Source organism: Puntigrus tetrazona, unplaced genomic scaffold (genome assembly GCF_018831695.1).
Source record: "Puntigrus tetrazona isolate hp1 unplaced genomic scaffold, ASM1883169v1 S000000006, whole genome shotgun sequence".
NCBI classification, from domain to species: Eukaryota; Metazoa; Chordata; class Actinopteri; order Cypriniformes; family Cyprinidae; genus Puntigrus; species Puntigrus tetrazona.
Window position 1 is genome coordinate 501,162 of NW_025047686.1, and position 124,134 is coordinate 625,295.

The 124,134-nt window shown below is 39.1% G+C and overlaps 2 protein-coding genes, 1 long non-coding RNA gene and 8 pseudogenes across 3 annotated transcripts; 6 read left to right on the top strand and 5 right to left on the bottom strand.

Annotated features, from left to right (window-relative positions):
• Positions 1-6,754: 6,754 nt before the first annotated feature.
• Positions 6,755-12,063, bottom strand: LOC122332166 (annotated as a pseudogene).
• Positions 12,064-18,432: 6,369 nt separating this feature from the next.
• Positions 18,433-32,296, bottom strand: LOC122332197 (annotated as a pseudogene).
• Positions 32,297-39,303: 7,007 nt separating this feature from the next.
• LOC122332198 lies at positions 39,304-46,762 on the bottom strand (annotated as a pseudogene).
• LOC122332199 (uncharacterized protein FAM241A-like) lies at positions 45,993-47,476 on the top strand. Its single transcript, XM_043229494.1, has 2 exons — positions 45,993-46,260; positions 46,773-47,476. The coding sequence occupies exons 1-2, from the start codon at positions 46,132-46,134 to the stop codon at positions 47,046-47,048; spliced, it is 405 nt and encodes a 134-aa protein (XP_043085429.1). The 5' UTR covers positions 45,993-46,131; the 3' UTR covers positions 47,049-47,476.
• Positions 47,477-48,636: 1,160 nt separating this feature from the next.
• On the top strand, positions 48,637-53,559 carry LOC122332201 (annotated as a pseudogene).
• LOC122332202 lies at positions 48,743-64,313 on the top strand (annotated as a pseudogene).
• Positions 64,314-65,297: 984 nt separating this feature from the next.
• On the top strand, positions 65,298-73,705 carry LOC122332204 (alcohol dehydrogenase 1-like). The gene is made up of 9 exons (XM_043229495.1): positions 65,298-65,367; positions 68,440-68,541; positions 68,653-68,794; positions 69,423-69,510; positions 69,612-69,831; positions 72,667-72,927; positions 73,018-73,147; positions 73,232-73,370; positions 73,449-73,705. Exons 1-9 carry the CDS (start codon positions 65,350-65,352, stop codon positions 73,477-73,479), a joined length of 1,131 nt encoding a protein of 376 aa, XP_043085430.1. The 5' UTR covers positions 65,298-65,349; the 3' UTR covers positions 73,480-73,705.
• On the bottom strand, positions 69,330-71,958 carry LOC122332205. The gene is made up of 3 exons (XR_006248462.1): positions 70,699-71,958; positions 69,702-69,882; positions 69,330-69,471 (listed from the first exon to the last, which is right to left on the bottom strand). It is a non-coding gene; the product is annotated as an uncharacterized LOC122332205 (long non-coding RNA).
• A 69-nt stretch (positions 73,706-73,774) lies between the features above and the next one.
• On the bottom strand, positions 73,775-82,874 carry LOC122332200 (annotated as a pseudogene).
• A 1,570-nt stretch (positions 82,875-84,444) lies between these two features.
• Positions 84,445-88,391, top strand: LOC122332206 (annotated as a pseudogene).
• Positions 88,392-90,358: 1,967 nt separating this feature from the next.
• Positions 90,359-99,818, top strand: LOC122332162 (annotated as a pseudogene).
• The last annotated feature ends 24,316 nt before the right edge of the window (positions 99,819-124,134 follow it).

Sequence of the window (124,134 nt, forward strand, 5' to 3'; positions counted from 1 at the left end):
CCATTATATCTCATCTGAATTTAGCTCTTGTGGAAACATCTGAGAGAACATCTTTGAGGAACAGTTTACCAAGAAATGGAAATTTCTTTGTCTAAAGATATGTACCTCATCTGAGATGCATTATATCATTTGCTAGTTTCTTTGTCTGAACAGATTTGTGAAAATCTTTAGCCCTAGCATTACATCATTGCTCAGCAATAATCCTCTGCAGCGAATGCTGCCGTCATCCTAAGAATCTACAAATAATGCAAGTAATCTATAAAACAGTTGTTTGTAAGAGCAAGCAAATCCAACAGCTCAGGCTTCTTTAGACAAACCTGTTGCGCTAAAAAAAGCTTTTTCCCATTATGATCATCTACATACAGAGACGTTGCGCTAAAAATCATTCTTAAATATATGTTAATATGGAGACAAGACTTTTCACTATAGGAAGTAATAAGTTAATGGATTAAGGGCTTCATTATTATGTCTCCAATGGGATGTTTAATGTTGTAAATAGTTTAAACTGTGTGTTTGTGGATAACCTTTTTAATTTCACACATGAAAGCTTTTTGTTTCACAAGACACTTCCAATTGATGGACTCAGTTCATGGCTGACTTGGGAAGTATTATGATGTCTTTCCCAGCTGTTTGGACTCTCATCTGACGTGTGCACCCATTCACTGCAGGTGCATTCAGTGGTGAGCTAGTGATATAATTCTACATTTCTCTGTTCCAATGAAGAAACAAACTCATCCACATCATCTATAGCCTGAGGGTGAGTTCATTTCTTGCCATTTTCATTTCTGGGTGAACTATTCCTTTTGGTTAAACAACAGAAATAAAGCTGCAAGGAAAAAATGTGACAGACATAAGCTACGTTCTTGGGAATTCCTTAGTATGGTTTTTTCTTGAGAGAACCGACACAAAAGTGCCATTGTCTGCAAATGCTGCTTGATGATTAATTATGACCAATCTCAGACTAATAACAGTGACTGTGAACTGCGCCTTTATCTGGTATGTTTGCAGGTTTGAAAAGGAAGAAGCAAATCCGCAAATAATCCACCTTAAATCCCAAAATAACCCAAATGAACCTTAAACCTGCAACTGTAAGACATTTATAAACAGAACCACTTAAACAACATAAGCTGTATCCATTCAGCTGTAAAACACCTATTCACACACTCTACTTTCTTTCAGCACATACCTACAGACTACTGTCACACATTATTTAGGCTAGATCATTTTATCATATAAAATTCATTTTACTAAGCCCAGCAGCACTAAATAAGGCAGAAAATTAGTCCGCTAAATGCATGAATGTAAAACAGCTCCATCCAGGCAATTAAAAAAAAGCAGTCAGAGGCACAATCCTCAGCATATTATACTCGTATTATCTGTATGCAACACTTCTAAGACTTAGCATGCGTGACCGTGAAACCAGAAGCTATGTCATTTGTTAAGATACATTGCTTTCGATAAAGCTTTTTTTATTCTAGCGTGACAGGTTTGTCCAGACAGCTCTCAGTCTGACATCATTTTCAGATGAAAAGATGCAATGATACACGAGCAAACATAATGATGTCAACCCATCATGTGACTGAAGCGACGTGTTAAATAATAATGAGATTCTGTAGTGACTTATCTGTGATTCTATAATAAAAACAGATTATATTCTACAACTAAACATTACCGGGTCAGCTGAATATCAATGAGATGTGAAGCTTCTTCAAGTCAAGACACATCCTTCATCTCTGCCTGCTCTTCAGGCTTGTGCAAGAGGAGGAGAATCTGTTTGAATTAGTGTTGAGGTTGACTGTAGTCTAACCCCTGGTAACGTCTGACTGATTTGAAACCATAGACGGAGTCTGCTCTTGAACAACAGGAACAATCTTTCAGTGTCAGTGCCGCTTCCCTTTCCTCAACTCTTCAAGAAACGCTGTGCACGTATTTGAGCAATAACTCATGTGGCTACCACCATAACTTTCAACATTAAGGGTGGCATAACAGTATTCGTTTTATTATTAAATTATTACAAGTCAACGTATGAAACAAACAAAAAAGCTTTTGAACTAAAACAGTGCAAATTTAGGGTAAACAGCAAAAGACATTAACAATCTTTAAAATATTCTTAAAAATAGAATATTTAATATAATTAATAGTATATTTAATATTTATAATGAAGGGGCAGGCAGAACTAACAGGCTGATAACCAAAGTCCCTTGAACTCGAATAATTTTTGAGTAATATTTGAGTCAAAACATGAGGGAATAAAGGATCAGTGCATTTATTTGTTATTTATAACAGTTTCTTAAATGTTAGACTAATAGTTCATTCGCCCCTATTTAACCTTCAGCAATGACTATTCTTATACATTTGGTAAGGAACATTAATTTAACTTCAAATGAATCATCACCCTGTCTGCCTTTTAAAAATTAGATGGCAAAAAAATTGAGCTGGGAAAAGCTCATTTTTAGCCCCTAGTTATTTCTACAGTGCATGAGCCACTGTAGCCTGCTGTGAACTGCAGCTTGGCTGTTGAGTCAATCCCCCTCCTTCAATAAACACATTTTTACCAAGCCTGCATTACATAAAAACAAAATTAACAAAACAATCCACACTGAATCACACGCAATCTATTAAGAATTATCGCAGACCTTGTTAAAATAGCCCTTATCCAACTTCCCTCTGAAGGATGCGCAAAGCCGTAGGTGCTAAAAACAGAAGGTCTTGTGGAATTCCCTACATCCTTTACTTTTTGGGTCCCATCACTATTATCGTTTTTAACAACTATGTACTCCAATGTCAACAATTAATTGTTGTGAAGAGTGCATTGCAAACACATTTGACGCCATTAAAGGTGGGATCTGGTTAGGTTTAGGCACAGGGGTTTGTGGTATGATTAGATTTAAAGGTTGGTTAAGGAGCTTTAGTAAGATCAGCGTGTAATAACATATGTAATTACAGAACTTAATTACACATGTAAGTTTGATCAGGGCTCATCAACATCAAAAAACATGATCATTTAGAAGTAAAAAGCTATTTTCTGTCCTGTTTTAATCCCCTTCATCACAACGCTTTGAGTAGGTGTGGTGTTTTGTAGTTAATTGTAGCAAGTAAATAACCTCTGCTATGATTGGGCTAACAGTTTGCGTGTGTTTGACAACTGCTGTGATTTAGGTCAAAAGACATATAAATAGCTCTACATGTAACAGTAAAGCAGAAGTGAACAAAGGCTGAGCTCTTACTGAGGTGGTCTGGATCTTCATTAAAAAAAAAAAAAAAGTTAATTCACTCTTGCCTAATGTTGGGATCAGAAGGAAGGCAACACAAACACTGTTTTTCACAACTTTAGAGCTTTAGAGCCATCTTTATCGTCTGGTATCAGCATAATCCTGCACACGACCCTTAAATAATAGCACAAGATAAAAATGCATGCGTGCACAATAAGTACATTGCATATACTGATTCTTTTCAATCTAATTGGTTGACACTTGATAGGAAGTGGGTCCGACTTTTTTTCAACCTGCAGCAGTGTTCATGGTTATATCCACCAAACTAGCGTTTAAGCAAAATAACATTAGCTCAGGTTTGCATTCTTTTAGTCTGATGTGAATGCATGATAACAAATAGCTCAGGACTGTTTAACAGAATTCCTCAGATCAGTTGCAGCCACGTCCTGCTCTGAACTAATGTGCTAAAAAAAAAAAAAAAGTTACACAAATACAAGTTACTACATGGTCAACCACTGCACGTTTCAAACTTAACTAACCGCGTTTGTCTGTAAACCATAATATTCATGCCCATGTACTTCATTTATTAGGATAACCAGGATAATGCATAGTATAGAAAACAGCATCTTAAATCAAATAAGTAAATAAAGTTACCGTTCCTCGTGCGAACGTGCCCGAGCAACGATTTGTAACCCTGTACTTATTTACACAAAAGGACCTGGGGGTATCATATACCAAGTCAACGATTTAAAATAATTGGCAGAAAATTAACTATTGATGCGAGCGTCAAAATGAAACTGAAACAGAGATGTTAACACCCGTGCAACTCTAGAATCCAGTGTCAGCTGAGTCTAATTACTCGGTTATCCAGTGCATTGACATGACAGGATCACAGCGGTTCACTGTGACTTATGACAGCTGGTGCAGCTCTAGCAAACATACGGAACTAATGCCACCCCCCAAAAAAAATCTAAATGGAGAAGCTGTATCTTATACAACGCATTTTGACCCGTAAACGGCTCAGGCAAAAGGTGAGGCACGTTACACAATAATGGAGCTCATTATTTGTGTGTGTAACAACTGGACCATTGTGCGTCTACGTCCTACTTGCGCCAAAGCGTTTCTGTATAATAAACTGTAGTGCGATGAACCTGAAATGTATACAGCTCGCCCCCATGTTAAAGGTATGGCGGAGCGAAGCTTATAAAACAAGCGAAATGGTGATTATGATTTTGATAGAAAGCATTAATTACGCATTCGCTCTTGGTATATCACCGCACAACCTTTTTTGCTGAACGTAAACAACAAGCTCAGATACAACAGAACATTAGCAATTGGAAATATGATCATGTTTAATGTAACGGACAGATGGCTGTGTGTATGACAGCAGAGCTTTGGCTCAGCAGGTGATCCAGTATCAAATCCAGACAATCTCTCTGCTGTATCGTAGGCCACGGTCCTGATCACACACACACACAGAGATATACGACCTATTTGAGGAACACGCAGCGTACCCACCTCGCCTTGTAGAGTGCGGAATTACATTTCACGTTGCCATGATCCTTAGAGCTGTTCTCTCATACTCCTCTCAGGCGACAGCACCCATTTCTCAAACTAGTTCTTTTCCGGAGTATTTACATGGACAACGCTTGTGCTTCCTGTTTTGTGGTCATGTGCCAGGTGTAACCAATCACAGATCTGTTGTGGACGACAGAGCCAATCAGAGGGCGAGGTCACGGAACCTTGGCGTGAGTGACATGGAGAGCAGCCAATAAAATTTGGTTATTTGTGTCACGTTAAAGGCGAACTCAGAATCAGTAGATTAACGAAGCGTCAAGGGGGGGCAACATACAGTAATTTAAAAGATTTGTAAATAAATTTATCAAATAAAAAACTAAATAATTAAAGCGGCCTTCAAAAAAGAAATATCACTGAAAATATTTTTCTTCTAAGGTTTGACTTTATCTGTGGGACGTTGCAATAATACGGGGTTATATAAAAATGGAAGATACGCTTAATGCATTAAACTCACTATATGCATTTATTTATTATAGTAAGTATTATATCTAGCATCGAACAGTGCTGCCAATGCTAGAAAATATTTTTCCGAATATTAAAATATGGGAACATATTACTATAAGCCTTTTCTTAAAAAGCCTTTTGACGGAACTGCCTTCAACTACCTTTGCAACTGTACTGCAGATAAATCAGATTAGAGATCAATAATAGATTATTCTTTCTCATGCTTTTCTGTCCGGACCCAACCCTTCATGTTGTCTCATCAAAGCATAATCTCCATATAAGACTCAATTTTTTTTCTTTATTTAGAACAGCAAATAATTAAAAGATTTTAACAGGCACAATTAAATAAGTCATGTTTCAGAAACAAAGGCACACTTTTTAAGACAACACAGTCACAGCTCACTTGAAATATATCAGTATGCATGTCACAGTTTAAAATAAACGTCCAATTATGATTCCATAAATAATCCAAAATATTCAAAACTCCATTTGTGTCTTGAATAAACATTAGAAATCTACCATTAATGCAATGTCTGTTTGATACATAACATACATAGAAGTGGAGTAAAATCTTGTGGAAGAACCCTTCAAAATCAAAGTGTGATGTCTATGGGGCCTTCCTGTTATTTGCTGACTTCCTTGCACACTGTACACCAGAGATTTGGCTTTATGATTCAAGCTGCATTTCGCTTTTCGCATTTCCACCAGCTTTCCTATATTCATGCCCCAAGCCAGATGCAAAGTATGAGCCATTTAATTAACCGTTAGTTTTAGTTTGTTAGGCTCAAGTAAAGGAACAAAAGAAAAGTCTCCCAGTAACTGGAGTTCTGCAAGTAACACATCTGTCACCTGTAAAGTCTTCAGACAATCATAGATAAAAGCCCAGGTAACGTTATTACAGAATTAAGGTTACTTTAATTAAACCATATTTTAAATTACTTTGTGGTGTTCCAATTTAAATCAGAGGAAAATCATATCCATAGAAGACAAACTTTGAGTGGGATTAAAGTTACTTCAACTTTGTTCTTTGCCATGTTACAATATAATATTATACTATTAATGAAGGTATACGTCAGTTAGACCAAAAACCCATTAAGTGTGACATCTAAACATTGATTGTGTCTCTCATGCTCTCATTCAAGAATTTCATACGCACACAAAATCTTCTTCACACAAATAAGAATTCATCAGCATCAATAAGCAGGTTACCATTTTTTTTGTTTTTGTTTTTTTAAATCACACGCGAATCAGTCAATACTTCAGCAGCAGGTGTTGTTTTAGAAGGCTGTAAACAAAAAAATAAACATCGGGATGCAGAGTGTCCTGTGCTGCGATGAGCACGGGGTTCAGAGGTCAGAAGTTAATGAGGAGGTCACGTTCCTGCACACTGGTAAGGAAAGACTTCCCAAAAACAAAGGAGTGAAGGCCCTGCCATGGCTTTTCCGCCATCGCCATGATGATATTCAGGTCGCCCTCCACTGTTAAATCCAAATCAGTTTTCAAAGTTAAGCGTAGAGATCTGAAAGGTTTTTACCCTTCTGCCTATAATTAATAATAATTAATAACACAATGAGTCTACCGTAAAATAAACAACATAATCTTCACGTAAACATGCAGCCAGCTATGTGGAAGGACTATGTTTATGTAAATTAACTAAAATGTCATTTTAATTTTAAAAGAAAAGCTTTTTTTAATTAATTTAAATAAACAATGCAGAGCAGTTAAAACATCAAAATATCATACAAAATCATTTTCTATTTATCGATTACATTTCGTTGCAATATTAATGACTAGTATTAAATAAAAAATGCTACAAAAGATTTCTATTTACATTTAAATGTACCACTAATATATCAAGCAGCACACAACTGTTTTCTAAACTGATAATAATAAAAATATTTCTTGAGCACCAAATCAGCATATTAAAATGATTCCTTATGGATCATGTGACACTAAAAACTGGAGTAATGATGCTGAAAATTCAGCTTTGCTTCACATTCCATTTAAAAATATTAAAATAGAAAGCTGTTACTTCCAACTATTTCATGCAACTGTGCGACTTTTTGATCAAACACATGCATTATTGGTTAACAAAAATAAACTTCTATCAACATCTGAACCAAATTTCTGAATGTCAGTATATATATCACCCACCTGTACATAGTACATAATAGTACAAAAATTGAGCTTGATATTACTGAGAGCTACTGTCATTCGCTGCAGTAAGTCCACGGCACTTCATTTCTAGTTATAATATGTCCTATAAATGACACTTGTGTAGTATCTGTAGAAGCTGTGGGCTTAAAGCTGCTGTACTTACGTCTCATCCTCAATATATCTGAGCAGTGTCAGGGCCTTTCTGTGCAGCAGGAGAAGGAAGTGGGACAAATACACACTCCGCAGAGACAGACCTGGTTTCAAAAAGAAACACCTAGAGATTGACAAAGATGCAAACACATACACGTTATCAAGGCCGGAAAGCGGAGGATGTTATTATAAAGCTCAGAAGAAAGGAGTTATGTAGACTTACCTCATCTATGAAAGACTTCACAAGTGTGTCTTTGTGCATCACGTCTTGAAATATATTCCTAGGAAAAACCATAAAGTTTAGTTAGTGATTCAGAAGGTGAAGAAACCTCTCGTTTCCTCTTGAGAAACTTTAAGAGCTGCTTTTGATTCTCTAAAAAAAAAAAAAAAGACTGAAAAGTTGACTACTTGACATGTGACGGTGATTACATTGTTCTTGTATGTGTGCACACGATGGCGTGACGAACAGATGATATGGTGAGTGCCCTCAAATGAGATGTAAAATGTCTCCGTTTCACCTCTCGGGAAACTCTGTGAACTTTTAATGGAAAAATTCTCGGTCAAACAGTCGCCGACAGTCCTTGAAAACAAATCAATGATGCAGCTCTATGCTGGCCACAGCCCTGAACCATGACATTAACCGAGAGTGGAGAGTATTCACAATTTCAGGACACGCATCCATTTACACAAGCATCTCAGAGCTCATTTCTTCATGCAGAGAATTCAGATCAAAATGCATTTACATTAGCAGCTTACATTAACATTAAAGCAATAAGTAACACTTCGAATAATTGTTTTATAGCATTAACTAATCTAAATGTTAATTTCTACATAGCTGTATGAATTAACGTGTATACACAAGCCATTCAGATGCTTTTGGTCATGATATATTTTAAAGGCTTGGAAAAAGTCTCTATGCTCACAAAAGGTGCAATTATTTGATCTAAAATACTGTAAAACGTGACATTATTATGAACTTTATTACAATTTAAAACACCTTATATTTTAATGCATTATTAAATTAAGTTATTCCTGTGACAGCAAAGCTACATTTTCAGCAGTCAGTATCCTTATAAAATGACTGCTGAATAAAAAATATAATTCTCATATGCTGATTTACTGCTCAAGACATATTTCTCATTATTATTATTATTATTATTATTATTAGCATATTTATGAATTAGGATTAATGCATTCCTAATGCATGAACTAATTTGTGAACATTATTGTAAAGTATTACCTTTTAAAAAAAAGATTCTAAGAGCAATTAATATTTATTTGTTTTTTTAATCAAAAGTCAAAAGTGTTAGTATTTTTATACAAAAGGCCACTAAACTATGGTTTGTCCCGCTATCAAACACTGAGCTAGTTGATCGTCTTTTATCTCTCCGTGATCTCTTTAAGTCTCACGTTTAATCTCTTTATAAATTTGGTAATTAGCGATATAATCAGCAGGATAATGTACAGTCAGTAGGTCATTAATCAGCAGCAGTCAGCATTAAACAAAACGAAACAAGATCAGTTCACTTTGCAATAACAGCCAACTCACTGTACATTTCCCCTTGAATATATATTTTGCGCATTTGAATAAAATACCACGAGGTCTTGCTGTCCTGACAATAAAAATCAGCCAAGCATGATACAGTTTCCAGACCAAGAAGGTATGCAGAAGTCAAAGGTCATACAAGTCTGGTGTGTATGAGTCCTGGGCATTGATGAGGTTATCCAGAGCTGATGTCATCCTCGCTGGCGGCCTTCCAGAGGGCGCTGAGCTCGGCTCGCATGTAACGCCGCTGATGATACGTGTGCTCGTGGCAGGGTGGCATCTGCTTGACCGTGTTAATGTCCACGTCGATGTGGGTGGTGGGGTACGGGGAGTAGAGCACCTGCCGGTAGGGCAGCACGAAGCTGCCTGTGGAGTCCTGGGAAAGAGAAAAGAGGGACCTTTATCATGTTACCAAGCGGCCTCGACGGTATGGGTCCACGTGATATAGTGCTGGATACTCTGAGGGACACTCTTGATACCTTAAGGAGGCCTTGAACAAAGAGGCCGGTGTCATATTTAAAGGAGCCGTCGGGGTGACACAGTCGAGCACTTTCTCTGCAGGAGTGAGGAAGAGGCACAGCGTGAGCACGATCTACAAAAAGAAACTGCGTTATTAGACTTTCATATTCAGATACGAATGCTGAGAATGTACAGGTGGGAATCGCACCTTATTGACTTTCTCAGGATTACTGCCAACCACCATTGAACAGCCGCAGGTCTGAAGATGAGAGCTGATAGCCCTGTGATGAGAAGAATGACAAACATCACAACCTAAACAATGAAAACAAGCAACTCAATTCAGATCATTGACTTCCTACTAAAGATGCAATATGTCTTACTTGTGTAAAAGTCTTACGTGACAGCTGTCTCAATATCATCATCATTGAGCACGGTGTCCTTTGGCTGTAAAGAGGAAGAGGATTGCTTTTATGTGCTTCAGTGAGAGTGAGAAAAACATTCAAAACGTTTTAGAATTGCCAGAAAAGAGCTAATATAATTATCACTGAGTGAAGATACATAATGTACAACCTTAAGAACTAACCAATGCATTGTTTGTAGTTTGTAGTAATATTTATTCATTAAAATTTGTGCTGTCAATCCATTCATCTTGATTAATCGCATCCAAAATAAAGGTTTTTATTAACACAATATGTGTGTTCTGTGTATATTTATTCTGTATATATAAATACACATACATACATGTACATACACATAAATATATCTATAGGCCCTATATAGGCCCTAATAAATATTACATTTACAAATATTACAATATAGGCCTTAATAAATATTACATTTATAAGAATTTACAATGTTCATTAATGTGTCAATGACATGTTGCTATTTTTTTGTGGCTTCTGGATCTATTAAAATGTTAAAATTATATTAAAAATACCTTTAATTTCTTATATACCAGGATGCATAATTTTATTTTTCTAAAGTAAAATGTATTGTGATTTTTAGGGGCACAAAACTTTCTTGATTTTATAATAAAGCCTAATTCATTCATCATTCATCAACCAAAAAATTATATGTCCAAGAGATCGCCTGCTTTTCAAATTTAATTTATTTATTTTATTTCCTTGTATTTGTCTTATTATTTATTATTTATTATTGCATTAGCACTGTTTGTTTCATTCACTGCATTAGTCCTGTTATGTATTTAGAGCTATTGTACTGGTATTGTTTTAATTAACTTATTGCATTAGTGCTATTATATGTTCAACAAATGTTGTAATGATATCGTTTAATTTGGTCAGTATTGTTCCATTTAATTTTGTAAGTTAGTTTCATTATAAGTATGACAGAAGCAAGTTTGAGTTTGGCTCACAAACAAATCTCCTTCTCTCTCCTCACCATTTCCTACCTACTCTAAAAAGTGTCCAGAAGCCCCCCAAAATGTCCAACTACTCACATCCACTTCCTCTGGCACACTGTGTTTCTTCATGGACGTGAGAAGCTCCATTATGGGAACAATCTCCAGGCGACAACACAGGAATTATATTGTAGCCCTACATGATAAAACACACACGTAACATGCATTACGAAAGTGAACAAATAGCTGGATCTCAAGTAAAAGATGCACGACTCTGAGGCGAAGACCTTCTGCATGCAGATGCGTCCTGCGGATGATGTGTTTGAGTCTCTCCACACACACGCTGTGCAGCGGCAGGTAAAGCTTAGCTCGGACTGCGGCAGGATGATCGACAGAGCGCAAGTGTTCTTGTCGCCCTTGAGTTCTCCGTCAAAATCAGCGAGACTATGATGACTCCCTTTTCTGCCAAGACGAAGAACTTCACATCCACTGCGCCGCTCTCCATGCGCTCGCAAAATCTCGCCGTTCAGCGTGTGATTGGCCAGAAACGTGACCTCTCCGTCGCTGAGCAGCGACAACCCCTGACCTCTGGGGGCCCAGATGTGCTGTACACGAGGTCCCAGGATGTTGTCCCAGTAAGCGAAGGTCGCGGCCAACACGGGACACCAGTCCTCGACCAGCACTTCAGTCTTAGCCACGCCGGGAGACTGCGGGGGACAGGCTGCAGACATGACGGCCGCTCTCACAGACCTAGTCACTCTAGTCGGTCTCACAATGCAGAAGTCAGTGGTGACAAACAGATTGCAACATCCCCCTGCTGTTACACTGCGCCCATGCAATCTGCCGAAGAGGAACAGAGAAAACACAGTGGAGAGGACTAGAAAGTGAAAACAGTGGCATGACACGTAAACCAGGACCAAAAAAAAACGTTATAAAATTGCGTTTAAAAAAAAAAAAAAAAAAAAAAAAGCACACGAACTTAATAAGCATTCACTGATGTCAAAATATCAAAACACGTCAAAGCCTTTACAGAGATTCGTGTATCAGTACGTCGAGCTAATCGCTACACTTCACGACATTCATTTATAACACACGTCTGCATTCGCGCGAACAGTCGTGGTAAACCGGGTTTCCGTCGCCAGCACGTTACGCACACAGAATCCTACCTGCTTCGGCTCGAAACAACAACACATTCGTCAACCCTTTTCCTGGCTTCCTGCTGTCATTAGGCTCAAGGCTGCGAAGAAGCGAGCTGCTGAAGCGCAGGGCGAGGCGGCGCCCTCTGGCGGCCGAAGGAGGTAATTGATTACCCGGGATCAGAGAGGCGAGGGAGAAATTCAATTACCTCTCGAGTCGTTTTGTCAAACCATCACTTTAGGCTTTGAGCTGTGTTTAGGAAGATATAGCTATTATATTATAGTATCGAACTGTGTTGCGGACTATTTGCAATTATATTAAATTGATTTTTTCTAGCATGCACTGACACTACCTATGGACTTTCATAGCTAACTTCAGCGTGTTATTTAATAACTCGCGAATGACTATCGATATTTATTAATGGATCAGACTGAATTCGGGGCACTAGCGTACCATTCCAATGGTTTTGTCACAGTAAATGTTATAGTATGGGGTTCAAAACACAGCGCCAGTCAAACAGCTTCGCCCTTCAGTCTGAATAAATCCGCCATTTGGACTGAATCAGTCGAGTTCACCAAAGGACTGAATCGTTTGTAGCCGTTTTCACTTCATGACAAGACAGAGAGCTAAAAGAACATTAGATAAAGAAGGCTTTCACCTACAATCTACTGAAACCTTGCCTTGTATCGTTTGGCATCGACAGACGTCTTTATTAGTTAAACATCTGCGAGAGCAGCTTGTGAATGACTCGCTGCAGGTAAAGACATTTTCCAACACAATACAATGGCCCTAGTATTACATGATACCATCAATGTAGAATGATGTGGTGCTAGAACAGCAGAATAAACTGAATGTACTAGGGTGACTATACTGTAAGTAATACTGAAATTCTGGCCAGGACAAGCCCTGGGAAACAAATGGCTTTGATGGCCATCCTAGAATGTACAGTATGAACAAATGAAGAGTTGAGATGCAAAAGTGCCTCTAAATGCCATCAAATGTTTTCCTCTAAAATCAGCATTTTATAAATCGCCATTTACAGAACTGTAAAATTACTGAACCTAATCATGGGAGCCTGTTAAAGATGCTCATTTTAGAAGAAAATTTTAGAAGGCATCTGAAATCGTTAAATATATCATCATGAAAATGTAACTATGGTGTTTGTCGTATAGACTACCATTTGTATAAACAGGGTTTTTATTACAAATACCATGATTAAACTAAGGATAGTGTTTTGTTATTTGTGATTTACCTTGGATTAACTATAGAACTTTTTGGAGTGATTCATTTTTGTAAGGTTTGCGGGATGGATCTAGAAATCCTTTTCAAGGGTCAATGAGAAGGTGAGTGTTAGGATGTAAAACTATGTGCAGATATTAAATTGAGCAGGTTAAATCAACTCAGAGTTCAATTCCCAAAAATACTAATGTCTCTTGTGGTCACTTGGTCAGCTGCAGTATCACCCTCACTCTTAACCTCCTGATTGGCACATCATCCATCTACCTCTCAGTTTGTAATACACCATCGGGCCTCGCTGAACTGTTCCACTGATCTCAATTTTGTGGTTAAATACACCACTTGACCCTCACCGCCTCGAACCACTGTTGTTGGATGATATATATTGTGCTCTCAGCTTTCCATTACAATGCCACAAACCTCGTTGACTTATTGTGATGGCAGAGAGCGGAGAGATGGAGGCATTTCAGGTTGCCATGGCAACAATAGTGTGGAAGCAGCATTAGCGACACTTTTAGGCGCGCCTAGCAACGTATCCATGCATCCAAAGGCCAGGTTACAAGGCAGCACGGGAAGAAAATCATTTGCGCAGGCTTTTGTTAGAGCCGTTGCCTTCTGCTTGATTTGCTTGGCTACATAATGTGTTGGAAATATAGCAACAAATTATTTGCAGTTCAGTACGGATGAGTGTGTGGCTTTGGTATTAGCGTGATGAGAAGCTGATTATGGGCGAGACTTGATGAGTTTGTGTGCATGTGTGTGTCGTTTCTAAACCTAACCTTCGGCGCTCACACGCTCCTTCGTTGATTAGGGCTCGCTAGCGCTGATTAGCAGTTGTCATGTCTGCTCTTTACAGAGTCATTACATCTGCCAGAGTGATTTCCCTCCACCCCATTCCTCATCCCATCATTCTGTGGTGTGGAAGAGTGGAGATGCATAGCTCCTGCTCGCCCCAGCCGCACAGAGGCGGGTAATGGGTTATTATTTCTAGAACAGTCCTACTAATGCCATGGGTCTGAAAAGATCGCATCGCAACATGACCGTCGTGTAAAGCGGACTGAAGCTCAAATCGAGCATGCTTTCTCTGGAGAAAAGTCAGAACAGAAGGACAAACCTGGCAAACAAACCCATGGGGGATGGTTATGTTGTGTGATGGTGTAACTGGAGCCACTTTAAAATATGAGAGAGGCTCAGAGATTTATGACTGGGGTTCGGCTGGTGACATGTTGTTCCCCTTTGTTTCTTATTTTGCACGTATTTGGCAGGCGGATAGGCACCGCTGGCAAACCTTTAGTCTAAACTCATCCTCCTTCACCATCAGTCAGAGTGAAATATATGGGGAGATGAACCTCATCTCGGTAATCATTAGCCAACATCCATTTTCCAGCGACATTAATCCACAGGGTAAAGATCTGAGTGTTTTGGGCGGAGTGATTTTTCCCTCAAAATCAGGACCTTGTGTAAATATTGATTCCTTGTCATTTGGCAGGTGCTTTTTATCTGAAGTGATTTACAGTACACCGACTGCAGGGACAGCCTCCCTGGAGCTTTGTCTGTATGAACACAGTGGGTGAAGAAATCTTGTAGAAGTAACTGCTGAACTGGGACTGTTCACAGCAAGGGCTCCCAAACTTTTTCAAGCTATGACCCTATACCAGGGAGGCGTAATTACTCTCAAGAACCACTAAAAATATTTCATAGTGAAATATGAAGGAAAAAGACTCTCTCGCTCTCATTTTGATCTTGTTTTTGTGTGTTTGATTCTATGTCATGCTATTGAATTTGGTAAGCTGAGAATTTGTGTAGCATTACCATAAACTATAAAAATGGGGATGGTTATCAACAGAGACGTGAATATGAAGTGTACAGAAAGCGAGAGAATATATTTTTGCTTTTCTGGTGGCAGAGCATGTAAGAGCGGCCTAATGGCTTTAGTGGAGTAATGATTTAGTTCAGTAGGTGAGTCGGTTGTTGATTTAGTAGCTGTTCTGACGAATCGGTTTAGTTCATTCTGTGAAGGATTCAGCGGACTGATTCATACTCCTGAGTTTGCAGTCATACAGAATGATTCAGTAAAAGAGCCAGCACAGGATGCCTGTGATTTGAACTGCCTGGCATTGTATTTTTGTTGAATGCTTGATATATGTAACAGCTCTATCAGATCAAAAAAGCAAACAACGAACAGTTTTAGTGTTTTATCTTTGAAGTTTATTCTTGAAATTTTGATGTCCGGGATATTCTGTTTCAGAGACACAGTGCTATAAATAAATAGCAGTCATAAACAGCTCTTGAGTATTCTCAATTGTCAAGCGGATAGCATGAAATGCATGAGGAGCGACACCACTGAAAAACGGCACAAGAAATACTGCTGTGGTGTGTGGTGCACTTGTGTTGCTTCATGAAAAATACGTATAGTAATTTATCCCCAATTCAGATTTGAATTTGAGTACTTATATTATTAGTTTTCCTGAACAAACCATAATTTTACGCTCTATTATCCACAGTTTGAACACCCTGCAGGTTATCGACAGGATTTATTTCACCATAATTAATTCAAGGTATGTCTGAATAATTAAAATGTTTGTAGCATGATGTGCTGAAGTCCTAATATGTTGTCTCTGTCTTGCATTTTCTTCTCGGAAGCAGGCAGTTCCCGGTCCATCTTGAAGCAAGTCTTTATGCATCAGTTCCTGATACTTTAATGTGTCTCTGAGGAAGACTCATTCACATAGAAAAGTGGCCCTGCTCATATTTTCACCCCAAACGCGTCCTGACAGAACACTGCAAGGTCAGCGCTCACCACAAAACACCATAGTCGTATGATGATGACGCATACTCACATAAAAGCAACTTCTTTTGTTTCAGTTTGTGAGTCATAGACATGGACATGATTAGTTCAGGTATATTTAGATGCTTTTGATTGTGTAACAAAACAAGCTCATAAAGACCAGAAAACCTTCGGGAATTTTTAGGTACTGCTAGTGTAGCACATAGAGGTTAACGGTTTGGCCTGCAGTTTCTTTAATACAGCTGGACTACTTTTGGCACCAAGGACGAAAAGTAGTAACCCGAGGCGTATTGTCTTGATGGAAAACTCTGTCCTTGCACTTTTGTGTATCACAATCAATCTAAAGCAGTTTAAGTGAAGGAAAGACTTTAAAATAATGATCTGTTTGGAAAGGCTAAATTTAATTCAGTGCAGTGCTTATATCAAATACAATTTTTAGCCATCCATCTTTTCTTTTTAAAATTGAGTTAAGATAGAGTCAGGAAGAAATATAGTATAAATACAGCTTCAAGTTGCAATGTACGACGTCCAACCTGAACAGCAAGAAGTAGGTAATTAAACGCTTAGATGTAACACAACTGACATCAAAACTTGGAGTAATGATTTTAAAATGGACACTTTTAAAGACATTGTAGAACAAGGGATCATATCACATATGACACTAGAGAAAAACCGAACCAACACAGCTTAGGCCTTTATGTATTGAAAAGATATCAAACATTTATCAAAAGATAAGGAGTCCTTTGTGTTCAGTACAGCAAAAGAAATATAATACAAAATGTACTACAGATAATAGGATGAGTGTGATTTCACCCATAATTTATTTGAAATGAATGGACATGAACTCACTCAGAGAAGCAATGTAAAATATTCCAAGAATATTCTAAGTATTCCTGCCTGACCAATTTAGATTAACTGTATTACATAAAAATCAATGGAGCTTCAGCAGCGTTGTGCTTGTACACCTAAATCAAGGAGGTCAATAATACTTGGAGAAAGCTATCAGTTGTAGTTCCTGTTCATTTGAGGAATCATACACAATACAAAAATTACGTCAGGGACATAACCAATGGCAAGTGCTTCCCTGGCATGTGACCACCTGGAAGTATGTAATTTGAAGTCTGTCATCCGTGCTCATGGGAATTCAGTTATGGATTGACCAATTTTAAGCCACATTTTTTTATCCTTAGAAGCAGGAAAAAAACATCATGGCAACATTGATTTGTTGATCACACCAGAAGTACATGCAGAATCAAAACCCTTTACTAGTGTCTATCCTGAGCTGTGACGTCAAAGGAAGAAGCCAGACAGGGACAACTATAAGTCAATTTCATGCTTTTAAGAGCCTAAAAAGGTCACTACCAAGACATCTTCTATACTATGATGGAATGTTTGCTATTTATAAGTTTGCTTGAAGGAATTTAGTCACAACTACTCGAGCTGTCCTTTTAGTTGTCCTTTGCAATTCAGTAAATGCTGAATTTCACCAAAAATATAAAAAAAAAGTTATGCTCCTAAGAAACTGGATATGTGTTTCAAGTTCAACTGACCAACAGCACCAAGCTTTTGTATTTAACATTTTATATGCCTGTTGCTAAGTAACACGTAGTAATAATGTATCCCATAATTGACATTATTGGAAAATAGCAACAGAAAATATCCTGCATGCAAAATTTGTGACTTTCTACCAAAAATTATAAATTGTTTGTATATATATATATAAGAAAGCTCAGAATTCAGTGTGTATGTTCAGTGTGTTTTGTGCCACAGGAACACTTGAGATGGGCAAGAATACGATTTGAGATGACAGTAACACTTATCAAGCTGTACGATTTATATTTATTTTCTTTGGAAAAATATAACCAGATATTTAGTATGTAAAAACATTTGAGCAGCATTTGACAGAACATAAGAAAAGAAAAGAACATTTTCACACAGTTCCACAGACTTCCACTGAGTCACAAATACAGCCCTGGAACCCACCATGTCAAACGGCTTCTTGCATTTTAACATCTTTACAACAAAATGGCAGGAAACTCCTGGTTCCCCGGAGGTTCTGCTAAGAAGAGGACGTCCCAGGAGAACAGGAATTCTGAGCAAAACCAAACACTTCACAACACAGCACTGCGAGGCTTTTTCCAGTAGATACTTTGCTTATTGGGGAAGACAACTTGAGTTTTGCAGCGTTTTGAAAGGTAATTGTAATGTATCTGTAAATAGATATATTTATATATATATATATATAGAAATATACCATTCTTTCCCACAAATATGAAATATATACAACAGTTTAATCAAGCAACTTAATCACGTCTGCACCGTCCAAATAATGCTTTCCACAGACAAAGCATCAGAAGGAAGCGCGCATTATATGGTTTGGCGTTTTTCGTTTTCTTTCTTTTTTTTTCATTGGGATACCACATGTAAACTCTCATGATTAAATACATCCTTTGCATCTTTTGCAGCACATATACCCAAAGACTCACAAAGTCCAACAGACACGCATACGCAACCATGCAACCCATGAAATCCTCGGCCATATAAAAGTTTAGATCATCTTCATGTTGACTCGTCTGGGCCCACTTGTTTCTGTAAGTTCTGAGTTTGCGCCTTTCCGCTTTCGTGGGGCGTACTGAATGTCCACGCTACCTCTGTGCTTCCCTTTGCCACGGCTCCATGCAAACAACAACAAGAAACAGAACAAGACGACACCCAGGAAGCTGAGGCAGCCCATTGCTGTGGAGACCAGGATGGTGGTGAAGTCCAGCACTACCCTGATGGTGTACTCCTCCGTGCCATTAATCAGGGAACTGTTGTAGTCGGAGTCAAACAGAAAGCTGCGGTTGGCGTAAAGGGCTCTATCCTGATTCCAGAGCTTTTCACAGCTACAGTGATGGACAGAGTGGCATTGCCTGCTGGGTTCGATGCCACGCTTTGCGTACATGCCACTATCCTGAGGTTCTGCCATGCGGAACTCCAGCGAGCCATTTGTGTGGACCACCATTCTTCCCGTGCTCTTTGTGGTAATGTGCCGCCTATGCGGTGTCAGCCATGACACAGAAGGTGGTGGAGCCCCGTCCGCACTGCAGTATAGCCAAGCTCTCTGTCCTTCTTCTGTCTGTGCTGGGTAAGTTGCCATTGAGACAACCTGGGCTTGGTGCAGATAACGTGCGCGAGAGATTTGAGGTTCCATCAGGTCCCTAAGTGGCTTCCCAGCCAAGGGAGCAGGAGCACTACATTCAGGTTGAACATCACCATACAGCAAAGGTGGAGTCCTCTCCAGGAGCCAGCGTAGACGACAGTCACACACTAACGGGTTCTGGCCAATCAGAAGAGTCTGCAGGGCCTCAGAAGCAGGAAAAACACTTCTTTCAAGCGTGGAGAGACGGTTGTAACAAAGGTCAAGAAGGCGCAAGCGAAGAGGCTCCTTGAAGGCTTGAGGTTCCACACTGAGCAGGTTAGACTGTCGTACACGCACAACTTCCAGCCGGTCCATTCCCGTAACCACCCTGCTGGCAGGACACGTATACGGCTGTAAGACAGGTTGAGATGCGTTAGATACAGTAGATGTGTCACCACTGGCACGGACGTCAAGTTGGTGTGGGTAATGGAGAGTGTGCTGAGGTTCAGCCCTGCAAGCGGAGGTCGGAAACCCTTCTAACAAAGGCCAGCGGTCCACTTCCAGGTGTTTCAGTCGTGGCAGACCCTTAAATGCGTGTGCTTGAAGCTCCGTGATTCCCAAGTCCACGCAATCGCAGGCTGGTTAGGCCATGCAGATGTGCGAGAGCATGTGTGGGCACTGTGCTCAGGTTGCATCGCTGCAGCGTTAGAGAGCGCAGGGACGCCAGGCCGCTGAAGGCCCGTGGGGCGATAAACACTAGCTCATTATCACTCAGCTCTAGTACCGCGGCCTCCGCTGCTCCTCAAAGCCGTAGTCCAGCAGAATAACAAGGCGGTTTTGACTGACATCCAGCAGAGTGAGGCTCGCTGAGGCCGGCCAGCGCTCCACGCGCAGCAGAGTCAGCTGATTGCTGCGCAGTCGGAGCGAGCGGAGCCGCGGCTGAGTCTTGAAGCTGCCAGGTTCCACAGATGACAACAGGTTGTTGCTGAGGTCCAGCTCCTCAAGCAACAGCAGTGAGGAAGAAATTCTGTGGTGTCACAATGCGCAGCCCGGTTTTACTGAGGTCCAGTGCCCTTGTCTCTATAGGATGCCTTCAGGCACCTGCGCTAAAGCGTCTGCGATGGCATGACACAGAGCAGCGTGGGCACAGAGCACTCGCAGCGGGCTGGGCAGGCGTGGGCGGGGCACTGAAACAGGAGGAGTGGCAGGAGGGAGAGCCCCAGAGCACAAGAGAACGGAGAGAACAGCATGGCCACCTACAGAGAGAAAACAGAGACAAAGAAATATGATATAGATCAGAGAGATGCTGCATGGTTAGTCAGTCAAAGTAATGTAAATAGACACATACATATACTATAGGTCATTGTACAAAATTGGTCATTGTACAAGGTCATTTTAAATTAAAATGATCGGCCATGGTGTAGGCCTGTTATCAAATGTATGTGAGAGAAACTGGATGCTGATGTTATAAAATGAGCACGGTTCAGTTTGTGATTCCAGAAATTTTCAGACATTGTTTTTCAATAATAACAATAGTTACTGAGGCGGACAAAACAAAAATACGATTTCAGTTAACCTCCAGATTTTCCTCACGCATTGACCTAGTGCAGTCTTTTAGAATATACATAAATGAAAATCTAAAAATATATTTTTTTATGCGTTCATAAACATGCTTGGCAGTAATCTATTTCTATACATGCAGTGTGTATACATCATGAGAGACACAAATAAGCCTGTGTTTTGTAGAATGACCCCTGTAATGCACATACATGCACGTCATGTCCTTTGTTCCATCCCAATTTCCCAACACCTCCTCTGTGCAAGACCTCTGCTGATTCTAGCTGATAGGAACCCTGTGGTGCATCGATCGTCTCTTTCTCTGTCTCTCATACGCTGCGCACGCCTTGCACACACTGCACGCACACACACACACACACACACACACACACACACACACACACACACACACACACAAAACCTGCTTTCAGAAAGACATCTCCAAACATGCCATAACCATGGAAACCCCATGCTCCCTTGGCACAAGTCTTGCTCTGCCAATCGAAATCAATAATGGAGGAAAGCAAAAGGCAGGCATTCCACAGGTCTGTTAGACTCAGATCACAAACGTGCCATTTAGATTATATTTGAAGACTGATTTTAACCATGTCTGTGCTAATGTTTTATGTCTAAGTGCAATCACAAGGTAATTAGGGAAGATGAGGAGCGTCTGCTATTGCCGATAAAATAGGCATACACTGATATAAAACCATAAAAAGCACAAGAATATCTTGTCTATTTTTTGTATTGATTGACTTTCCTACCGACGTGAAATGGGTTAAAAATATACTCGTTATTTCAGACAATATACAAATCGAACAGACAGCCTCTCCGATAGGAATCACCAACAAGGGAGCTTTTACATTTTCTGAGGTATCTATCTTGCATGAAAATGCATCATTTAAACCTGCATCTAAACTACCTCCATTTAGTCTTGTAATTAAAAATGAATGTCTCCATCGTAAAATCTGATGTCGGCTTTGGAATAGATAATTACATCTTACAAGATCCCAGCAGCTCTGATTTTATACATCTCTTTACGTTTCTCACTTCTAGGCTGTTCTTTAATATTTTAAATACTCCCTTAGACATGATACACACTGTTGCATACCACAAGATGATCGTTTCTCGTTATTATGAAAGATACATGAGTGTAGTAACTGCTTTGAAAACATAATTATCAAAGGGCATCATTTGTGGAAAGGTTACATGCACGTATTCTCAATTAATTATTAATAGAACAGAACCATAAAGGCATCTGTTTCCATTATTGCTCTAAAATGACCATAAAGAGAAATGGTCAAAATCTTGGGCTGAAAAATGGGGCAGACAATTTTCAGTGAAGTGGCAAGCCACCATGGAGTGCTCTCATAACCGATATAGCAACAGATTGACCTGCATGCACGAAATAAACCTTGTGCCTAGTGTATGATGTATAATTTAGACATGTGGCTTCACTACGTCAATAATAATCTACCATGCATTTTACAACAACTTCCCTTACTTATACTGTATAAACCTAATGTGAATCGCATTTGAAATCTACCTAATGCATTTAACTCATTAAAATCACCAAGACGAAGTTCGAGGTGCAAATTCTTTAAAAATCTATTTCACTCCACGCTGGTCTAAATGAGTCAACCCCTGTATGACGAGCACAGGTTGCCTCATTCGAGCGCTGATTAGTAAGAAACCAGTCTATGCTTTCCTTTCAAATCAATATCAATACATGTACAAAATCTCCTGCCACATTTGCGCTGCTTTTCAAGGAGTGTGACTGCAAATGTCCTTGCTTGTACAAGAGAAGCATTTCTCAACCTTGGCGGTGCTCACTTTCATTCGCAACTCCATCAGGTTTGTCGCGACGCAACACGTCAAATGTTGGCCTGCCAGCGTGAGTGTCAGAATGAAGACAGAGGACGCGTCTGGGTAGAACATCGGGGGGCAGCGCTAAGCCTGTGGTTCGTTATGGGGAGCAGCTCACTGACAGGAGAAGTTTATTAAGTTTTAATGAGTTAATAATTCAATTCATCCCAGCCGATCTGATGACAGTATCAGCAGCAGGGGAGAGCATGAGCGTTGATGTAATTCTCGCTAAAGGTGTCTGGATTAGAGATGCATTTCCAAGGGAAAGTTTATCAATTAATCATTACAGACTCCTCTTTTTGGGAATGGAGATAAGCCATTATTTGAGAGGATATGTTGTCACGCAGCGGGAGCAGATTCTCCTCGCTCTTTCAGAAATCTTTATCTCACAAAAAAGCAATCTGTCGCTCTCTCTATGACACACAGACAAGGCAGATGAGCTTTAACACTCAGAAGTATGCTGAGCGATCATAAGCTTACACGTAGGGAATAAATGGGGATTTTTGGAGGTAGGGAAGCCTACAATCTGCTGGTGATTCCAAATCCTTATACTATCAGAAATAAATTGAACTCTTCAAGTCATTTTTTCAGAAGGTACTAATAGTCTACTAATATGCATCCTTTGGGGGTATATATATATCAAATATATGACTCAAAAATAGAACTTGTTCAAAACATTGTAAAACGATTATAAATTAAATTGATAAATTAAATAAATTATAAATTTATAAATTAAAATTATAGTGAAATATTAATTCGAAAATAAATTATAATAATGTTTAACGAAAATAATAAATAAATAGAATAAACAATATTTAGAGATATCAGTTATTCATTTGATAAGCCATAGTTTTATGTTTGGCTTCAAGTTATTAGTACTAACGATGGATGAATACAATATACAGTGGCAAATAAAATATCAGATCAAATATTATAATCTCTTTATGATATATAAATAAATATTTATAAATGGAAAAAAAGTGCTGCTTTGGGCTGGACAACAACTTATAGCATTTTCCAGAGTCCTTCTTAAAATTTGTTTTTGTAAGTACTGCTCGGTGTAATGCAGGTGAAAAGTGTTTACTGACCTGGAACATAAAAGAAATGGAATATATTGACAAACTGACAAAAAAATTCTTGTTTCAAATCAAAGATGCCAGCACGTCCAATTTAACCTTAGCTAACACTGCATACAGACATCAAACAATAGCGGTGTGCAGAGATCACACTATAGTATCACTCCCTGATCCTGTAGCGAGAATGTATCAAAAAACCTTCTCTGCCCTCTTCTAGCGTATCAAAGTAAAGATCAGAGCATTTCCTCATACTTTGCAGGTCAGCTGTGGAAAACAATCCGGCCGTGTCTCCTCATCGCTTTACATCGGTGTCTCGCCCACAGACAGCGATTGTGAAGCCTGCGGTTTCTCTTACTTTGAGGACATTCTGCAGATTAACTCAGTCTAATTTTAGTTTATCTAATTTTAGTCTCATCCATTTTTCATTGAGTGAAACCACCACAGCCACTGAGAGCGCAGTGTCCCATCTCCCACCGGGTGCGTGTGTGTATAGGCTTGAGTGTCTGAGCTTTTTGAGACCGAATGAGAAAAGGCGAAAGTTTGTTTTTGGGAATGTTTGTGAAGCATACATATGTACATATATCAGCTTGCATATGGTAAAGAGCGCGCGCGTTGCTGACCTTGATCCTTCGGGGTCTTCGGATCTCATGTTTAATTCAGCGCTACACGCGAGCTTGAACTACATTTGGTGATCATTTCATACAGAGGTGTCTAAATGTAGGTGCCACGGGCTGTGTGTGTTCCCAGCGTGTCGCTTTCAGACGGCATGCTGTAGTATCTCTACGATGCTCTGATCCAGCCCAGTGGAGCTCTATTGACTCCTGCTATTGATCTCTGCGTTATTACACATTCACTTCTTCACACGTCTCTCACATTGCACAAGACTAAAACCCCGTGTAGCTCTGCACCCATGGCAACCGAGCCGTCAATCAAACCCTTATCTCTGAATGTTTCATATCCCTAGAGCTCAGGTGAGAATCCACTGAATATACTTTAATAATACCCAAATGGTTTTGCGGGCGCGCCTTCACTCATTTGAGTTTCTGTGCTATTAAGATGATCGTTTCCTCTCATGAGAGGAAGTATTGGGGAATACGGTGTTTCCTGCGTGTTTGCACGCTGTCAGCTATCCTTATTGGTGTAAATGAGCATGTTTATGCGTGCGTGTGTGTTTGTGTACGTCTGTGACTGTCTCGCTGGCAGCACTGATGCAATGTGTTTATGTTTAATGGACATTCAGTACACAGTCAGTAGGGTGTCTGGGCTCAGCTGCTGATGCCTTAATTTAGGTACATTTGTCAAGCCGTCAACATTTGTTCTTCAAATGAAAGGACATTTAACTTGGCCTATTTGGTAGATTATGAGAACTGTTACCTACCCCCTTGTTCTAGGGGATCTATATGAAATTATAATCAATACGGGCTTTAACTGCCCTAGTGCCACCCCACCCCATCTTTGAAATTTTTGCACTTCTCTGCTGCATTCTGTTTGTTGTTAGGATGACAAAAAAGATTTTAAACTGAATGAACGATGGCCAATCATATAGACATAGTTTACTGTTCACAGAAACAGAGCAGAAATTTCCAGCACTAACATGGAATGAGAAGAGAGAAGCAGCGGAATATTTAACATGTTTTCCACATAAATATTAAATGGTTGACAATAATACTCAGCAAGACAAGCTACTTAACTTTTCTTAAATATGGTAAATTAGAAATTAAAATATGGATTACATGATTCCTATTTGATGAATGAAGCATTTTTTATGACATTAGACATAGGCCTAGAGTTAATGTGTATTTTTTTAAAAAAGTAAAAATAACAAATATAATTTATTCCAAAATATTACATATTTTTTAAGACTGAGTTTGTTTTAGAAGAAATTACTGCTTACTGTTTCCACACAATTTTTTTACTAATTCACATTATATTTGTAAAATTATTATACAGTATTTATAAATGATATATTAGTTTTAATAATTTAATATATTGTTACATTTAATTGTATTATTATTATTATTATTGATTGCTATTATATTTGTATATACTCTATCAATATTAAGTTTACCCTGTTAAAAACAAATATTACATGTATTCTCATAATATAATGTCAAAACTATGCATACAATCGAGACAAAACTTAAGAAAATACTGCATAAAATAGTTTGGATGGACTACAGTCAAACTGCTGTGACATATATTACTGATTTACATACACACTTGCTGCTTTGACACAAATAATTCTTTAACAGTTTGTAATCTCTAAACTATCGAAAAATAAAAATACAATGTAAATCTTGAAGAGAAGCTCAAAACGCCCTCAGAGAGAACACAGATATTATGTAAGGGAAGAGAAAACAATTGAAGACACAACAGAAAGAAAAGAATCCAAAGACATAATAGGCAGGAGCCGGTGAGAAGAATATAAGAGGTAAGAAGAGGTAATTTAGAAAGAGGAACGTGTTGCAGTGCATAAGAGAAAAACAACGAGACAAGAAATCAGGCATACTGATTCATCTTTCCACCTGCGCGCCTGGGTAATAACATTAATGTGTGTGCAGTCACGCTTTATTTGGCCAACAGGTTTCCTCCTCCCTTTGGCATTTGTCTGTGTGTGTGCTCATCACCACCATCCTGTGTGTAGTGGAAGCATCATTTATGCTTTCTTGTTGGTTTCTCTTCTGCATACACAATATTCTCAGTGTACACAATTACACACACACACAAAAAGAAAGGGATCCGAGAGACGGAGAAAAGGCGAGATTTGATGAGCCGACTGCCTCCAGACATCGCTTCTGCAATGCTAATTAACCCTGCAGGCAAAATCCACCACCAAGGCGCTAACCCTTAAACATAAACACACACACACACACCTCCCCACACACAGGACCTCGGTGCTAACGCGTACTTAGATGCTGCCGAGGTATTTCCTTTCTCGTTTATTTTCTTTTAGAATAATTTTCCACCTAATATAAAAGGTGATCTGATCGCTTAATGATTATGCTTAATTAGGTATTTTCAAACACAACAGAGAGCTATACTTTACATTTCTTGCTGAAAATATATATGTGGATTGGTATAGGTTTAGTCAAAACCAGAATTGGTTGGAATTTTTGACCACGCCCTCAGAAAGTTTAATTGAAATTTTTAAAATTTGAATTTACTTTTTCCCACTATGGTTACAAAAAAAGAATATAGATGGTTAATTTTTAATCTAATGTAAATAAAATATATAAATCAAGTATAGAGTTCTACTAATGTTAAAATAATGTTTAAACAATATACTGTCAAGCCAAGTTTTGTCTTTTTTAAAGACACATGTTTGAGTTATGGAGTTGAACAGTTTGTAATCTCTAAACTATCAGAAAATAAAAATACTAACTAAATCTTGAAGAGAGAAGCTCAAAACGCCCTCAGAGGGAACGCAGATATTATGTAAGGGAAGAGAATAGTTGAAGATACAACAGAAAAAAGCAATCCAAAGATATGATAGAAAGGAGCCGGTGAGAATAATATAAGAGGTCATTTATTAAGATGGTTGCACAAAATTGAGAAGTTGAATTGATCTGGCCACAGGACGTTGAGATGGAATTTGCCATTTTTGGAAGTTTGTTGAATTTCAATTAAGATAATTTTTTTGTTTTTCTTCCCCCACAATGGTAAAATCACAATGTAAATAATAAACTGCAGATTTCTATAGCAGGACATTTTTACATTTTTGCTGTCAAGCCAAGTTTTTCTTTGTCTAAGGGTTATATATTTGAAACTTAAGTTTATTTTAAATCCGTTTCCTTTAATACTTCCTAATTCAGTGTTCTAAGTCATTCTAGGCGTTTTCAAAATCACATCAATTTCATGAATATAAGTGGATTTTAAAATCAAATACCACAAACTGGCATGGGTTGATAATTCTGTGGGGTAATGGCAACCATGAAATATCTTCTTAATGAAGATTTTGGTGGCGTTCACAATCTAGAGGACACTTTTGTCTTGCACGTGAGACAGAACATCTATCCTTGCTTGCCATTTTCAACTGAATCAAATTATGTCAGCTGCTCTAAGAAGCAGTGCTCTTAAAAGCAGTCTGTTTCTGATTCCATAGAGTGCATTACCATTATGAGTCCAAACCAGCTCTAGCATAAAATCTTGCCACTTAGATGGATAATGATAATGCAAACGCAACGACCACTGCCACCAACAAAGCGCATGAGATGATTTGCATACAAGTTGATTAAAAAAACACGTCTTCCCTTAAATATCATTGCTTCACCCAAGTCATTTTCTAAATAACTGTAGCATACTTAATGGGAAGCACTGGTCAAGCAATTTAATTTAAAATAAGTGAAGTAAGACACTAAGGGAAATTACTTTGGCAATGGCTGCACAAGTTTCAGAGGAACTGCCAAAAGCTCACAAAATCTCGTGCATACAGATATGACTGACACAGCCACACATCCATCCACATGCATATTTAGTTTGTTGCCTGATATATGCTAATTCATGCACATAATGCAGATTACTGAGATAGTTATCGGGCTTCAGCTCTTTGAGTACTGTTTGTCCCCAAACAAGCTAACAAGTGAGCTTGAGGAACAAATATATGACCTCATTCTCCCATGCAGCGTTGCGTTAAGCAACAACAGTCAGAGAAACAAATATATTAATAGCGAGAACTACCCTAGTAGTCGGTGGCACAGAGGGTGTGAACCGCATGCAGATGTAAGACTGAACCACAGAAAACCTTGTTACAATTCATTCCAGGTGCAAATACGCTGGAACTGGCCACTCCTGAATATGAAAATGTAAAAAAAAAAATCTCTTTAGAAATAGGGAAGAAAGAAGTTATTCAAAGATGACTCACAGCATTAACGGAGGAATAAATTTAGTTAAAAAAAAAAAAAAAAATAGTGCAAGTGTGCTGTCTCCCTAGAGAACACTCAGGAAGCTCCTGGAGGCCATCAGGGCCAGTGCAGTTGAAGCAGAGCAATCGGCACTTTGAAAGGAAGCCTAATTAAAAACGCAAAAACACTTGCTTAGTCAGACAGGATTCAGAGCAGGAAATTTTTTCTTCATGTCATAGTTGTGACAGTATAATGAATCTGTCTAATTGTGAATATTAGTTGGCTTAGCATACTAGGGGCTCTCATAAAAATATTGTCATAGCAAAATATACAGGGATAATATCTCCAGGGAGACAGGCGGCTAATATTTGGGTCAGTGGGCCTTATGCTATAATATTGACAAAAGAAACTCAAATTAGCCCAACACAAAATCAGTCTTGTAGCTTAATATCTAATTTCTTTCAACTCAAAGCATTCTGTAACTCTTCCCTTAGTACCTAAGGGAAATCAGGGAAAATAACATTAATATGATAATATAGGGCAAACAAATGTTGTGCTAATTGTATGATTAGTATACTGATTAGTATAATGGAATGGTTGTTCAATATGCAAGAAAATGTTGAGAAAGTGTCATGCTTTATTTCAAAATTTTGAAAAAAAAAAAAAAAAAAACGAAAACATTTTCTTTAATATTTATTGTTTTATAGATGCTATATGTCAAAGTGCCCATATTATGGATTTTTTTAAATTATAGTTCATGCAGTATGTAACACAACTCATTTTTAAAATGAGTCAACAAGTGGGGGGGGGGGGCAATATGCAAATGTTTGACATCAAAATTAAATATTAGCATATTGGTCTTTTCTCATTGGTCTGAATGAAAAGGCAAATTCATTGTTTGCCACTAGGTGCCGCTTTTGTTGCAGTACAAATAACAATTTCACACGGTAACACTAGACACTGCTTTATCAGGTTTTACAGGTGAGATGAAATGAAATAGATGAACCTAAAAGAAAGTGTTCTTTGACCTTGCGTGCATGTCAGCCTCTTGTTGGGCACTCCGAAAAACCAAAATACCAACCTTTCTTTACCCATAATAGGTGCACTTTCATTTTAATTTTAATTTGAATTCATTTTCATTTAATGTTTTGTGTTTTTTTTTTTTCCAATAATATTTAACAAATTCCATTTCCTTCTGACAGCTAAATGTCGATTAGCAGTGTTTAATATCATATCCTTAATGGTGAATTCTTGCTGACATGCAACCGCATCGTGCTTGCACTGGACTGATCTTGGAGTAGGAGAAAACACAGATTTTTTTCTTAACTTAAAAAAACTAACAAAAGAACTCCAGGTAAAATCTGGTTCACTTCAGTAAAAATACTGCTCTGTCAGACATCTCTTGCATATCCTCCCCATATGCCCCTGGTATATACTACAGATTGTCTAATTTGTAACTCTGTTGGCTTCCCTCAAAGTTCCTTAATGAACCCAGCTAAACTGTCAGACTTATTAGGCTTGGCTCTGGAGAAACAGACTTGTGATTTACAAATCCCCAGGGGAAGTAGGGTTTACATTACTTGCCACTAGTTCTCAATTGCTTCAATATCTTAGTACATCTGTGCTAGTTTGCTGTGACTAAGCTGCGTTTCTCTATAGGGAGAGGTGCCCACCATTCTGCATCTAGAAACATCTTTAGTCTTAGTTGGCCGTTTGTTGCTAGATGGCTATTTACTTGTTTCCAACCATTGTTGTCACACAACAAACACAGTCGTGTCCTGTCTTGAGACCGAGCCAAGACTATGGGGGAAGTGAACTGCTTATAATCGAAAAACTGAAGCGATCGACGAATCATTAAGAGATTAAGACGAATTGTGAAACAGCCAATTAAAGCAGAACAGTTAAACCAACTACAAACCAAACATCCTATTAAGCAGTGCAAAAAGTATACATCCAATTAACTGTAAAGCAAGCAAATAAATAAGAAAGAGCAATGCAAATAATTAAACTCATTATTAACCACATCTATTAAGTAAATCTAAAATGGATAACCATTTCTTCAGACAGCACTATATTTTCATTGCCACTTTCTAAATTGCCACTCTGGCTTTATTCTTGATTCATGCTGAAGTTCTGCTGAAGAGTAATTTTAACAATACAATATATGCACATTCTAATAAGTCACTTTGGCAGTGTAAGACAAGGTGTACAAAAAGCATACAAGAAAAATGTATTTATGTTAATGTAAATGCATTTCTGCATGCCTCGTGAAAGCATTTCAAACAGTAGCAGAATGTTATGTCTTCAGTGTTTACATTTACATTTAAAAAAGGTTGATTTAATTCACTGAGCAATCGTTTAAAATTCCATTCAGTTCTTGCTGCATTTGTGAATTTCTGTAAAAGCAGTCTGGAGGCTTTCCTGAAATATGGCAGCGCTAATCTAGGTAAACTATTTAGTTTTGCTTAAAACAAAAAAAAAGGACAAACGCTTATTTCATGGTTGAGTTAGTATCAAGTGTCAGCAAGAAAACAGCAGTATGCACACAACGTCGATACGGACCTGTTGGTCTAGCTTACGAGGAGAATAAAGAAGAGATTAAACCTATTAAACACTGTGAAATATCTGCTACAATTTTTACATAATAATTACATGGTAATTACCATGTAATATACCACATTAAAGAACATTTCCCCCAGAGCCTAATTAGGAGCTAAAATGTTAAAGAGGTAGAACACATTTTTTTCTGAATATAAAGAATTGCCATTACTCTGGGGGTGACGTGACACGTGATGATGTGATCTAATCAGGTCGGACATAAAGAATAATATAGCAGAAGATGTTAGTATGTAGACAGCGACATGATCTTAGGGTTATACATGCCTTCTTGATAAATGAAGACATCTCGAGTCTTTTGGCAAAAGCCGTGTTCCAAACTTTTCCTCAACACCAATTCACACTTTGAAAAACAGTATTTACTTTTCAGTCACAGCCTACACACTCATCTCATTCATGGATGTAGCACGTTTTTTGGAAAAAAGAGAACAGATTACCCAATGTTCCCTACATCGCTCCTTCAATACAAAAGCTTACCTCGCTGTACACCTCTAAATAGCCTCGTATCAACTTGCCAGGTCCATTTTCTCAATCCCTCTTTTTTCCCTCCTCCTTCAGCCTCTAATGGATGTGCAAATGGAATTGCATATCCCAGAGATCTGCTGAGTTCATATTTTGTCTTAACGTGATTTAAACCAAATAATCGTGTGACGACACACTTTGATAAGATGAAAATGCAAATGTGTGAATCACACCCTGACACATTCATCCTGTAAGTTACTTACTTATTCAGTCAGTCAGCCAGTCAAAAGCTCTGCGTGTCTCTCCCGAAGGCAGGTCTCCTTTATTGTGTCTGACAGCCCCAAACCTGTCCTTCTCCACCCCCTGAAATCCACACTTTTCGCTCTTTACCTACGAACAGCATCCATCGCTGTCCGGAGCCCTTCTAGTCTATGAGCGCTTGAGACCACGAGCGTTGAAGGGGGAATCACAGTATCTGCCGTCTGCCGAAGGAGCTCCACTAAGACTGAGCGCATTAACGACACCTGACCGTCCGTCACAGACAAAGTGAACTAGTGACACACTTACGTGCGCCGCGCTGATGAAATATCGCAGCGATGTCTCCCTCGCTCCTCTGCCTCTCTCTTTTTCCCACCTCTCCACTAAAGCGCAGGCTGTGGAAATTCGCAGCAGCGCTCGCTGAAACCCCTGGCAGAATACATCACCACTTTCCCTTTATGAGTCACAATGCACACACACATACACACCTCTGATCCGTTCCTACCTGCCACGCGCGGAGCGTCTCAAACCAAGGCAGCACTTTCTTTTACCTTCACCTCCATGCAGTACAGTTTAAATAGTCTCAACTCTATCGCAAGCGCACCTCACGGCGTAGGTAGGCTTACGTGCTCAACGCGTGCTGCTGGTTACCTGTGGCTGCTGTTCTAGATGCCATAAGGATCAGCGTTCCTGTGATCAGCGTCTGAGCGATCAGCTAAGAGGAAGAGGGAACAGCCAGCACTCTGTCTCCACGACAACGCCCGGCAGATGCCACACCTCCAGTTCAGGCTCCTCAAGAACAATAAGCGTTTATCGCCACCCTCCTCTTTCTCTTCTTCCCTCTCCAGCCACCGCTTCCGCTGTAAAGCCGCGCTCACTCCGGAGAGAGTGACGCGCTTGTGTGTGACGTCTTCCCAAAAGCAGGGATTCTGTATGTGTGTCTGTTAGACTGAGTTCCACAAGGGGATTAGGCACTTTTCATCTTCATGACGCACACTAGAAGAGAGAGAGAGAGAGAGAGAGAGACGGAGGAGACAGAGAGATGGAGGTCGGGTCATGGAGATATTCGCCCATGAAGGGAGTGTAGGGTGAATGACATGAGATAGAGATAAAAGAAAGAAGTGTCGTTGTTGGTGAAGCCGTACGACAAAACTGCACGGCACTTTTGATTCAGTTTGGCACAAAAGAGAAGAAGAAACGTTTTGCTTAAAGAGGAACTCGTGCTGATTTGCATGCACATATTCTCGCTTTCTCCTTCTGAGCTTTACTCATGTAACCGGCTAGCCCTCGGGGAGGCCCTTCTACTGCTCTATAGTGCGTCTGACTTAATGCTCCAGCCTTCAGATTAAAATAGCTGCAGCCAAATGCCTTAAACCCGCCGCTTTTCTAAGATTACAAAGCGCTCGCTTGTCCAGCAACGTGAGCTTCAATACGAAACCCTGCTGAGGGGACAAAGCGAGGGCAGATTCCCTGATGGTACTTTAGGTAACACAAAATGCCATGTCTAATTCCTATTAACATGGTGTAGATGGCAATCTGCCGTTGGGAGTTATGACAGGCTCTTCATTCTACATACTAAACAAAGGACTCTACAGCCAGTAATTGTAGAGGGTGTTATAATTAAGCCACTCCCCATCAGGTTTAAGCCTCACTAACAAGAGAATAATTGACTGAAGAGGTTGTCGGCCATACAGATGAAGCCTTGATGTATATGATCTGATAGTAACGAGTTAGTCGGCGGTATCTGGGGCGTCAATGTATGCGGCATGTGCTCTGCCGAATGCCAAATGTGTTTTCAAAGGTGCAGCTGTAATTGTAGAGCTCTATCATCTGATTCTGTCATGCTGATCTGATATCAAAGAGATGAAAGCTTACTGTGATTGCACATTCCAGGAGCAGGAATCCCACACATGCAAAGCCAGATACACCCAGAGACAATTATAGTGAAGCCTGGGCAGGCTAGAATCCTCCACATTACAGTAATACGAAGAAAATCGCATTCCGTTTGGTGCACGCGAAAGTGCAATCTATTGCTTGTCTGTAAAAGTGTTCATTTTTGAAGATTCATAGAAATGTGGAGTAATGAAAAAATGCTACGTTCACACTGGAGTTTAATCCAGAGTCACTCCTAGTTCGCCATGCTTTAAACCGTACCTAAAAAGCATATGGGACTAAACAGAGACTAAACCAAAGAAAATATAACCGGAATACTGTGTACAGAAAAAAAACTGAATGACTAGTTGTTAATGCAGTAATGCTGCCCTCTCTTTTGGACACTGACAGCTCGTCGATGTGGGTCTTCCTTCACCTTGAGCAGTGCTGGCAAATTACAGAGACTGAGGTACGTGTCTTGACTTATTCGCAAATTTTGACATCCACCTGTCTCTCTCTACCAGCTCTGCGGTTTAATGGCGATCCATTACTGTCCAAAGAGAGCATGGAGTTTGAAAAGATCAGCTAAATGAAAAGAAAAACTTTCCAGATGATGAGACGCCTCGGGTTGATAATATTAATTCGCTCACAAACAGAATAATCTGTAAGCATTCATGTTTATTGTTAGCACCCTGGTAAAACAGTCATTTCATACTTAGTATTCAAATCTATTAATGTATGTATAGCTTGAGTATTACTGATATAAAAACTGTAATTAAACTTTATTTGGAGAGTCATTTTCTTATTATGAAGCCTAAAGTGTTTTAAGGCCACATATGATGAGAAATTCATTATCTTTGAACAATATGCAAGGTATTTAAAGTGTACTTTCAATAGTCCCCCTTTAGCACAATCAAATATACCAACCCTAATGTTTAGTTGGACTTCTTCAAATATAAAATTAATTTTACCAATTTAGCAGACATAAGACATAACTGGAAAGTATACGTGTTTAGCATTAAAAACATTTTTATTAAACATAAATATGCAAATGTATTAAGTAGTACACTTAGCATGAAATAAATGTATTTCAAATACATTTTAGTATATGTATTTTTCACTAGGACAGCTAGATGGTTGAGGGGTGACTCCTGTAGTCTGTTCACGCTTACATTAACATTAAATGCATTCACTCCCAAAACTGCCAAAATGCTTTTTAGCTATAAATAATGCCTTTGCTTGAACCATCATTGAACATTTGCAACAACAGAAACTATTTTTCCCATTCCACTCTTACAGAAATGCCACGTCACCTATCATGTTCCCAAATAAGCATGACTGAAATCACCAATAAAAAGGCTTGATGCAATAAACTGACAAAATTTGAAGAGACAATTGTTATACTTCTCGGTTACGAATAAAGAATGAGACATTCTAAAGTAAACAAATGTTAAAACAACCAATTTAATTATGCAGGAGACGCTTTGATGTTTCTTTGCATGTTTGATCCTTTCAGTCGTCTTTCTTTGAAAGCAACAACCCGAGATACAGAGACGCAACCGCTCACTTTGACGCGTAAAAAGGAGCCCGAGTGAGATGCATTCGTTAATGTCTCTTCACACGTCTGCCGTGCAAAAAAGAAGCGCCAGTGAGAATCGTGCAGCATCGTGTGTCAGAGTTTAAGTGTGAACAGAACACATTTCCTCAACTCTCACACACACCCCATATGTAGCCGTTCACTGGCCAGTCGGTTGCCATGGGAAACCATCAGAGCACATCAAAACGAGCCCTCGAGGGACTCCTGCCACGAGCAATCCTATCTACTGAAACACACTTAACAGTGTGTGACAGAGTGCCGTTTCAAGATGCGGACAATTCGGTTTCTCACCCCTTGCCTCATAAAAGAAATAGAAACTCATCTGTCAGCAGTCTAATAACGGCCGGGAAAGCATTTAGGGGTCATGCTGCGCTCGGATATTGAGCGAGACGTTTTAGAAAATGGAATAATTATTGGGCAGTACAAATATAAGTCTAAAGAACAAGGCAAATAGATACAAATCTGTACATGAATCAGCCTTCGGTGAGACCTCGGACTTTGATTTATGTAGCATTTATAAATAGGGATGGCAATTTATACCTGAACACGGCATGCTGGAATCAGTTTAAAAAAATGCATGTGTGCATAACATTGTAAGATTTATTTTACTGCAAGTAGGTGCTGTGGTCAAAAAGCGAATCAGAAACAGAAACATACGATTCCTCAAACAAACAGAGAAGTCATGTGAACTGAGTGGCAGTGATCTCAGGCCTCAGCTGTTCCACTCATTGTGGGGTGACTAATTGGCAGAGACAAAGTGAAGGTTGAGTCTCCATCTTGTGGCCATTAATCATAATATTCATAGATGTGTATCTCACAATCTTCCCTCTCAATTGCTCAAGTACATTACTTTCACATTTAGGTTATTGGCAGATGAAAATGCTGCACGGGAAAGTGCATATTGTGTAAGTGACAATTATAGATGTATGTAAATATGTAAATGAAGATACCACTAAATGTTATGCAATCAAAATCTTACACACACACACACACACACACACACACACAAACACACAAACACACACTACTGTTTGGAGTCAGTATTTATTTTATTTCTTTATTTTTCTTTATTATATTATTTTAACATTTAATTGTATAAAACTGCCAGATGTTAGATTTCTTGAGCAGTTTATTCATCAAAGAATTTCCAACAAAAAACACAACCACAACATTGTCAACACTAGCAGTAATAAGAAATATTTAAGTAACAAAACGGTATATTAGAATGATTTCTGAAGGATTAAATGCATATGCATGCACACACTCACAAAGATTCAGAAGAAACATACTGTATATACAGTACATAAACTATCTATCTATATATATATATATATATATATATATATATATATATATATATATATATATATATATAGTATATATATAAATATAGTATATATAAATAATATATATAAATGCACACACTGCATGCAAAATCCATCTAAAACTATTTTCAAAGGTATCTTTCCACTATAATGTGTCAGGATACCACTTTGCTTGCATCTTTTATGAGTTCATATTAATTGAGCAACATGAAATATTTATACTTTTAAAAATTAATTTGACACAGGGCCATTTGAAATGCACTAAGGCTAAAAGAGCCAGTTAAATTACAAAGATATAAACCTTTGCCTGCATTTCACCTGAAATCACACAATATAGAGTTCTTTTGACGACACACTCAGAGAAATTCTGAAAGTCATTGTTAGGGTGGTTACATACATACTCTCCGTACAGCGCACTGTCGAAATACTGAAAATGTTTGGCAAAACCCCAAGCCACATGCCAGGATTGCAGCAACAATAAAGATGCTTCCGTGCTCTCTAGTAGCTAGAGGCAAGAACAAACATGTAAAGTAATAAGACATGACTTAGCCTAAGAGCATCCTGCCTAGTGAATAACCATTTATACTATGGTATTTAGAGGTCGGATGGGGTTTAATGTCAGAGACATGCCTAGTGGCTCTTTTCCTTTTTAGAACGGTTGTATAATACCCTCAATGACCATCTTAGTCTCATCTCAGTTCAGAGGTCTGACTGTTATTAGCTTTTCCTTCCAATGAGTCCTCCATTTCAAAGACCAAACTTTCATCTCAGATTATGTATCTATGCACACATAACGAGCATTCACACTACATGCAAAACAGGCATCTAAATTAAGATTTTAGCACTGCGTATCTCCATCTGCTCGAGACCGGTAATTGGTGAGCGAACTGCGTGCTCCTCATTAGAGTTTTGCGAGGGTCACTAAGAGTGATTCAAGGGTCTCTCATTAGAGATGCTAGAGGTGTGAAGCTGGGAAGCTCAAACAGCACATCAGACTGTCGTCTCATTATCCTGATGTCCAGCACCACATAAACAACCAGAGGACATCAAAATGATATTAAAGACTATTGACACTTGCATGCATCACTTTTTTGCCATTGTTATTGACCCTGAATCTCAGCCATTAAAAAAGTCAGAATGCTCTTTTTTTTTATGCTAAAATGAGGTTTGTGGTCGTGAAAGTTGATTGGTCACGGCTCCTCCCACTAGTAAAGCACTATACAGTTCATTCACTGATCAACAGTGTAGGGGAAGGTTACTTTTACATTACAATATTGCGTTACTCCCTATAAACGTTATTAAGTTGCTTAGTTCAATTTTATGGAAAGTAATGCATTATGTTACTTTTTAGGTCTGGGCAGGTTGCTAACATAATTATTGCAGATTCACTGAAAAAAAAGGTAAGTGGTCGCAAACTATTTACTTTAGGTAGTCCGCTACATTTAATAATGGAGCTAAAATAAATTGATTGCAACCACTTACCTTACCTTAAGAAACCAAGTAATTTATTTTAAAAAACAAAAAGTATCAGTAAATTAAAAGGTAATGCATAAATAAAAATTACTTTATCTAGCAAGGGTGCATTTAATTGATCGAAAGTGACAGTAAAGACATTTCTAATGTTATATAAAAAGTTCTATTTAATATAAATGCTATTCTTTTCAACTTGAAAGCATCACAAAAATTTTTAATTTCCACACAAAAAAAGCAGCACCACTTATTCCTACATTGATTAAAAGGAAATGGTTTGAAACACCAAATACATACACACACACACACACATATATATATATATATATATATATATATATAATTTTTTCAAATAAATGAATTTATTGTTATTTTTACCGACCGATAAATGACTGGGTAAGCTTTAGACTAAAAACAGCACAGAACCAAAAACTGCCTGTATTGATCACCTGTCCTTGAGATGAATAGAAAATCTCAGTTTGAACTCCGGTTTGATTGTGAACAAAGTCCTCTCTAATAAATCATTATTTATTTTCTTTTCATGTGCTCGCAGTAACCCTTCGTCCTTGCTCTAGCTGCCAGTATCAGGCGACGTTCTGGTGCGATATCATAGTATAGCACTGTTCAAAGTCTACCGCATGATACCTCCAACTTATTTTGAGCTCTTTGAATGATTGGATTTAGATAATAATGTGGCTGTGTGAGCACAATCAAGTTTTGTCCCGACCCTAGAATGAGGTGTGATGGGTGAGGAATACGGTGTGCTGCAAACCTCCATTCAGAGCCGCTGCAAACAAGGACCTCCATGACGACTCGCTCACTGAATGTGAGGTTTCAAACCTAAACCTTCAATTTCTTGTTTCAATGTGTCAAGTTCGAAAAAAATAAAATAAACAAAAGACAGCATCCCTGAGGATGGAGTGAGCTACAAAAAGTCTGAAAGGGTCACAAACTGCTGAAAATTGTGGGTAAACTTCTGATTCCACCTGAATACATCAGATACATTAACTTTATTAATAAACATATGTTTTTCTATTTCTGCTTCTCAGTCAAGATATGTATGCTACCTCTTTGATCTACAATGGTGAGAATTTATCTGAATAATTAATTAACATCATGCAACATTGCGGTGATGAATACCAAGATGCCTTTTCCCCTTTTCAGTGAAATAAATTGAATCAACATAAATCTATTTTATTTTCAGGGCCTATTCGATAACGCTGCTATCTTATTGAAGAGCCAACTCAAGCCAATGACATCCAGACAAGCACAATTCATCTGTTACAGCACTGCAAAACAAATCCTACAGTTTACTATTCTAACAAGGAATGTAAACTTATGATGCATCAAAAATCACAATATAAAAACACTTATCTTGAATTGCAAACCCCCAAATTTAATCAAGTTAACGCTTAAAGACGTAAGGCAGCTCTATGAAGATTAGCTTGATTACATTCACTCAACGACCAGATACCATCTCGGTGAACTGCTGACGATTAATCTGAATAAATTAAAATGTTTATGTTCATTAGGCACTGAAGCAGCAAAGCTGCTGGATAAAAGAACACTTCCAAACATTTTCTTTCCTCTGCCATTAAATAAATTGACAATTTCTTCCAAAAAAAAAACAAAAACAAAAAAAAACCTATTAAATACTTTACAAACTCTGAAGACTTGCCTGGGGTAAACATTGAATGTAACTTCATTAGGTGCATGCTCTTTTTTTTTTCTCAGGGTGAAAACGGTGTAGTGGTGTGTGAGTGTTTGGTGGGTTGAAGCGAGAACGTGTAGTGTAGCATGATACAGAAGTAATACTTATAATGCGTGTGAATGTAAGGAGCAGCAGAGGTACTGTTATTCTCAAATTATGTCTGTGCTGCAAACCTCATTGGTAGTGCGAGTCCAGGAGTGTGCTTGTGAAGGGCTTTTGGGAAAAGTGTACTTGCAAAGGGGGTTTCATGGCAGTTCAGTCAGTTTTTTTTTTTTTTTTTTGCTGTTGCTTTGGTTTTAAGAGGCGGAGAAAAAGACAGGAGAGAGTGAGATCCAGGCCCTTGAAGATATTCAGACCACAAACTTGTTCTTAGTGGTGGAGCCTCCTAGTGGCCGTGTCAGCATGAGACTGATAGCCGATGGTCATATTCATAGGGATGCTTAATCGCTCCTTGTACACCCTCCTGCCAAACAAACACAATAACGCACCGTAACCAGCAGAGCACGCACGCCACTTACATGTAGCGTGAACGCGTGAGAGTCTCACCCTATGTGCGTTATGGCCTCTCTGTTCTCGTAGTCAGTTGTCCAGACGGCGATTTTATCTCCTTCGTTCGGATGTTGACTACAGCCCCACACATATCGTCGCTGTAGTCGTCGAAGGCCTCGCCGATGAGGCACAGCAGCTGTAGGTATGAAACAGGTGAACCTTAGAGAGTCAGGGCTGCAGAAGTACATGAATTACTTGCGTGTGGTACGTTGAGGGGCGTTCAGTGACTAACTCAGAACTCTTACAGTTTCCAACCAAAAGCGGTCCAGGTCATACTTCCTCTGCTGCTTGTTGAGAGTGATGAGCCAGCGGCCTCCTCTTTTATTCCTCTCATCCTCCCACATAGGCTCAATACCATCCTGCAACCCAAGCACAAAGCAGAGTCCACGCTAATCTGGAGAATCTCGACACTACTCAAAAAAAAGCAGCAAGAGACGGTAAACGAGCAAAAACAAACTGCCAAAACAGAAAAAGAAATACACAAATGTAAATTTTATAACATCCCACTGGAGATTTCCATAAACAGGACTAGAAGTCATAAAAAAGGTAAATGCTAATATATTTTTATGAAAGTTATAGTAATGATATTTAATAAGCATTAGGCTATATTTGTTTCTTTTTTAGTTTGTTCTGTTGAAGTAATAAGTGAAGCGCATAAAAAAACATTAAATTGTCACCATGTGCATTTTATTGTTTATTTCCTGCAACAGATGCTTCAGTTTGATTGGTCAGTAATGATTTTGTGCATCTTTGCTCACGGTCTATTCGGTCTTAAAGTCATGGTAATATGCATTAACTGGGCAAAATCTCATTGAGCTTTAACGGTGACGACCGAATTATTAATTTTGAGGGCAACTGTTTGGGTTTACCCTTTACATACATAAAATGGCAGCATGTTATGATAAAAGGTCTACCTTGAAAAGTGAGTAGTCACACCCTGACATCAAATTACTGGAGAGCTGAATGTGGTTATAAAGCCTGCACAGAAGAGATTCATAAAATCAATTAGAGCAGTAAATTAATTGGGGTTGGGGTGTTTTATTATATGTGTAACTCAAGAAAAACAAAACCAGTCTTACGCCCAGAAATCTTCCACTGTGTCAAATTTGGAGATCAGTCTGAGATTGGCCTGCCATGTTTTGCTCTTGTCATTTTTGAAGAACCATAAAGACCATCTTTAAAAAAAAAAAAAAAAAAAAAAAAAGATAAATGAAGATAACATCTTAAGAAACTACGTTCAGGAGCTAGCACATTATTTGAAAACAAGTGCCTTCATCCTAAAAACAAGTGCATTCATCCACTCGACCTGTTCTGTAGGGGGTGTTTGATGTAGCTCTCAGGGCTGACAATCTCCTGATTGGTCTCTTCTGAGTTCTCCTCTTCACTCTTACAAGAAATTGAGTTTAATTCCTGCACAAGAACCTTTAAAAGATTAGTTTAAACCCAATACATTCGAGTTCACATCACCAGCAGCACAGCACACACACACACACACACACACACACACACACACACACACACACACACACACACACACACACAAACAGTGCTGACAGAAGAGAAAGACTGTAGGCAATGTTCCTTTATTGTCCTCATTTATTTAAGCACCCAGAACAGAACTAATTTAGCAGCTGGGTCCAGTGCAATACCTGGCCGTTCAGCGTGATTGTGTTTTATCTGAGGTTAAACGCTACAGTCACTGTTTGTTTGTCTTAACTTAAACCCAACATGATCTTTGTGTGAGATCTTCGAGTGTCTGCAGTCATTCATTATTATGAGCGCGAGGTCTCTTTGAAGTGAGCGTGTTTATCAAATGTTTATACACTCACAATTGTTAAAGCGTCTATCTTAAGCTTAATCGCAGATCGTAACGGCTGTGAATAAACTATGGTTTGGCACGGCTTTCATAGTTTGAACCAGCATGGTGCCGTTACAATTGACTTAACTTCTCCTCACTCGACGTCTTAGTTTTTGACAGATATGCTTTGATGGGGACGCTTGATCCCGAAAGAAAATTAAACGGGATACTAAAGTTTGACTGAATGCATACAGGGTAGCGGTGTCGAAAAGACATCTGGAAAAGTAATCAAGTGCCTTACGCGACTGGAACAAGCCATGTCAACTTTCAGCCAAACTTGTTGAGCCACCCCATTCAAACATGCCGAAAAACTTTTTCAGAGTTCGCAGAGGACGGTATTTCAACTTATTTTTTGCCTAATAAGAAATATAAACGCATTGGTAGGGCTGTGTGGTTTATAGCGTGGCGCTGAAGGACTGGAAAGTGTAAAATAATCTTTGAGAAGTTTATTGACTCACCGGCTCCGCCGTCGCCATTTTACGTGAGTCGCTCACAGGCCTCATAAGGGACGTTCACGCTTCTCTTCAGTGCTGCCCTCTGATTGGCTGACGCAGTGCCGCGAGCGAATCACAAGCCGTGTCTCAAATATACAGCGAGACGCCTACCAGAGAAGATTCGAACACTGTTTAGCTGTGAGCGATGTGTAAATGAATCGCTCTTTTGAATCGGACCTTAACAGTGACAACAACCAGTTCACTATAACGAATCGCAATTCTCAAATCAAGTCAAGTCAAGTCAAGTCAAGTCAACTTTATTGTCAAATATGCTCTATGTACAACATACAGCACAGATGAAATTCCTTCCCTTCTGACCTTGCAATCATGCAGAATAAAAGAATAAAGATAAAAGAATTAAAAACTAAAGTATAATAAAATAATGGTAAAATATCTAAAATATCTAAAATATAAATAGTGCAACATTAAACATACAGACATTAAACATACAGACAAGGCACTTGTTGGAAAATTAAATTAAGTTAAAGTGAGGTAGTGCGTTGAGGTGCAAAAAGTGTAGACCCTGAGATTATGAGTTTATGTGGGGCGGGATCACAGTCTGAGGTCTGAGGCCTGAGGCAGGGGCCAGAGGTAGAGGTGAGGTGAGTGAAGGGAGAGTAGGTAGGAGTTGAGTCTCCTGACCGCCTGGTGGATGAAACTGTCCCTGAGCCTGCTGGTTCTGGCTCGGAGACTCCAGTCTCTCTTCCCCGACGGCAGCAGGTTGAAGAGGCAGTGGGATGGGTGGGTGGGGTCTCCTGCTATCCTGGTGGCTTTTCGCGTGAGACGAACGCTGAAAATGTCCAAGAGAGGGGGAGAGAGACACCAATGATTTTCTCAGCAGCTCTCACGATGCGCTGCTGTGTGTGTTCACGGCAGGACACGGTGCAGGCTCCGTGACCCACACCGTGATGCAGCTGGACAGGATGCTCTCGATGGTGCCTCTGTAGAAGTTCTGCATGATGGGGGTGGGGCTTTGCTCTTTTCAGTTTACGGAGAAAGTACAGGCGCTGATGGGCTTTTTGGCCAGTGATGCGGTGTTGTGACTCCATGATAGGTCTTCAGATATGTGCACACCCAGGAACTTGGTGCTGTTCACCCTCCACTACAGCACCGTCGATGATCAGCGGAGCATGCTGGGTGTGCGCTCTCCTGAAGTCCACAACAATCTCCTTTGTCTTCTCCACATTCAGGTGGAGATTGTTATCTTGCACCACATGGCCAGCCTGCTCACTTCACTCCTGTAGGGTGTCTCATTGTTGTTGTTGATAAGACCCACCACAGTCGTGTCATCCGCAAACTTGATGAAGAGGTTAGAGCTGGATGATGGAGTACAGTCATGGGTCAGCAGAGTGAAAAGAAGGGGGCTCAGCACACATCCTTGGGGGGCCCCTGTGTTCATGATGATGGAGCTGGAGGAGTTGCTGCCAGCCCGAACTGCCTGAGGTCTCCCTGTCAGGAAGTCCAGCAGCCAGTTGCACAGGGAGGAGTTGAGCCCCAGCTGGCCCAGTTTATGGATGAGTTGCTGCGGGATTATGGTGTTGAATGCTGAACTGAAGTCGATGAACAGCATTCTGACATGTGAGTCTTTGGTTTCCAGGTGGGTGAGTGCTGAGTGGAGGGCAGTGGAGACAGCATCTTCTGTTGATCGGTTAGACCGATATGCAAACTGGTAGGGGTCCAGGGCAGGGGGGAGGACAGACTTGATGTGGTGCATGACTAGCCGCTCAAAGCACTTCATGAGGATGGGAGTGAGTGCGACCGGGCGGAAGTCATTGTAACAGGAGGAGATGACTTTTTCGGTACCGGGATGATTGTGGTGGATTTAAGGCACGTGGGGACAACAGCCTGGCTCAGTGAGATGTTGAAGATGTCCGTGAGGACATCTGTGAGCTCAGCAGCACAGTCTCTCAGAACACGACCAGGGATGTTATCCGGGCCTGGGGCTTTGCGAGCATTTGTCCCTCTGAGACAGCGCCTCACACTATCAGGGGACAGTATCAACACCTGGTCACCAAGAGAAGGTGGTAGCTTCTGTGCTGGAGTGTTGTTGTCTGCCTCAAAGCGGGCGAAAGAAGTTGTTCAGATAGTTCAGCAGAGAGGTGGAGCTATCACAGGTCCGTGGAGAGGGCTTGTAGTCCGTGATGGTTTGGATTCCTCGCCACAGGTTCCTGCTGTCTCTGCTGTCACTGAAACAGTCTGCAATCCTCCTGGAGTACTGTCTCTTGGCCAGTCTGATGCCCCGAGACAAGTTGGCCCTGGCAGTCCTTAGAGCCCACCTCGTCCCCAGCTCTGAAGGCAGTGTTCCTGGCCCTCAGGAGCCTTTTGACGTCTCCTGTTAGCCAAGGTTTCTGATTGGCCCGTATGGTGATGGTTCTGGTGACAGTGACATCATCCATGCACTTCCTCATGTAGGACGTGGATTGGTCTCCGTGTACTCCTGGAGGTCAGTGATGTTGGAAATCATAATAATCATAATAATCAAATCAAATCAAATCATTTGAAGTAATAAAACTCAGATTGTTATAAATACATTTTTATAATTGATATGACTGAATCACAGACTGCATATACAAAAAGTAGGTGTAATACATACGAGTTAAGAAAACTAAATTGAAACTAAATTATTTATATTTTATCATTTAATTTAGATTTTAAAAATGACCTTAAATACCAGAAAGGTATTGTTAGCAAAGTCATGTATATTAATTTTAGTACCGTTTAATGCACATGCTAATTATATTGACGTTTTAATAACTAAATCTGAGTAACTAAATCTAAACCAAGTCAAATTAATAAATTATTGAATTATAATAAACACGAACATTAACAAAACGGACACAATATGTGAATTTACTTGAGCCTTTTGAGTACGTCAGACCGAAATGTGATTAGTGAATCGCTTATTTTGACCGGTTCTTTGAAATGAACGATTCAAAAGAATCGATTCGCGGAAACGACGCCTCTCAATGTTGACTGCGTAGGTGGCTCATTGGGTTTTGACACGCAGCCGTGCGCTTTAATAACTGTATACATTTCCAGTGCATATTTATAAATGAAAAATTATACTATGAAACAGCCTAGACAATTAATCAAAAATAACGTTTTTGTTTGTTTACAACCGCTTCCATGGACCTACGGAATAGATATATATCGTTCATTCTGTAAAATCCATTCGTGTTTTGACGTTGTGGCGGTTATAATACACATACCGCAATTATTCCTACTTATTTTGGATTATCCATCTTTTATTTTGACCGCGCTGTGTCTCGTGACGTCAAGATGCCCCTTCTGTTGACAGCCAAGACCGGAAGTGTCGCCAGCAGCCATCTGGCTCGCAGCCCTTCGGCCCTATCTCAGGTCAGCACTAGTCATTTTGTGTTTTAAAAAGAAAAATATGTCAAGATCTAATCGGACCGCAAACGATACGGAGGTGCGTCCGCGGGATGCCTTAAACGCGACGCGAGAACGAAGCGGATGTCGATGCCAACATGAGGCTCCTGTCAGACAAGCGAACAGCGAACAGGTAAGAGTGGCACATCTGATCCAGCTTCACGCAACATTTAGCTGTGATTTATTTTTTATTATTATTATTTTTAATTTATTATGTAAATATAATAAGCATGAAAAACAGTTGCGTGAGAGCGTTTATTTGACTTTTTGCTCGGAAATCGCGAAACACGTTTATCTAGAACTTCATCCTCTGCTCTTCCTCTCCCTTTCTTTATCAAGAGATTTTTACATCAAACAGCAACCTGCTCTATGAATAGAACTGTGCTGTCACATTCGTTAGCTATAACATAAGGTCTTCGTGGCATCTGTTAAGCCTCAACAATATCTATTTTTAGCTTACTTTAGCTAAATAATGATAGCCAAGTATACCAACCTGTTTTGTCTGTGTATATACACTACCGCTCCCACGCATACTCTCACGCCACGGTCGTGTTGTGTCATCTTGAACGACATGCTCCTCGTTCAGATTGACTGTATGACTGAAACAAGCGTTGTGTAATGTAGTCAAACTGTCTTTGCTCCCAGAACGACTTCAGGGGACGAGAAAGAGTGCACGGTCACTCTGTAGCAGAGCCGCAGCCAGAGGCTCCCTTGGTGGACGACTGCGAGAGGCTGGGCACTCTTTTCGGGGAGCTCAATAAGTGTTTGAGAGGCATTGGTTTTACTCAGCTTTACTTCGGGGAGAAGATCGTGGAGCCCGTGGTCGTGCTGGTGTTTTGGATGCTGCTCTGGTTCCTCGGTATCCAAGCCCTCGGCCTCGTGGGAACTCTATGCATTATTATCATTTACATCCAGAAATAGCAGACGTAAAGGTAGACGAGACAGACGGAGGTTCATTTGCCACCCACAGCCCGTGCCAGTCAAAGAGAGGAGAGACTCCTTTCTACACCAGATGAGCTTTGTGAATGTCATTTGAAAGTTTTACCCGATCCGTACGTTTGGGTCTGTGTCAGTTGCCTTTTAATATGGAGTGCGTACAAGAGGTGAGTTAATGAAGTTCATCGGAGGATTTGCTTTAACTGCTGAAATGATTCCTCTGGTCTGTGTGGACTGTGTGTTAGCTGTGAAAGGTACTCGTGAAAAGCATGCTTCCCTTCGATATTTGCATTGACAACATGGGTGCATAAACAGAATCTAATGTACATATCAGTTATACGGTCATTGCCGTTGTCGAATGTATTACTCTTAATCACCCAGGTGTCAGTCTTGCATTCTCCACACAATTGCACTAGAGGCAACCTTCCTCATTTTCCCCAAACATGGAAACATACCAGGGAATAATAATCATTGTGTGTTCAAACTTGAATGTGTTTATACTACTGCATGTGAATGTTTTGGGGCTGGTGGATTAAATGCTCTAATAGTCTGAGCAGACGACGGCACTGTATCAAAAATCAAACCTTTGTGATGAAAGACCTACATTATATGCTTTAAATTCATATATTTGGTATTTTTTATTAGTTGATTTTACTGCAATCTGCCCGCGTTGTCTGTTCTTTTGAAGATTCACGTTGCAATACCAGTATCAGTGAAATCAAAGGATAATTTCGTAACAGGGAAATATTCAGTATGCAAATTTTGCTACAGTAGAATGTGTCATGACCGTATTCAGGATCATAAGTATGAAAAGGCCTGTTTTTATTGCACTTAAGTGTTTTCTTTATGAATGAATGCATTTGAAATCTATTGAACGAACTCTAACTTTTTAAGCAAGGTTTAAGCTGCTTTTATGTAACTGTGAAAATTGTTGCAAAATGACATCACTTCATATTCATGAAAATTGCATTTGTGATTATATTTGGTACTGATTTAAAAACTTTATTTGATATGTAATGCTACAATGAATAATTCATCATTGCGGATACAATGCCAAAACTATGTTTCTTTTTCTTTTCAGTGTTCATTAGCATCTTCTATGCCATAAAATCATTTTTACCAAATGATCTTTTTCTGTACGCAACAATGCTTTATTTTGGGTTGGTGGAGGGTTGTTTGATTGATTTTATTTTGAAAGAATACATTTTTTAAATCATTATGCAATGTATTTGAACTGGGTTATCATAATAAACTATCATTGTTTTAAATCAGCTCTTGTCACAGTTATTGCACAAAATCCCATCAAACTCATCTGTTTTGTGTCTCCTAAAAGCATTGTAAACCTAGATATCATAGAAACCTCATCTATGATCTGCTGAAAATGCTTTCAGGAAACAGCTCTGGCAAAGGGGTCCGTTATAATTGTCTTACAAAACTTCATACTTCCTGCATAACCCAAAATAAAATGTGAAGAAGACAAGCATAGAAATGCTTAAAATACAAAGTTCTTAATATATGTTTACTATATTAAGTTGCAGTCTTGTTTCAGTAAAAGAAAGAGAGAGAGAAAGAGAGAGAGAGAGAGAGGAGGGAGATTGCTTCATCCACATAATACCAGCGTATAAAAACCAGCACCAAAGAATCTCTGCCTCTCTTTGCATTCATCAAAGCAGAACGACTACATCGAGAAATGGCCACTGCAGGGAAGGTTCGTAAACCTGTCTTTTGGCCTCTTTTCATTTGCGCTGCAGAGCAGTTAATGCATTTTTAATACGACTTTAACAGAGTTAAGCTTATTTCAGCTGATCTATTGATGAGCAATGGTTTACAGTGCAAAGACATCTTAAAAACTAAAATTTAATGTTAACCTTTTTGAATAGACTCAAGAATGGTATGAAATTATGCTTGATGCTATGCGGTATAACGTACGCTTAAAAAAATATAAGCCAAAAAAAACGTCTTAAATGTCTTGTGTTGAATGCGATAGCTTGTGTATATGTAATTATTGCAATGCACAATTGACTTGCCTAAGCCTTTAAATATAGCTAATGCAATATATATATATATATATATATATATATATATATATATATATATATATATATATATATATATATAGATTTGTGTGTATGTAAAGGATATATAATATAAAACTAGGCTACAACTACAAAAAAATGTGTTCTGCCAATTTCACTGAGTTAATATTTACCTTTGATTGTGAAATCACAGATATTTGTAGCTCTAAAAACAGATGTTTAATGTTTCCATTGGCTTCAGCCAAACAGCTGGACAACCTCCAACTACTGTTAGGGAGCGCAGATCATGCGATCGCTCCAGCACTGCGCTTATATAAACATCTGTGGTCAACCATTAAATATCTATAAAACATACTGAACCGAGTTCTTCTGTGTGCTGAAGGTGATTAAATGCCGGGCTGCTGTTGCCTGGGAGCCCAATGTGCCCTGATGATGGAGGAAATAGAAGTCGCCCCACCTCAAGAAGGAGAAATACGAATTAAGGTGGAAAATGTCCCATGAAAGCTGTCAAATTGCACTGGTATTTTTAACTGCTATTGATTGACGTGTTTTTCTCCTGTTTTCAAGGTTGTAGCTACAGGTGTTTGCCACACCGACCTTTACCACCTGTTTGAAGGCAAGGACAAGAGAGGTTTTCCCACTGTCCTGGGACATGAGGGAGCTGGTGTGGTGGAGAGTGTGGGACCTGGAGTCACTGAGTTCAAACCAGGTCACAAACTAAAGCTATTGAAGCTATATTCTCATGCATCTCCGAGCCTGTATTTCTTCCTGAAAAGGACAGTTCGCTCAAAAATGAAAATCAGTGCTCACCCTCGTGTCTCCTGAACTGAATTCATGAATGAAACTGTGACACTCTGTAAAAGTAAGCCTGTGTGTTCTGTGAACAGGTGATAAGGTCATTCCACTCTTCCTCTCTCAGTGTGGAGAATGCAGGTTCTGCAAGTGTCCAAAAACAAACCTGTGTGACTGCAGCTGGTAAGAAATGCAAACAACAGCTTTTTACGTTGTATTTCGTTGACTTGCTTTTTGCCAATGTATCTTTTTTTTTTCTTGAAGGTCAAGTAAATATCATGACATTATGTCTGATCCCACAACACGTTTCACCTGCCGTGGCCGGCCTATTCTGCAGTTCATGGGCACCAGTACCTTTTCTGAGTACACCGTCATCAACCAGATCGCTGTGGCCAAGATTCATCATGATGCCCCACTCGAGCGCGTGTGTCTGCTCGGCTGCGGCATCTCCACCGGTTATGGAGCTGCTGTCAACACAGCTGGGGTGCGTATAGATGTTGTGCTCTCAAGAAGTATGTGGACACTTAAGTCACACTTGAATGAATGTTTTTACAAAATAAAGGTTTAATGTTTATCTCAGCTGTGCTATACAGCTGAAGAATAAACAAAAAATAATATTATTGAGTAACTTACATTTTTTAATTACATTAATTACATTCTAATGTAATTAGTTTACATCAGTTAATGGTTATACGAGAAATGCAGGTAAACAAATTAAAAATAGTTTTTTTAGTTATTTTAATTGTCCTCATTATTATTATTTTAATAATAATATTTTACGGTTTAATAAAAGTATTATCTTATCATTAACTCACAGTTCAGTGGCTCATTTATAGAAGTTTCTCATTTCAAAGGCAGCTGCCTCAGTATTTCACACATTTTGGACTTTTGGACTATTTACACACAGTGCTTTGCAAAGGTATTTTTTCCACATTTTGTTATGTTGCTTCTTTTACCACATCAATCTACACTTCATACACCATAACTGTAAAGCAAAAAATTTTTAAACATATTTGCAAATGTATTAAATATTAAAAGCTAAAACGATTCAATTACATAAGTATTCATACTCCTATCTGGGACAATTTAGCTCAGGAGCATTCGTATTGCTAGAAAATGTTACTACACTTGAATTAAGTTAACTTGTTGCAAATTCAATTGAGTAAGTATGATTAAATCCACACCAGGGCTCATATTTTTAAAAACTGTCTTTGTGAATATAGTGCTTAGTGTCACGTTAGGGTCTAAACAGACGTTATGCACTTTTGTTGTCCGAGCATTTCAGGTTTTTTTCAGGTTTTTGAAAATGTAAGCTGTTCTTGCAGCTTGCTGTTCTAAATTATTATGTGTGTTTTCTGTTTGCACGTTAATTCTTTGAATCAATGTACACTTATACGATAAATGATCATAAGATGGTTTCTGTGCAACATTTTATAAATGAGGCCCCTGGTTTCCTGGCCAAAATGATCAATTGATGGAGAAGAGCTTTGGTTAGATTGGTGACCAAGAAGCTGATGGTGACTCTAGTTGAGCTCCATGATCATATGTGGAGATAGGATAAATATACAGGAGGACAAGCCTCACTGCATTACTACACCAATTTGTGCTTTAAGGCGATGTGACAAGACTCAATCAGTTAAGACACAGAAAAAAAACAATAGAAACAAGATTTTCTGGTCTGATAAACCTTAATTCTAAGCATCATGTCTGAAGGAGACCAGCTTTGTTTATAACGTGCAGAGCACTATCCCCAAAGAGTGCTTATACCAGCCTTATAATGTGGGGCTGTTTTTCAGCTGCAAGGACTGAGGGAGTCATCAGAGTAGAAGAAACACTTATTGCAGCAAAATATAGAGATAGCCTTAATGAAACCTAGTTCAGCGCTTTCAGAACCTCTTCAGACTGGACAGAAAGTGCATCTTCCAACAGGACAATGACCCTAAGCAAACTGCAATAGTGGCCTATAGATAATAGTGGCTTATAGCACTTGTCAAAAGAAGTGATGTAATTTCCTCATTATCTTAAGATCAATGCTTCTCTGACAACGAAGGCAGATGTCAGCAGATGTCGCTGCTTTAATGTCATAAATGTCTTTTTATTGTTGTTAACATAACTATTGCAAATAAACATACATTTTGTATTTAAAATGTTTTTAAAACATGCTAATATCTAAAAACTAATATGCATAAAACTTGTTTTAAGGTAATTTTATGCAACGCTTCCATGCCTTAACGAATCTGCTGTCACACATCTTGCTGCGATCTTGTCATGGGAACATCCCAGCGGAAGATAATGAGAAAATTACATTCTGTTCCAAAAGACTAAATAATGACGTGCTCTGTTCGCTCCAAAGCCCACACTAACAAGGTGGTAAGGATGATCACTTTGATGAAATGGAAAATGACCATGAATTGTACAATAAACAATATGTGTATCGTTACACCCTAATATATACTATATGAAATGAAATGTCCAAGTGGTTTTGTGGCTTGAAAAGGTGAATGTTAAGATGCTTTACACTAGTAATTCATGTGTTTTGTGTGAAGGTCACACCAGGCTCAGTGTGTGCAGTGTTTGGACTGGGTGCAGTAGGACTGGCTGCAGTCATGGGCTGTAAAAACGCCGGAGCCTCCTTATCTTTGCTGTGGACATTAATGAGAAGAAGTTTGAGAAGGCAAAGGTCTTTGGTGCCACTGATTTTCTGAATCTGAAGCATATAATAAACCCACCTTTGAAGTGCTAGCAGAACTTACCAATGGAGGAGTGGATTTCTCACTCGAGTGTGTGGGCAACACTGAAGTAATGGTAAGACTTGCCTGACACATTTGTGAAAGGTGCATTTATTTACTAACTTGTTTAAAAGCTTTCAGTTCTATGTGTGAGTATGTGTGAATTGCCTTATATTTGACCTCAGAGGACTGCGCTGGAGTCATGTGTTAAAGGTTGGGGTGTGAGTGTTATGGTTGGCTGGACTGATGTAAAGGAATTCTCTGCAAAGCCAATTCAGCTTATATCTGGGAAAACCTGGAAAGGATCTCTGTTTGGAGGTATTCAAGCTGGCAGTTAATGCTTTTTGAGAAAGAACTTGAGTGCATGCTTGTGCACACAGTACATTGATTTCTTGTTGTATAAAGGTTTTAAAAGCAAGGAATCTGTTCCAAACCTGGTTTGCGACTACATGGCCGGCAAAATAAAAGCTTGATGAGTTCATAACTCACAAAATGAGTCTGGAGCAGGTCAACGATGCCATCAACCTCATGAAGACTGGAGAATGGTATATTTGTCAATCACATCTACAATTGTATTTGAGGTGAATATTGTAAAATAGTAAAGTCCTAATCTTTGTTTCCTTTCTTGCAGCATTCGATGCATCCTGAATATATCCAAATAAGAAGCTATCGTCTTCACCCAACCAGTTTCTAGGCCAGTTATATTCAGCTTATTCACTTCACCCTCTTTGCAGTATTGAGTAACAGCTGGGTGCATTCAAGGATCCTCTTTAATAGCATATTTGAGCCCTCTGCTTTATTAAGTGATTCACAAGTGCATGTAAACATTAATGTTTAACATAAAAAACGGTTCTATTCGTTTGCAAAGGAAAATGCTTCTGAAAAGTTTTGCAAGAAAATGTTATCTGTGCCAAATAAAAAGACAGACAAGCATGTAAATCATTTGAAGTGGTTTTGTATAACCAATTTATGAAGCCGTCAACATCATAAATTTCTCTCCTCTGAGCCAGACTTTCCAGCATTTGTCTTGCTTACATAACCATCATGGGAATGTTGGGAAGCACTAGAAAATTTGCAGCTGCACCCTGCAGCTTGAAACCAAAAAACTGATAAACACTAAGTACTTAACATTATGTCTTTCGCAGCTGCTTTCTTCATATCTGTCCGTTTGGCTGGTCAGTTTGGTTTCAACTTGCATTTTTCTAGACTCTTCTAAAAAATGTTTAAGGTGAACTGATGGAAATAGATTGCTCAGCCCTAAGGCAGACACATTCAATACCAGTTTAAAATGCTGAAACTATTTCTGAAAGGTGTAGCTAAAACTAAAGGTATGAATCTTACTCCAGTTCTGTCTAGCTAAAAGATAAAATACACGAAAAGCAGCAAAAATAATTCAGTACAGATGAACCTCTTGGATGACTGCAGAAAACAGGCCAAATAGGTCAAAATAAAAGTAAAAATATAAAAATTAAAATGAGCTTGCAAACTGTAAAATAATTAAAAAATCATTATGTTTATGAGATGCATTAAACCAACAAAGAGAACTCATCAGGCTTTCACATTGCTCTTTAAGTGGCAACGATCAAAAAATAATTAAACCATTTGTAGCCTACTTAACCTAATGTTTCCCTTAGGTGTTCACAGACACATTCTCTCTCAAACAAGATAGATTTAATTGAGCCTTATAAATGCTGGTAGAGGTTCACGAAAAACATTTGTGCAATGTGCAATAATCATATGAGGCACTCTTATCTGTGAAGGCCTGTCATCTTTTAGTCTTGATTTGATACGATTTGGAGAGTTTGTACACGTTACACTGCAATGAGCCAGGCATACAAACCCACTGAAGCAGAGCGAGACAGCAGACCTCACACAGCCGACATGCTTGATATTTCTACTCATTTTTAATCATATTTTTAAAACGATTACTTTGTGGTCATGTACTTATGGAAATCACTGTGTATGTTAGGCCAAAAATCCACAAGAACTGTATGACGCACAACTTTCAAAGTCCTCATGTCACCTCTTTTTCACCACGTAATTACATTTCTAGAACGGCCGTTGTTATTACTACTTTATGCTCTGTAGAAATGCATAAAACAAGGACAGCACTAAGCTTTAATAGTGTTTGCACTCTCTGCAGTTTCGAATTACATCACAGTGTGCAATACTTGTATCATTCAAACTGTGTCTTTTTGACAAGATGTTACCCACTGGTATAGTGCTGTACATTTGGTGCCGTGTGGAACAGGTTGTGAATGCCACAGCAGCTCCGTACCACAATAGCAGATACCAAGCTTCACTAGAAACAAAACAGAAACAAGTTAGTTTAGATCACAACCGAGATATCCCTCTGTGCAAGTCCATCCTCTAAAGATCATTAGTGTGCATCAAATCAGACAAACATGGTGTACAACCGATATGCCAGCATTTGAGTTCAGAGTTTTGACTGACATTTTTACATAGCTGGTATTTCAAAAATAACTAGGACTGTGTTATCATAAAACTGCAGCGATGCAAAACAAATCACTTTCACCACAGCACAGTGAGAGAACTGCAAATTTTAAAAAGTCATTACTTTTTACAAATAATTTCTAATAATTATTGCAAATAACCGATAAAAATATTGTTCTAATACGCTATTGCTTGCATTTGCATTGATCAGTGCACATCAGTTCAGACTAATTATAGGGGAGAACAGGGCGAGTTGAGCCAGTATTTCCCTTAAGGCATGTTAAAGCGAGCCCATAACAGTAATGAGTACAACTTAAATATGTACATACATTTTAGGACATGGTGCATATTTGTATATGCAATTATCCCATTGCCTCTCTCCATCACAGTGTGAGTAAAATGATAACTCTTTATGTTCGTGGTCACGTCACCAATTTTAGTTAAGGTTGCCAAGAAACAAGGGGGTGGCTCAACTTCCAGATAAGCTCAAATCACACTGCTCTCCCTATTTTCCATATTGTGTAAATCGTTGCATTTTTACAAAGGAATCAGGCATTTATATGAGGGATTTAAACTTTGCTGTGTTTAAAGTAGGTCTATGTGTCACGGGTGTGATAGGCACGAGAGCAGACAAAGACTATAAATGAAAATAAACTTATTTTAATCCACTTCAGGGATGAAATAAACAATATACATACAGGCGGGCAGGCAGATAGAGCGGAACCAAATCACACGCATATAAGGGCGCGATCGGACAAACGGAACTGAAAACACAGGACTTAAATACACCGGGTTAAATGACTAAATTAACTACACAGCTGATGACAATGACAATTAACGAACTAAAGGCAGGGCACACAGAGCACATGGCACACGACAAAAACATAAACAAAGAGTCCAGAGACGACATTACACCCCCTCCCGGAAGGTGCGTCCTCGCACCTAAAGAGGAACAAAACAAAACGACTAGGAATTGGGGATACCGGGTCTTGGGAGGAGGTTCTGGTGGAGGACGGCCCCAGGAGGGAGTAGACAGACAGTCCAGGGAGGAACAGACAGAGGAGAGCCAGGAGGAGACAGGAGGAGTCCGGGCAGGAGGAGATCCAGAGCCCAGCTATGGTGGTCCACGGTGGAGCCGACGGAGGAGGAGCCATGGAGGAGGAGCAGCCATCGACTCCATGGGGCCGACCGACTGTGGCGGAGCAGGTGGTGGAGGAGACTGAGGCGGAGACGGAGAGCCGAAGAGCCAGGGTGACGTCGAGGCGCTGGAGGTCAAGGCGACGCCGCGCAGGCTTCGGCGACTGACACGAGAGGCGGGGACAGGAAGGGCGCGGCGGAGCCAGAGCGATTGAGGACTGAGGTGAAGCCGGAGGAAGGAGGAGCCTGAGAGAGCCGGTGGGATGGAGGGACGAGGTGAAGCCGGAGGAGAGGAATCCCGAGGCGACGGATGGTCGGCGACAGACCAGAGGCGGAGACGGAGGGGCGATGGAGCCTGGTGAAGCTGGTGGACTGACGGACCACGGTGGAGAGGAGGGAGCTAGGAGCCCAGGGGAGCCGACGGGTCTGAGCCGAGGAGGAGTCTGGGTCTCAGAGGCAGGACGGCCAGGCGGCGGATCCTTCAACCTCGACGGCGATGGAGACCGGCAGACCCGTGGCGAGCTCTGGATGGTGAGCTGAGGGTGAGCGCAGGGCTGCTGGGATCCATCGGTGGCGTATGACCAGGTGGGAGGAGGAAAACTGGAGCGCCGAGGCGCGGGCACGGGAGGGAGCGCGCAGGCGCGGGGCACGGGAGGGCGCGCGCAGGCGCGGGCATCGGGAGAGGCGCGCGAGGCGCGGGCATCGGAGGGCGCGCACGCAGCGCGGGCACGGAGGCGCGCACGGCGCGCGCGGGCATCGGACGGAGCGCCGCAGCGCGGGCGGGGGCGGAGCGCACGCGGCGCGGGCAATGGAGAAAGTTCTTGAGGGTCCAGCCGCCTAGGTGGGGAATCAGCTCACCTCAGCCGATGTGCAGTGGGCGGAGCTCCACTCCGCGCTCTCCTTGCAGTCTGCTGGCTCCACCGTGGTGAGCTCCGTTGCTGGCTCGCGCACCTGGTCTGACGTACTCGGCTCGGGTCCTGTTACGCTCCACGGCTCGGTCGCTCTCTCTGGCGATGGGTCCGTGGTTACGCTCGACTCCGCCCCCGTGTCAGCGGTGGGCTCAGGCTGGGGCTCGACCATGCGGTGGAGGGATGAGCTGGGCTCTGGATCCTGAGTGGGGCTGGTGTCGTTGTCCTCCAGTGCAACAGTCCTCGACGATTTGCACGACACCAGCACCCACTCGACGTACGCGGCGATGCTCTCTCGAGGACCGCTCCCGGACAGCTGCGCCTGATTGGAAACGTTTAGTGCGCGGAAGTAGATTCCGCACAGAAAGCTGTCCGGGTAACGAGAGTCGTTGGCCAGGTGGAGGAATAGCGCGGTATATTCCTCGAGAGAGCAATCCCCCTGCTCCAGCAGGAGGATGAGAAAATTCGGTCTTGTACGGGAATACATGAAAACAAAATAAAAGAAATAATCGCCGCTAAACTTGTACTTTTGTACGGTCCGATCTTCTGTCACGGGTGTGATAGGCAGGAGAGCAAACAACGCGTATAAATGAAAATAAAGTATTTAATCCACATTCGGGATGAAATAAACAATATACATACAAGCGGGCAGGCAGATAGACGGAACAAAATCACACGCATATAAGGACGCGATCGGACCAACGGAACTGAAAACACAGGACTTAAATACACCGGGTTAAATGACTAAATTAACTACACAGCTGATGACAATGACAATTAACGAACTAAAGGCAGGGCACACAGAGCACATGGCACACGACAAAAACATAAACAAAGAGTCCAGAGACGTGACACTATGTGGCCATTGGCCACATAGCAGCAAAAACTACAAGCTTTTATTCCATTTCTGAATTAACTGCATGTATCCTAGAGAGGGCACACAATGCATCCTTTATCATTACTAAAACTGTCAATAACTTAAGTTCATCTCAGTCTCACAAAATTTCATTATAATCATCTTTTCACTGCACAATTAGTCTTTTATTTACATCATGTCTATACTTTCTTTGTTACAATGTTACGGTTGCAATGGCTAATTAGAGGAAGTCAACATCTATGTCTGTGATTGGCTACACTGCTCAACACCAAAACTTTTGATGCTCTCTAGAGTGCAAACACAAAAGGGCACTAGGGAAGTTGCCAAATGTGTTTAAACAGAGTGCTCTTGCTTTCGTTTTCATGAGAAGATGTGAGTGTGAGAACAGGGTCTTACCCTAAATGCTTTAGAGATGACAACCTTCATTGTATATTGTATACATCACCCAGCCCAAATATAATGTCAAATTCACATGTGGTCTAATGAATTTTTGGGTTTTGCTTGGATGTGCTTTAATTCCGAATGCTTCCATTTAGATCGATGGCTTGCAAACAACATCAATAATAGGTGTTAATCTCTTGGCTAACGCTACAAAATTCATTCATATCTCTATGGATTTAAATTGTGTTCAAAAGCTTATCTCAAAAAGTCCTTAATTAAACAAATAGTTAATAGAGTTGGAATATCATGCGTCATCAATTCACATAGGTTTGGTTAAGATGTATATTCTGCCAAAAAATCAGCAAAATTAGCTCTAACTCTACAAAATGATGAAAAAGTAATTTGCATCTGTATGTTCTTTTTATTGTGTTTTATTTAGTCTATCAAACACTTTTAATTTTTAGTACATTTGCCCAGTTAAAGTGTTGTGCTCTCCAAACAATTACACTAGAGGTCACCTTTTCTTATTCTCCCCTTGTCTTCAGAAATATACCAAAGAATAATAACCATTCTGTTATTTTTTTTACATTTGTGTAATGACATGGGTATGACAGAGGTATTAGAATTTGAATGTGGTTTCATGAGGACACTGCCAATGCCCCCAATGTCAAAAGGCTTAAAACATACTAAATTGTGTTTTTTTTAAATCTACAAATGCAGAAATATTTCTGTACGGAGTAGGGATTAGGTGTAGGTTTCAATTAGAGCAACAGAAAATACGATTTGTACAGTATGAAAACCATTATGCCTGTGAAGAGTCCCCATAAACCACAAATGCCAACATATGTGTGTGTGTGTATGTGTGTATGTGTGTGTGTGTGTGTGAGAGAGAGAGAGAGAGAGAGAGAGATTGCTTCAAGAGCAGGCACCAGATAATCTCTGTGTTCCTTTTCAATCGTCTCTGCAAAACGACTACATCGAGAAATGGCCACTGCAGGAAGGTTAAATAAACTTGTCTTCTGGTCTCTTTTCATTTGTGCTGCAGAGCAGTTAATGCATTTTAATACGACTTCAATCCCATATAGATTAATTTACAATGACCTATTGATTGCATAAGGAAACTAATTACAAGGTAAAGACATCTACACTAAAGTTTATTTTTATTACAACTAATCAACGTAGGCCTAATGCAAAATAGATTATTTGAATTTGAGATTATTTTACATCGTAATCGTGAACAAATGAAAGTTAAAGTGAAAATAATCAAGGTCAGTGTCTTGTATTACATGCTCATGCACATGTTATTATTGTGATGCACAATTGATTGCACTTCTTTATAGTTAGTATAATGCTAACTATAATCAAGAATGACTATTCATATAAATACTAAATAATATATAAAGACTACATGAAAAGGTTTGGATGCCACATCCAAATTATTTGTGTATAAAAATAATTTCTTGAAAATAAGGCGATTTTTTCCTAGTTTATCATCAAATTGATACTACATGTACAGTTTCACTGAGTTAAAATTTATCTTTAGTGATGATGAAATCACAGATTTGATCCTTGATCTAAGAGCAGAGATCATGGAACCACTCAAACGCAGCATTTATGTCTGTAGTTAACCATTTAACATCTATCAAACATAATACACCAAGTTCTTTTATGTGCTAAAGGTGATTAAATGCCGGGCGGCTGTTGCCTGGGAACCCAATGCACCTCTGGTAATAGAGGAAATAGAAGTCGCCCACCTCAGGAAGGAGAAATACGAATTAAGGTGGGAAATGTCCCATGAAAGTTGCCATAAATCCAAAGAACTAAATCAAAATCAGTTGTTAAAGCATGCAACACCATTAACTTGTTTTGGTAAAAAAAATTTCCCATCCTTTAGATTGTAGCTTCAAGTCTGTGCCACACTGAGATTTTCCACCTGTTTGAAGGGAAGAACAAGAGAGGTTTTCCCACTGTCCTGGGACATGAGGGTGCTGGTGTGGTGGAGAGTGTGGGACCTGGAGTCACTGAGTTCAAACCAGGTCACAAACTAAAATGTCTTTATTTCTACTTTAAAAGTATAGTTCAGCAAGACATTCATGTTTACAATTTCCCCAGCCCTCCAGTTTCTTAATTTCTCCAGTTTATGAATGAATCAACTTATAATGAGTCACATCATCAACTGAATCGTGAAAATTTATGTCACATTTATGTTCTGTTTAGGTTTAGTTTTCCCCATGTTTCTGTTCTTTCATCTTTGACCTAGTTTCCTTAGTTGCCCTGATTATCATTCTCTTCACCTGTGTTGATTATTTATCTCCATTTAAGGCCTGTCTTGTATTGGGTATGTTTGGTGTTATTGCATTCCCTGTCTTTGTGCGCTCCTTACTAGTGATGCAAGGTTTGGGTTAAAGATTATGAAGGCAAACAAACTAAAAGGTTTTTGCAGGTTTTAGTAAAATTTTCATTATTAACAGTCATAAGCATATTTCCAGTACTACGCCTTAGGCTTGCACACTATCGTCAACTCACTTCTCAGAATCTTCAGTAATCCTCAGCAAACTTGTTGAGCCATCTGTAATCCTGGGCAAACTTTGACAGTGTCTTGAACTGGTTAATTTATTTTGAGTTGGACATGCTGCTTTAACTGTGCAGCCTATGTCATCAATCTGGAACTAAAGTTCAGTTTGTGTATCAGCTCGACTGAGTACCTCCTGAAACCCGGCTCAAAAGAACATTTTGTTCAAGAAATGAACAAGACCAAAAACAAAGATGAGCTAGGATTCTCTTTTTTCACTGCCTTTGGAGTGATATGTATGTTCCTGAGTGTTTTCCCTCTGGTGATCTGGAGTGATCATATTCTTACGTGCTTCCAGATGAGACTAGAGTAGGGTACCGAAACCCAACCAGTTACCAGTATGGCACCGGTACCTAAGTAACATAATCCTGGTTCTGTTATAAAATTGGGGAAACACCTTGGGCTTGGAAAAGCCTGGAAGCACCAATTCCACCAAGGCTGCCAATTGACAGACCAATCGCGACAGTGATGCTGGAGTCCCGCCTCCTTGCACAATGGTTTCTACCCCATTTTCAACATATCTCTTCCCCATGCTACTATAATAGACATATGAAAAACAAAACCTCTGTAGGAGTGCTTTTATTTATTTATATATTTTTTACACACTTAGGACACAATGAGCCAATGACAGCTCTGTAACATCTTTCCTGTAAAATCTGACAAAGCCCAGCTTGCCACACACGCTTCTATTCAATGCCCCTCTCATAAACCTGCATACAAGCAGGTGTTGAACTATAGTGCTATTATCGATTCCCACATGACATGCCAAAATCGTCGCAAGACAACGCCTTGACAGTAGAAAAAGCTCTTCCACAAAGCTCTTCTACCTGAGGGTGGAGTTTCTATTCTCCATATTGAGGATTCCCCTGGACAGGAGATACGCCCCTACATTCATTATTCCCGGGATGTGCGTTGCCAGTAATGAATGAAAATGTATTCTGCCTCACACAACCAGTTTCTGTGCCAAACTGTGAAGCTGAGGAGAACGTGTGCCTCCTTGCCGATTTATATGGTTCCACAGAAACTGCACAAAATGTTTCAATGCTAGAAACACTGTTAACACTTCCATGTAATTTATGTGTGTGCTTTTCAGCGAGGCAGGACATTTCCCTTTCGCTATTTTGCCCTCACACACTGCACCCCAACCTGGGAGCGACGGTTCCGCCGTTACTTCCTTCCTCATAGAAACCACTCCCAGCGACATCACAGACTCGAAGGAGGAGCGGTTTCTCCACTAACAGAGAGCACACATGCAAAGTGCTGATACCATCACTTTGTGGTTGAGGTGGCGTTTTGGACATAAGTGTTGAGTCTGTGTCCAGTTTTGAAACCCCTGAGTCTGCTCAAGTGTTGGCTCTGGCCCCTAAGTTTATTCCAGTGTCAGCACTAACCCCAGTCTAGAGTTGAGAGATGGCTCTAGCCCCAAACCAGATTTAAAAGGGGGCCCCTATTCCAATCAAGCCCAGAGAGGACTACTGTTCCTCCAACTACTCATTCTGTCCAGCCCTCCTTCGTCTCCGCCCTGTTCCAGTCCTTCACCAATCTGCAACCCCCTCCTTGGTGGTACTGTTAGGGCTTGGGATGCATTTTTTGGAAGGGTTTTCTCTCTGGCTTCTGTTCTACCCACCTAGTTTTACTTAGTTTCCATGATTATCATTCTGTACATGATGAGTAAGCATAAGTAAATGATGACAGATTTTTAAATTTTAAAAACATCTGTGTATTGTGGTGAACAGGTGATAAGGTTATCCCAGTCTCGGTTGCTCAATGTGGAGAATGCAGGTTCTGCAAAAGTCCAAAAACAAACTTGTGTGAGCGCAACTGGTGAGAAATACAAACAACATATTTAATTCATCCTTCTGTTTCTGAAACCTTACAAAGTTTTCTTTTTGTCAGGGTAAATTATCACGTCGATTTAATGTCGTATCCCACAACACGTTTCACTTGCCGTGGTCGGCCCATCCTGCAGTTTACGGGCACCGGTACCTTTTCTGAGTACATCGTCATCAACAAGATTTATTTGATCAAAATTAATGATGATGCCCCACTCGACAGAGTGTGTCTGCTCGCCTGCGCGTCTCCACGGTTATGGAGCTGCTGTCAACACAGCTGGGGTTTGTATAGATGATCAAGAAGCATGGACTTTGCATATGAAGTGAACAATATGTAAAAATTACAGTTTTCATCAGTATATGGAAAAACCGTTTGCATGCTTTACCACTAGCAATTGATTTGTGTTTGTGTGAAGGTCACACCAGGCTCAGTGTGTGCAGTGTTTGGACTGGGGGCAGTAGGACTGGCTGCAGTCATGGGCTGTAAAAACGCCGGAGCCTCCCGTATCTTTGCTGTGGACATTAATGAGAAGAAGTTTGAGAAGGCAAAGGTCTTTGGTGCCACTGATTTTCTGAACCCGAAGGCATATAATAAACCCATCTCTGAAGTGCTGGCAGAACTTACCAATGGAGGAGTGGATTTCTCACTCGAGTGTGTGTGGCAACGCTGAAGTAACGGTAAGAGAGTGCATGTATTTACTTACTTGTTTAAAAGCTCTCAGTACTTGTAATTCTTCTGTGTGTGAGTTTAATGTGTTTTGATCTCAGAGAGCTGCACTGGAGTCATGTATTAAAGGATGGGGTGTGAGTGTTTTGGTTGGCTATACTGATGTAGACTTTTCAGCACAACCGATTCAACTTATATATGGGAAAACCTGGAAGGGAACCCTACTTGGAGGTAAAGCAGCTGTCAGTTAATGCTCTCTATGGTTTTTAGAGTACATGTCTGTGCAAGTATTAATTGTTCTTTATGTGAAAAAAGGTTTTAAGATGAAGAATTCTCTTCCAAAACTGGTTAATGAATACATGACTGGCAAAATAATGCTTGACGAGTTCATAACCCACAAAATGGATCTGGAGCAGATCAATGATGCTGTCAACCTCATGAAAACTGGACAATGGTACATATCTCTTTTTTATCTTGGGATAATCCTATAGGGAAAAGTATTAACATTTTATTTTTATCTTACAGCATTCGGTGCATCATCACCATGTCCAAATGAGAATCAAGTCATCTCCACTCAACTTCTACACCAGAGTTTGAGACAATCTTAATATACACTCAATACTAGTCTAAAGTACTGTAACTGTTTTTGAAAAGTGTAGAAAGAACTGAAGTGATGGAATTAATCTTTTTATTGTTTTTTTTTTTATTTACCAAAAGCAAAAATAATTCAATACAAATGAATCTCTTGGCTGATCTTTTCAGCTGCTTCAAAAGTAATTTTTTACTTTTCATTCCTTTGTGTAATGATTGACAGATGTTTGGCATTTGTTGTGCACATAAAATACAAAATAAAGGAGAAAATATACTTTAATTCTTCTTAAATACCACAACAGTGAAACTGATTTGCATCAAACAGACAAAGAGGCCTGCAGCTGCTTTCACATTTAAGTGGCATTAAACAACCAAAGACAAACAAAAACAATATTTTAATTTACTAAGGAAGACTGTGGTAAAAAGACATTTTAGAAACAGGTGAAACACAATTAAACCATTGTACTTAACCTAATGTTTCCTAAATACTCATAACAATCCACTTTTGATTAGTTCATTAAAAATGAACAGTGAATTTTGTTTTTTTGAATGGATTCCATGATTCCGTCTGCATTTTGTCATTGAGAAGAGGGTAAGGTAAAGCAGTGAGTCGAGTATTTTTCAAGTATTTTTTCTTAACATTAACCGTGTGACCATAATATTAAAAGTTAACAAACTAAATGTATCAGTGATCATAAATCAAAGAACAAACTTTGACCTAACTTGTCACCTAACAGGGGACAAGGATCACTCAAGTGAAGATTTGCTTTGAATTATGGTACATTCATGTCATGTTTAAGAAGGCAAATACTAGCCCTCTCTCTCGGGTCCCACCTGTCATAGACCTTAAATACATAAAAAGCCTTTATAAAAGCTCAATATTGTCAAATGTTTCTAAAATGTTTATATTCACAAAGCAGATTACTGGCAACGGCCATTTTAGGATAGATGTGAGTTGGTCTTAGTGAGTTTAACGCTAAATCGCTTTGTGAAATACTCTTACAACAAAAATTTAGGAGTCCTAAATTTAGGACTGACACACCCACTTTTTCTCAGATTTTCTCTTAAATCAGCAAGGAGCTATGTTTAGCCTTAAGATGTTTTGTGAATACGGGCCCTGCTTTAATAAATAATAACAGTTATGTCAGTTAGATCAGTGTGTGTGTGTGTGTGTGTGTGTGTGTGTGTGAGAGAGAGAAAGAGAGAAAGAGAGAGAGAAAGAGAGATTGCTTCATCTATAAAAAAAACAGTATAAGAGATAATCTCTGTGTTCCTTTTCAATCGTCTCTGCAAAACGACTACATCGAGAAATGGCCACTGCAGGGAAGGTTCGTAAACTTGTCTTTTGGTCTCTTTTCATTTGTGCTGCAGAGCAGTTAATGCATTTTTAATACGACTTCAATCCCATATACATTAATTTACAATGACCTATTGATTGCATAAGGAAACTGATTACAAGGTAAAGTGTCTACAGTAAAGTTTATTTTTATTACAACTAATCAACGTAGGTGTCACGCGTGTGATAGGCAGGCTAGCAAACAACGAGATTGAACGAAAACAAAAAGGCTTTAATCCACTCGGGATGAAATAAACAATATACAGGCAGGCAGACGGGCAGAATGACAGGACATAATCACACGCACATACGGACGAGATCGGACACACGGAACTGAAAACACAGGACTTAAGTACACAGGGAAATTAACTAACTTAACACGACACAGCTGATGACAATGATATAATTAACATTGAGGGAAGGCAGGGCACAGGGAGCACATGGCACGAGAGACGAAACATAAACAAAGTCCGGAGAACGTGACATTACACCCCCCTCCCGGAAGGTGCGTCCTCGCACCTAAAGAGGAACAACAAAAACAAAATGTCTGGGAACTGGAGGTACAGGATCTTGGGAGGAGGTTCTGGTGGAGGACGGCCCCCAGGAGGGGGTAAACAGACAGTCCAGGGAGGAACAGACGGAGGGAGGAGCCAGGGAGAAGAAAGGAGGAGTCCGGGCAGGAGAGATCCAGAGCCCAGCTATGGTGGTCCACGGAGTCGACGGAGGAGGAGCCATGGAGGAGGAGTGACCATCGACTCCATGGGGCCGACCGGCGGCGTGGAGCAGTTGGCGGAGGAGACTGAGGCAGAGACGGAGAGCCGAAGAGCCAGGGTGACGTCGAGGCGCTGGAGGTCCGAGGCGACGCCGCAGGCTTCGGCGACTGACACGGAGACGGGGGACGGGAAGGACGCGGCGGAGCCAGAGCGACTGAGGACTGAGGTGAAGCCGGAGGAAGGAGGAGCCTGACAGAGCCGGTGGGATGGAGGGACGAGGTGAAGCCGGAGGAGAGGAATCCCGAGGCGACGGATGGTCGACGACAGACCAAGGCGGGCCGGGGGACGATGGAGCCTGGTGGAGCTGGTGGACTGACGGACCCGCGGTGGAGAGGAGGGAGCTAGGAGCCCAGGGGGAGCCGACGGGTCTACGAGCCGAGGAGGAGTCTGGGTCTCGGAGGCAGGACGGCGAGGCGAGGATCCTTCACCCTCAACGGCGACGGAGACCGGCAGACCGTGGCGAGCTCCAGTTGGAGAGCTGAGGGTGAGCGCAGGGGCTGCTGGGATCCATCGTCGTTGTGTGACAAGGGTGGGAGGAGGAGAAAACAGGAGCGCACGAGGCGCGGGCACTGGAGGGAGCGCCTGCGAGGCGCGGGCACGGGGAGGAGCGCACGTGGCGCGGGCACGGGAGGAGCGCGTGGCGCGGGCACGGAGGAGCGCCGCGTGGCGCGGGCACGGGACGGAGCGCACGAGGCGCGGGCACGGGACGGAGCGCACGAGGCGCGGGCACGGGACGGAGCGCACGTGGCGCGGGCAATGGAGGGAGTTTTTGGGGATCCAGCAGCCCTAGGTGGGGAATCAGCTCACCCTCAGCCGATGTGCACTGGGCGGAGCTCCACTCCGCGCTCTTGTTGCAGTCGGCTCGCTCCACCGTGGTGAGCTCTGTTGCTGGCTCGCGCACCTGGTCTGACGTATTCGGCTCGGGTCCTGTTACGCTCCACGGCTCGGTCGCTCTCTCTGGCGATGGGTCCGTGGACACGCTCGACTCCGCCCCCGTGTCAGCGGTGGGCTCAGGCTGGGGCTCGACCACACGGTGAAGGGATGAGCTGGGCTCTGGATCCTGAGTGGGGCTGGTGTCGGTGTCCTCCAGCGCAACAGTCATTGGTGAATTGCAGGACACCAGCACCCACTCGATGTAAGCGGCGACGCTCTCTCGAGGGCCGTCTCCGGACAGCTTCGCTCGTGTGGTGGTGTTTAATCCTCGGCAGTGGATCGAGCAGAGGAAGCTGTCCGGGTAGCGCGAGTCGTTCGCGAGGGCGAGGAAGTCCTTCGTATAACCCTCGAGAGAGCGATCCTCCTGCTCCAGCAGGAGGATGAGGAAGTTGGGGTCGTTGTACGGGGAATACATGACCACAAAATAAAAGAAATAATCGCCGCTAAAACTGTACTTTTGTACGGTCCGATCTTCTGTCACGCGTGTGATAGGCAGGCTAGCAAACAACGAGATTGAACGAAAACAAAAAGGCTTTAATCCACTCGGGATGAAATAAACAATATACAGGCAGGCAGACGGGCAGAATGACAGGACATAATCACACGCACATACGGACGAGATCGGACACACGGAACTGAAAACACAGGACTTAAGTACACAGGGAAATTAACTAACTTAACACGACACAGCTGATGACAATGATATAATTAACATTGAGGAAGGCAGGGCACAGGGAGCACATGGCACGAGACGCGAAAACATAAACAAAGTCCGGAGAACGTGACAGTAGGCCTAATGCAAAATAGATTATTTGAGTTTTTAACATTTCTCTAATCACATATATTCATTTACATTGACCTATCGCATAAGAAAACAATTTGCATGCGTCTTTTATTATGGCTAATCAACTTAAGCCTACTGCTAAATTAATAAGATCAATGGTCAATGTCAATGTCTTGCATTACATGCACATGTTATTATTGTGATGCACAATTGATTGAACTTCTTTACTAACTATAATGCAATATATCAAGAATGACTATTCATATAAATACTAAATAATATATAAAGACTACATGAAAAGGTTTGGATGCCACATGTAAAAGTGCAAAGTGACATTTGTGCATAATTAATTTCTTGAAAATAAGGCGATTTTTTCCTAGTTTATCATCAAATTGATACTACATGTACAGTTTCACTGAGTTAGAAATTTATCTTTAGTGATGATGAAATCACAGATTTGATCCTTGATCTAAGAGCAGAGATCATGGAACCACTCAAACGCAGCATTTATGTCTGTAGTTAACCATTTAACATCTATCAAACATTATACACCAAGTTCTTTTATGTGCTAAAGGTGATTAAATGCCGGGCGGCTGTTGCCTGGGAACCCAATGCACCTCTGGTAATAGAGGAAATAGAAGTCGGCCCACCTCAGGAAGGAGAAATACGAATTAAGGTTGGAAATGTCCCATGAAAGTTGTCATAAATCCAAAGAACTAAATCAGTTGTTAAAGCATGCAACACCATTAACTTGTTTTGATAAATAAGGATTTTCCCAATCACATAGATTGTAGCTTCAAGTCTGTGCCACACCGACCTTTACCACCTGTTTGAAGGGAAGAACAAGAAAGGTTTTCCCACTGTCCTGGGACATGAGGGAGCTGGTGTGGTGGAGAGTGTGGGACCTGGAGTCACTGAGTTCAAACCAGGTCACAAACTAAAATGTCTTTATTTCTACTTAAAAAAGTATAGCTCAGCAAAAATAAAGGTAATCATTTATTTACCCCATGTTTATTCCTAACCTGTATGACTCACTTCCGTGGACAGAAACTATGTACTTATACTGGCTGTTTTACATACAACTTAAAACACACACACATGACATAAAGGTATATGCATCCATAATATGACATTTTCTAAAGACAATTGACAACTCTGAGTAAAATACAGACCAAAGTTGTTTTGTTTTTTTTGTAAATGAATCAACTTATTTTAAGTCACAAAATGAATTGAGGCAGAAGTAAATTATATTATATTAGTTAAAAACATAAATAAAAAAAAAACAAAAAAAAAACAATCTTGCCTTGGCGACAAGCTGAAAAAAAGTACTGCAACTACTAAAACTAAAACTGAATTAAAGCTAAATAAAAAATTTAAAAACAAACAAACAAAATAATAAACAAAAAAATAAAAATAAAAATAAATTATGTATTCCATAAGCCTAGGAACAATGTAAGGATAAGTAAATGATTTTTTTTTTGTTCCCTATAACTCTTAGTGTAAATATGCTGGTGTAATAACAACATCAAAAAACCATCTGTGTATTGTGGTGAACAGGTGATAAGGTTATCCCAGTCTCGGTTGCTCAATGTGGAGAATGCAGGTTCTGCAAGAGTCCAAAAACAAACTTTTGTGAGCGCAACTGGTTAGAAATACAAACAACACAGTTTTTCCAGATTTTTCATTATGTTTTTTATTTGTTTCTTATTATTCTTAAATCTTTTTTTTTTTTTTTTTTTTTGTCAGGCAAAATGATCATGTTGATTTGATGTCGTATCCCACAACACGTTTCACTTGCCGTGGCCGGCCTATTCTGCAGTTCGCAAGCACCGGTACCTTTTCTGAGTACATCGTCATCAACCAGATTTATTTGGTCAAGATCCATGATGATGCCCCACTCGACAGAGTGTGTCTGCTCGGCTGCGGCGTCTCCACCGGTTATGGAGCTGCTGTCAACACAGCTGGGGTGTGTATAGATGATCAAGAAGCATGGACACTTACTTGGCGTATTTTTGCTCTGTCAATGAAAACATTTTTAAACAAGTGTCTGAGAAATACATATTAGAGATCTGTTCATTAATGAATAAAGGAGTAAATTAATAAATTCAGATCATTAGGTTACTGACATCTCAGATGTGACCAATCAGGGAAGCAATGATAACAACACGTCTGCCAACTACGGCAGACCAATCGCTGCAGCGATCAGGGAGGTAGGTATATACACTGCGGATACCTACCATTTCATCCCTCTCCGGATATCTCTTCTCCATGCAGTAAAGGCAAGGAGGACAATGTTTGTGAGATACCTCACTTCATGTTATCAGAGAACTGGCACTATGCCAGTAATCTAATGTTCTCTTTCTAACATTCATTCAGTATCTCACTAAGTGACACAGACAACTCACATATTGCTGATATGCTGATAAAGCAGACTAAATTACGAGTAGGTTATTATCTGAATCATAACTTCTAATGAAGTTGAAAGTAATATGAGGAATTCACCCTTAATAAATTGCATTATTCACCCTGACTACTTACTCCCAGGACTGAGTGGGCCAGAGAGGGTTCGGTCACATCCAGTCTACAGAAATGACAATATGTGTGTGGAGAAGACCAGTTGGCATCCACGCTAATTTTTTGAACAGAAATATCTCTAAACAGAGCCCAGGATGTAGTCATACCACTGGCAGAGCGTGCTCATAATCCTATACGCATTAGAAGTGAAAGTGAAGCAACATGGCCAAGTATGGTGATCCATACTTGGAAATTCAGCACAGCATTTAACTTATCCAAGTGCACACACAGTAGTGTACACACACACACACACACACACCTGGAGCAGTGGGCAGCCAGTTCTGCTGGGCAGCTGGGGGTTCAGTGCCTTGCTCAAGGGCCTCTGGTTATTCACTCCCCTCACCAACAATTTTTGTCGGACTTGAGGCTCGATCCTGCAGCCTTCAAAGTTTGACTCTGTCTCCATTAGGCCACGATTGGCCCCATAACACAATATTGTTATTGTTATTGTTATTGTACAGATAGAGGACAGATAAACCTTAACTGTAGAAAAGGCTTTGCCATTATCCAGGAGGTCCTAAATGAAGCACAGCATATCTGAAACTGAACACAAGAAAGGAGCGATGTTTCTATTTGTGCATCATCCCTCAAACACCCTTCATTTGAGATTATATAAAGAACATGTCAAGGCAGCCCTCACATTCTGAATTGTCTATCTCACTTTCAGAGGTAACCCAGCTACATTTAGATTTAGCCTCTCATCCTGTGCACTCAGCGGGCATGATTGATTTGGGAGGAAGAATAGCGTCATCATTTTCATCCTTGAGGATGGTCGACAATACTTAAGTTCCACCATCTCCCCCCATGAGCTGACAACTTGGAGACAATCCATCTGTCCTTTTATGAGTTGAGCAGAGAGGCATGGGTCCAACTTCCCAGCTACTGCCACGCAGAGTCTCCTCTCTCTGGATTTAGTTGAGAACTTCATGCAGTGAGGACATCTTTCGAGGTTGGACACAGCTCCCTAAACCTGTTTAATGCCCAAACAGGAAATGCAGAAGCTGTGTGAAACCTTCACCCGATATCCACATTCCACAAGCACCGGGATGGGGATGATGACTTTTTCCTCCAGGGCTCCTCAGCTCTTCGAAAACTTGACATGTTAGTATCTCACTTTAAGTGAGATTGTGCAGCGTTGTGAATGTATTGTGTTCGGGATGTCACCTTGCTGCTTCATATTTAAACGCTCTTAAAAGTTTGTTGAGCCAACTTCCAAAATCTTCACAGGGAAGACAGCGAGAATGACAAAACAGCAGGTAGCTGTGATTTAAATACAGAGAGGCAGGACTCCCTGATCGCTGCAGTGATTGGTTTGCCACAGATGGCAGACGTGGTGTTATTGGTGCTTCCGTAATCTGTAATTCTTGAGGTGATCCCAATAGTAAGATACTGAATGAATGATAGAAGGAGAACTGTGAAATGATTAAAAGATAGACCACACCTAAGTATGACTACTTCCTAAATACTAGTAAACCCACAAAACACTTCACACCATGAATATGAACTAAAATACACATTTAACATTGTTTTTAAAAACATATTTAGCTACCACTTGTAGCACACTTGAGTGTTAAAAGTGCATTTTAGTTCATATTCATGGCGTCTCAAAATAGCACAGCTGAGTACACTTAGATGATCTTAAGTTTATTTTACGAAGTATTAAAGAATAATTTTTAGTATGTTAAGTACAAAATTAGTGCGCAAAAATAGAGCACTTTAATTACATTATGGAAGTGTACTTGTTTTTTACCTGGGAATAGTAATGCAAACTAAAAAGTAACTAGACTAATATTAAATAGTATGCAAAAGCTATAAATATAATGTAAAAATTTAATTAAAAAAAAAAAAAAAAAAAAAAAAAAAAAACGTCATAAGATTCTGAAATGCCATTCTGATGTAATTTTTCTGTTACATTACAAAAAATAAATTATTTTGTCAACAATAACCAATATAGTCTGGTTACTAAATATTATCAAACCCTTGTAATAATTCACTCTTTATATTTTGATAAACTAATATTGTCATCTGGTGGCCGAGATTGGTACTGTATGCAAAGTTTCGAAAAGTATATGATTTTTTTTAATGGAGAAGTGCAGATGTCACTTATTAAAGGAAATGAATAAATTTTAAATAGTCTGAGTTTGGACTTCAGTTTGTAACTAAGTGTTCAGATAGTTGTAGCTTGAACAGTAAGATGCTTTACCAATTGATTTGTGTTTGTGTGAAGGTCACACCAGGCTCAGTGTGTGCAGTGTTTGGACTGGGGGCAGTAGGACTGGCTGCAGTCATGGGCTGTAAAAACGCCGGAGCCTCCCGTATCTTTGCTGTGGACATTAATGAGAAGAAGTTTGAGAAGGCAAAGGTCTTTGGTGCCACTGATTTTCTGAACCCGAAGGCATATAATAAACCCATCTCTGAAGTGCTGGCAGAACTTACCAATGGAGGAGTGGATTTCTCACTCGAGTGTGTGGGCAACGCTGAAGTAACGGTAAGAGAGTGCATGTATTTACTTACTTGTTTAAAAGCTCTCAGTACTTGTAATTCTTCTGTGTGTGAGTTTAATGTGTTTTGATCTCAGAGAGCTGCACTGGAGTCATGTATTAAAGGATGGGGTGTGAGTGTTTTGGTTGGCTATACTGATGTAGACTTTTCTGCACAACCGAGTCAACTTATAAATGGCAAAACCTGGAAGGGAACCCTATTTGGAGGTAAAGCAGCTGTCAGTTAATGCTTTCTATGGTTTTTAGAGTACATGTCTGTGCAAGTATTAATTGTTCTTTATGTGGAGAAAGGTTTTAAGATCAAGGATTCGCTTCCAAAACTGGTTAATGAATACATGACTGGCAAAATAATGCTTGACGAGTTCATAACCCACAAAATGGATCTGGAGCAGATCAATGATGCCGTCAACCTCATGAAAACTGGACAATGGTACATTTTTCACCTTTTTTCTATTTCAGGTTAATCATACAAGGAAAAAAGTTACAACTTTTTTTCCCTATCTTACAGCATTCGGTGCATCATCACTATATGCAAATGAGAATCAAGTCATCTCCACTCAACTTCTACACCAGAGTTTAAGACAATCTTAATATACACTCAATACTAGTCTAAAGTACTGTAACTGTTTCAAGAACTAAAGCACTGGAATTAATTTTCTGCCTGGCTAAAAATTTGATTGTTTTACCAAAAAGAGACAATAACTAAATACAGATGATTCTCTTGGATGATCAGCTGCTTTCAAAAAGCAATTTTTTGAAATTTCATTCCTCTGTGTAATGGCTGACAGATGTTTGGGATTTGTTGCACACGCGCACACACACAAAAACTGAAAATAAAGGAGAAAATATACTTTAATTCAGCTTGAATACTGAAACACTGATTTCAAGAGATGCGTCAAACAGACAAAGAGGCCTGCAACTGCTTTTCAGACTTTCACATTGCTCTTTAAGTGGCATTAAACCACCAAAGACAAACAAAAATCTTTTCATTGACTGAGGATGACTGCAGTAAAAAGACATTTCAGAAAGGCCATCAAACAGGTGAAACATAATTAAACCATTGTACTTAACCTAATGTCTCATAGATGTTCATAAACACGGTCACTCAAGTAAGATCGATTTAACTGGACCTTTTGAACACTGGTAGAAGTTAATGAAAAACATTTGTACAATGTTCAATAACGTTACGAGGCACTCTTTCAGCTGTAAAGAGTTTTTATATATCAATTATGATTTGATAAGATTTGGAGAGACTCCAGTGTTTCATCACATACACTCGTTGCATCTCGAACCCCAACAAAACAAACATGGTACACTGCAACGAGCCAGGCATACAAACGCACTGAAGCAGACCAAGACAGCAGACCTCACACAGCCGACGCTCTCTCAAACACACAGGTGCGCACACGCAAAACCACTCACACAGACACCTCTGCCGTTAAGACAGAGTGTGGCGGCACTGTAACCAGGTTAAAGGCCAGCGCCTTTGAATTTACTCAGATCCAAGCTGATTAATGTGACTGTCAGGTGACACATTCAGAAGTTAACAAATCTCCATCTCTTGCCCAAATCCACTGTCACGGCCACGTGGCCAATCATCTCCTGCCCAACAGAGAACCACTGTGTGATTGGCTGATTGGTGATATGGGGCGGAGCTGTTGTATCCTCCACTGCAGAATAGGGCTGATATGACCCCACCGTTCTACATTTGGGACAGGAAGTGAGCACGGCCATTATCCTCCAGGCGACGCGTGAGGATTTCGCAGCCTGTCTCTGTCACGAGAAGTGTGTGCTCAAACTGGGCTGAGCGTTTACCATCACGAGTGACTGCAGTCCAACCATCTGGCCATGTCTCATCCTGCCAGCCACCTGCACAGAGCAAACACTCTTAAATAAGCAACTGATTACAATAATTAAACACATCGCATCTCAGATTTTTACAGTCATAACGGTATCTCCTACAAGAATAAAACAAGTGTTGCAAATTGTGCAACTGTCAGATTGAGCAGTTTGCGCGCATGATAAACAGGAACACTGTGCATATATAACATCCTGCGATGTGACTATGGCAGATGCGTACATCACGATATCAATGCTGAAATGATCTATCATGCATCCCTATGAGCAAACCAATTACATATTTGAACGCATTAACTTTGACAGCCCTATTTTTTATAATCCTTTTTCTAAAAGAAAAGATAATTCTGAACAATAAGTGTGCACATAAAGAAAGATAAGGATATAATTGTGATTTGTCTCTTACCTTCACAGATCATGGGCTCAATGGTAAAGACATGACCAGGTTTCATCACTCCTACTGCTTTATTCTCTGTAGAAATACATAAAACAAGGATAGTTCAAGCGGTCCGCAGTTTTGATCGCGTCACAGTGTGCAATGCTTGTATCATTACTCACTGGCATAGTGCGGTACGTTTGGTGCCGTGTGGGAACAGTTTGTGAATCCGTGGCCACAGTAGCTCCGTACCACAGAGAAACCGTTAGCCTGCGCGTGTTTCTGGATGATGTTTCCCAGCTCACGATAGCGGATACCAGGCTTCACTAGACACAAGACAGAAACAAGCTTCTTCAGATCACAACACAGACATGTTGCAAGAGAAGGTCATAACATATCAGACAAACATTGGCCAATTCATGTGAAACTGGTATATAGGGACTGTTAAATTGTTAGTGTTGCGCTTTCATATGCTTTCATACTCACCAGAGTCGATGGCTTGCATAAGACATTCATAAGTGGTCTGAACCAATTTTTGGCTCCTCATCCACTTCACCCACAAAAAGGTTTCGTTCAAATCTCCATGGTAGCCATTGTGGTAAACTGTTATGTCGACTGCAAGGAAAAGTTAAGTATGATTGGCCAAGTGAGCATGTGCCAATTAATTTACCTTAAGTCTGAAGATTTTTTTTTCTCCGTATGTTTACACAAACGAACACAAAATGATACGATTATGCTTTTAGCTCCTATTATGAGTAAAGTTCTCTGCATTTAACAGAAATCCATTCCACAGACTTTCACAATCAAAGAAAAAAAAAGCTGCAGATACCATCTGGCTCTGGATTTTGCCTTCAGTGTAAGGTCTGTTTAGTGTAAATTTGGCACCAAATGTAAATATAAGCTAATTTAAATATGAAGTAAAATGTCATTTTAGTGGGAGGTTGATTCTACTTTTTTTAAAACAGCCCTTGAATGCAAAAATCAGATCTCCCATTAAGTAAAGCAAGGAAGATGCATTCATATACTATATGTTCAAATGTATGTTGATACATACTGTTCAGTATGTCCCCCTCCTGAGAGGACGGTGGTCAGGAATCCCATGACAGATGACTTCATTAACAGAGGTGCAGCAGGACTTGGGAAAGTTGTAGTAGTTCAGAGGTGAGGGGTAGCAGGTCCTCGCTGTACATGCCTAAAATCAATAAATTGTTTGGCATTAGCATCAACATACAGGCTGCCCTACTCAAATGACAATGTAGAATTTACATTAAGGATTAAGGATACTGTCAAAAATAGCTGTCAACCAACTGTAAATAAATAAATATATATTTTATAATTTTTTTTTTTCTCAGAAGGAAACTCTAGCATGAAGAATGATGTTTAAAGCAGTGGTTCTCAACCATAGGTCCACAAGATGTCTTAAAATTATTTAGATTTAGTAACATAACTGAAATGTTTAAAAATGCTAAAACAAAGATATAAACTGGTAACCTATTTACTAAAACAATTTGGACAAAGTGGGCCTTGGAGTCAATGCAAAACAATTTTAAATTTCACTAGGACAAAATGCATTTAAAACGTCCTGCTCTTATCAGACTACTGCCTTTTGGATAAGAAAAAGAAAAAAGGTGTGAATGTGAATTTTTACCAAATGCACAGCATGGTCAATCTCCTCTGTCGTCACTCCAGGTTTCACCATCATGGCAGCAATGTCGAGGACTTCTCGAGCCAGCTGAAGGAAACAAACACTGCCTTTATATTTATCAATTCAAATATCTTGTGTGCCTGTGCTCATGCCAGACTCGACAGGCTGCCATACATTTTGTGAATTCATCTGGGGTTCTCTTAACTAAAATCTGAAATTAGAAACTGCTGGCAGAACTAAATGTTCATACAGAGGCAGAAAATGGCTTTCACAACCAAAATTCATCCGTTCTCATATTGTCGCATTTCAGTTTTTATTGTTTATACGTATCGTATGATGTTGGTTTACCTTGCAGACAACTCTCATGCCCTCAATCTCTTCAGCATTGAGGATCTTAATCTGAGACGTCCCTTTCATGGTCTGCTCTGACTCTGACATTCCTGCAAGCAGTGATGAATTGGTGAATTGGTGAGCAGTAAAATACACAGATACCCATCTACCCACAAAAGCATCTTACTATCACTCAAATATATGGACTAGCTCTGCCTACTGACCTTCACCACAACAGAATCTCAACAGCACAGTCTCCAGTCAACTAATGAAGACGACACAACCACTTCTTACAGATATAAACACACACGCATTGCGCACGGGTCGCTGATCCAGTGAGGTCTGGGACATGACAGTTTGGCAATGACGTAATCACGGACAGTTCCTGCTAGGGCTGGGCGATATGACACTATATATCACGTGGCAAAGAAGATAAAGAGTTAACTTACAGTACTGATCAAAGGCTTGGATAATTAAGATTTTTTTATGGTATTGAATTAAGACTCACCATCGACATAAGAGACCTACCGTCAATTATATTAGAATATGTAATTTACTCTGGAGATGTATTTTTAGCAATCAATACTCTAGTCTTCAGTGTCACATGATAATTCAGAAATCATTATAATATGGTGATTTGCATCTTAAGAGACATTTCTTATTATTATCAATGTTGAAAACACTGAAAAACGTTTTTGCTGCTTAAGGCGAGTAAATCATCATACACTACCACTGAAAAATCTGTTGAAATTTTAAGAAATTAATACATTTATTTAGCAAGGATTGCTAAATTTGTCACAGTTTCCTTTAAATTATAAGGTGGCACAACTGTTTTAAATATTGATAATACATTGATTTATTAGAACGATTTCCGAAGGATCACGTGACACTGAAGACTGGAGTAATCAAGCTAAAATTTCAGCTCAGGAATGAATTACATTTTATAATACAATTTCAATCTCTTATGATGCTGAAAATTCAGCTTTGCCAGCACAGCAATGAGTACCGTTTTAAAATATATTCAAACAGATAACAGTTACGTATATAACATTTAACAATATTTCTTTTTTCCTGTACTAAATAAATGCAGCCTTGTTAAACATTCAAAAACATCAAAATATCTTAATTATTCCAAACTTTTAGCCTGTAGTGTACCATTTGCCCCTAGGTGGATACATTTGCATTGCTATCAACCTGCACAACTGCTTTATTTAAATAAAATCTACAAAGGAATTCGAAGCAATGCAAAAAGACAGTGCAGGATGTGCAAAAAACTGAATCAATAAAAATAAAAATGTAACCATTCTCCATTGAATTTCCAGCAAATACAGCGATGGTCATATCACCCAGCTGATTAATGACATCAGCCATGCAGAAACAGACAGAGCCATGCTACTACACAGACACACTCTTGCTCACAAAAATACACTCATACACCCACTGCGGAACAAACTGCTCCCTGTAATACTGTTAGAACAAGAGGACATCACCGGCCGGACACACATGGGAAGCGGCGGGACTTCGTACCTGCCAACAACCCAACCTCTGCAGCTGCAGGAGCGAGAGAAGAGCTTCAGACACACACTGCAGCAGCCCACCCCCCAACGCGCACGCACACACACACACACACACGGAGGTAAATGGAAACGTGTATAAGGTGACTTCAGGACCATCACACACACACACGCTCTCACAAAGAAGTCCTAAAGATAAGCACGCACTCCTGACCTAACCACTGGATGCTTTTGAAGACATTAGGCTTTTTCAATTCATCACTATTCTACTGTTTGAAAGCCGGGGCCTGGAGACTCAAGGATGAGCTAATAACAAAGGAATGAAAGGCTGTAACTACAGGAGCCTAATAGCAACTAATCACCACCATAATGGTTACTTACGGAAGACTCTGCAGCATCCATTAATGAAGGACAAATAAGCATTTATTCACAAAACAGTGATTCATGAGAGATGTTTCTATACTAAAAAAAGTGTGCAATCTCTCTTCAATACAAAGACATGTGTACTATCATGTGAAACATCCTTCCATCACGAGTGTCATTTACAGGGCCCCAAAAGTATTGACATGAATGCATTTTACCTTCTCTAAGAACGTCACATTTCTCACAGTTCACAGACACACTAGCAGAATAACTAGCAGGTTAGTGATAATCTGTCTTGAAAATATATACATACACTAATGTTTAAAGTTTCTAGTCAGAAAGAAATGTATTATTTTATTCAGTAAACATGCATTAAATTAAAGTAAAATGACAAAGACATTTTTTGTGTTAGAGAAGATCTATAAAAAAAAAAGTTGCATCACTGTTTCCACAAAACGTAAGCATTACTGTTTTGAACATTGATCATAATAACACCACTTCTGAGGAATCATGTGACCATTATTAGTCAGTTTACGTTAAATATAAGCTAATAAAATTAGAAGAATCATTCTCGAGTTTCAATCGGGCAAAGTAAAAAAAAAAACATTTTAAACTAGCTAGAAGACTGATCAGCTATATTATTATTATTAATAATGAGAACATACAGAATACGGGTTGAAATACCTTCTGAATTCTCATGGGGGAGAAATATTTTTTAATCTAATCTAAATTTAAGACAGTTTTTTTGTTTTTACTACTTAAATATTTAATTTGCTTGATTCAGACAAGGGGGAAAAAAACGTATTCACAAACAAATTCTCAAACCTCCTGAAGTTAAATGAAGCTGATTAAATAGGACTCGTGAATCATACAGTAGGTGTGGATCATGTGTCCTTGCACTTTCTAGGGCCACATACAGTATATAACATCATATGAAACTTTTTATTAATGATGTGTATCCAACTAACTACCAAGTAAATAAAATAAGATGAAACAAACCATAAAGCGTTTTTCATAATCAAATGATTATAAGAGCATAAAAATACAAAAATGATGATGATGATAAATACTCATCAAACAAGATACCAAACAAAAACTGTAACTGTAAACAGAGGTTACATCTAGATGCACATTTACATAAACTGTGGTTAATCTGGTCCAAAGTGTGCTTCTGCAGCAAACGCTCGTCCACAAAATCGAACGGCACTTCAGCTGATTAGATGGAGGCCATTAGTTTCAAAGCTTGTATGTCAGTGGGCCGTTCAAGGGTCAAAAGTTTAAACTTCACAGGCCTAATAATGAACAGGGCAGTCTGTTAGAAAAGTGCAATGACTCGGCTAAAGGGCACGGAGCGAGAAAGCTAGTCCAGATGACAGAGGTTGACCCGAGTCTTGCAGTGCATCATTTACAGAACGAGGTCTAAATTACGTGTGAAGGGATTCGCGATCTTACCCAAAGGATGATCTGCATAGTCTGGTCTCTGGATGTTGCTAGAAACAAGCCGCATGGGAGTCTAAAAGAGTCGAAACTGGACGTTTGAATGCATACATTTGTTTTGTCATGTACTTAACGCACGTGCGCTGTAATTATCATGCTGTCATTGATCGTGCGCCCTTACCAGGGGATAGTGGGGTCGCAGTTTACCAGTGTATCTGTACCCGGGCCAAGGGTCTGTGTTGATTTCTTTCTCCACACAGTTCTTTCCATCATCTTTTATTTTGTCCTCCTCTGCAAATGAAAAGCCAGATATTAACGATGGCATCATGCAAGGCGTGATTTGTAATCCACATACACGCTGAACCTTTACAAAGAGAAAACACACTACATACTTGCTTTTTTGTGGAGCAGTTTATGGGTGGCCCAGCTGCCTTTGAAACATTCCTGAAAACATACAGAACTGCAGTTATTACTCACTTCTTAAAGAGCCCATAAAACGTAATGTCTGTTAGTGTACAAAATTACACTACTGTAAAACTAAAGTCAACAGCTGTAAAACAACAGGCAATAATTACATTAATAATGTTAGAAAGATTTCTATTTCAAATAAACACTGTTCTTTTGAACTTTTAATACAGAAACCTGAAAGCATGAGTTTCTCTCGCAAAATATTAAGCAGCACAACCATTTCAACACTGATAATAGTAAATGTTTTTGAGCAGATCGGCATATTATAATGAGTGATCACGCGACACTGAAGTAACAACTACTGAAAATGTAGCTTTGCCATTACAGGAATAAATGCTATTTGAACATAATAAAAGAGAAAAGCGTTCTTTTTAATTATAATAACACTTCATTATATTAGTGTGTTTATTCTATTTTTGATCAAATACATGTAGCCTTGGTGACTAACAATAAGAGACCAATAAATGTGTAAATTCGTACGTTTTAGCATCTACTAATATTTCATTTAAAATATAAAACTCTTTTCCAAGAAACAGATAAAATATTTTGATTACAAGAGGTGATCTTGAAATAAATGCAAAAAAAAAAACCTCTACTTAACAGTAAGTGAGAAACAAGTGAACTAAACTAAACGGTTATTGGATATTTTACACAAAAAGACAGAAAACTTTTGATATGTCCACTTCCAACTTCCTATTGAAACAGAAAGTACATAAACTTGACATTTTATGGTATCGCACAGATAGCTCGCCCAAATTTAAAAATGTGCATATATAGCTTACTTTCATCTGTGGAGGATGAAACAGGATATTCTCAAGAATGTCAGGGGCTGAGCTGCACCAGACACAACTGACTTACAAATTTAAGTGTTCAGCGGAAGACAGACATTCATACTGGTTTAGAATTACATGGGAGTTACAGTGGCTCGTCTAATTAGGGCGAAAGTCTGAATCAAAAGGAATCGGTGGAAATGTCAAATCAGATATATTGGGCTTGGCAGCACCCTGTCATCATATCAGCCTATCTACCCGGCAAGCAAAACAGCAGATCTGCCCTGCAACAGGTGCTTGAGTCCAGGGAGGTGTCTCAAAACGTAATGAACTGTCTACCAAGACAGCATTTTTGAGCAAAATGTCTAATAAAACATAATGGTCAAAAACGCTGTCTATGTAGACGTTTTCGATTTTCTGGGCACTTCTAATTTTTGCCTCAAAACCCAGTGAGCTGCCAACCTAGACGGCATCTCTGACCATCATGGGCAAGTAACTCACAAAACACTTAAGATGCCTACAATGCGGTCTTGATAGGCAGTTAACTGGGGTTTGAAACACAGCCCAGGCTAGGAGTGACCAGCAAAATCATACGAGAATGAAAAGAGGTAGGGTTAGAGCTGCATTTTCTTACAGGATGCACCGATCACGTATGCATCCCTTTGTCCTAAATCTATAGAAAATAAATTAACTAAAGGTTTGATGTGATGATTTGACAACTGAGCGCGCGAGCCACGTTGAGCTGAAGTCATTTAAATCACGCTGAACGAAGAAACAGCTCGCAAATTACATTTGCGCTCCCGTGTTTAGGTGAAACATCTGCCATCCAGAAAAATCATCACGCACAAAACTTTGACGTAAACGTCAAAGCTCAGAGTAAGGTTTAAAGTGCCTGTTTGTAACGTGAGGCAGCTAGCTAGCTAACGCTGAGCTCAGTCCCGTAGGCCGGCAGCGTGACATGAGCGACAAAACCCGAGAGCCTCGTTTGTTTATTGAAGCGAAGTGTCAGAGCTTCACCTGAGAGCAAAAGTATGAGCCTTGAATTCCGAGTTTGATGCAGGTGGGACACTGGAGCTTAGCTTCGCTGCGGCAGCCTTCCGTCTCGCACTCCCGTGTCTCCATCGCCGCCATGCTTCTGCTGCTGTCGGTCAGAGAGAGAGAGAGAGAGAGAGAGAGCACTGCTGTCTGCTGCTGCAGTCATCTGAGAGCAGAGGGAGGGACTCCGACACCACCTTGTGAATCATGGCAAGATGGAGTATTTATTTAATGTACCTTACTGTAGCCACAATTATCGCGCAGGCGGAATTGGAAAGTTAGTTCGACTATTTCTTCTGGGGAAACGAAAATAGTTCCACAAGAAGCCAAAGCGTCAAAGTAGTTACCAACAACGCACACCGAAGCCGGGAGTGGAGCTCTGTATGTAAGTGGATCGGATTCTTCGACTCTGTGATCACGCCGCCGCGGATCCACTCCGGTTTTCACTTCCCCAGAGAGAAACCCAGCTCTGAGCTGAAACTTCTCCGTACAGGTGGATTTGACATGAACGAATCTTTCTGAATCACTTTAAGCCATTGTTTGTCGAAATTATTACTGTTTCTAAAGGGATCGAACTTCTGCGACTTCTGGTAAAAATGTGTGTGTGTGTGTGTGTGTGTGTGTGTGTGTGTGTGTGTGTGCAGGAAAACTCAAACATGACAGCTTACACAAAGCAATGGCACTGCAAAAATGATTTCACAAAAAACGCAATTTGTCATGTTATTTAGGCTGCAAGTAATAAAATATCATTAAATATCAGTGTTCTGTCATTTTTCTTGTTTGTTTTTTTTCAGGCAGGGTTTGGCAGTTTAGGAACATTACGATACATTTGAATTATGTATTTTGTGTATAATAGGCTACACAAACTATATTACAGATGTATAAGTTCTGATCAGTGCAATCTAAGTAGGCTGTATTATGCTAGATTATATTTTATAACACCATAGATTGTTCTTAGAGGCAAATTACATTGTCAGTGGGTTTTTTTATCAAATATGTATATTTGATTGGAAACCAAAATTCTTACCAATTTACATAAACGTAGAATTTTGGAAAAAGCAGCAATAAAGTAATTATACATATAATATGAAAAGGGTCACCAGCATGCACAGGTTTTGACTAATACAAAAGTTTGGGAATTCTGTCCGTTATGACAATGTCAGGTATTAAAAAATCATGTGATTTGACACACAGGTTTGAAACAAGCTTCAAACCACTGATTAGAAACTGATTAGAAGAATCATGTTTTGAAGCTTCATAAAGCAGACTTTCAACAGGGCCTGTCACTAGCTACGGTAAAGTTATACAAATTACAAATTCCACCTCCATTCGTAAAAGCAAATGCTACTATAATTAAATATATAATTATTAATTAATACAGTTCCAAACAAAGTATTAGATTTGCAAACTTGCTTTATGGAGTACATAATTCCTTTGAAAGTTTGCTAAATCCAGTTTGCTACTGTCTCTACGAGTTGTATAGGTATCAGCCATCCTGTTCTAGACACACATATTCTTTACATTTAATTAAATTAATATTCCACTATACCTCTGTTATTGTAATGCATCAGTAACGGGGCATGTGTCTCTTTACTACACTGACTAGGTGCTGATCTGCTCCTCACCACAGTAATCTCAACTAATCCTTTTAGTGTTCGCCTTAATCTACGGCAGTGTTTGGAAATGTCACAGTCCTGCTCAGGCAGAGAGTGGTACTTCTTTCGAGGGACAGTGGTGTGTGAGATGCTTTATGTGTCTGTGAAGCGATGCATCCACTTCTGTATGCAGACCTCTCTTTGTGTTTGGCTTTGGTGGTCTGTGCACAGAGTCCATCGTGTCCATCTCTGTGCACCTGTGTGCTCCATGATCGCAGCAATGCCAAGGGACTCAGGTACAGTCAAATGGGTATTTCTATAATCTTTTTTCGCCCAGTCAAGTCTGTGCTCCCGGCTTCTTCCATTCACACCCGCTCTCCTCTGCTCTCTTGGTGTAATTTAGTGGAGTCGCTATATTTGTAAGTTGTAGAGTTTTACCTGCACTGACACTTTATATGTTGACAGTACATTGTGGTCTATTTTTAAATGCTTTTTTAACGGTATATAACAATGCGAAGGGCATTAACCATTAAATTTGTGTTTCCTGTAGAACGGTGCTCTGTAAAAACCCAGCCTTGACCGCCATTCCAGTAGATCTACCAAGTGATGCAGTCAAGTTTCGTCTGGAGCGCACCTCTGTTTCCAGGATCTTCAGAGGTGCTTTCTCTGGCATGCCAGAACTGCTTTATTTGTGGCTTACATATAACTCCATCACTGTTCTGCATCCAAGGAGTTTCACAAACCTGTCTTTCCTTCATGAGTTCGCGATTGGACGGAACCTCCTGTCCTCCTTCCCCTGGGAGGGACTCAGGGATGTGCCCCGCCTCCGGACACTTGGATTGCACAATAACCGCCTGGCACGAATCCCACCCCTGGCTGCACGTTACCTTATCAATGTGACTTACCTGGACCTCTCCAGCAACAGGCTGAGCACCCTGCCCAATGATCTGACTGCTCTCTGGCCGCTCAGTGACAGCTCGCAGGACGCAGGGCTCAGTGGTTTTAGGTGAAACACCACACTGTAGATCAACTGTTAGGCTGTAGGATGATAACAAATGTATCTGCATACGGTACTGGCAACAATACGTGGGACTGTATATATACAGTGGGGTTCAAAGGTATATTAACTTAGACGTATATTTTGCAGTTAAAATCATTATTAGTATAGTACTTACAATTAATAATTAAACAATAAAAATTCAAAAAACATTTAGGTTTCACTTTATTGTGATGGTCTCTTTAACACATTCTGTTAAGTTATTCTGTAAGTAATATTTCTTTTACATATCTACCAACTCACATTAGAGTGTTAGTAGAGTATTAGTAGACTAGTAGGGTTAGGGGTTAGAATAAGTAAAATGTAGTAAAGTTACTTATAGTTTGTAGAATGTCTGTTGGGAGACCATCACAATAAAGAGTTAGCAGAAATTCATCTGACGGTCTACTAATATTCTAATGAGAGTTAGTCGACATGCGGGTGCAAAGTTACTTATTGTCAACAGAATGCTGAAAAGGGACCATCAAAATATAATGTTACCAATGTGTTGTATTAAATATTTCATTTAAAAAAATTTTTTTACGTTTTTATTTATTTTACAGCATGTTTCTAGAATTTCCAATATCATAAAAGGGATAGTTCATCCAAAAATGAAAATTCTGTCATTATGTACTCATCCTCATGTCATTCCAAACCTGCCTGACTCTCTGTCTTCTGAACATGAAGATATAAAAAAACCGTTGATAACTGGTTTCGGTGGTAACCGTCATCCATTGTGTGGACAAAAACACACTTTCATGTTCCAGAAAAGAAAGAAAGTCATATAGTTTGGTGGTAAAAACTATCCTTTTAAATTAAAATTGTAATCTCAGATTTTCTGTGTGGTTTCTGGAAAATGTTTTTAGCGCATAACAATCTAGTTACCCACCCTGATTGGCCCTCACACAACTACTAGACAAAATGTTCACACACATGCACACAGCCACTGCCAGCGAAACCAAATTAAGTCATTAATGTCTCATGGCAATTAAATATTTACCCAACCTGACTGGTACACACAGACACATAGGTGATATCTAAGTACGATCTGAGAGTCTTCAGCCTTTTGATAGCTCACTGCATTCCTCCAGTGGAAACCAAAGCCCTGTGCGCTGATTAGTCCAGTCATGCTGGAGAGAACAGGTTATGTAATCAGCGCACACCTCTTTATACCGAATGTGTCATCAAGCTCTCTCACCCATTTCATCCCATCCGCAGGTCTTCAGGACAACCCCTGGGTGTGTGACTGTAGACTTTCCACTTTGCTTGACATTAGTAAAGCCCCAGAAACTTCTCTGGTCCTGTTGGATCGATTCCTGACCTGTAGTGAACCGCCAGATCTCGCCGGAGTTCCCTTTCAGAGCGTGGAACTCACCCGCTGCCGCAGGCCTACGTGGTGACCTCTGCCACCAAGATCACAGCTCTACTGGGCAGCAATGTCTTACTTCGCTGTAAAGCCACAGGACACCCAACCCCAACACTTATGTGGATCAAGTCTGCCATACCCAACCTTTATAAACAAGGTAATCTTATACACCCATGTGGCATATTTTCATTCACACCAGTGTTATTGTTAACTTAAATTCTTATTAAAACATTAGAAATGTTGTTTTGGCAAAGTGAATAAAGTATAATTAGAAGCATATAACTAAAACTAATTAAATAACAAGAGCACATAACAAAAATTACCAAGAGCAAAATTAAAACTCAAATTATAAAAAGAATATTCGAATAAAAATAAATACTATTACTATTACTAATACTATTAGTAGTGTATAAATAATTGTTGTTAAATATAAATAAGGTATTCAAATATTTTTTGTTCACTGAAGTACAGCTGAAATAAATAAAAAAAATAAATATTAGAAAAAATATTAGATAAAAACCCTTAAAAAAATGTAGGTTGTTAAAAATAAGCTGAAATAATTATAAGCTAATTAAAAATAGATATATTAAATTATTTTAAAAACAATGAAAGCATGTATCAAATTACTATAGTTACAATAAAAACTAAAATAAAAAAGCAAATTTAAATTCTTTAAAAAAGTTACTGTATATAAGCAAAAAAGCACTAATACACAATGTTGTTTCTTTCTGTATATATATCACATTTCTTATTTAAATAGAAAGAATTAAAGATTTTAAAATCCAATACCTTCTAAAAATCTTATTTTAATTGTTCAGTTAAACTTTTCACTGAATTGTTATGCTGATATGAATTACTGATTTACTGATTTCACTGATAATGTCAGAATTCTGGTCTCCAGTGTATATGTTCCTTTATTTCAAGGTTGTTGTAAGCAGATGCAAAGCAGCATGGACACTGAAAGATTGCCAAGAAAACTTTCTGGATGTAAGTTACGACTAGAACTTTGCACACTTAAAATAATCAACTTTTTAGTTGTCGTGTACTTGGTTTTAAACCTTCGTGTTTAAATATTATCTTACAAAGCACACTGGTGCAACTGTTTTACAAGTTTATGAGCTATTAAACTGACTTAAGTGAGAGCGATCTTTATTCCTTTGATCACTTTACTGCCTGCAGATGTACAAGAGTCTCCACGTGTGGGAATCCGCTGGTCAGCAGTCAGTCTGAATGGAATATCGTATAGCGACGCAGGGGAGTACCGCTGCAGAGCACAAAACATGGCCGGGATATCAGAGGCCATTGTCAGTCTGAATGTGGTCGGGGTAATGGCTGAATATGCAGACTCCAAAAACTCTGACCAACAGCAAACAGCTGCAAAATCAAACAATACAAAGCGGAAACCCAACCAGAAGTCTAAGGTGATGCCTTCTTTGTTACCTCGAAACATGACTAGGCCGCTCTCGCCTCCAAAGAGAGTCATGAAAATCCCCAAAACCAGCAGAGACAAAATGAAAAGAGACCGGACAGCCGTACAGAAGCTGCCGCAGAGACGCTTTTTGATCGCTTCTGAAAATCCACTGCCAAGAAGACAAAAACCTCATGTGTCCATGTCGGTTCACACCTGACATATTCAAATTAAATATGTATAATTTCAGGAAGTTACTTTTTCTTATAAATGACCGTAACCTTGAGTATATTTCCTCGGCTAAGAGGTTATTTTTTTTATTATTTACTCAGCTATGTCCACTGGATGGCAGCTCTGAGCTAAGGACGCTTCACCACTAAAGGAGCAAGTGAACTGAAATTGTACTTTTGAAAAGTGTCCAAATTGATGTTCCCTCACATGAACCGCTAGTCATATCAGTAGTCTCATAAAAGTCACATACAAGGCTTATAGATGACCTATTATCATCCATCCATATACCGACTGACAAAGGCTACATCAAGTATTAAAGAAAGCGAATGCTTTATAAAAAGTACCTCTTTTTGTAATGTGTGGCTGACCATTTATTCCTGATAGATCCAAGTGAACAGCAGCTGTTGAATAATTCAATTGAAGTTTATTTATACAGTGCTTTTTATAATACAAATCATTGCAAAGCAGCTTTACAGGAAATTAAGTAAATTAATAAATTGCAGAAACATAATACATTTTAATAGCACACTGAGTGTCACAGTAAAGGCCAAAAAAGGGCCAAGATGACCATTTTGCTGACCTTATTTCTTATTTCTGCTAGGGCGTTAATAGTGAGTCAAAGAGAGTGATGAAATTCAGCGAGCGATTATTCATCTTGACAGCATGTAACAGCTTCTCATCTCTCTTTTATCATATTCCAAGATAACACATTTACAGTGCCATTGTTAACACTCCTTATTATTTTGCATTTACCAGAAATATTACGCACAAACTGATGATAACAAATGATTTATGATTATGATAACTAATATGTTGATGATAACTGATTTAACCAAGTCTTTCATATATACCTTGCAGAACTCTTATAAAAAAAATCCTGATTTCTCCCTAAAATATTCCACCGTCATGATGAGAAAGTCTGCAGGGTGGAGTGATCAGCCCCAAAACACTAAGCGTAATTGCAATACTCAGTTTTTGTTATGGGTTTTAAACTCATACCTGATAGTCATCACACTAAACGACAACATCTAGCTCAAATGACCAAAAATAATTGTCCAAATTTATACTTACACTGAAGTGGATTCAATAAAGACATGCATTATGTTAGTCTTGTAGTCTTTATGGTTCTGCTTTGATTTATATAGCTATGATGAAAAGGCAGGAAAAAAAAAACATGTCATAGAAGCATATATTTATTTCTCATTTAGTTTTTGGTGCTTTTGTGTGTGTGCTTTGAAATGTGAAACGTGAAAAGTTATTTTAATTTTAATATATACACATTTAATCTTATATGGTTGGATATAATGTAACATTATATTTTCAGCCCACTTCCTCAATCAACTTGGTTTTTGGCCCTTCATACACTGAAAGAAAAACGTTATGCACCATGTATATAGAAATTTCCACTCAGGAATTGCTAGTAAATTTCACATATGATAACAAAGAAATGACAATAGACAAATTAAATTAAACATTACATTATGAAGCAGAAAGACACTACTCTAGAATAATTTATTTCATTTAAATAATATTTCACAGAGTAAAGATTTTGGCACCTCTATTCCAAAGCATTTACAAACTATTTCCTTGCTATATTTGTACTGATGTTTTTAAATCAAAGCTCCTTATGTCTGACAAAACTTCTTTAGCCACTTAAACTGCAACAGTTTCGTAACATTCTCCAGATCTCTCCCATAAGCCCCTTCCTCTTCTCGTAATAACTCTTTCCATTTTTACTCTGCTTTCCTATGCCTCCCTCCCCACTCTTCTCTCTCTGATGCTTGTTTGTGATCATTCCTCTCTGACTGCTGATTAACATATTTTGATTTATGTTTAACTGAAGGGCGGTGCAAATTGAGCCCCTGTCCCCTATGTATCACCGCTGTCAGCGTGAGAACTTGCCACACTGCAGCTAAAGGATCACCTCCCGGCGTAGGTATTTTGACAACCGCGTGGCGTGACCTTATAGAGATCAGAGCAGTTTTTGAACTGTGTTGAAACTTAACTCCTGCTTTAACCTCTGTGCTTCCCACAGGCTGCCCTGCATGAGCGTGTGCGGGTCTGCATATGTCCACACGTTAGGGAATCCAGACACAGCTGTTTTCTCTCTTTGGAGGCAAAAGAAAGAGTAAGGATAAAAAGTGTGTGTGTGTGTTTGTGTATGTCACAGGGAGAGAGTGTTCTGACTTTCTGAACTTTGAGTGTTTGTACACATTCTGACTCTCGGAGTTCGTCGGCTCACCATGGAAAGCCTAGAGTTTGAAAAGAGGAAAAAGCGGTACCTTATCCGAGGCAAGCATGCTGCCATCATCTGCGCCGTCTTCATTGTGACAGGTGTTGCTGTGGGGCTCGGAGTTGGTTTGAGCCAGAAGACCTCCTCTTCCGAAGAGAGCCCAAACCCAACACCATTACCCAACAACACCATTACCTACAACGACGCCAGATGACCGGGGCCCTTGTAAACCGTCCGACAACACAAATGGAGACTGGAAAAACTTCCGCTTACCTGCCTACGTGGTACCTTTCCATTATGACCTGCACCTGGAGCCCGACCTCGACACAGACATCTACACCGGGAGCGTGTCCATCCATCTGACCCTGGCTCAGCCCAGTCAGCACCTGTGGCTCCACATCCGAGAGACGTTTGTCACCGCGCGTGCCTCCCTGAAGCGCAGCCTGCCGTCCGGCTTGACCGATGTCCAGGTGAAGGAATGCTTCAGTACAAGCCGCAGGAGTATGTGGTGGTGGAGGCAGCCGAGCAGCTGAGCGCCACTGGCCCAGACGAGCACTATGTCCTCACTCTACACTTCCAGGGCTGGCTCAACGGCTCTCTGGTCGGTTTCTACAGGACCACGTATCAGCAGAATGAAGTCACCAAGTAAGAGTCAAGACATCTATATTGTACACTGTAAAAATGTTTTGTGAATTTAACGATAAAAATGCTGCAGTAAAAGGTGTTAGGGTTAATGGTAAGTTTCCTACTATATATGGCAAAAAACTGATTTGGGCATTATATCATTTTATCATATTATATTGTTTTTGGAAGTGAAAAGACAGTATCATTTACAGTGAATAATTGTAAATTGAATTAAAAGCGTTAAATTTAAAATGTGATGTTTTGTTGAAATATAGTTATAGTTTATAGTTTTTTCTTAACTGTTTTGTACATTAGGTTGTATGTTACATCTAATGTTGTGTTTATTGCATTATCTCAGTGTTACCATGATGGTGTTTAGTGTCTGTGTAAATGACACTGTGCGCCTTCTATATATGTTAATATTTAAAAGCTGCTTGTGATGGGCTTTGGTTGTCATGTGACTTTCTCATCACCACCTGCTTTTGGTGGTTATCAGTGTATTACAAAGGGTACAAAACAGATTTCAGTACTTCAAAGGTTGGTAGATTAACATTATATCAGTTGATTAAATTACGGTATTTTACTGTAAATTGTAGTTAAAACCGTAACACCTAAAATGTTGCTACTGATTTGATGCTCAAAAAAGATTTCTTAATGTCGAAAACTAAGTATTGAAAAGTTTGTGATGCTCAATACGTTTGTAGATATTATAAATGTCTTTAAAAGTTTTATTCTGTATGGATGCATTGAGTTTCAAAATATAGTTTGCACTGAAGTGGACGTCATTGGCTGGTAAGTTCTTTTGACGTAAGTTGTAAGCTCAGTAAAATCTGCAAAATTCAGGACAGATTTATGTTGTCATGACATGCAAAAAGTAGTTGGCATTTTGAAGGTCTAAATGAAATTTTGAGGATAAGAAAAGTATAATTTCCTCAATATAAAACTAGAAACAAATTCCACAACTGACCCATGCGCATAGTAATAAGTTACTGTTATTACATTATTTTACAACCCTGCCCAGTATTTAACAGATGACCTGATGAATCAGTCAGAACTGACTATCATGAAATGACCTTACCATATTACAACATGTCCCAGAAATGTCTTGCCTTAGTCTTTTTATCTCAGTATCAAACCATTACAGCTAAGCTCCTTGATTTCACAGGAACAGATTACACAGGACAGGAATGTCTGAATGTAGCCCACAGTTTGAATAAGATGATCTGAGACCTTTGCTCCACAGAGAAATAAATTATAGTCTCTGAGGGAGATATCAAAATGGTGGAAAACACCAATGAGATTACAATGTTAAGCATTCAATGCTACGCTTCTATATTTATTTTCAGAGCTTAAGTATTAACAAGCTGTTCCCTTTTATTTCATTAAGTGCGACTGATTCTTATGCAACATACGAAAATGCAGTTCCTAGGGTGTAGTATGTTTGTGGATGTGGGATGCTAGCCATTGATGGGGCCATTATATATTACTTGATTTGGGATCGGTGTGAAAATTTTAACAAATGCGCTGAACTGACATGTACCCTCATTTCTTGGAATCAAGCTGTGAGGTGCCAAGAATAAGAGATCTACATCTGCTAAAGCTTATTTATTCATGAAGTAACTGGTTTTAAGCCCCGTTACTGCTCTATTCTGATGCGTTTCAGGTTCAGATCTGAGGAAAACTAAACAAATCGCACAATATTATGTCATATAGAATTAACGAATGCAACTTTATTATCCAGTATGTATTACAAAACCTGTGACTCACAGCACATAGGAATAGAGTCTGTTTATTGACGTAATTGTAAAAACATTACATTATACTTTGTTTTAAAGCACTTGGGCAAAATTTCAGGGTTCACCAAAAATCAATTTTGCTGCACACGCATGTTACTGACAGTGAGTTTAATTTAGTTGTAATCAAACTTGATTAGATGTTAATGAAAATGTGGTTGGACTTTCCCCACATGAGGTTTCTGAGGTAAAAGTAAACCACTAGTTGAGTTTTATGGACCCCTCTCTGATCTTTTACAGGAAAATCGCTGCAACAGACCATGAACCCACAGATGCTCGTAAATCTTTTCCCTGTTTTGATGAGCCCAACAAAAAGGCCACCTACACGATCTCCATCACCCATGACAGTGCTTATGAAGCGCTGTCCAACATGCCTGTAGAGGTACGTTCGCTTATATTTGAGCCTTCAAAACAATTGTTGAAGGTTTCAAAGTGTAGTTTAAACTTGTAAACCAAGTCATGAACCATCAGTCTTCTTGTATGTAATGTGTTAAGTGTGGTTTTTACTGGCAGCTGTGGGAAATGAGGTCTTGTTGCATTTATATGCTTGCTTTCTATTCAGTTTATAGATATTAAGTATAACTCCTAAAACTCTCTTTCACAGAGCATAGAAAAAGTGTCGGATCAAAAGATAAAAACATCCTTTAAAAGTCAGTAAGGATGAGTACCTATCTGGTATGTTTTGCGGTTCACCAGTTCCACTATGTGGAGGCGGACCTCGAAAAAGAAATGTACCAGTAAGCGCTTTTGTCATTGTTTTTCTACTGAATCCATAATTTGCTGAAATAGTTCTTGACAATCAGCATCATGAAGCCTCTCTGGTTTTCATTATTCATCTGTTCTCTCCTCCTGACAGCTGCGGATCTATGCTCAGCCTTTGCAGATCTCAACACGCTGAATATGCTGCAAATGTCACCAAGATTATATTTGATTACTTTGAGAGTATTTTGACATGGAATATTCCATAGAAACTTGGTAAATTATCACACACATTTTTATTAAAATATTTTTTCATTACATATTTATGTATTTACCTTGAAAATATATGAAAAAAATATTTTTAAATGTTTAATATGTGTGTCTTCATACATATGTGTGTGTAAAGAAAATATAATGAAAATATATATGTATATATACAGTATATATATATATATATATATATATATATATATATATATATATATATATATATATATATATATATGTGTGTGTGTGTGTATGTATATATGTATATATGTATATGTATATATATATGTATGTGTATGTATTTATATACACACACACACACACACACACACACATATATATATATATATATATATATATATATATATATATATATATATATATATATATATATATATAAACATTATATTTTCTTTACTGTTTATATTTTCTTATATCTGTTTTAGGACATTTTTCATTGACCCCTTAACCAGCTGTACAAATCATGATCTTATAAAACCGACACAGATTTATGATTTCTATCATATCTTATCAACTGATTCATATCTTGTCTGTCTATGCAATGATTATTGTGACAAAAGAACATAGGATGTATTCTGTCTGTGTTGCAGATAAGATAGCGATCCCAGACTTTGGGACAGGAGCGATGGAGAACTGGGGCTTGATCACTTACAGAGAAACCAACCTGCTGTTCGATGAGAACGAATCCTCCTCGGTCAACAAGCAGCGAGTGGCCAGTGTCATTGCGCGAGCTTGTTCACCAGGTTACTAACCCTATCACATATCTGATTAGTGAAGTTATGACTAGTTTTATCTCCTGTAGCTACTATATCCAGACTGCAGCTTAGATATAATTCATAGCACAGAGTAGGGCTTAAAAGCACACTCACGAGGGCTCTGTCCAGGACACTCGCAGAGCAAGGGCACTCAAGTATACAGCACATCATCCATCATACGTCAGATACAAAATGGCAGAACACCCTGTGCTGAGCATGTATTTCATTTTACTGTTTCCTGTAACTGCATTTTCAATCAAAGAGGGTGAATTTATCAGATCCAGTAACAAGGCCGACAGAGGAAAATATGATTACCATAAAGATTATTATCAAACAGTTACATATTACACTCTCTCATAAAGCATCCGATACAGGGATGTTTTTTGGGATAATGACTGCAGTAACATTGTACACTGATAAGATTATCTTTTTAGGGCTATAGGTCCAAGGTTGTTGGACACAGTTTAAATTAAAAAAAAAACAAAAAAAACAATCCGAAGTTACACAGGGCTAAAAATATTATACGATGATATAACAGAACTGTAGAAAACTTTTATAGATGATCTAAAATCATGATGTAATTAGGTAATTTGTAACTGCTTTCCTTGTAAAGTCATTCACTCAGAGCAAAGTATTTGCTGCTGATGCTGCCAACCTTGGTTTCATAGTTCATGTATTGAATACTTTTATTTTTTTATGTATGGTCTTATGACAGCGCTACAAACGTCTGACAAAATGTCCTTTAAAAAATACATTTGTTCAAGATGTACAAATGACTTTTTCCTAGAATGAACACATTTTATAAAAGGAACAGTATAGCAGAACAGTATATAGGGCTGAATGAGCATGAGGTATTTGGGGTCTACCGTTTAAAGAACTGTTTTGTCTTTAATTTGCAGTGGTTTGGAAATATTGTGACTATGGACTGGTGGGACGACCTGTGGTTGAACGAGGGCTTTGCCAGCTTTTTTGAGTATGTGGGAGTGGAAGAAGCTGAGCCTGACTGGGGAATGGTGAGCACATGCCTGAATCCTTCAAATAGTTTCCTAAATAGGCAATATCTCGCTCAAACCATTCGGTTGCATTGAACCTGGATGTCATGTTTACGCCAGTTGATCTTGTGTGCTTTTAGCGGGACGTCATGCTTATCAATGATGTATTTCCTGTCATGGTTGATGACGCTCTTCTCGTCTCATCCTATTATCGTGGATGTGTCCAGTCCTGCTGAGATCACATCTGTGTTTGATGCAATCTCATATAACAAAGGTATGGTTAAGGCAGTGATGCTTAACCTAGAGCTATTAATCTGTTAACTCTATTGGCTATGAATTGATAACTGTGATGTCGTTCTATTGTAGGGTGCTTCTATTTTTCTACGAATGCTGGAGGATTTGCTTGGCAGTGAAACATTTAGGGATGGATGTCGAGTAAAGGCGCCTTGCTTTTTACATGTAATACTCCTAATATATATATATATATCAAACGTGATGCTGTGAAAATAACACCCCTTTCTTTTTCACCACAGCGATATTTAAAAGGTACCCATTCCAGAATGCAAAGACTGCAGACTTTTGGCAAGCCTTGGCTGATGTAAATATCTTTTATCAACCGTGTATTTGCATTTTAGTGTTTTGTCCAGATTTTCTTAATAATGTATTAACTAAAATTATAATTTTAAAAAATTATTAAAGCTGAATTTTCAGCATAATTTTTCATGTCTCAGAAATCATTCTGATATGCTGATTTGGTGCTCAGTTGTAAGTTATTAATGCCGTTCAATTAATAAGGGTTTTATTATTATCAATGTTGAAAACATTGTATTACAGTTTTAGAAATTTTTTGCAACATTATACTTTTAATTTCCTCTCTACTTCCTTGCTGAGTAAAAGTATCAGTTCCTTTTTTTATTAATTAATCGTATGACCCCAAAGTTTAAACAATATTGTATCGTGCTTTACAAAAAATATTTTACAGTATTCCTCTTTTTACTGTTACGTAATTAAATAAATATAGCCTTTGTGAGCACAAGAGATTGCTTTTAAAAACTTAAACATTCTAAATTTTGACTGCTAATACCCATCTCTCTCGGCTCATAGGAGGCGGGGTAGCTGTGGCAGACATCATGGACACATGGACCAAGCAGATGGGTTATCCTGTGCTGACTCTGACCAACACAGACACTGAAGCTAAACTCACCCAGACCAGGTTTCTTCTGGACCCCAATGCTGACCCCAGCCAGCCCAGCACTCCATTGGGGTGAGCCTGATTGTGTCACGCAATAAAAATGAAAATAAAATAGAAATAGAAATTTTACCATGAACCAAATATGCCTAACATTTTTCAAAACATCTTTCAAAAATACCTAGATCACAAAACCAGTAATAAGGGCCATTATCTTAAACTGAGATCTTATATGCGTCATTTGAAAGCTAAATAAATCCGCTTTCCATTCATGTGTGAGTTTGTTAGGACAATATTTGGCCTTGAATAATATCTAATGGAACACGATCTTTATGAATGTTATGGCATAAAATGGCATGAATGGCATAAAAGAAAAATCAATCATTCTGACCAATACATTGTTTTATCAAATGCGCAGCCTTTGACGTCAAGTACCAAACATCTGAAAAAGTACTTCTGTCCTCCTTTTAAAATGTAGATAAGTAGATTTGCTTTCTAAATTCATTCTAGTCATATGGTTGGTTTGATCTCACAAGTATCAGTGAGCATGATCACAAATAATAATTCCTCTGATCATTCTTCACAGGAAGGAGCAATGATAATGAACTGACCTCTGATTTGCATTTAGTTCACTCAGATATTTTAACTCTTGACCCACAGCTACAAATGGACCATTCCTGTGAAATGGAGAACACTTGACTCCAAAAACGCCTCTTTCCAGTTTGACAAGGGAGAAACAGGTGAACAAGATGCTCAGAGTTTTTTTTTCTGTTTTGCATTGAGGAAAGTGTTCTTTTAATTGAGTTATTCTGCTGTGTAATTTTTGCCATTGGCTTGTGTTTAATTAGAGGCAGTAATTGTAGGATACTCTCCTGCTACCGATGGTCTCATCAAAGTCAACAAAGACCACATGGGCTTTTACCGAGTAAATCATTATGAACATGTGTGGAGCGCTATTGCTGAGCAACTGTCTCTAAATCATCAGGTATTATTATTGTCAGAACTGTCAGAACTATTGCTCATTGCAATGATAATGACCAGATCAACTGACCAATCACGAATTAATATTTATTAAATGTAGTCTCTTTTTTCGATTCAGGATCAAGTATCGCAAAGAGCAGTGTAATAAAACATAATAACCCACATAATACTTATCTTTTTAGGTGTATGATGCAACTGACTGAAGCAGCTACATTGATGATGTATTTGCATTTGAACGGTGAGTTAGTACAAACATCCTCAGCTGCAGAAAGCTTATGTTTTCAATCTTGACTTGATGACAGGCACAAAAGTAAATTTGGCTTTTTTTTCATAGCACAGCTTTTTTTGGTTATAGCAAAGGTCAAAAGAATAAGGATAATGGCGTCATGCTTAAATTGCTGTGTTTTGTTTTGCATTAACAGCGCAGATATTGTCAACTATGGGCATGCCTTCAACAACTAGATATCTGGCCAATGAAACCGAGTATATCGTGTGGGATAGAGTATCTACTTCTGTCTCCTATGTGAGAGAGATGCTGGCTGATGATACAGTGCTGTACCCAAATTTCAGGTTGGATCCCAAATTATTTAATAAACCCTCCATACCATGCAAAATCCATTTTATGAAAAATCATATACAATGTTAAAATTTAATATTATTCAAAATGTGGATTTTATAGCTGATATTCTTTATATAAATGTTGGCCAGAAGTCCCTATTTGGTATTTTTGTTACTCAAATGGTTTCACACCATATCTCTGTTTAGAAACTCTTCCGTGACCATGTGCAGAAGATATCCAAAGAGCTTGGGTGGAATGATGAGGGACGCAAACAGAGCGGTGAGAATTTCTTTTTGGATGAAATAACTTAAAAAAGCTTTCCTACAGCAGGCCAAGGACACATTCTTGATTTTATCGTTCCTGTAAAACCAGATACCTCCGTTTTATAATGTTGTTGACTAGTTTGCACGTGTGTGCCAGCTGAAAAAAATTCTGTTTAATTAAAAAAAGTTGATTGAAATTTATACTGTAGTATTTTTAATCATTTTAAAATTTTGATTTCTTTTTGTTTTTCATGTACAGGCTGCTGAGAGAGACAGTTTTGGGCCTTGCATGTCAGATGGGCGACCAGGAGGCTCGACCAAGCCTTTGACGTTTTCAGTAAATGGATTGGCGGAACAATTAGGTAACTACAGTCATACATAAAAAGCTCCAGCGGTCCAATCAGAACGTGTGTGTTAAAGAGGCTTTTTATCTGACTGGGGAGCAGCAGTGTGCCTGTCAATCTACGGTTGCTGGTGTACCGATACGGCATGAAGAAGTCAGGATCAGTCCACAGCTGGGAAATCATGTTCCATAAAGTATATCTCTGCCACTCTTGCTCAGGAGAAGACAAGCTGCTCTCTGGCCTGGCTTCTGTAGAAGATATCACTCTTCTTCATAGGTAAACTACCTCCTCCCAGTTCAGTCTCTATTTTTTTCTAAATGCGTGTGAGTGATTCATCCATGTATTTGATTGTTTTGTTCTTTTGACCTTGTAACGTTTAATCAAAAGTCTTTCGGGGGAAAATTACAGACTTTGCCAGATTTGTCCGATCATTAAAACACATCGATCCATAATTGATGGCAAGCTCAGATTATCAAAATCCAATCAACAACATGGATAAAACCAAGTTTCCCCATCCATCTTTTTTTTCTGCATAATATAGAGTTTTTTTTTTTTTGATAACTCATTATTCTCAGATATGCATCATGAGACAAAAGAAAAGACTCATCTATAGAGACTGATAATGCTCTCACTCACAAGAACACTTGACTTATTTAGCCGTATTATTTGCAAATGTATAAAAATACAACACAAATTTGAGATTTAGCATGCTTACGTTCTTCTTTGTAGTTGCTTTGGATAAAAGTGGTCTGCAGAATGGTCTGCATAAGCACTTTGACTTCTTTATTAAGGAAGCAAACTATCGCCTAATAATTCATTTATTCAAATGTCTTGCTTTGTAACAGGTTGTGAAGCTGCTAAAAATGAAAGCATTGTGAGGAGTCAAGATGTTTTTACTTTGGTGCAGTATGTATCTCAGAACCCATATGGCAAAACCATGGCCTGGGAGTGGGTCACGCTCAGCTGGGATTACCTAGTGAACAGGTTAGTTCATCTAACAGCTGAAAGAGAATCAGCCTTCCCTTTGAGAATAACAGTGGTATTTGCTGATGTCATGTCTGTTTTAGATATACCATTAAGCCTGACAGAAACCTGGAGCGCCTGCCCTCCCAGAATAACTAGTTCATACAACACCGATGTGCAGCTTGGAAGGTGTTAAAGCAGTTGCCGTTTCGCATCTTCGCTTGCCTTTAAATTGACTCTTTGTGGCATAATCGCCTTTAACTTTTATCTGCTCGGTCAAGCAAAAATGTTGGCTTCCTTTCAGATGGAAAGCACTTTATTCCCATCTGAATGCAGGAGCAGGTGAGATGCCCAGAAAGCAGTAGTAGAGATCGTGAAGAACAATATTGAATGACGAAACGGACCCGATGAGATCGCCTGGCTGGCAACAGCGGTGCAGGTCGTTGTAATAGCAGGGCACAGAACCATTTTTTCATCGCTGACTAAATTCCAGCCACAAGTCAACGAAGTGTTTTGTGGGCAGTTTGAAAAAATGTTTTGTTAAGAGCCACAATTAAAAACACTTATAAAAGATTCTTTTAGTTTATTAAAGTTGAATAAATGTGTTGAGCTAGCATTATTTTGCTTAATGCAGCTCATTATAAGGTCATATTAATTATTTGTAAATGTGTAACAGGAAATAAATGTTATAAGAATGTTACTTTGTCGCCTTATGACACACATTTTTTCAGGTACTTCAATAAAAGAATGTTTTAAATTATATATATAAATATAAAATATATATATATATATATATATATATATATATATATATATATATATATACACATATATATATATATATATATATATATATATATATGTATTTATTTTTTGTAAAGTAGTTAAGGGTTGAATACATCATTACAACTTATTTGCACAGATTTGCTCAATTTGGGCAAGTTTGAAAGTCATTTGCATATTTTGGGCAGATAGATTGCACAATACATAGTATATGTACAGCTAATTAAGCCAGACTTCAAACCTGTTAGTCATTTCAAAACAAAATTCTCGTTTATCATATGTTTGGTGCAGGAGATGCCGCGTGTGATATCAGTTCTGTTTAAAAAGTCATAGCCTTCCTGCCTTTATTTAATCAGAGAAATCTTCAAGATAAAGCATGCTTAGTGTAATTGTTTTATCTCCAATGAAAATATTCACGTAAATAGCAGTATCAACAGCAAACAATAACATTGCGTGACTGAGCAAAAGGGTAAAGCATCAGACTAAATACTATCGACTGTTACCGAACAGTTGTAGAAGGACATTTGTGGTATATGAAGACGAAGACTGCATGAAACTCAAAGTACTGGTGTTCATGAAACATTAAATACTACTTTCAACATTGAGCAGACAGAAAGCGTCCAGCCGATGCCTTACGAATATTTAAATATTCGTGGTCTCGTCGCTTGTGCTGAGCGGCGAGACGCCGCCGCTGGTTGCTACCGCGCCTCTTCAGTCGTGTTCGACATCGTGATGGCTCTCCGAATTTGCAGCCAACAACTCAGAAAAGGAAAAGAAAAGGGTTTATCGCAGTGTAATGGACACGAGCTTGCTCGTTGGCTTACGACGACGCAAGGATCGGCGGAGACTTGGCAAGAAAGGGGGCGACATATTACTGAGCCGTGAGTCTGTCACCGAATATTGCTCACAAACAGACGATGAACATGAGAGTGTTAGAACATCACTACATTATAATTGGATATCTGCAAATAAAGTATTAGGAACTGTTCATATTTAAAATTCCATTACAGGGTTATTATTCATATTTTTAATAAAGTTTATAGTTATTTTCAGTTTTCTTATTTTATTTAAATGTTAATATTCCTTTACATGTTATTTTTCGCTTAATTTGGATTTTCACTTTCTTTTGTATATTTAGTTTAGATAGTAATCTTTAGTATTTTCAAATGTAGTTTTGTTGTCAATATTTCAATACTTTATTTTCAATATTTTATTTTTATTTTATTTTATCTTTTTGTTAATACTCATGTTTATACTTCTGCTTGTTTTAATGAATGCTCAGGTCATTATTTCCTATGAAATACAATAAAACACTGCTAGCATTGCTTCCAATCGTCCATTCGATTCGACAGTTCATGTTGATGTTGTTCAGGCAGTTACCGAGTTTGTACGCCACGGAGGTCAGAGACGTTGTAGTAGCAGTAGAACATGACAGCCAGAGGAATGATGAAGGATGTCATCACAGTCACGTAGACACAAAAGTTAGATCAGTCTATTTGCTCATTTTAAAATCACACCTTCGAAGAAAGCTTACAGGGTGCTAAACCGATTTTTAAAAGTCGTAATATCATTTCGATTCACGCTGTCATTTTCCAGTTGATGGTGCAGGTGTCGAGCATGTCTCTGCCCAACCACCCACGGGCAGCAGATTAAAAACACAGCATTCGTTGCAGCCACAGAAGAGTGTGAGCAGGCCAGTCAGCTTCGTCCAACAACGCCATTATCAGATTTCATCGTATTTGCCTCTACCTGAGCAAAGCATTAAATTTAATGACGCAATACAGAGAACAGATTATTTGGGTGTTTGTAAAGGATAAAATTTATGTCGGTCGACATATGGTGAGTATCGTCAATGGCACCACGGTGAGCAGTCTACATTGTTACTCTCAAGAATATTCAAGGCAGCATAGACTATAAAGAAGTTCGTTGTTTACATGCGTAGTAGAAAAAGAATCCGAGTACCTAATGAAAATTTCTTAAATGCATTTCCACGTATTATAGACAGCCATGCTGTTTTGTTACAAATTTAAGTTTAATATGATGATACCGAGTAAATATGCCGTTATTAAACTGAAAAATAAGGAGCGCAAAATTCAGAACGGTGCTGATCACTTGTTCATCTGACTAAAATGCATTTAGCTTTGATCATGTTCACACATTACCAGACTTGTCGATGTTGATGACACATACGACAAAGCTGTGTAGCCAATTTCAGTTCTTCGCGCAGGTCCGGAGGCTGGGCCACAGGTAACACCCGTTACGCCAACGCCAGTGAAAGCTGTGTTGATAATGATAGTGATTCGTGGCGGGGGACAGGCCTTACTTAAATATTAGTAGTATTTACACGCCACAGCTGACAGATTGACCACTGCCACTGTAGAGAAAGACATAGGTGGGAGTATGAGTTACACAGCCCAGATCATGCATTCAACATTTCTCGTTTTTCACACACACACACACACACACACAACATATATTGTTAAAGACACACACACACACACATTACTAGTTGTTACTGCTGGTTATTTCACACGCTTCGAATTCGTAAATGTCATTTCAAGGAATGCTTAAAAACAGTGCTCAATCTACTATAGGTTCAAGACTTGTCTAAGAGTTCTGCAAGCCAGATATTCAATCTCAAAATCTTTTGTCATTATTTCAAAGCGCATTTACTAATCGCCAACATCAAACACACACAATATCGCCTTTTACTCGCAGTTGAAGAGGCACGCAAATAATGTTGTACACCAGTCTGTGAAAGGCAAGCCTTTCATCATATGTCTTCGCAGAAAGTGTTAGTTAGATGCCATCTTTGCTCACACATAATCATATATATTTTCCGGTTACCACATTCGTTCAAACAAACATGGGCTTCGAAAGACCAGATCTGGCTTTCTGCTTCAGAAGCAGATCATGAAATGCGCGTGTGTGCGTGTGTGTGTGTGTGTGTGCGCCACAAGTACTAGATGCAGGTCATGGGTGATTGTGGAATGTAAGGGTTGAAGTTGCCTGATTACAAGCCTCAATTATGTTTTCAGTTTAGTTTGTGAGTATTTGAAGACTGCTGTTTCGTACTAATTCAGACGCAACAGTAGTGTTTTATTGAATGAGTGCATGTCAATATACTATTTTGAAACAGACTATGCAGTAACAGCGTTACGAGCAATATTCAGCAGTTCAACAGATAACAAATACTATCGACAAAGAGCCAGCCGAAGGCGAAGCTCAGCCATTTCAGTGACCATTAATAAACATAATTGGTTTGTTTGTAAACAGAAGTCAACAGAGAAAACATGATGATCGGTGCATGCAGGTAGCTTTGTCAGATGGTTTCTGCGAGGAATTAAACGCCACACCATTTTGCCTTCAAAATCTTCATCAAAAATTTCATTATCGCGCCTTTAAAGTGAGGAACATTAAGAATATTTCCAGCACGAGGTTCGCGGATGACAAAGCGTCACTACAAACATTCAATAACGTGCAGAAGGGGACTTCGTAATATTAGACTTCGTAATATTTCTTACTGATCTGTTTATTTTGAGCCATTAAACAACATCTTTACTAGAAACGCGTGATGCAATTTTTTATTTAAAAGGAAAGTAACGTTAGCATTTTCGAGTCGCACCTGGGGGACACAAAATATCGACATAAACGTTAACTCCATCAACCATCAGATTTTGAGTCTTCGTTTGATAAACTTTCGACCGATACGTACACGTGAAAGAGCCTGCGTTTTCGTCGCGTGATGATCATTAATATAAATAAAGCGAAGAACTTTATAAAACTGGTCAAATTGAAGGTACTTTCTTGCATATTGTGATTTTTTTTAACGAATTGTTCATGTCGTTATTTTGACAATTCGCTAGATGTTAGCTATCAGTAGGTCAGTTAATAAGATTTGTTGTTAACGAGCAGCATTCGCCAGAAGCTCGTAATTTCCTCGAAGCTGCGCTGTTTTATACAGGTTGCAGCAGGCGAACTATTAATAGTTCATTTAATGAATATGGCAGATGGTTCGTTGTAATGTGTTAAAATGTTTTTTTCTGAACAAAGAGACGTGTCGTTTGATTGTTACAGAATTCGAGGAGTTACTGTATAAATGAAGCGTTGCTGGGTAAAAGATCTGTCTTGGCTAACAAGTTTTTCAGTTGGCATGCCGAGTACAACTCGAAAGCTCATCGTCAGTGTTGAATGACCGTACGCGACAGTATATACGCAGACGGAAACCCGTGATCAAAGGTATCAGCATCGCCTTCGACTTCCAGGTCTGCCTATATATCTTTTTCAGGTTATCTCGACAATATTTTTGCCAGTTGCCAATGACAATGCTCCTGAGGTACTGCAAGCCAGTTTTCCGTTCACTTTCGCTTGGCACCGATCAGGCAGCAAGTTGGGCTTGTCCATCAAAAGCATCATTTGCCACATAATACATTAGGTATTAAACAAATTACTCCTTTTTACCGTTGTTTCGTTTCTTGACGAGCTTTTCGACAGATTGTACACTTACCGACATTTAGTCATAAGTTTTATCGCCAGTAGTAATGCCAACACAGAAGTCTTCACAGGCAAAATATCAGATGCTTTAATATGTTCGCTGTAATAATTACCTATATTTTCATACTTGTGTTTGACTAGCCTGAGTATTAGTTTTCCGACCGAAGAATTAAGGCAGGTGGTGAAGTATTTGTTATTTGTCTCGGCACTCTTCAATATCGTTTGATGAGGATGATCTGTCAGGTTAATACACACACACATTATTGTCAATGTTTGTTGAGCGTACATACATACGCTGACGAACTTGATGCTGCATGTCTTTTATGTAATAACGCTTCTCAGTTTGTCTCCCGATTAATAAATTTAAATTCAAAGCTTGCCTGCTAAAAATAAGTTTTATTTCATGACTTTCTTTAAAATTTTTTTTACAATACATCTGGCTTAAAAACAGAGTTATGTACATGTTTTTAACAGCACAAGCAAAGCTCATTTTTAGTTAACACACTACATAGAAGTAGCATTTTATTTCATTTAATGAAAACAGTGGGTTTTTTGGTTAAACTTCAATGTTTGCGGGCATTTTATTTTTTGGTTCACTGTGTCATTACAGGGGAGGCAAACATATTCAAACAGGTAAATTTATCTGTTAAATCTCGCCATGTTATATATAAATAATCTCATTTTCTGTTAGATATTCTAATTATGCAAAAGTATTGTTGTAAATAGTTCAGCGATTTTGTCAGAAGCCTAGTAAGGGTGATGTCTTTATCATTCAGTGACGCATCAAATGTGTTCACTTGTGTTATTTATAAAGTATTGTGATGAACAAACGAGAGGCCAGGGTGCTAGAAATTATTTGTTAAAATATGTAATTGAAGTGCAGCTTCTCTATTCTCTAAAGCATGTAAAGCTCAACAGTCCAAATTGCAAGCATGTAGCAAAGAGAGAACGCATGTCCAGTATAGCTGTGCAGACAGGTTGTTAACTTCTGGGCTGAAAGAATGAGAAGACCGTAAGCCTGACACAGAATTACAATATGAGAAAAAAACTTCAATTATACTTCATCTGTAGATTGCTCAGACATGCTTATAAAAGCACAGTAGCATGGTGCACCGCGCTTCCAGATGGTAACTCAGGTTATTCGGTTGCTCAAAGATTCAGGGCGTGATGCACAGATGCAATCAACACTCTCCGTGTTTATCAATATAAAATAGAGTATTAGCTCTTCCTCATGTTGAACATCATCGCCTTTCAGCCCGTGACTGAATGCAGTGTCACCATTGTATATAGGACAACAGAGAGTTCAATATATGCAGTATGAGCCAGATCGGGTGAAATACGAATTTATTTCACTGGAATAAAGAAATACGCCAGCCCTATTTCTGGATCGGGCAGTTTATTATTCATTACCATATGCATTTCTTCACGGTTAACTATGGTTCCTCTGTTGCTTCATCGCAGTATTTTTAACCACACTGATACCTGCTATCGATTTTCAAGCATTAGACTTCTCTGGGGAACACCAGACCGCAGAAACAGCCAGTTAAATACTGAAATTTAGTACGCACTGAAATATGTGGTAGGGAGGAAGCCCATGCATAGGAGCTTCTGACTACATTACTGGCCACACAAGAATCGCCACGTGAAAGAAGCAGATGCATAATATTTTCAACAGAATATTAGAGTTGGAAATGAAACTTTTCTACATTATCATCGGTTTGCGATCACGTAATTTTGAACTGTGTTCGATCTGCGAGCGACAGAACTAAAGACGTCGATATGCCGTAGATATAATAGCTCATTTTTCAGTTGTCAAATAGCTCATGATTTTGTTGCCAACAGCAGAAGTTTTCGATGTGAAACAACAATACTTCCAGTTCAGCGCAATAGCAAAGAGCCTGCTTTTGAATCTGGACATTGTGCATTGAATGCAAACATTTCAATCTCTCTATTACGGTCACTGCAACCGTAGTCACCCGTCAAACAAAAATATGCCATCTGAATAATGGTCTTCGTCGAACATAATTGAACTACAGAGGTAAACTGTCATTACGGTTGACAATGAAACCCTCGAAATGCATCACTGTCAAAGATAAAAGGAAAATTTATGTTTATCTGTGTACTAAATGAATCAAAATATTTTACATTTCAAAACAAATACCATCAGAAATGTGCTCACAACAAAATTAAAACTTAAAATACAAAATGCAGTGAAATATAGCTCACAGCACATAAATAATTCTAACATTAATAAAAGTTAAGAAAGTTCGTTTGTGGCGTTGATACGTCTCTGTCAGTGAATGCTTCACTTGTTTATCTACAAACTGCAGCATAGAGATCTTCACCAGAAGTGTTAATCTTCTCCTGACTGTAACAAATTGCATACAGATACTGTCAGATCCAGGAGCTTATTGCTCTACAAATTTAGGAGACAGTTTTGCGTGAGACAGGAACAGTCGACTTCTTGTTTAATCCACGCATCCAAGCGAACAAAGACAGACTCACACATTTTATCTCGTAATAGTTTGTTCATATCTATTCAGCGTGAATCATCTTCGTTTCCAGTTTCGCCCAGAAAATAAATAAAGATGAAATTGAAATTGTGCCAACAAAATTCAGTGTACGCTTCGTTTCAGAACTGTTGAGTTTTACCATTGAAATCCGACATTTACGGTGAACACTGGTCTACTTCTATTTTATTTTTTAATTAGTCTGTTGAAATAAAATTCATACTTCGATACTGTCTGTTTGACCAGAGCACCTTCTTTCAAGTTGCCATCACAACAGATTAGCTTACCCTCTAAATACGTATAGCGTGTGTGTGTGTGTGTGTTCAGTATAATGTCATTTCGATTTATCACAAGCCGGAGCATTGCACCAGGGGTCGCCACGTCGCTCAGCCTGCGGTCGGCCGCATGCACACACATCGTCTGATAATGACGGTTCTTCGATCTGCCGGGTGGGAAGCGCAGACTATCGTTTCCTTGGTAACAAGAGCGGTGTGAAACGGGTCATGCCGACAAGTGCGAAAAAGCAGCCTGAGAACTGGGTCGAAAAGCCGCCATCGCCGCCCAGCAGGGTGCCGATTACAGACGCAGAAATCTCGAAGGGAGCGAACACAGCCAAAGGAACATTTGCCAAATCGTCACGATTATTTACCACCGAATTCTTCACTGAAGAGTCTCAGAGATGAAAGGCAGGAGGCTGCCAGTTTCTTGCTGCAGTTCGAACTCATTATTGTTCACTGTTACCATGCTCATAGACCGGCGCGCAAAACAATACCTGCCGCAGTCAGTCAGGTTGCTTCGGTAGCGTCACCGCTATAACGGGCCAATACATCAGTCAGAGGCACAGTGACGGCAGGTTGTTCGCCAGTTTCAGGTGTAAATCAGATTTTATATACACATATTTAACAACAGTCAGAATAGCAGCTTTCTTTTAAAGACACGCAAAGTGAAGCCGATACACTGAAATGGGAACTGAAATCTTTTGCAATTCAAAACTTAGTCGGAAAATAAAATTACAAGCCAATTATCTGGCTGTCTTCTTTGCCTGCTTGTTTAATAAAAGGTCAAATAAGCAAAAATTACGGTTGTTAGCTGTTACTAGCACATTTAACGGCATTTCTCCATAAATGGAATGGAGTTTCATTTAGTGAAAACATTCAAGACTTTCCGGTTTCGAAGGATTGTCGCCAGAAATGCTTATTCAGTGACATAAATTACTTTTCACGATAGACAGCAGTCAGGTCTTCACAGCGCAGCTGGTTGTGGCCCATCCACCTTACTTGAAAGGAGAAGAAGCTTGTTGCATGCCGACAAATTATAATGACACAGCTGTGAGAAAATAGAGGCAGTTGAACAAGTCAGATCGTCAACTTTCACAGACGGCTTTTTAGACATAAATTGCGCAGACAACACAGTGACATGTCTTCATAATATTACGCGCAGCGAGTGAGCTTCTTAAACAATGGTAACATATCACGTATTAACACGCAGCAAAGCCGATTATGCCATTCCCGCATGTTTTACTTGCAACGGAAGTTCATTTAGATCGTCATACTGTTCACATATACGCTTGTTATTGTATACCGAATGAGCTTAATTCGTTGTAATAATTGCAGGTTGCAATGTGCCCTTAATTATTATCACTTAAAGTATATATTAACTTTAAACATTATAATGATACACCGTTATTATGCAATTTGTTGCAATACAAAAATAAATAAACAAACAAATAAATAAAATAACCATTAAATGGTCAATTGTGTAATGTTCAAATTATATTTGCTGTAAAACCTTATTTATGCACGATTCTTCATGATTGCATCACATATTTCCAAACAGAACTGGAGTTGTAGCACAAGGGTCATAAGAAAATAATTATATAAACAAACTAACGAATTAATAAATAGCTAAGGCTTTGGGTAAAATAGTAGAAATTGGGTTTGTGATTCTGTAAAAAAAAATAAATAAAATAAAATAAAAATAAATAAATAAAATTGAAAATAATTATTTACGTTTATTTGCTGCCTAGCCATCAACAATAAAGTCCAATTGTAGCAAGAAAGGAAGAAAGCAACAGCCATGCTTTCATTCAATACGAGTAAATCGGAAAGTATCATTCTTCGCCGACGCCGTTATTCGTCAACAGGTGCGGCAAACTTGCTAAAATTAATGGTTACCGACGAGAGTTGCCTTTTCATTTTGCTTGCTTTTCAGCCTGTTTGGCTTTCATTTTCACGCAACACTGCAAAACATGACACGCTGCGCTTAATGAAACTATTGGCTGAAGAATATCGGATATCACTCGGCAAGCTGCAGTCGTCGCGTAGCTCGACGGTCCGCTTCAGCTCGTCGTTTTCGCTGCGCGTCGAGCGACGTCTCATGGCCGAGTGTCTTCGCGTTCGTGCTGGCGTTAGTCAATCCGTCAGAGATAAGCGTACAAAGCTGCCGACAGATACAGTCGAAAGCGATAGCGCAGGAAGTTCGACAGACTCGCCCACAGACGAATGTTTTGATTACGCCAGTTCACCTCTGCGAGATCGGCCGCGGTTAAAGACGTCAAAGCACGAGACACACACCGCCAAATTGCTCGCCATATGCACCGTTTTGAATATAGCATTGCGGCGTTGCGCACGACGGTTAAATAAGGACACAACAGTAGAAGAACAGCTCCGTCATTAGATGTCGCGATTTAATGAAGCACAATTATTAGGGATTGCTTTCTCGCTAGTCGATCCTTTACAGCGTTTTCGCTCGCTTGTTACGTTTGTTTCTTGAGCAGATGCTTATCTATTGAGCGCAATGATAAAATACCAGATTTGGATAACTGGTACAAAGACGCGAGCTTATTTACAAAGCGCTCTCATCATCAACTAAATACTTCCGAAAGAAAAGATTTTAGTATACGTGTATGAAAATGTTGATGATGCAAAAAAATAAATAAAAGTGTTGAGATATGTTCAGAATGCAAAATACTGAGCGTGTTAGTGAATATCTCTTTCGTTGTGTGCTCGTATCTGGGTTAAATGTTGTTATTTCAGTATCTGTGTCTTATTTACTTTACATTTTCACGTAAGCGTTATGAATACCGCGAACAATAATAACACATTTCCTTCTTCGTAAAAGGCAGTAAGCAATCATCTTCTCCATTGATACAACTCAAAAGCCTGAGTTTCTTTGTCAATGTGCCTTTTGTAACCATGATGCGTTTGCTTTGTTGGCGTGCCAGCAGAAACCCAGAAAAATACCGAATCAGCAAACTTTCTTCAAAACACGAGTTCTATAAACAAGATAAAGGCCATGAATGCAGGCGACTTTACTCACACACATAAAAATGGGAAATGCATATCTTCGCCGCACAGCGACAGAATGTTTCTCTGAAATAGCAAGAAATTGCCTTTTGTACTAGACTTTAAATTAAACTTAGCAACATGTTAATGAAATTAAGTCTCATTTAGTTGGCTCGTTGCCAATAGTAAGTAGCAACATAGTGTTACAGTGGTATAAAATAACACATTTAGGCTCTACTTTAACCCATGTTTTAGGTGGATTAGAATGATTCATATTACCATTCAATAGTCATGCTCAAAAGATTTGCCAGTGACAATGTTGTTTTTAGGATACTCAGCTGTCATTATCGTTTACATAACTGAAAGTTGGTCAGATGCATTTCTTTAAATCATTCTCAAAGTTTTACAAAAATAAAAACAAATTTCACAGTTTTTCTCGATCTCACTCACCAGATCAGTAGCACATGTGAAGGTGTGAATGAGTATTGCTAAAATTACTATCATTCAATTTGATTGTAAGAGCATGTTGATTGCTGCTAGACAGATGATTTCAAAAGAGAATGGACACATTGTGTTTTGCGTCAGAATGGTTATCAAGAAACATTACTGGCAGCACGTTTTTGATAAAAACAGCCGTTGAAGTATATGTAAACATCTTGCATACCATATAGATACTTTTCAACTTCATTTATGCTGCCATCTCCGACACAGCACATTACGCATGCAAATTACATTCATATTGTTATCGTGCTGTTATGTTAGGTGTTATGTTCCCGCTTTTATGTCAAGTCGACTTGAATGTAACTTCTAACTGTGCCACATTTGGTAGCATGTGTGACAATTCTGTTTCAGCATGATAATTTGCGAATTGTATCTCTTTTCGACTTCAAAATGTTACGTTTGCGTGCGGACTTATTATTACCAGATTACTCTCATTTCGATGTTAGGGTCAGGCCGCCTTGCGTTTTTTCTGGTACCTGTTCACACGTACACAGTCGTTCAGTAAAACCTACTTGTAGGTCGGTCGTTTGTGACTCAAAATTGGTCCAAACAAAAGAGAGATGGCCTGACTTGAGTGAACCTTTTTGTAATAAAGACTTTTATTTGCGCTCGAACATCTTTCCTCTGTTGCGCAGCAGTCGCTGGGCTAACGCTTGTATTTTATTGCAAATTTACAGTCGGTGCTCATGAGATGCTAAATAATGACTATAGTCAATGTTTTCTAAATATGTAAATTACCTTAGAAGACATTCTGATTGATACTATTACTAAATTAAGCATTCACTTTTGAAAATGAAAATAAAACTGCATTGAAGTATGTGCAATTAGCGTCATCATGAAATATTGACTTGTCTTGTAACACATGCAGTCAGCACGTTCACCGTGCAGATTAACATACAGATGGCCATCATGATTCTGTCACTTAATACATTAGCTTCGTTTATAAACACCTCATTTTGCTTCCGGGCAGGGAATGTCATTTACAGTGTTCACCTATCAGACAAATATCTTCCGGCTCATTAAGCAGACACCAGAAAATAAAAGATCATTTCATAGTTCAAAGGGCATCGTTATGTGCGCTAAATAGTCGATGACTGCGGAATTTTGTTAGTTTGTGCAAAGCTCATTACGGTTCATGCAGTGCAGTACGTGAAGCCCTGAATTTCTTACCAAAAATGAGCATTGCACAGCAGTGAGCAGCAGCCACATTTCCTGGCAAACACACGCCCCGGCTCACACTCGAGGTTTCCGCGCGTTTCGAGCGCATGTGTAACGTTAAATATCATTGCGCAATAGCTCACGTAACGATTCTCTGAGCTAAAAGCGTTTCCGTCTATCTCTGCGCCATCGACGAATGAGTTTGCTCGCCAGAAAGCCCAGGTACGTAGCATCACCGTGAAACATTTCACGTTAAGAGACAGATTTTTGTCCACCGGGTCAGAGATTCGTCGATTATTAAAGTGCAATATCAGTATGGTTACGGTTACTTCTCATTGGTCATGAGATCAGTGCCGCTTCAGCTTATACAGTTCGTTAAACACACACCGAGGCCTTCGAGGACGCTGCCTGAGTGTCAGTCTTGGAGAAATCTCGTTGCAAGTTTCCACTGCCGTAACTCATGGAGAATCTGCGCCGAGTCTCCACAAAGCTCACCAAAGTCAGATGGACAGAGCGGTGCCATAGCGCGTTTATTACAGATCTCGTGACAGAAAAGAAGCCAGAGAGTTAATCATCATGACAAGATAAAATCATAATAGACCACTCAGCAGCCCGGCAGCCACAGCCACTGCTGCAACTCACGCTTGGTCTTTTCTATGCCAAATGAATACAACATAACTCTATCCACATGAATTGAACGAAAACCAGTTTGAAACAAGATCGATTCAATAACAGTTGCCGTTTCCTTTTAATCTCGAAATTGCTTATTCACTGCAAAGTATTAAAAGTACTAAAAGATAAATCAAGTATAAAGGCCGAAATAATAACATGATTTTCACAGATTTGCAGTCTGCATATTTTTTACAGATTGAGTCTGCAACTTCGATTCTATTCAATGAGAAGATATCAAACGACAGTTTGCCGTTTGTTTGTAGGCTACTAGCAACATTTTATTACGTAACACGTGAGTATAGGGAATCAATGATTATAATTTTATAGTTTGTTTCAACACGATTTACATTGATTGATTATTGTTATTCAGATTCAGCCAAATTATGAGATAATATTTAAATGTTATTACACAGAGATTAGTAGATATGTTAGCAGTGGATTCTTAGCAATGCTCTGTTGACATGTGTTAATGGTGACCTTTAAAAATGGGAAACAGCACTCTTTGAGTTTCTTCTCCAAAAGCCTGTAACTCGCAAAATGATATCTTAATGCCTCTTTTAGATATTGATTCCACAAACTTTAGCATCTTTATTTTTATGGCTCTATATGGTTTGGTTCAAGAGACACCGAATTTAATACGTGGGTCCAGGTGTAAATCGCTAAATGTGCACAGCGATCGTCAAACCAAATTTGTCATCGTGATTTGAATAGTCGCCACTACACGTAACAAAGATTGCTAAACAACATATCACTAACTTCTCGGCTATTATTCTGCAGGGCTACATGAGTGTTATCTTTCTTAAGTCAATATTACCTTCCATACTCTGACCACCGAAAAATTATTATTTGACTTTCTTCATAAATAGTGATTACTTCGTAAATAATTATTCATAATATTTACATTTTGTTTTCTCATCGTTATAAAGTCTCTTGACTGGATTTTGTTAATATTGCAATTAAATCTTTAAACACATAAACATACATTAATATATCAACTTATGCAACGTATAATTAAAGAATCATTACCAAATTAAATTCATGTGGTGTATTAATTAATGGTAATAGAAATAAACACTCATGAAACACTTCCACTACATTATTACTGCATCGGCGAGCATGTGAAACAACATGCATGTCGCCATAATTTCATGAATGAATCTCACAGACATTGCCTCTGTTTTCCTTCACTAAGAATGCTAACAGCTGTGCAGATAGGCATCATTTCAAAATATCTTTCAGACATGTTTTTCGCTCGATCTTCAGTTGTTACTGTGCAAAAATGGAGATAAAACAATATGCTCATAATACCCGAATAATTGCATAAACAGGTTGTTTACAACATGCACTGTCTTTACCATTATTTGAAAGTATTCAGTGCCGCTGGCCCATTGCACTGCATAATGAAGGACCAGATGCGTGTGTACTAGCACTGTAAATTCACACTGCATGTCACACAGGTAAGGAATAAGCAGAACAAGTATGCATTAGAACAAAGACGAAGAGCAGCAATGGGGTCACGTTCGAAAAAATAACATACATCAGCATTAGCATAAGATACAGAGAGTCACTCATAAGTAAAGACTTAATATTATTAATATGACATGGTATGCATGCAGACACAGCATTAATACTGTGTTGTAAGCTGATATTTTCATATCAGCCAGATACTTAACATGGGCAAATTCAAATCGACCACTATTGGGGAATTTTTGACTGATTCTACGCAAAAAAAGCTACTTTAAACATAATAGTAGCACTTTAAATAGTTATTTTTTATTAATTACTTTCTCTATTGTAATTTTGAATAAATACTTCAGCGTTATAGCGCAGCACTTCCAATAATCTTTCCAAGATAAGACGGCTAAACATTCTGCTTCACGCAGTTGCGTTTAAGAATTTGCTCATCAGCCAGATTTTCTAAACAGGGAAAATTAGAACTAGAGTGCAATTCCATAAAGCAGGAGGAGAAATTGCGTGCGATTTACTGCCAATGCAATAGTAAATCGACAAACAAATGGAAAGCAAATACCAATTGCTAACACAAACGTTATAACCGACTCAATATTTGGCTTCCCATGCGGCGCTGGAAGGGAATGAGCAACTGCTCATTGACAAAGTAAGTTTTCGAGAAAGTTGACAAGAGATGAGGAGCGACACACTGAGAGCTAAAGAAAATATTTCTATCAGACTCAGATACGCTTCTCATAACAAAACAACAATTGTTAACAAAAACAATACTGCTCGACAATTAACAGATACCGGTAAAAGCTTAAGAACTTTGCTAATAATCTCAAAGTAAGGTATGAAGAAACATACTCAGACTTGGTAAAACGCATCAAGAATATCATTCAGAATGCCGACGAAGATAGGCTCGAAAATCAAGCATCACATTACTGTTGTTGTCATCATCTTCATAACACGATAACACATCGCAAACATAACGACAGGAGATGATTGTCCACTGAGTTTTGTCTGTACTTCGTATATCAGCTTGTTCAAGCACGCGATTGAGGGGACGGAGAATAGCAGGTTGAAGAACTCATGAGTTGTCATTGTGCTGCTCGAGGTAATTCACAGAAGAACAGCAGAATAGGCACACGCATATCTACACGAGAAAAAGAAAGGAGAGGAATAATCAGGGATCACCGATCGAAGATATTTACCACGCGCTCTGCAGAAGAAATAGATCATGTTATTAATCGTAATTAATGATTACGCACAAAATGAGCTTTCAGGAATCTCAAATCTAGAAATAGCAGTCGCTGACATCACTGCTCATATAAAGAGAGAAAGATCATTTGTCAGACGAATTACGTTTTCATTATAAAAGAGGTTGCGGTTATCAGCAAATCAGAAACCAGTTGACGAAATGATCAAACGCACGTAAACAACCGCAAAAAGTTAAAGAGCTCCTGTTTCGCAATTAATTGCCGAAGATCATTCGACACTAACGACGTCACAGGAATAAATTACATATTAAAACAGCATATTTAAATTGCAATAAATGGTACTTATCGATTTTGTTCAAATACGTAATCTGATGAGCATAGAGCAGCAGACTTTTTGAATGCAGCGTAATTAAATTAAATAAGACCTGTCGTAACGAGTAACGCAATTACATCTTGTTTTGCTTTGTTTTCGTTTGTCGTACTGCATGCCCTCCCGGTTTGATGTCGACATTCGTTAGCCTGAATATACCGACATCATTGGCTTCCATCACTCCGAATATAAGCATCACGCTTTGTGTTTGAACAACACGCGCACCGACACCAACCATGCCCTCTCATCAGATCGCCGCCTACTACCTGTCAGGTCAGCGCCAATCTTCGACGAAGTCAGCATCACCCGGTTTTTCCGTGAGGAAGGATCTGCAGCATATGACCGAGCGCACAGCGTTATCGCGAGCTTCAGGAACTACTCGTAAAGCTCCTTTCTGCAGAGCGTAGCGCAAGTCAAGTTACCGACAACACAGCCAGAGCTAATATCTGCACACGCCTTGCCTGCTTTCATCTTCTGTTGTAACTCATGAAATGAGCTCACATGTCTCCCGAGGAATAAAAAACGCACACATATAGCAACATAAAGACTCAACATATGAGTGTTCATTTTTCAGGTTGGTTTTAATTGCATATTATCATACTGTTATGCAGAATCAGTACCTTCCTTTTAGTTTAGATTAGTTAAGATTAGGAATTGAAATTATATAATATATATAGAGCCAGCAGCATATGAAAATATCATAACTAATGTGTAATATAAGGTTACATTTAACAGTAAGTTCATTTTTACCTTCATGATTTTGCTGTCAACAGTTAATAATACGTAGTTCGTAAAACGAGTATTTCGTAAGCAAAAGCAATATTAATTGCCGCCTTCTTGTTTAACTTCTTTGCAGACCCACACTTTACCCCAGTTTCGCAGAGCTCATCGAAACCAGGCAATTTTCCTCCCGCATGGTTCATACTCGCCGCCTTCGAAGCCAAGACAGTCAGGTTAGACGAATAACACGCAATAAAATTAATTTATTTAATTTCACCAATGCGCCGCATCTCACCAGTACGTGAGATTAGTTTCAGCTTTCCGCAGATTCGAGCAGAAGCTTCTTCCTCTGTTTCAATGCGCTGATTTTCGCATCAAGTGTTCAGCCAGGCTTTGACCTCGCTCATCACTCCGTCAACATATGCCGACACTTGTTTCAAGACGGTTTTCCATGCAGAGGCAGCTTTCTCAGTGCTGCGCAAAATGAAAAGATATTAAATGTTGCAAATAGCTGGTTCAGGTTTCAAGTGCCCGATCTGCGATCTCTCATTTTCAATTGCACCTCAGATATAAAATACGCAGGCCAAAAGACACGAGTTTAGGTTCAATATTTATCTGCTAAATAAAAAAATTATTTTACTGGAATTAGAATAAAACATTGCGACTTAATGTGCTTCTTAAATTTCAAGGCCATAATATACTGGTCACACAGTTTGCGTCGAAATGGCAACTTCGTTCGCCTATCACAAGATACAGCTCACAATACTGAAACATGACTCGCTGGTTTTTACATTCTGATTCTCTCAGAGTTCAGCACGTCACATTGCAGACACTTGAATAAATTCATAGTAAAATCTCACCACAGATTCTCATTGAGATAACTGAATTTTGGCCAGCATTTCAGCATACTACAATACGGTCAACACTTCACAGCGCTTTCTTCTGAACCAACAGCCGCTCAGTTCCCAACCAGAAAGTAACATGAGTTATCAAACAGTACGATGTCACAAATATCGCAATTTCCAGAGATATTCGAAAATTCTGTCATCATTCAATACTTCCACGCTGTTCCAGTCCCGTATTCATATATTTCGCAGTTTCGGTTCTTCATAGATCGCCGTATTTCTCCATTATTATTATTGAAAGGTCGCGGGGGACAAGCAATTTCATATTAACTACAAAATAAACTAGAATTTACAGAAGTCAATGAGATCAAATTCAGGTTTGGTTCTTCAAAATATCTTTCTTTGCAAGTTTAACATGAGAAAGCACAGTTTGGAACGTTAAAGAGGTTGAGTAAATGAGAAAAATAAAAATTTGGGGCGAATCCACTCTTTCAATTTAAATACACGCCATTTTGCTTGAAGTAATTATCCAAGCCAGAGAACACAAAGATCACCAGCCAAACAATTAAGTCTAAAACTGCATGATATTCGAGCATTTCAGATTAGTTAGACAGTGTTAACTACCCAATAAGATTTAAAGACGCCATTTTCACATAACACTTCAGCAGTCTCACACGACATTATCGCCTCCTTTGCGTAACGACCACCTCTCCGCGAGCGGATGTCTGTTGTGGTGCGCCATCCGCTACTGGAGGTGGTCACATACTAAAGGAGCTGATAATGTCATTATGGAGCTGGCCAGCAGGTATGTGAGGTGACGCTTTTTAAGTCTTATTAAGATTGGTTCGCACTGTCCCCAAAATAATGCAAATGCTCTGATATCATACAGTTTTTGGACTTAAATTGATTTTGTTTCAGTTGATAAACACAATGTCTAAAAGTGTTGATAGATTTACTTCTAAAGAAATGACGATATTTTAAATTTTGAATGGAATAGTTCACCCTGCAAAAATTTTATTTTTCTCATTTACTCAACCTCTTGTAGTTCCAAACCTGTATATGGTCTTTCTTCTCATGTTAAACATAAAAGAAGATATTTTGAAGAACCAAACCATAGTTGGTCCTCATTGACTCATGGAATTCTAAAGCCTATTTTGTGGATTGTAAGAAAAAGAAATGTGTGGAGTTGCTTGTCCCCACTGGGAATCTTTTAGTATGTACATGTGGAGAAATACTACAGCAGTCTATGAGGACTAGAAACTGCAGAAATATATGAATACAGGTTTGGAACAACGTAAGAGTGAGTAGATGATGATACAGAATTTTCAAATATCTCTGTGGAAGTTGCAAAATATTTTGTAAATATCCTGGTAATGCTGATATCTCATATTACTTGCTAAGGACTAAAAAGGCAGCTTTCTGCTGGTTCAGCAGTTATGCCACCGTGAGGGTGCGGTCGTATTTTAACCATTGTATGCTGAAATGCTTTGGCCAAATTCAGTTATCTCAATAGGAACTGCACTGGGAATTCTTTGCCTATGAGATTTATCTAAAGTGTTCAATGACTGCCTTGAGACTCTGAGAAGAATCATGTAAAACCCTTGAGTCATGATCCTCAAGTGTGAAACACTGTATGTTTAGTAGATTACAGACAGGACAGAGGGGTTGCCATTTCCAGTTTACAAACTGTGTATGTATTCAATTATATTATAGCCTTAAAGTTTAAGTAATCATATCTGGCCCATAATGTCATTTTGTTCTAATTCCAGTAAAATAATTTTTTTATTTGTAGATGGTATTGAACCCAAGAACCTGTCTTATTTTTTCTGGGTGTTTGTATCTGGGGTGGAAGAAGATGGTTTCTAGGGAGATCATGGATCGGACGAGACACCTGGACTAGTATGTAGAGAGGGTCTGCACTCTCTGTAGCTAAAAGTAAGTCTTTCTACTCTTATTTTAAAATATTTATTATCTTTCATATTTTGCACACAGTACTGAAATGCCTCTGCATGGAGGTTTAGTCTTGAAACAAATTGTCAGCATATGATTGACAGGTATTAAAGAGCAGGAATATGCCTGGCTGGGAAGATAATAATGATATGCAGAAACCAGCATTGAAAATAGAGAAGAGCTTCTGCTCGAATCTGTTGCAGAGAGACTGGAACTAATCTCATTACTGGGTGAGATACGAAGATACTGAAGACAAAAAAATTAAATCGTGAATTTTATTGTTGGTCATTCTAGCCTGCTTGTGTCTTGGCTCAAGGGGCTTAATGGTATAGGACCGGGCCTGCAGGAGGAGGGTGCCTGAGAATTACTGAGGCTCTGCAGGAAGTTGGGATTAAAGTGTGGTCCTCACTGGGGACAAAACAAGAGATGCACCACATTGCTTTGCTTGCAAGCTGCTCAGACCTACAGACTGCATATTGATGGCTAACTGTGACAGCAAGGTAAGTAGAGAGGTGGAAACAAGACTTATGATAAATGTGGCAAGTTTTGAGCTTCTTTGGCAGGCTTTTTTAACAATGCTTCCTACTGAAATGAGTCATAATCTGATGTTTTAGTCCACCTTGTTGTACTAATGGTTGCAGTATTTCCACATGCTACAGAATATATATATATATTATATGCACACTTCAATTCCTAATCTTGGAACAACCTAATCCCTGTAAACTGGGCAAGGAGGTAACGGTTCTATCAATAAATGTATTAATATACACTAAAAACTAACCTAGAAAAAATGGACACTCATGTTGAGTCTTTTATGTTGCTATATGTAAAATGCTTTTTTATTCCTTCAGGAGATGCTGAGGCTCGACTTCATGAGTTACAGCAGGAGATGGAAAGGCGCAAAGGAAGGCGGTCTGAAGATGGTAGCTCTGACTGTGTGTTGGTCATTGACGGTCAGACGCTGACTACGCTCTGCAGAAGGAGCTACAGGGTCGCTCTGAGCTCATGCAGCCGCTGTCGCCTTCAGCCATATGCTGCAGATCCACTTCTGCAGAAGAGCCAGGTGGTGCGGCTCGCCAGAGACAAGCTGAAGGCCATGTGACTCCTGGCTAGTGAGTAAGTACAAAGATCTACGAAGGCATGGTTGAATGTCAGTGCACAGTGTTGTCTAAACTGAATGTGTGATGCTTATATCCGTGTATGGACATTTAAATGATGTTGTGCATGATTCAAATGGCAGATGCTGCACGGCATTTCAGGCCAGGAGGGTATGCAGGTACAGTGTAAGCAGAAATAAACAAAATAAGATGTGTAATTGCATTACTCTGTTTTGACAAATCTTGGCAAATTTTGACTAATTGTACTGCATTCAAAAGTCTGTCTCCTATGCTCATCAAGGGTTACATGTATTTGAACAAAAATACAGTAAAATTATACATTTATTGCAATTTAAATATACTGTTTTGATATGTAATTTATTCCGTGACGTCATAGTGTCAGATGGTCCTTCAGCAGTTAATTCTACAGAAACAGAACTCTTTTAACTTTTTAATAGTTGTTTTGCATTGTGCATTTCAATCATTTCATTCAACTGCAGTTTCTGATTTTGCTGATATTACACAATATCTTTTATAATGAAAGCCTTGTAGTTCAAGTCTGATAACAAGATCTCTCTTTTCTCTCTCTTTTATATAGGCAGTGATGTCCAGCGACTTCATATTTCTAGATTTAAGTTCCTGAGAAAGCTCACTTTGGTGCATGGTCATTGGTGTTACACTCTGATTAGCTAACATGATCTCTATTTCTTCTACAAGAACGTGGCAGTAATCACACAGTTCCTATGCAGCCTTATCTTCAACCAGTGTGGTCCTGATTGTTCCTCTCCTTTCTTTTCTTCTCATGTAGATGTGCACGTGGAACCTTTGTTCTGGGTACTCAGTTCTTCAGGATTTTCAGGCAGCACAATGACCAACTCATGGGCTTTAAATTCTCTTCAACCTGCCTTCAATTGGCCCCTCCAATCATATACGCGTGCTGACAAAGATGTGTCCGAAGTGAGACGCCCTCGACCTGCCTGGATCTATACAAGTCTGGACAAAATCCCCAGGTGACATCCTGTCTCGTGCCAACTGCTATGTTGTTTCTAAGTGTGTCATATACGGGTTATGAAGATGGTGATATTTGTAATGTGATGCTTGATTTTCAGGCCTATCTTCCACAACATTCTGATGAATATTCCTGATGCTACCAAAGTCTAGTGTCTTCATACCTACTTTGTAAGTTATTGTAAAAGTTCTTCGCTTACTCCTTTGCATCCTGTCAATTGTCAGAGCAGTGTTGAGCATTTAACAATTCTACATTTGTTTTTTTGTTATGAAGGCATATGCAGGGTCTGATATGTGGGTATTTTCCTTTGTCTAAATCACTGGCCCATTTCTCATCATCCTCTTGCATCAGCTCATCGAGAGTCAGTATTATGGCAGCAGTTGCTCAGTTTCCTCTCCAGGCGAAAATTTATGGGGAGTAGAGTATTGAAATCAATTTACTAACGCGGTGATTGCTAATTACTGGTATTTGCTCCATTTATTTATCGATTTACTGAGCATTGGCAGCAAATCACACACAGAATTTTCTCCTCCTGCTTTTATGGAATTGCACTTAGTTCTAATTTTCTGTTTATAAAAATCTGGCCCAATTATGAAAAACTAAATTTAAACACTAACACGAGAAGCTTCTGGAATAATTTAGCCGTCAATGTTTTTGGAAGATTATTAAAGTCTTCTACGCCACTAACGCTGAAATGATTTATTCAAACATAATAGGAAAGTAATTAATAAAAAATAACTATTTAAAAGAAGTGCTTATTTATTTAATATGTTTTAAAATTACATTTAAAAGCTGAATAAATTAAACTAGCAGTAATTGGTTGGATTTTTAGGCTTTGCCCCACCCATGTTAAATCCCTGTCTGACAGTCTTATAGAAAATATCACGCTTACAACACAGCATTGAGTACTTCATGTCACAAAGCATGTATACCGTATCATATTACTAATATTGCCTTTACTTATGGGTGACTTCTGCATCTTATGCTAATGCTGGTCTTATGCTATTTTTTCAGACATGGATACATACTGTACTGCTGCTCTCTGCGTGCTTTGTTCTAGACATTTACTTGTTCTCTTGTTCAGCCTTACCCGTGTGACATGCACCTCCCACAACTCCTGGGCATTGAGACAAAAATTAGTTCCAGCCACTCTACTACCTAGTATGTGGATTTACCACAGTCCTGGCCCTGCTAATTTGTAACGGTATTACAGCTACATCTGAATCCGCTCATTTACATACCAGTTACAGTAATGGATTGTACACTGAATACTAAATAATAATTAAGATAATTATATGTTGTAAGCAAACCTGTTTATATGCAATTATTCAGATTATTATATAGACATATTGTTTTTTATCTCCATTTTGCACAGCCAACAGCAGGACTAATGAAAATATGTCTATGAGATGTGCAGAACGGTTGCCCTATGCCGCATCGCTGATTTAGCGATTCTAGTGAAGGAAAACTTTAGAACAATGTCACGCAGTTCATTCATGAAATTATAAACAAGCATATCAGATTTGAGCACATGCTCACTTCGTGCAGTAATAATGGGATTAAGGTGTTTCATATGTGTTTATTTCTATTACTACATTGGTGTACACTACATAAAGGTTTAATTTGAGTGTGGTTTAAATAATTATTATACGCTTGTATGTTTGATTTATGTATTAGCATTATGTTTATGTGAACTAAAGTTTAATTGCAATATTACAAAAATCCAATGAGGATCTAATTAAGGACTTCTAGAGAAGATGAAGGGCAAATATTAAATACATGGATGAATATTTACAGAGTAATCCACTATTTTGTAGAAGGGGGTCAAATCGCCATTTTCTGAAATTGAGTCAAATTATGGAGGTTAATATTGACTTAAGAAAGATGGCAGCATCACAATGTTATTTTTCCACAGAGTGTAGTAGGCCAGTTAGTGAAATATTGTTGACTTAGCAATCTTGTTGCATTATTTGAGAATGACGACTATTCAAAATCACATTTTGAACTGACTCCAAATT

What these genes read in the sequence shown, in the direction of transcription:
- LOC122332204 (XM_043229495.1), top strand. An exon ending in GAAGGGAACCCTATTTGGAG is followed by an intron (nt 73,148 to 73,231) that starts GTAAAGCAGCTG and finishes ATGTGGAGAAAG; the next exon opens with GTTTTAAGATCAAGGATTCG. An exon ending in CTCATGAAAACTGGACAATG is followed by an intron (nt 73,371 to 73,448) that starts GTACATTTTTCA and finishes CCTATCTTACAG; the next exon opens with CATTCGGTGCATCATCACTA.
- LOC122332199 (XM_043229494.1), top strand. Translation starts at nt 46,132, where the DNA reads ATGTCAAGATCTAATCGGACCGCAAACGATACGGAGGTGCGTCCGCGG. An exon ending in GACAAGCGAACAGCGAACAG is followed by an intron (nt 46,261 to 46,772) that starts GTAAGAGTGGCA and finishes CTTTGCTCCCAG; the next exon opens with AACGACTTCAGGGGACGAGA.